Source organism: Staurois parvus, unplaced genomic scaffold (genome assembly GCF_062004578.1).
Source record: "Staurois parvus isolate SC_StPar_1 unplaced genomic scaffold, SC_StPar_1.0 ptg000506l, whole genome shotgun sequence".
Lineage (NCBI taxonomy): Eukaryota > Metazoa > Chordata > Amphibia > Anura > Ranidae > Staurois > Staurois parvus.
Genome location: NW_028318302.1, coordinates 76,584 through 220,762, shown reverse-complemented (window position 1 = coordinate 220,762; position 144,179 = coordinate 76,584). Strand labels below are relative to the sequence as shown.

At 41.1% G+C, this 144,179-nt stretch overlaps 1 protein-coding gene across 2 annotated transcripts; it reads left to right on the top strand.

The window, feature by feature from the left end:
* The first annotated feature begins 53,414 nt into the window (after nt 1–53,414).
* Nucleotides 53,415–136,003, top strand: SLC29A4 (solute carrier family 29 member 4). 2 transcript variants are annotated; one of them, XM_089689975.1, is made up of 11 exons: nt 53,415–53,547; nt 79,876–80,062; nt 93,401–93,529; nt 95,269–95,382; nt 100,456–100,584; nt 102,172–102,246; nt 104,110–104,363; nt 110,499–110,622; nt 118,029–118,216; nt 134,605–134,845; nt 135,431–136,003. In XM_089689975.1, the coding sequence occupies exons 2-11, from the start codon at nt 79,897–79,899 to the stop codon at nt 135,571–135,573; spliced, it is 1,563 nt and encodes a 520-aa protein (XP_089546101.1). In that variant the 5' UTR covers nt 53,415–53,547; nt 79,876–79,896; the 3' UTR covers nt 135,574–136,003. The 2 variants fall into 2 exon arrangements, with proteins under 2 accessions (XP_089546101.1, XP_089546100.1); XM_089689974.1 differs by having other exon boundaries at nt 53,541–53,679.
* The last annotated feature ends 8,176 nt before the right edge of the window (nt 136,004–144,179 follow it).

Sequence of the window (144,179 nt, the reverse complement as noted above, 5' to 3'; positions counted from 1 at the left end):
TAGCCTCATCAGCTCACACAGATCCACATATCCAAAATAGTACCAGGAACCTCACAGCCTTGCAGTTTGCAGAGGATAACACTGTATTCCCGACATCAAAGATGGCCACTGGAACGCACCCCTCAGCATGCGCTCCAGTCACCAGAAGTGACGTAGATTGTACTGACGGCAGACTGGAAGTTCGTCAACGTGTTTCGCCCCACCCACAGGGCTTTCTCAAGACACCACTCCCAGGCAAAAGCCGCTTTTTATAGAGCCCAGGGCACCTCCCCTCTCGTTCTATATGCTAATTACCCAGAAGACGCATCCTCCTAACATATCATCCTCTGCTAATCAGTGTGGGATTCCTTCACACTTAATAATACAATATCATTCAATTGTATAACCAATTGACATTACTACAAAAAAGAACAACAAATTAAATAGAGGAATTTGCCCCAATCCCACCTAAATCTGAATACATTTTATTAATCTCAAATCTTAATAAACACAAAAAATATATGCCCATATCACAAAACCCAAATATAAAAATAAATTAAAATTAAACAAATAATAAATATAAATAAAAATAAATGAAAAATAAAAAAATAAATAAATAAATAACCAATAAAAAATAAAAATTATAAACATAAAATTACAAGGCATATATCAAAAAATCTGAATATGTTTTAAATTCAATTTATCTACCAATTAGATAAGAAGCAGTTTATATCGATCTCTGCATTTAACCCCTTAGGGATTAATGTTCCCATTTGATAAATCCACTTTGTTTCATTTTGTGATATGTTTTTAACCATATCACCCCCTCTCCACGGAACATCAACCCTATCTATTCCATAAAATCGTAAAGATGTCGGATCCCCATTATGACACATTCTTAAATGGTGTGATAAACTATGATACTTAAATCCTTTTTTAATATTTCTTATATGTTCTCCCAATCTTACAGAAAGGTTTCTGGTGGTTCTACCTACATACTGGAAATTACAAGAACATTCCAGCAGATATGTAACATGGGTGCTGTCACATGATATAAACTTGATGATGAACCATTGGAACATGATTGGAAACTATCATATTATCTTTTATTATCACCTTTAAGATGTTTACATGCTATACATCATTTACATTTGAAAAATCCCACCCTATCCAAAAAAGTTACCTTCTTCCTCGGTATATCAGGGACATTTTTTACTAGTATATTCCTTAATGTTGGTGGCTTCCTATATATAAACATGGGTCTCCCTAGAAGTATTTTATTTAGGATATCATCTATTTTAAGGATCGACCACTATTTCTTAATGATCGTTTCCACAATTTTGAATTGACTCGAATAACCTGTAACAAAGGCCATATCCCCTACTTTTCTATTTTTATTGTGTTGTTTTACCAGCAGATCTTCCCTTTTAATTTTTTTTTTTATAAATATTTATTGATTTTCAACAAAATACATTTTACCATCATTTTCTCCAATTAAAAATAAAGGAAACGAAACAATATCATTATACTACAATGATTTTCCCCCTAAAATATCTTTATTCCCCCCCCCTTACCATCCACATTCATCTCCCACCCTCCCGCCCCCCTCCCTCCCAACCACTCTGCGTTTTTCTACCTCCTCACTATGGAAAGCAATCAAAGTATGTTTAATAGGATATTACATCTTCATATATTTCACCTTCCCTTTATGATCTTCCCATTTTTTCCATTTTGCATAAAATGTCCCCATCTTGTCTACGTGCATATAATAAAGTTTCTCCATCTCACAAATCTGATTTACTCTACCCAATCCTCTTCCGTTGGCACTTCCTTTTTTTGCCAGAACCTGGGTATCAAACTCTTCGCTGCACTCAAAAAATACCATATACCCAAATCCTTATATAATTTTACTGACAACTCTGTATCGTGGAAAAGACAAACCTCTGGGTCTAACCTAATATTGATTTTGGTAATCCTTCCTACTAAGTGAACTATTTTCTTCCAAAATGTTTGTATTTTTAAACACTCCCACCATATATGATACAACGTGCCTATCTCCCCACAACCCCTCCAACACAATGGTGAAATCTCCCCATTCATTTTATGTTAAATTTTTGGTGTAATGTGCCATCTTATCAAACACTTATAATTTATTTCCACCTCTCGCATACTAATATTTTCGTGAATTAATCTATATATTTTCTTCTGCTTCCCCTCGTCTATTTCCATCCCCAAATCTCTTTCCCATTTCCCTATATACATTGATTTTGTGCTGGTGTCTAAATCAGTGACTATCTTATATATTTTAGCAATTCTGTGTTTTCCATCTCCCAACAATTTTTCAAATGGATTCCAATCCTTTCTAGTTCTTAAAGGCTTTGGGAGTCTCCCAACAAAGTGCTTCAATTGGTGATATCGCCACTCATCCATCCTATTGAAAACGTCTCCTTTCTTCTTTTCCAACTCTTTATATGACCCCAATTCCTTCCCCACCATTATATCTCTCAATTGCGCATCCTCCTTTATAATCCATTTTCCTGTGATACCCTCCCTACCTGGGGCAAAAAACTCTGTATTCCTTAGTGGTATTAACAGTGAATTAAAAACCCACCCCTTCTGTCTGTGCAATATTTCCCAAACTCTTAAAACATTTAATGTGTACTTGCTTGTGTTAACATCTAATCCCCTATATTGTGCGGTCACCAATATCATCCCACCCAGATTTGTTCCACTCAATGTATTTTCAATTTTGGCGTAACTTTTCCCAGGATTGTGCGTCCCATCAAACATTCTTGCCAATATTACAGATTTATAATATCTCTTAAAGTCTGGTACTCCCAAACCACCCCTCTCTTTATTTCTACTAAGCGTTTCATAACATATTCTAGGTTTTTTGTTCCTCCATATATATCTTGTTATCCCTTTTAATTTTATTAACTTGTTCTAAAGAACATACTAGAACCTGTTCTTGGTATCCCTTCTCTCTAAATCTGTCTAACAACATATCTGGCTGACTCTGAAATATACTGTCATCATCACAGTTCCGTTTCAATCTGATAAGCTGACTTTTGGGAATCGATTTTAACCAATTTCTATGATGGCAACTAGGATACGGAATGTAACCATTCCTGTCAACCTCCTTGAAATGCATTTTTGTACAAAATATATCACCTTGTTGGTATACCGTAAGGTCCAGGAAGTCTATTGTATGTTCACTAATATTATTGGTGAATTATATATTAAAAGGATTATTCCCCATTTCCTGAATAAACTGTTTCAATCCTTCTCACATGCCCTTCCATATAATGACAATGTCATCTATAAATCTTCTGTAAACTAGCAGTTTCTGGTTCCTATTCTCAAAAATGGCCTTACTTTCCCACATACTCATAAATAAGTTCGCCACTGACGGTGCATATTTGGCTCCCATGGCCACACCCATAGATTGTCTGTAAAATTTATTAGAATACCAGCAGAAGTTATGTGTCATAGCTAGATCAAGACTCTCAAGAATGAAGTCTATTTGTTCAGATCTGAATCCTGATTTTGTCTTCAATGCCCATTTAACTGACTCAAGTGCATCACCGTGTCTTATGTTTGTATACAAAGAATTTACATCAACACTTGCCATGACACAATCTCCTTCCTCTCTAATATTCTTAAGTGTGTTAATTAAATCACCACTATCCCTTAGATACGCAGGAAAAATAGGAACCAAAGGCTGCAAAAATTTGTCCACATACTCCCCTAATCTGGAAAACAGGGAATCAATCCCACTAATAATGGGTTTACTCACCACTTTATACATATATCAGCAAGAATATATATTGATTGACTGTCCATTTGTCATTAATTTATTGCAGGATGGGGGCAGTATAATTCACTATCCAGGTGCAAGGCACCATTTATGCATTACAAGAGACGGAGGACCCAGCAGGTTTCACACTGTCATCTATATTAAGGTGGTTTATAGTCCGCATGTTGCGGTGAAGAAACCCCTTGAAGCAGGGCCCTGACATCTTTATTATCTTCATTACATTAAGGATACCAACAGTGATTCTTTTACAACTGACTCTGCATCCATACAAAATGGACATGTCTACTGTGAATTTGCACATGTTCACCACTTACTCATGCCCTAAATTAGGGGTCGTTTTGTAATCACCTGGTTATTACAGGGGCATCCGTATCCCCACATATAGCTTCAATTTTTCACCCACATTGCCTAAATTGGTTTATGGGTAATCTTGTTACTGTTATATGGTGCCTGTTATCAGCCATTATTGCATAGCATTGCATAGTATATTATACCTGATGGTACAATTTTTTTACACCCCCCCACTGGTGGTGTAACCAATGTGTTGGTACTGCAAATGTACTAGACAGGTATCTGTCATTACATATGCAGCACTTTATTATAAAGACCGGTCTTCATGTTGCTTTTATGTGATTTTAGGTCTTTTTGTATTATCTCATACAGAGGTGATGGTGAACCAGGGTATTTACCCTAGTTGTCAATAGTTATTGTGTAATAAAGCATAATTTTTGGGAACTACTTTGAGTATCACATTCTGTACATAATGTAACCACTTTTTTGTGAATCTCTTTTCACAATCCCCCCTTCTTTTTATGCATGTTTTTTGGTTACTGGGCAAAAACCATATATTGGGTGATACAGCATATTTATGAACCTCTATCTTCTCTTCTCTTTTGTACTAGACAAGGTTGCCCCCTTTCCCCTATATTTTTTATTTTGGCTTTGGAACCCCTGGCAGAAGCTATTCGTATGCATCCTGATATTAAGCGACTGGATGTTGCCAGCTCTCAGCATAAGTTGTCCCTGTTTGCTGACGATGTATATTGTTGTCAGTTACGAATCCGGGGGTCACTCTGCCAAACCTACTCATGGTTTTGGAATCCTTCGCTGCTCTTTCAGGCCTTCATGTCAATCCTGCCAAATCTAGGGCTATGTCGGTAACCCTTTCACCGTCATTGTTGGCGACCCATAAGCATCCGTTCCCTTTTCAATGGCTCTCGGCCTTGCCATATTTGGGGATTAAGCTCACCCTTCTTATCAGGGACTTTATCGGGCTAACTTCCCCTCTGTTTTTAAGGATTTGAAAGATGTTGTCCTCCTGGACTCATTTTCCGCTTTCATGGTTCGGTAGAATTAATGTGATTCGTATGACTTATCTCCCTAAATTATTGTACATGTTTCGTGTTTTACCGGTCCCTGTCCCTTCACATATATTGCACATTCATCAGCAGAAACTCTGTCTTTTATCTGGGGCTCCACTCGACCTAGAATTAACAAACAGATTTTATTTTCCCATAAGAATGCAGGAGGGTTGTCCGTCCCGAATCTTCAGTCTTACTATTTAGAGGCTAATATTGCTCCCCTAGCTCATCTTCACGCATCCCGCATATCCCTTTGTGGGCTACTGTGGATCTGATGGATTCTCACCCGATACCACTCTCTTCTTTGCCGTAGCTTACTCCTATTCATCACCCTTCACCCCTTAGCCCGATGTTGACACACACTTCGACTTTGGGATTCTATTAAATATTCTGCTGGTCTCATTTCTCCCCATCTGCCTTTGCTATGTTTGCTCCATAACCCATTATTTCCCCTGGGCCTTGACAATCCCGGACAGTTTACATGGTGGCCAGCTCATGGCTTCCACGACGTACATTCTTTGCGTTCTCCCACCCGGATACTCACCTTTGAGACTCTGTGTTCTTCTTACAATATCCCATTGTGGGAGCACTTTGGCTACTTTCAACTCTGTCACTTTATCAATACATTAATACATGCGCATACGGGACCCTATGGGCTGACCCCTTTTGAAAGTTTTTGCAGACATAGACCCCATGCCCCGGGCTTGATCTCTCTTGTTTACTCTGCAATTATTTCTTACAGAACGCCCCTGGTTCGCTCTTATCATCAGCAATGGCAATCAGAACTCGGGGGGAGTCTAGATCAGCAAGACTGGCAGATCATGACCCAGGCATTGTCTAAATGTTCGAGGAATGTTATTATATTAGAAAATGCCTATAAGGTCCTTTGTAGATGGTATTGCACGCCTGCCCATTTGGCCCGTTTTATCCCTGCATATTCCCCGATTTGCTTCTGGGGTTGTCTGCAAATAGGCACCATGGCCCATATTTGATGGACTTGCCCCAAGGTTTGCAGACTGTGTATTAGGGTTTATGCCCTTCTTCGCACTATGTTTCACACAAACATTAAGCATAACCCATACAAAGCATTACTATTTAAACCATTACCGGGCCTACTCCGTCCTGAGTGGCAGCTGGCATCGCATATATTTATGGCTACCAAACTAACTATCACGAGGGCTTGGAAGACCCCCATCCTCAGCTTTGAAGAAGTCAAAAATCGGATGAATTGTATAATGGTTAATGAGAAACTGACGGCTATGTTGTTGAAAACTCACCCAAAGTTTCTACAGATCTGGCATCCCTGGCTTGATGTAGCCCAACCGTCTAGATTTGATCAGACCCTTTTGTCGATATGAGACTTTTTTCGCTGCATCCCCTGGAACCCTTTCTTTTTCTCTTTTTTTTTCTTCTTCTTTCTTTCCCTTCCTCTTCTCTGTTCTGTTTGTCTTCATGATATCTGTGCTGATTGTAACCTCTTTTCTTTTTTATATAAAAGAACTGCACCAGCAATATCGTATCTATATGTTGGACTTCCTCAGGCGTCCTGGATGCGGAATGCCAGTGTGCATCTGGTGAGGCTCTGTGTTCCACCTTTCCTGCCTTTTGTAGGTGGATCGTGTGTTGATATTTGATCATTGTGTACTGATTCCTTGGTCTCTAATTGCCCACCATTTTTGCAAATTCTGATGCTTTATTTTATCTCTTCATATGCTGCACTTGTGTACTAAGTTTATTTCTTTGTCTATACTTCTGTGCATTTTTTTTGTACTATTCATCAGAAAACGTGTAAGTTTTATTTGTTATTGGTCAGTGCTCTTGTTTCTGACTGTTATTCTGACGTTGTCTATTCTATAATAAAATCCATTGTAAAAGAAATTGCATACATATTGCACTAAAGAAGCTATTGTGCAGGCCATGCACCATAAACCACATATGGACTTTGATAAGGTAAAGCTTTTACTTTCTCCTGATCTCTCCAGGAGAACTGATGATGCTGAAAGTCTTGTGACCACTCTTAGAATTGCTTCTTCAGGAAGTGGCTACATATCACTGGGGATTTCTGTTCCACCTGATTGCAACTAAAGATGATGGAACTCTTTGGAACAAAACAGGCTTCCCTCACTTCTGGATCAGCTCTACCTGTTAGTGGTGGATATTCTGAATTGGAGATCTCTGGAAGAATTCTGCTTACCACAAAGGCAAAATCCCTGGCAAACTTCTACCATAAGGGCATCCACACAGAGGCGTGCTATGCAGGGGGTCAGGGCCATCCTGATCTGAAGTTTAGCCTTCTCCACATCTCTTTACTCGACAGCCTGAAACCCTTCTCATGGACACATTGGGGTTGATTTACTAAAACTGCAAAGTGCAAAATCTGGTGCAGCTGTGCATGGTAGCCAATTAGTTTCTAACTTCAGCTTGTTCAATTAAGCTTTGACAAAAAAAAAGGAAGCTGATTGGTTTCTATGCAGTGCTGCACCAGATTTTGCACTCTCCAGCAGGGGAGGACTGACAACTCATGGGCCCCCGGGCAATAGGGGATCATGGGGCCCCTGTATCCTTGCCCACACTCAAAGCACACCCAGAAAAGCCTATAAAAAGTACCAGGGGCATTTCATGGGGCCCCCTACTGACCCCGAGCCCTCGGCCAGTGCCCGAGTGCTCGAATGGTCAGTCCGCCCCTGCTCTCCAGTGTTAGTAAATCTACTGCATTATATAAAATCTTCTCCTTTTTCTTATTTACCACATAACCTATGTACCTCGCTATTTTATTTTGGAAGTTTAATCCTCATTGTGAACATACATATTTGACTTCCTCTCAGCTGGGGGATTCCTAGATCACATTCTTTTTCTCAAGAAAACATTTATTCTGTAGTCCCAAGTTGCACTATATTGCCCATGTGGCTGAGGTCTCTATCCTGCTCTGGGGTTATATATTGGGGCTGACACAAGTGGTTACCTGTTTTAATGTGGAATCTAAAGGCATAACTTTATTTACCATGTAATTCCACTACATGCTTCCATAGCTCAATTAATTTTTGCACTTATTACCATGGAGGAGCCGCAGACCTTGGAAAGGGAACCATACCTTCACTTCGATTCTGAACGGTTTATTATATGCCAGGTTCATAGGTCAGTCAGTAAGCTCTCCTTAGATTTTGACTGTCTATATTTCCAAAATTTTGGAGAGCTAAAGAATGGTATCTGTCTATTTATTGGGCCAATGTACTTGGATATCATTCTAGATTATTTTTTGCAGCTGTGTGTTGTCAATAAGATGTATCCTGGGTGGCATGAGCCATGAGCCACTGCAGAATGTACCACGTTTTGCTCCAAGAGGCACATTTCCCCACAACAGGGATGTATGTGCACTTTGCAGAGTATTTGGGGTGCTGCATTAACAAGCTATCTGCTCAGGAACCAATATCCCCACATCCTTTATGATGTTGATTGTTATTTTAGTAATTGTTTAGTTACCTATATAATAAATAGAGACCAATCTGAATAAATCTTGTGCCAAATCCCAACTCAGGTGAATAGAAAATGAAAGCAAGGGAAAGGGACTTCAATGGCCACCACAATACATAGTAAAATAATAAAATTAAAAAAGTTTATTATAAAATTCGTAAAAACACTGTACATAAAGGAACAAACAAAATTATTGGTCCATATTGTAATTAATACACCCACCATGAGACATGCATGTAATGGTACATAGGAAAACCCAGACGCATTTCAACTCTTGATTAGAATCTTCATCAGGATGTACTATCAAGGTGGTTACATCTAGAATACAAGCGAAAAATGTTACAAACATACAGGACATAGTACACATTTTTTATTAAAAATTTTCAACCTGGAGTGACCTACTGGACCAATCTGTATATTATATGCAGTACAACGAAGTAAAATAATAAACCCCTCATAAAGACAAGAATCAAGCTGTTAAGGAACAAAGGACGCCAGATGATTCTCCCATTGGATAGAAAGGCATGTGTAATAACGCAAAAAAAGAAAAAAAATTAAAAGATTAGAAAAAAATACGTATGAAAACAGGTCAATACCCACCTATGGCTAATAGGACCCCAAACATGAAACATGTAATGTAATGTATGTAATAGATGGCAGTTTTCAGAAAATGGGTGAGATTGAAAGTAATAAACTCCTCACCTAAAAAATATATACAAACAAAAAAAATTATATAATATACTAAAGTATCCAAAACAAGGCGGAAGTTATAAATAGAGCCAGCCTAGTTTGTTAGAATCAACAGCCCATAACACAAAATACACCTACCAGCCAGGAAACCGATTACTGGGTAAATATCTCTAAAGTTGGCAAGCTCAAACAGCTAACAAGCACAAAAGGGTTGGCTATCCCTTAAATAGTTCAGCAATGGGGGAAGTAATCAATCCCATATGTAAAAATCAAAATGGAGCAACACAGTTCAACCCATAGATGGACACCGACACTGTAAATCCTCCCTGAGCCGTTGCAACAGGCAGCCAGGGATCATGACTGGACATCACACAGCGAGGGAAATGACAAAAGGGAGGAGTATAAATTGCCCCCTGGCGTTGGTCCAAAAGGGGATCACCGCAGGGGCCACCAGTTCTGGGTGACTCAACAGAATGAGCCCCATCAGGCTCAGTAGCAATACCCAAGTGCCTTTGCCAATAAAATCACTAACAAAATGCCTAATAGAAAACAATACAAAAACAGAAGTTCACAGAATGGTTACACAGAGAAGTGTAAATTTGGGACAAAAAACAATAAAGGATACATAATAAATAATTGCAAAATACAGAAAATGAATAATATAAATACAACAATATATTAAATCTGGATTGAATAAAACTTGAAAAAATAATTTTATGGTCCTTCTGGTTAACATAAAGTTCTTATTGTATGTTCACAGTATTTGGGACATTTTATGGTTGGTGCTTTCATATGTTACCCTCAGGATGGGGGAATTCAATGCAGAAGAGTGGGATAATCTCATGCTGAGTTATCAATCCCAGTATGGTGCAAGTGAACAAACAGAAATGGAACTTTCTTCTTTATTTTTTGGTTTACAAAAAGCCATGGAGAAAAAGTCAGCATTGCATTGGCATTAAAATTTTTTTAACAGTATATTAAGGATGGGTTGAAGCCGGTGGGTGGGGCTTGGAATCCAGACATTTCCTAATGTTAACAGAGTTTCTGAGGATTTTGGAAAAAAATGGGAAGAAAATCTCTCTACTTGCTGCAGGAACATGATTTTTTTTTAATGAATGACTACAAAACACAAATGAATAGTCTGGACATTGAAAATCGGGATCTACAAGACTCTCTTAATTTGTTGCAATCTCATCCCAAATTTAAAAAGCTGGATGATAAATTGAAGGTAGATCTCGAGCTGTTCAATTAAAAGACTCTGTCCAAAAAAGATAAAAAAATAATATTGGAGGGATAAAAGAGCCTTTATGGAAGGTACAGCATACAAATGGGATCTAGGCTCCAGTCGACAAACACAAAACTATCCTCCACACACTCAGATTGATGAAAATACTACTATTCCCTCATTTTTTGATTCTTCATTTTCTTTACAGGTGCCACGAGGTGTTGATAGACGCTCTCACACTCATTTTAGAAAGCATAGACATCGAACATCAGAGGCCACTCTTCTGATAATGACTACAAGCAAAGACTACTGGATTTTGAGGCTTCTACTACTGAGCACGAGGTGGTAGGTAATCTTGGTGGTGGCAATCTCACACAGTCTGCTGCTAATGACACTACTCTGTCCTCACGTCTGGTGGGGTCATAAGCCCCCCTCCTGCTTCTGGTGCTCTCTAAACATGTACATGAGAGCCTTACAGAGGGGTAGATTACTAAATAAAGCAGCTCCCCCTCCCCCCTACAGACTGAATTGAAAGTCAGCAACCTCTCCTCTTATACCCTTTCTTGATGAGATTGAGGTCCTTTCCTTGGGCCTTAGCGTCTGTCCCTCCACTGATATTGACAAACTTGAAGTAATGAAAGACCTGCAGCTGTTTGCACATAAACTCATTCTCCGGCTGATGCACGATAGAACCTCTGTGGACCATGTTCCAGAGAAATTGTCTCTTCGGGCATGCACCCTTTTATATAATGAAAGCAATCAGACTGATTTGATAGATGACATTGACCTTGAGGCTTTACTAATTAGTTTGGAAACTAGTTAGAACAAATCTGATAAATTTCTCTCAGTGCTGTCTAATCCTAGCTTGTCAGCATTTTTGAAATGTACCATTCGAGCGATTGAAGAGATTCCTCAGGGTTTTCTTTTAAAGTCTACTTTTTCTCGACCACAGCTTTTGACCTTATGCAAATTTGAACAGAACAAATCTATTATTACTGAACCTGCAGATAAGGGGGGAACACTGTGGTCATGAATGTGTCAGATTACAAAAAGATAAGCTTGGATATTTTTCACAACAAATCATGGTACTGATTTTCTTTGGATTGTGTTCTTGAGAATACCTCTATAGCAGATTCCATAGAATACCGTCCTTTTATGCCCTTCCTAAGGTGCACGAAAATCTTGTAAATCTCATTGGTCGCCCGATCACTTCAGGCAATTCCAGTCTCACTGAAAATGCCAATTGGTGGGTTGATTCATTCTTGAGACTGTTTGTACTAAGTCTTCATTCCTACGTGTAGGATACGTTCCACTTTCTTTGGAGAATTAAAAATCTAAATGTGCCCCCTGATGCCATTTTGGTTACTGTGGACATGGTATCCACTTATTGTTCTATTGCTCATCAAAGAAGTATCCACATCATAAAAAATCTTTTTCAATCAAGGCAAGCAACATCCTGATGCTTTGTTTGATTTTGTGCTACAACTTCTGGCTTTTATTTTGTAACATAATGTGATGATGTTCGATGGTTCCCACTTCCTCCAGGTACAGGGCATGACAATAGCGACTTGTTGTGCCCCATCTTATGCCAATCTGTACCTGGGGTAGTGGGAACGCTCGTTCTTACTTTCTGATGAATTTTCTGTTTATTCAGAACATATACTTATACATAGTTGATATCTTCTTAGTGTGGAATGGTCCTGTGTCCCTTCTACATGAGTCTTAGAGCCAGGAACACAAATTCTTACAACCTTTTCTTCCCTATGACCTTTGACTATCACAAGATTACTTTTCTTGATATAGAGGTAGATACTACTCTGGATCGAACACTATCCAGTAATCTCTTCAGGAAGCCTACTGCGGGCAACACCATTTTAAGGGCCAATAGCTTTCATCCAGCCTCTTTGATTAAATCCATCCCACGCTCCCAATATCTCAGGTTAAGACTTAATTGTCAGAGTGAGGAAAATTTCAAGCAGGCTGCAATCGAACTTAAATCTAGACTCTTCATCAAGGTTACTCTAAATCTTGTTTACACAAAACATATAACAGAGCCTTTAGAAAGTCAAGTACAGTCCTTTTCTGGTAGGAAAGAGAGTGCTGATCTCACTCTTCGGCATATTACTGTATATCACAATCAACATACAGTGGTTATAAAATATATTCATTGGTTCATCTTTTCATCTTCATTGATTCATCTTTTAACTTCTGATCCCAAAATTCCCAAACATATTTCCAGGCTCCCTTCGATCACTTAGCATAAGCACAAAAAATAGAGGCCTTTAGAGAACAGTTGGTATCGCTAGATGTACATAAATTGGCCAGTAACCAAAACCAAACAGCAAAAATAAAAAGTGAAAAAGAATTCACAGAGAAAATCAGTTACATTATGGACAAAATGAGATACCCAAATACTCATCAAAAATTATGCTTTTATTGGCAAAATAGCACGTAAATAGATACTTAGGTAAAGACCACAGTTAGCCATCACCTCAAAATCAGACAATACAAAAAAACAACCTAAAACAAGAAAAAATAAAAGAAGGACATCATGAGCGGCCATGTATATAATTATGCTGTAGAGATGACTCTAGGTCTTTTGTATAGACAGCACAGGCACAAAAGAAAAAAACGCCATGGCGGGGATATACATGTATGATATAATCCCAAAAATTAAGGATCTATTTAATCCACCTGGGAGACCAATTGTTTCTGCCAAACAGGGCCCCCTTGAAAAAACAGGTAAATATATTGATCTCTTCCTCAAGGACATAGTTTCTAATTTACCTTCCTATGTGAGAGATACTAAGGATGTCCTTGCTAAAATCCAGGAATTGGTTATTGAGAAAAACTGTATTTTAGTTGTGGTGGACTTTGAGTCACTCTAAGTCCATTCCACATGAATCCGCTCGCCATTTTCTTGACACCCATTATCCTGAGATGGGTGGATAGAATGAGTTTATTGTTGATCTGCTGGATTTTACGTTGCAGCATAATTTTTTTCAGTTCAACAATATTTGCTATCAACAAATAAGAGGCACAAGCATGGGAGCACCTTGGGCCCCAGTGTATACCTGCCTGCATCTTGGGTACTGGGAGGAACAACTTGTTTATCAGTCATCACTGTTTCTCACCCATTTACAGATTTGGTTGAGATATATTGATGACGTGCTCCTTGTCTTCAGATGCTTTTGTTTATAAAATAGCATAATTTTTGATGACTATTTGGGTATCGCATTTTGTCCATAATGTAACCGCTTTTCTCTGTGAATTCTTTTTCACTTTTTTTTTTGCTGTCCTTTCAATCACTTAGACGAGCTCCCTCACTTTAAGACCAACTTGTCAAGAGCTCTTTCAACACCCCTCACACTTACAAATCATTAATATGAAAAGGAACTTTTCCTTGTAATGCCTGAAATTTTGTTCATATATCCATCCTAATGCTATGCCATGACTACCAAAAGGTCCAATTTTCCACCTCAAACATTTCATTGATTGCAAAACACAGGGGGTGGTGTACATTTGCATGTGCTCAAGTGGGGCCTTTTACACTGGCAAAACTTTCAGAGAATTTTGGCATAGAATTAGGGAATATGTACAAGCAGCATCCAGTGGCAATTTATATTCCTCAATTGATAGTTACATAGTTAGTCTGGCTGAAAAAAAGTCCATCCAGTTTAACCATAAAAAAAAATAAGTTCTAATCCTATAACAGTTGATCCAGAAGAAAGCAAAAAAACCCAGCAAAACATAATACAATTTGCTCCTGCAGGGAAAAAAATTCCTCTTGCTGATCCTCCGAGAGGCAATTGGATATTCCCAGGATCAACTTTACCTATAAATGTTAGTATCCAGTTATATTCTGTGTATCTAAGAAAGAATCCAGGCCTTTTTTAAAGCAATCCACTGAGCTGGCCAGAACCAACTCTTGCGGAAGTCTATTTCTCGTTGACATGATATCGTTCATGCAATTTTTTTACTGTTTCAAAACTAAGAGCATGAGTCTTCCACGCCTTCGCTATTGTAAGCTTGTGGCATTAAAAAGATTCATTGCTAACTCGTGTTCTGCCCGCAAAAATTGTTCAATGGGTTTAAAAAGGAGGGCCTCACAAGGGTTCCTTTTTATGTTTGAGTTAAATATAGTAAGTAAGATTGCGTAAACCCAGATTCATAATCTCATCGCTTTAGGGCAAGACCACCAAATATGAGCCATCGTCCCCAGCTGAGAGCATCCACGAAAGCAGGTCAGTGGGTATTGTGGAATGACTTTGGCCAAGCGAGCTGGTGTGTAGTACCAGCGATACATAACCTCATAGGCATTTTCCAATATGGAGACATTTCTGGAGCATCTGGTTTGAATTATCATCTGCCAGTCTTCAGGTGTCAAGGTCACTGACAGCTCACGTTCCCGATGTCATTGAAAAGAGCATAAAGGAGGCTTCTTAGAGGAAAATATATAAGAGAGATTACACCTGTGGAGCACACATGTGACCTACAGATGCTTTTGAAAGCTGATAGAAGTTTTCCTGTAAAGGTATTTCATGAGATGAACGAAGCGCGTCAAAGTTAACAATCTTGGATGGGGTGACCAAGCAGTGGACGTCTGAAAACCCATGTTCCATCGACCAGGAAAATTGACCAGGTTGGTCTAATCCAGAAGAAAACAATGTACATCGGAATAGGCATAAGAGAAGCAAATGAGGCGAAATTAAACCAGCAGAATATTTGATCGAATCCCAGAGCCTGAGAGTGTGCAACAAGGAGGGACCTATGCCTGAAGGGCATATTTTTATTGCACCCTTTTGACCTTTTAGTAATAAATCTTACTTTCTGAAAGTGTTGAACTGTTTCTAAAGCTCTTTAATGCAAACTAAGAACCCCTGTCTCTGAAGAGCGCTACTGTGTGTTTTTAAACCTGTATATATTTCTGCCTGCAGTGACAGTGGTATACAGACGATTATTCAACATCATAGTGTTATTGCTAATATTGCCGAGTTTCCTCTTTCTCTGTACAAAAAGGAGGTGGAGGCAGTGTGAAGGGTTAATTGAGTAATTAACCTGACCCAGTAACAATCGCTCTCAGGCTGCAGACACACAGATTGTGGTCCATTAGCTGAAAAATCTTTGTGCAGGGTGCAGCTGGGCGTGGCATTGTTACACACGTGACAGCGCGGTTTTAAATTGGCTAGTCCTTTGGTCACGAGTTTGGTGAGAAGGGCTGGGGTCTGATGCCGCGACCGTCACAGATGTGTAAACATATATTTGTGAAGTCTCATCACAAATGGTGTTGCATGTGAGACTAAATCACCACAGTTGCTATCACCCCCAGTACATCTGTGTCCTAGCTACTGCCACAGAGCAAAGCAATTCTCCCCCATGTCCAGAAAAAGAAAGGGAGTAGAAGGTTGGGAAAATTAGCGTCTTAGCCAGCGTGCCTTCTAAAGTTTAAATACATTTTCCTTTTAGAGTAAAAAAACAAGCGTTTTCAAGGAAGGCTGACATGTTAAATGTCTTAAAAGAAATGTATCCCCTTTCGAATGGTAATTGCAGTTGGGAATCTGGATTTCTTCTGCCACCTGCTAGGCAGTGCTGGAGGGGGTGGGAGGGACAGAGAATGATTTTGATCTAATTTTTCGATGCTCCCGCAGATAGAGAAGTGTGCTGCCAAAGGACTGTAGGCAGACCTGGCTATTCACTAATATGGCTATCAACTGTGCCTACATCTGTGCAGCTGGTATAGAATCAGCAAGGGTAACCAAATAGCTGTGATTTCACTACAGAATGAAGATCATTGTCACCCTATCAAAGGAAGTGTTTATCCAATGGTTCTACTAGCAGGATCAAAAGGTACGATAAAAATGTTACAGGGGGTACTCTGAAAAACAGGAATCAGGGTCTTAAGCCATATACACACAAGAATATTGGTCAGTTTTTTATTTGCTAGTCTCATATCAATAATAAAAAGGTTACAAAAGTTATGAAACTTCTCATAGAACAGAATACAAATTCAAAAGTGATGTCATGTATTGTAATGTATTTGTATTTTATTTTCGGATAAAAACTGTACTGATTAAATGAAAGCTGTACAATCTGGTATCGTACGAGAACATTTTTTGTGCTCGTCCCTTCGAATTTCAGATTATCATACGATCGCTTTGAAAGCAGTATTTTTGTGCGATTTTCTGATCATGTGTACTCGGCTTAAGCCTAGGTTCACACATATGCTTTCTAAAATAACTCAGTTTTTAGTGCGATACAGAGAACTCAATGCGTTTTTGGTGCTATTTAACTACAGCTGTGTTTTTCAACTCTGCCTTTTCATAGTGTCTCTCTCCTATTCAGTTCCATAGGCTACATCGTTCAAAAATGTCTAAATCACTATCTGAACATATATCTGTTTTGAATGCGGATTTCATTTACCCTGTAATGCCCTCATAAATTAGTTTATAAGCAAAAATAAAAAAAAAATTTTATATTATTATTTTTTGTTTTTGGTTTTTTTTAACATTTCAATACCGGGCAATTTTACACCTTCCTGCCCAGGCCATTTTTCCGTTTCAGCGCTCTCACACTTTGAATAACAATTGCGCGGTCATACGACATTGTACCCAAACTAAAATTTTATCATTTTCTTCACACAATTAGAGCTTTCTTTTGGTGGTATTTAATCACCACTTAGGTTTTTACTTTTTGCTAAATTAACAAAAAAAGACCAAAAATTTTGAAAAAAAAACACGTTTTTCTTAGTTTCTGTTATAAAAGTTTACAAATAAATAATTGTTCTTCATAAATTTAGGCCAAGATGTATTCTGCTACATGTCTTTGGTGAAAATAACCCAAATTAGGATGTATTTTTTAGTTTGTAGGAAAGTTAACTATGGTATAGATCTGAATATTGATCAATCCTGAAGTATTGACGGCCAATCTAACTTCTTGAGGTCCAAGAATGTCAGAACAGTACAGATATCCCCCAAATGACCCCTTTTTGCAGAGTAGACAGTCCGACGTACTTCATAAGAGGAATGGCGAGTTTTTTGAAGTTGTATTTTTTTTGTCATAATTTTTCGGAAAATTTAAAAATTAAAAAAATTATTTTCACTATTTTTTTTTTACATATTGTCACCAGTGCAGTACAGCGTCATCATATAACTGGCATGGCGGTGATCAGGGACACTGACTGGTGACAGTATGAAAAAAAAAAAAATATATATTTTTTTTTTTTTTATTATTTTTAATTTTTTATTACATTTTTGTTTTATTTTTTTTAAGATTTTTTTTCATATTTTACTATGACCAAAGTAGTACAATGTTACCATAGTAACATTGTACTACTTTGAGGAAGTGATCAGTATTTTATTTTTTTTTTTTACACAATTTGCTTATAGCAAAGAATTACTTTGCTATAAGCAAGCATCTACCTGAATGAAATCGATTCATTCAGGGTTTTTTTTGGGGGGTTTTTTTTTGTGCTTAGCTGTGATTTGGCCACAGCTAATCACATGACATGTGCATGTGACCTGCTGTGACCATTCACAGCTAGGCACTAGTATACAATGGATGGCATGAATGAAGCCATTGTATACAACTGTCATGTGACCTGCTGTGATTGGTCACAGCAGGTCACATGCTACCTGCAACGGGGGCCGGTACCCAGATCTGTCATCAGCCGTGTCCGAGGTACGAACTGCGCATGTGCGGGTGCACGCCAAATGGCGTGCACCCGGAAATCTAAAACGCTTTTGATGCCGCCAAACGGCTATAGGCCGGGCAGCTAATGGTTAACATACTGTCACCCTAGCATTACAGTGTCCCCATAGTGACACTGCACTACTTGTGGGGGGTGATGAAGATTTTTTTTTTCTTCTTTTACACTGATTGCTTTTACACCCATAAAAGCAATCATTTCTCCTTCTCTATGGCTGCATTCTTTCAGCCATTGAAAAATACTGTGAAAGTTGTGATTGGTCACAGCTTGTCACATGGTACAAGGCTGTTGTGATTAGCCTTGTACCATGTGACCTCTGTGATTTCACTAATAGTAAGCAATGATGTCAGCAAGTGACATCTTGCTTACTACTATTCATGTGATCACTGATTGGCCAATCAGTGATCACATGATTGAGACCTCACACAGAGGTCCCGTACAGTGATCGGTGTTCTGCTGTGTCCTCCTTTAAAAGCGGGCACCTGATCGCAGTGTCGCACGCTCCCAAGGAGTGCTCACAGGCAGGGAATGTTGGAGGAAGTTTATAAACAGCCACCCACTCCTGCACTTCTCCCGTCCGGCTGTTTATGTACATGGGTCGGACGGGAAGTGGTTAAGGGGTTTCCGTTGGTGGGAGGTGGGGCAGAGATTCTGATCATGTGACTGCCATGATTAGCTGTTACAGTGGACACATGATCGGAAAGCTCCTAAATCGCAAGTAGAGATCGGGTGAGTTCCATTAGCCGCCAGTAACTGTGCTGGGAGTGCACAGGGCATGTGCTCTCCGCACAGCTGTGTTAACATAAGGCCAACCCACCAAGAGGCCGCATATATGCATACTGTCGGCACAAAGAGATTAAACTCCATGTAACTCAAATGCACTGTTGATACCTTGTATTACCTGTACCTATTGTATGCTCTGAGTTTATTAATAAACTTTATGGAAAAAAAAATGCACTGTACAAAAGTCGCACATGGCTCTTTTTTAAAACGCGTAGGTGGAAACGACCTCCATAGAAAACCATTATATTTCACATGCTGTTTAAATCACTGGCATTCAAAACGCATACAAAAATGCATATGTGTGAACCAGAGCCTACTGGTATTGGCAGCCTACATCCCATTTGTGATTTTATAATTTGACCATAGTTCCAGTTTGAAATTATATTTTTGATAAGAAGTGTTAAGCTATGGGAGTGTTTAATTACCATCATTTACATATTTACATGTCTGAGCCTACATACATGAAGCCATAGAATTAAGTGTCAACCTGTTTACAGTTTTCAAATTGGAATACAGAAACTGTATCACTAGCACTGAAAAGTGTGGGGCTCTGACCTTTAGATGATATTTAATTATGTCAAATATTTCAGTAAAAACATGCAATGCCTTCCAAATTAGAGACGGTAGACATAAAATTGATGTGTCTCGGCTGTTTACCTTATGTTGTCTGTTATTTTAGCTTTGTGTGAAACATCAGGATCTGGTTTGTGATTCATATACTTACTGTATACCATCACTTTTCCTCACCTCTTCCAAAACAACCACTGTGTAATACCATAAGTTATCTTGGTCGCTGAACATTCAATTGTAAAGATGCCTATAAAGCATTTACACTTTTATCAGTTGAGCTTATCTTGTACACCTTTGGCTACCTCCCACCTTCCAGGTGCACTTACTTCAGGCTGAGGACTAATGGATTAGATAGGATGTCTGTGTCTGAAAGATAAATTTAAAAAAATCCCCAGACCAGCAGCCTTTCTACTACACATTATCTCCTTAACCATAAAAGATACTCTTTGGCCTGGCCATTAATCCATCTCGTAAGGCAAAATGTTTGCATCCCAGCACTATGGAAACAAAATACCCACTCTCTATCAGTTGAACACTGATTAAATCAAATCAATTAAATAATGCATAATGAGAGGCCTCACCCTTTCATAAATCCACAAAGAAGAAAAGTTCAGTAAAACCTGGTTTACTGGCTTAAGTTTATAAATTCAATCAAGTTTGTTGACTACCTGTATGAGACCTAAATAGGAAAGCAATTGCTGCAATGCTGTCACCGGTCTCTCCCCCGCCCTGCTTCTTCTGGGCTACAGACCCCCCATACTGTACCTTTTTTTTTAATCCACCATCTTGGATAAGTTTCTCAGCCTCAGGCCCGGCCATAGGCCCCATTGAAATAAAGTAATCTCCACTCTTAGATAGCATTTTACTGCATTTAACACTTCTCTAATTAATACACCAACATACTGGCAGAATCTCTGTGCAGAACACCATTAGCATTACCATTCATACTGCAATGCAGCAGTCTTTATGGGTGCAGAGCACAATTACACATTTACAGCCATCTTCCCTTTCTCCCTGTTCATGGAAGCACAACAAAAGATGTGACAGCTCTCCAATAATATGCTAGTTCTTGAGCCCAAGTCATCTGTACAGCAAGCCACAGACCTGCAGCTGAGAGTCTGAGGTGGCAAGGTCCCTCCATTAGCATGATGCCTACTCTTCAAATGTTCTTTCACTAATCCTGCCTAGCCAGGCACACTCTTTGATGTTACTTGTTCCCAGGAAGCCTGTTCCGACATACACTAGAGGACTTTACATAGGTCCTGAGGCCATACAAACCAAGCTACAGACTCCAAGTTCACTGTCAGCTGTCCCTCACGCCCTGCCCCATGGAGCCACGCCAAACAGCGTGTCAGGATTGGCAGGCATTCTGCGTGGATGCCATAACTTCTGATAGCATGAAGCATATGACGTTATGATGTTACATAGCATAACATATGGCGAACTGGAAATAACCAGAACACTATGATGGTAAGAAATATGGCTGCAGCAATAGCTGGAGGTGACCCCAACAATAACAAACTCTCAAACTTACCAGACCCAACAACGCATCTATAAGACCAAAACAACCATCAAACAAAAAATGAAAAATAAATAATAGAAGTACAAAAGCCACACAGACATGGCTCACCCCATATCGCCCTCACAGCAAATGAGTGTAAAAAAAAAAAAAAGAGAGACAACCCACTGTGTCTCTTCAGTGTTTCCATGTGAAACAATTACATAAATGAACAAAATATATAACAGTACATTTAACACACTCAGACACATCCTGAATTCCCATACAGAGCAAATAGTACTCAACCAACTCCCAAATAACATATTAATGTAGTATTGATTCCCAACATGACCAAGAATGGTAGAGTTCAAATTAAAAAGGACCTAAAATGGGAAAAGAGTATCTACCTTCCTACTGTGATGTAATACAAACAACCAACAAATGGAGGGAAGTATACTTCACAGAGATCAATGTCTCAATGTGAAGAAGACTGTATGTTAATTTTATAGGAAAAGAGAGAAAAAACAATTTTTTTCATTGAAACTTAGTCTCTTGCAGATTTTTAAGCTAAAAATCCATCGACATTCCATTTGCAGAATCATTTTGTCAAAATGCCCCCCTTTTGGATGGAAGGGAATTCTCTGTAAGGCTCTAAATCATAATCCCTTTGGGTTATAATTATGATATTGAGTAAAATTCCTGGCTACTGGGCTTACTAGGTCTCCCCCGTAAATGTCATGTGGGAACCCTGATCCTGATATGTCAACAGTCAAACATAAAAAAGAAGATAAGCACAATATTACAGGTGGCGGCGGTAATCTAGATCAGGGTCCCCACATTTCACAGGTGACTAAAGTTGCACTAATAGCACTGAAGTAGAGGCACCTTCTGTAGTACAAACTCTTGGTCGTGGGATTGCACTTGCTGGTACTGCACAACAGGTAGGTCCATCCAATTTGGGTGCTACCCCTAAACACAGGAACACAACTGTTTTTGTAGTCCCAGAAACAACATCTCTATCACAAGAAAACATAGTAACAGGAGACAGGAAAAATATGACACTAGATCCATATGTGATCAGGAACCAAGGGGAGAAGATGGCTTAAAAATAATCAATTTATCTCAGTATGCCTTATCTACAGATAGTTACATAGTTAGTCTGGCTGAAAAAAGACAAAAGTTCATCCAGTCCAACCATTAAAAAAAAAAAAAAAGTTATAATCGTATACCCACAGTTGATCCAGAGTAAGGCAAAAAAAAAACAACAAAGCATGATCCAATTTGCTCCTGCAAGGAAGATAATTCCTTCCTGATCCCATGAGAGGTAATTGGATATTCCCTGGATCAACTTTACCTATAAATGTTAGTATCCAGTTATATTCTGTGTATCCACGAAAGAATCCAGGCCTTTTTAAAGCAATCTACTGAGCTGGCCAGAACCAACTCTTGAGGGAGTCTATTCCACATTTTCACAGCTCTCACTGTGAAGAAACCTTTCCATGTTTGGAGATTAAATTTATTTTCCTCCAGAAGTAAAGAGTGCTCCCTTGTTCTCTGTGATGACCTCAGGGTGAATAGCTCTACACCAAGTTCACTATAAGAACCACTGATATATTTATACATGTTGATCATATCCCCCCTTAATCTCCTCTTCTCAAGAGAGAATAAATTCAGTTCCTCTAATCTTTCCCCATAGCTGAGCTCCTCCATGCCCCTTATCAGTTTGGTTTCCCTTCTCTGTACTTTCTCCAGTTCCCCAATGTTCTTTTTGTGAATTGGTGCCCAAAACTGAACTGCATATTCCAGATGAGGCATTACTAATTGTCACAATCGCGGCGTCAGACCCCAGACCTTCTCCCCAAACTCGTGACCGAAGGACTAGCCAATCTAAACCCGCGATGTGACGTGCGTAACAATGCCACACCCAGCTGCACCCTGCACAACGATTTTCCAGCTAATGGACAACAGATCGATGTGCCGTCAGCCTGAGCGATTGTTACTGGGTCATGTTAATTACGCAATTAACCCTTCACACTGCTACCACCTCCTTTTTGTACAGAGAAAGAGGAAACTCGGCAATAACAGCAATAACACTATAATATTTAAAATAATCATCTGCATAACACGGTCATAACACAGGCCTGTTATTCAGAGGGTTAAACAAACAGTAGCGTCTCTTTAGAGGCAGGAATTCGTAAATTGCAATACAGAGCTATAGAAACAGTTCAACACTTTCAGAAAGAAAGGTCTATTACTAAAAGGTCAAACGGGTGCAATAAAAATATTTACAGACAAAAGATGTAACTAGGATATATATATAAATATACAAAGAACCATAGCACAGCAAAGAGATATCAGAGAGAGGTAAAAGGGTTAAAGTACTTGCCAAAATCCTGGGTTAGCAGATCCAAGTTTCAGAGCAGGATGGTGCTTTTGATCTCCCTACATTACGATGGAAAAAATGGGAGAATTCTTCAACTTCCACTCTCTTAGGCCTGACAGCCCGTTTTAAAGTCCCCAGCAGGGGGGGTGGCTCTGCAGTCAAGGGCCAATCTCCACTTAGGGCGTGGAAATATGGGTGGATGCCTCAACTAGAGCAGAAATCTCCCATAACTCATATTTGCCTATAACTTTTCATCTGCACAAGTGACATTCCACCCGCGGGTAGATTATTATGCAGACAAGTCTGAGGATTAATTAGATATGAATTATGAAATTATATACTGTACGGTTCACGAGATCTATGTTTCTGCTTCCCTGAGTGTCCAAGACAAAGCAAGTGACCCATCAAACTGTTCGCCTGCTCATTGGCCATCTGATGATATGTCTGGTTTTTATGTAAGTCTCTCATATTCCAAGATATGAGACATAGGGGAAAACACGGTTTTAACAGAGGTTATCTGATTCTATCACCTACGCTGAGCTAGGTTTATGAGGTCGGAATCTCTTTTAATTCCTGAGAAAGCTTGCCTTCTCTCTTAGGAGGTGTTACAATCAGCAGGTTCTGTGGACAGAGAGACTCCAACTCTCTTGGGGGCTTTTACAGCTCCTATGACTCTCCTTTGAAATTCCTAACTCACACACATTCTGGCCACATGTCGCTGGGCCTCTAAGGAAGGGAGGGGGAAGGAGAATGAGGGAAAAATGGTTGAACCGCGTCCATCTCTGATGCGAACGTTTGCGACACTAATGATTTGTACAGGGGTAATATGATATCTCTCTCTATACCTCTTTTAATACAAGAGAGGATTTTGCTCGCTTTAGAAACCGCAGCTTGGCATTGCACTCCATTATTAAGCTTGTGATCTACCAGAACTCCCAGATCCTTCTCCACCATTGATTGATTGATGGAGGAAACAGTACTAAAGCTTGGTTTGAACTTTTGCCCTAGTAAGGACTTAAACAAGTTTGAGGTAGTTAAAGACCTTAACCTTTTTGCCCGGAAGTTAAATTTTAAGTATTTGATAGAGGGACCTAAAATTAGACATAGACAAGCCCATTTAGGAGGTCTATTAAAGGTGTGGCGTGATTTCAGTGAAAAAGATTACAAAATATTAAAAATGCTTGTAGAATTAGAAAATTAGAAAACACAAGCCATTGTCAGTGAAGACACTACTTCTACTGCAGTGGCAGGTGACTCAGGGAATGTTTTGAAATAAAATAAGAAGACAACTAAATTCCCAAGCCAAACTAATTCAAAGGTCGATCTATTTGTTAAGATGGTCACGCAGGTAATTGAAACCCTACCTCAAATACACTATAGGGGTAATCTTACTCCTAAACAATACCAGGCCTTACACAATTTGCAGTGGAATAAGGAAATTGTGATAAAACCCCCTGATAATGGGCTAAATGTTGTGATGAGCACAAATCAACATGTAAGCATGTGTAAACGCATTTTGTGTAATGAAGCCTGGTATAAGAAGTTTGATTGTGGCATTTTAGAAAAAAACAAAGAGGACTTTTTCACTGATTGAAGTTGGGTTTCAATTGGGTACCATTACTAAAGAACTAAAAGAATTTTTGCTGACAGAGGAAGTGATGACACCTTAATTTTATGCTCTTCCTAAAGTGCATATGTGTACAACAGATCCTCCAGGGAGACCATTAATCTCCAGTATCCAATGTTGGACAGAAAATGCCAGCTCATTGGTGGATTACTATCTAAGATCACATGTTAAGGCACTGCCATCCTACCTGAAAGATACCATGCATGTACCCTCATTGTTGGAAGGAATCCACATCACACCAGATATAATTTTTGTGTCGATTGACATGGAATTCCTGTATTCTATTATCCTGCATGACAAGGGGATTGCTACTGTGAGATCTTTTCTCCATGAATGTAGGTTATAACAACACAATTACAGTGAATTTATTCTACAACTTCTTAAATTTATTCTCACACACAATGTTTTTGTTTTTGATGGGTCCCACTTTCTCCAGGTACAGGGAGTAGCAATGGGGACTAAATGAGCCCTGTTTGTATGCAAATCTGTATCTGGGGGAGTGGGAGTGTTGGATTTTCTCCAGTGAGCGATCCGTGATGTATTTCCACCACATTGAATTGCGGCGGAGATATATTGATGATATCTTATTTTTTGTAAATGGACCAAAAGAGCCTCTACTTGAATTCGGTCAATTTTTGAATAACAACACTTACAATTTATTCTTTACATTATCTATGGATAGAAGGTGTTTACCATTTTTGGATTTGCAGATTTACAGAGAAACTATGTACCATGTTATTTTGGAAACCTATGGCCAGCAATGTGTTGCTCTATTTCAACAGTGAGCATCCTTCTCATTTCATAAAAGGTATACCCACAGGCCAATATGCCAGAATTCTGCTTTGATTCTATTCTTTTTGAAACTGAAGCCTATAAATTGAGAGACAGATTCCTTAGGAGAGGGTATAGTAAAAAATATTTGAAACCGGCGTATTACAGAGTAAAAAGTAGCCCAAGAGATCTATTGCTGTTCCAAGAAGAGAAGCCAAGTCCCTCACAGAAAACTAGATTCATCACCACATTCAATAGCCAATCAAAACAAATCAAGGGCATTTTTAAAAACACTGGCATATCTTGTCTGATGACAAGACATTGGGTGAGTTGGTGGAGATAATGCCTAAGATTAGATTTTGGAGGAACATGTCCATCTGGGACATAACTGTCTCAAGTCATTTTAGATCCGACAGGGGCATTGACCTTTGTTCTGGCTTTCCGCATGTTATTTTCCTGTGCGGAAATTGTAATTTTTGTAAATTTATTGATAGAGAACCGGAATGTACACTACCAAATGAAAAAACTCTCCATATGAGACATTTTGTCACATATCAAACTATCGGGATTGTATACATATTGAAATGCCCCTGTAATTGTTTTATGTAGGGATGTAAATTTTTGGAGCATATACGTGACCACGTTAATGACATTAAAGGGGTTGACCTAGTAAGCCCAGTAGCCAGGCATTTTACGCAATATCATAATTATAGCCAAAAGGGATTATAATTTAGAGCCTTAGAGATAATTCACCCTCAACCGAGAGGGAAACATTTTGGTAAAATGATTCTGCAAAAGGGAATGTAGATGAATTGTTACCTAAAAATCTGTACGAGACCAGGGCTTAATGAAAAAATAAGTTTCTCCCCTTCCTTATAAAATTAACATACAATCTTCTTTGCATTGAGACATTGATCTCTGTGAAGTATACTTCCCTCCATTTGTTGGTGGTTTGTATTACATCACAGTAAGAAGGTAGATACTTTTTGCCCATTTTGGGCCCCTTTTAATTTTAACTCTACCATTCCTGGTCATGTAGGGAATCGATACTGCATTAATATTAGGTTCTTCAAAACAACTGTATGTGAGCACATTGCAAAATATATTCTCATGGGCTACAAGTTTAAAAGGCTAAAAATCAAACCTATGTGGCTTAGGGCCAAAGTTAAAAAAATAAAAAAATAAAAGATAAGAAAAGAGCTTTTATTAAATATAAAAATTAAGGAACACTATCATTGTTTAAACATTACAAAGAATATAGCAGGACAAACCACCAAAAATTATTTAAATATATTAATAGTAAAAAGGTCCAGTCTGAGCATGTAGGCCCTTTACAAAATAATCTAGAGTTGAGAGAAGATCAGGACCTTTCCATGAGTACCGGACATGTGCGCTGGGAGCACGCAGGGTGCGCGCTCTCAGCACATATGTTTTTCTTAATTGCACACAAATGTGCGGCTGCTCAGCGTCTAGGCCCATACGTCGGGAGGCCGCACATTTGTGTGCGGCCGGCATGAAGAGGTTAATGACTGGCATAGTACCACTGGATTGGCGTAAGGCCAATATGGTACCTATATTTAAAAAGGGGTCAAAATCTTTACCATGTAATTATAGATCTGTTAGTTTAACTTCTATAGTCGGGAAGATACTGGAGAGTTAAAAAGAAGACCACATAGATGAGTTCTTGCTATAAAAAAATATTTGAAGCAACAGGCAAATCTGATTTCTTTTTATGAGGAGGTGAGCAAAACCTTAGACAGAGGGGTGGCGGTGGATGTGGTATACTTGGATTTTGCTAAAGCATGTGACACAGTTCCCCACACATGACTACTGTGTAAAGTAAAGTCTACAGGCTTGGGAAAATCCATATGTAATTGGATATAAAACTGGCTAAAATATCGTATTCAGAAAGTAGTGGTTAATGATTCATACTCTGAATGGTTTAGGGTTGTTAGTGGTGTACCCCAAGGTTCAGTGTTAGGACCCTTACTTTTTAATATATTTATAAACAATATAGGGTCTGGGATTATAAATACCATTTCAGTCTTTGCAGATGACACCAAGCTGTGCAGTGGAATAACGTCCTTACAGGATGTCTCCAACTTACAAACCGACCTCAAAGTTTAATTGGGCAACTATGTGGCAAATGTGGTTTAATGTTGATAAATGTAAATTTATGCACTTGGGGGCTAAGAATATGCATGCATCATACATACTAGGGGGAGTACAACTCAACTCAATGGTGGAGAAGGATCTGGGAGTTCTGGTAGATCACAAGCTTAATAATGGCATGCAATGTCAAGCTGTGGTTTCTAAAGCGAGCAAAATCCTCTCTTGTATTAAAAGAGGTATAGACTCCAGAGAGAGAGATATCATATTACCCCTGTACAACTCATTAGTAAGACCTCTTCTGGAATACGCAGTTCAGTTTTGGGCACCAATTCACAAAGAACATTGGGGAACTGGAGAAAGTACAGAGAAGGGCAACCAAACTGATAAGAGGCATCGAGGAGCTTAGCTATGAAGAAAAATTAGAGGAACTGAATTTATTCTCTCTTGAGAAGAGGAGATTAAGGGGGGATATGATCAACATGTATAAATACATCAGTGGTTCATATAGTGAACTCGTTGTAGAGTTATTCACCCTGAGGTCAGAGAAGACAAGGGGGCACTCCTTACGCCTGGAGGAAAAGAAATTTAATCTCCAAACACGGAAAGGTTTCTTCACAGTAAGAGTTGCGAAAATGTGGAATAGACTCCCTCAAGAGTTGGTTCTGGCCAGCTCAGTAGATTGCTTTAAAAAAGGCCTGGATTCATTCTTGGATACACAGAATATAACTGGATACTAACATTTATAGTTATAGTTGATCCAGGGAATTTCGGATTGCTTCTCGGGGGATCAGGAAGGAATTTTTTTCCCCTACAGGAGCAAATTGCATCATACTTGGCTGGGTTTTTTGCCTTCCTCTGGATCAACTCTGGGTGTAGGATTATAACTTTTTTTTCGTTATGGTTGAACTGGATGGACTTTTGTCTTTTTTCAGCCAGATTAACTATGTAATATGTTTGGGAGTTGGTTGAGTACTATCTGCTCTCTATGGGAATTCAGGATATATCTGGGTGTGTTGAATTTAGTGCTATATTTTTTGTTAATTTATGTAATTGTTTCACATGGAAACACTGGAGAGACACAGTGGGTTGTTTCTCTTTTTTGTTGACACTCATTTGCTGTGTGGGTGATCTGGGGTGAGCCATGTGTGCGCTGTATTTTGTACTTCCATTATTTACTTTTCATTTTCTCTTTGATGGTTGTTTTGGGTTTATAGTATGGTGCAGCTAGATTCGTTTGTTGGGTCTGCTTAGTTTGAGACTTTGTTATTGTTGGGGTCACCACTGGCTATTGGCACATCCATATCTCTTGCCACCATGGTGTTTTAGGTATTTCTGGTTTGCTATGTAGGTCATGACGTCATATGCGTCATGCTGCTGGAATTGACATCATCCATGCAGAACGCTCTGCCAATCCTTACGCGCTGTATGGCGTGGCTCCATGGGGCAGGGTGTGGGGGACAGCGGGAACAGCTGGGGCTCCTTTACTTTATTTTAGATACTATAAAAGGACTCACTCTTGGTGACATTTTTTGTATATAACTTTTTGTTTGTTTTTAATTAATAAATTCTGCGGATAACCTGCATCTGGAGCCTTCCCCTTCTTTTAAATGTATGTCAGAAGGGTACTGGAGTATTGACCAGTTTGAATGGGAGTATAAGTGCCTTCTTTCATCCTGTATAGGGATAATTCCGTTACAATGTGAGTTTTGACTTCCTTCATCCAGAGGTCCAACTATAGTATCTGATAAGTGGCTTTGAAACTTCTGGTGGTGGAAAGTGTATCACTGAGGAGTCTCATTTTTGCACTGATGCATAAAACAATATATTGGAAGATTTTGTAATTTACTTTGGGACATTATTCACTGAATTTGTGGTAGTTAGAAGCGATATTTGTTTTACATAAAAAAAATGGTTGCAGGTAAGTTAAGTCATATGTTGCTTTGTATTATCTAGTTAAACATAATAATCCTACATCTTTTGTCTGGATAGTCTCAGATTTTATTTCTTGCTTATCTACTGTATTATGATACAATGACTAAACATTATTTAGGATTTAGTTATTCACCAGTTAAGAAGCTGTTGTTATGACAGATTGTTAATTGTTCTCATAATGGGTTGCTCAGTAACTTTTAGCTGCAAGAGTTTGTTTGCCTGGTGGTGTTTATTGGTATACTACATCTGGCACAAGTGCATCAGGATTGGAACATGAGCCAGCAGGGAAATATGGATGAAATGAGCAAATGTTACATGCTGTGTTCAGTTAAATTAAAGCTGTGGCAAAAAGTCAGAGAGCTGAGGAAGGCTTCTGTCACAATGTCATTGACAAAATGTGATGTCTTCTATATGACCTTAAAACATTCTGGAAGATTAGAAATACTTGTGCCATCTTTCCAATGATGGAGATCAAGATTTGTGTCCTGTTAGGAAACTGGTTTGCCTCACAAGCAGATACATCACCAAATCTTCAGGATGTTTAATTTTTGACTCAGTAGCCAAAGTAGTTTCATTAGTACACAATGGACATGTACTGTATTTGTCCAGGCTTTTAGTCAAGGAAATACCAGATAGGTAATGTTCTTGAGGCAGCATACTCCCATTTAAGTAAATCTGTATATCATTTGAAACACACACATATAGTTTGCATATACTTTGCAAGACCAAAGAGTTATATGAGATCTCTCAGAGATAATGTAAAGGGACAGTGCTTCCATAAGTCAAACTTTAGTTATAGCCGAAGCCTGGTTGACTAAGTCTTGCATGTCTTGGTTGCTCCAACAACAAAATCTTCCTGTAATATTCCTGACTCTGTTCCTGTCCATCTAGAAGTTTTGGGTGTTCCTGTCTACCTCTGTGTTCTCCATTAAAAGAGAATACAAATAAACAAATAAAAATATAACAGTCCAAGGAGAAACTCCTCATAATGGTCACTGCAGGTGTGCAGACCCAAGGACACAGATACTGTATGTGATCAATAGATTCTGAGAAAAGCAGAAGATGCTCTTAATGGTTTAATTCTGTAGCTCCTACCAAATACTGAAATATCAGTTTTAGGCAGACTACCCCCTTAATGAACACTTGCTTCCCAACCGGGCCATAGACAAAAGACGTCCTCGGTTGGAAGTAGTATACTGAGGTTATGGCTGCAGCAACATTTCATAACCCCGGTATTGTTTTTGTCAGCCAGCTATTCCCTTTTTCCTATTTTGTGCAATTTTAAAGGATGTCAATGTTGGGTATCCATTTACTCAGCGTAACATCATCTTTCATATTTTACAAATAAATGTAGTTAAATATTGTGCTTTTTTTTTTGTTAATTCATTAACCACTTCATAACAGAAATACTGCTACAGGGCAGCACGGGTGCCATTTGCGGCTGCCAATCACTGAGTCCCGGTGATTACCAACGATCACCGACAGGGAGGAGGGCTGCTTTGTTTACTAACAGTCCTCCTCCCTGTCAGCTCGGGCACCCTGCTCTGGATGGCTGTGCATAGCCATCCAAAGCAGTGTGCTTACAGTGAAGCACACACCCCTTCCCGCCCCCTAGTAAAACACTCCTAGCACACAGTTAACCCTTTGTTTGCCCCTCATGTTAGCCACTTCCTGCCCAGTGCCATTAGTACAGTGTCAGTGCTTTTTTTTAGCACTGATCACTGTATTGCTGTCACTGGGGATGTCAGTGACACCAAGGTTGTTCCTCCCAGTGTCAGAAAGCCCGTCGCAGTCCTGCAGTCCCGCTATAAGTCGCTGATTGCCGCCATTATTAGTTAAAAAAAAAGTTCCAGTATCTATACCGCCATTTGTAAACGCTATAACTTTCACGTAAACCACTTAATTTACACGTATTGGGATTTTTTTTAGCAAAGACATGTAGCAGAATACATTTTGGCCTAAATTTGTGACAAAATTCGATTTTTAAAATGTTCTTTACTGGACATATTTAACCGCTTCCGCGCCACTCTATAGTAGAAATACTGCTACAGGGCCGCACGGGTGGGCAAAATCACATATATATACGTGGTTCGTGCTCCTGTGTTTTTCGTGCCCCTCCCAGATAGCGTCAGATTGCCCGCCAGTACACCAGTAATCACATTTAACCCCTTGACTGCCAGGAACACTCTCACATACACAATAAACCTCCATTGCTAGTATAGTGTCTGAATGGATCAATATCTTTGATCAGACACGCACTATACCACTATACATTAGTATAGTGTCCCCCAAAACACAGCATTAGCGGAAATCATCTCCGGCACCTGCCAGCACCTGCCAGCACCTGCGTTTAGCCCCTATGCTTACCCCCCCCTTCTCCCCCAGCAAGTGCAGTGTCAGTAGATCACTGTCACTTGATACAATGCACACAATACCGCAGTGTTCGCAGAATCAGGCCTGATCTCTACTAGCACTTGCCGATAAATTTTGTAGCGGTTCAAGTAGTCCCGGACAGCCAGGTGCTCTTTTTCCCATGAGTCGCACTAGGTACCTATACATTTAGTGGCCAAAATGTCAATGGAAAGGTACTCTAGTGAAGAGGCCTACAGGATTCTGAGTATGTCAGATGAGAGCGAAGGGGGAGACTCAGTGACACAATCAGCCTCAGAATACGAACCTGTGACAGCAGCAACAGCACCCTGAGAGATAGCTCAGATGATGGAGAAGAGGTCCTTGCTAAGATTATGCATACCCGACACTGTTCCCAGGTTGCTGAGATGTTACAATCGCATGATGACTTTCATACAGCAGAGTGCCAGTACTAGTGCCGCTCTACCTTTGGCGAACTGGCGAGCACCAGTGGCCTAGTACATCCTGGTCTTTCACATACCAGCACTGCAGTATCACTTGGTGATGTGGCAAGTCCCATAAGTGCAGTACAAGCTGGTGCAGTGATGAGCACAAGTAGTGTCCCACAGCCACCAAGAATTTGCACACAGGCCCATAGAGCCCCTAGTATCCTTCCTGATGTGCTTGCAAATCCCGATTGGTAGCCCACAAATTCTGCAGCACCCGTACTTCCCCCATTCACTGCCCAACCCGGAATTCAGGTGGAAACAGCAAATTTAACTACTCCCCTTGATTTTTTGGAGCTGTTTTTCATGGAAGATCTGTAAGCATTGATTGTGGATCAAAGCAATTTATATGTACAACAGTTTATCGCCACCAACCCAAATTCAAACCTTGCCAAACCATTCGCATAGAAACCCATTACGGTTTCCAAATTTACATTTTTTGGGGGTCTAACCCTCAACATGGGCATTACTTAAAAAATTAATTGCGGTCATCATATGCCCATGTTCTCTACTGCCATGGCCAGGCATAGATATGAGAGTATAATGTGTTTTTTGAACATTCTTTATTTATATAGCTTTTTCACAGAACAAACATGCAACAATAAGGTGGGTGGATGCCACCATTAAAGACAATGAACCAGGTTCAGTCCAGATACATAAAAAATCAAATTGCTAACCCCAAAAACAGCATAGTGTAATACACTGGGCCGAAAGTCAATACAAACAGACCAGACAGCTAACCATAAGTAAACACTAACAGCATCCAAAATAGGAAAGAAAAAAAAAGGGAGGGGGAGAGGGAGAAGGAGGGGGGGGGAATACAACAGAGAAAGGAAGGAGGGATAAAAGCCATAGCAAAAGGGCAAAAAGAGAATGAGAGAATGACAAAGAGACTTCAAGCCATTGAGCACAGCAGAGAATCATATTCACGTGAGAAGGTAAAGAGGGACTAGTGGATCCATCTCTGGTGAAACTAGGCCTCCTGATCCCGAACCACCGCCCGAGCAGCATTGAGCAAATGCACCAACAAAGAGTGTTTGAAACTTTTCCTAGAAAGATCGGAATGGAGCAGCAGATATCCAGCAAGGTCATCCCCCAGATAAAACTCAGTCAGGCGTTTAATAAGGTCCCTAACCTGTGCCCAAAAGGCAGTCAATTTCCTACAAGACCAAAAGATATGTAAGAGCGAGCCATCCTCCTCCTTAAAGCGCCAGCATATCTTTGCGGCCTCAGGGAAGATCTTATGCAGGATGAGTGGAACCCTATACCACCATGTAAGCAATTTATACCCTAATTCCTGATATTTACTGGACATGGCGAACGATGGGCAAAATACAAGATATGGACCCTCAGCTAGGTCAAAAATGTTCTGTGTAACTCCTCCTCCCATTTGAGAAGAAACGGTGGAACAAACATGTCATCCGGTTGACTAAACAACTTGTACGCTAACGAGATGGCATGTGAGGTGGGCTCAGGAGTAACACAAAGATCCTCAAAAGAAGTAGTAGGACCCAAGTCCAATCCCTTATGAGTCAAGGAAGACAAAAAATGAACAAATTGTTGTAATCTCCAACTGTCCAAGGGAGGAACCAACATCTGCCATATTTCCATTGGGGACTTCAGCCGTGGCCGAAATCTCCCATCCAAAATCCCTGGCAGAAAGCAAGGGTTACCCAGTACTGGATACAAGCAGCAAATCGTGGATCAGACAAGTCAGCCCCCCGCACAACCTTGCACAACTTCCAAAGAGGCACTCAACAAAGGATGGGACTTGACGGCTGGGATTTTGTTAGGATCCAGCCATGGGAGACAATGAAGAAGAGCATCCACTGCACATTGCTCCATCTCTTCCCATTGCTGAAGACCCCCATCCCTACTTCAGGAGAGAATCCTAGCCAGATGTATCACTTGATAGTATCTAACGTGGTCCGGGAATGCCATCCCTCCTTGGCTCTTAGACCGACAAATAGGAGTGAGATTGTCGCAGGGGAGTCTTCGCCCAAATGAAAGTATAATTTGTTTTATGCACACTCTGTTATCCTCGGAGTGACCCTGAATTTGACTGGCCCCACAAAATTCGGCCCCTCGAAAATCACCTTAAACAAGAATTTTCAGATGTCTATACTCCCCAGCAAAACATCTGTGTTGATGAGTCCCTCATTACTTTTTCTGGCCGCCTTGCATTCAAACAATTTCTCCCCAAGAAAGCGTGCCAGATATGGGGTCAAGATGTATAAGACCTGTGATAGGGCATCAGGCTATACATATAAGTTTCAGATGCCCAGACTACATGGGGAGCAGTGACAAGATAGTTTGGGACTTGGTGTCATCCTTTTTCCATATGGGGTACCACTTATATGTGGACAATTTTTATTCAAGCATGCCACTATTTAAACATTTGTACAATCTTGGAATTGGCGCATGTGGCACCATGCATCCTAATTGCCAGGGCTTCCCCCAATGGCTTAGAAATACCCATCTTAGAAAGGAGGGAAAAGCCTGCTTGAGAAATGAGGATGTCATTCAGCTGCAGCACCAACTTGTTTATTCTGACAGCAACAGGGACTTGCTCTCAGAATATACATAAGTAGGTGTGTGCAGTACTGTTGGATGAGATTTTTCATCCGCAGTTAAAAAAAGAGCATGTATTCTGAAGCATGGGGGCCTAGGGTGTATTTTGTGACACATTTCATGTGTGCCCACCATTAGAAGTGGGTGGATCCAGGGAGGTATATTCTAATGAATGGGCATACCACACACTTTTTCTGGCAGAGATTTCTTCTCTTTTTCATTCAGCCCACAGGCTGCATAAAAAAAAAGAACATAGCATACACACCCAACAAGGACCGGCAATGTACTGGTATATCACTGGACTTGGAGTGGTTATACCAGGATGATGCCTGGTGATCGGCTTTCGTGTAAAAGCAATCCTAGTGCCTAATTAGCTGCAGGATTGCTTTTACAAGCAGTGGGAGACAATGCCCCCCCCCCTCCCATGCTGTCTTCCACGGCCTTCTCATGCAGTCCCATGCCATCGGGGGAACCTGAGAATGCAGCCGGTGTTTCTGCCAGCTGACCATAGAGCTGATTGGAGGCCAGAATTATGCCAATCATCTCTATAGTCTAAGAAATCAGAAGCTACGAGCATTTCATCACTTCAGTTTCGCAGGATATAAACAGCACCATTTGTAAATTGGAAAAGCATCTGATCACACAGATCTTGGTGAGATTAGATAATGCAGGGGCAGAGGAGATATCTAGAGTCTGATGGACCCCAGATTTCTCAAAAAAGAATATATGACAAAGCCCATTGACGTTTTAGGGGGTATTTGCATTCTCTGTGATAGTATTAAAAGTGATAAAAAATAAAAATGAAAAGAGACAGTGTAAAAATAATTTAAAAAATCAAAATAACTGAAAAAACCCCAAAAACCTCATACCCTCCGAGCGTGCAGCGTTGACCCTGTGCCAGTATGTAAACAGCAGTTGCACCATGCATGTGAGGTATCGATGCGAACGTCAGATTAAAGGCAGTAATTCTAGCACTAGACTTCTCCTGTAAATCTAAAGTGCTAGCTTGTAAAGGCTTTTAAAGCATTGCCTATGAATATTAAAAATGTATGCAGTTTGTCGCCTTTGCACGGGACATGCGCAGTTTCAAAGCATGTCATGTTTGGTATCTATTTACTCGGCATACCATCATCTTTTATACTTTATCAAATAAATGGCCAATATATTGTGTTTTTGTGCATTAAAAGTAATGTGCGTTTGAAAAATTGCTGCGCAAGTACTATGTGACATAAAAAAAAACATTTTATTCACTAGGGTTCCTGCTTTAAAAAAAATATATAATGTTTGGGGATTCAAAGTAATTTCCTAGCAAAAAATACAGATTTTTTTTTCATGGAACAAAAAGTGTCAGAAAAGGCTAAATCTTCAGATGGTTAGAAGAGTGAGTAATGTGTGGCATAAACTTCTTATGCTTTTTGGAAAGTAGACACCCCAAACTATTTTCTGAGAGGCATGTTGAGTCAATAGAAGAATTTATTTTTTTACCACAAGTTTTTGGAAAATGACAAAAAAAAGTTTTATTTTTTTACACGAAATTGTCACTTAAATGATATATTGCTCACACATGCCATGGGTATATGTGGAATTACTCCCCAAAATACATTCTGATACTTCTCCTGAGTATGTGGGTACCACATGTGAGAGACTTTTTGGCAGTCTAGCCAAGTACAGGACCCCAAAAACCAATAAGCACCTTCAGGCTTTTTAAGGGCTTTATTTCCTCATTACACTTCCTGACTACCTATCACAGTTTCAGAGGCCTGAAATGCCAGAATAGCACCAACCCCCCCCCCCCACCCTCCCACCCCAAAATCTTTTTGGAAAGTAGACACTCCAAGGAATTTGATAAGAAGCATGGTGAGTATTTTGCAGATCTTGTTTGTGGCCACAAGTTTTTGGAAAATGAAGAAAGAAAACAAAAAATTTTTTTTTCTTTTCTTATATTTCAAAAACCTTGTAAGAAAAAAATTAGACCTGCAAAGTACTCACCATGCCTCTTTTTGAATTCTTTGGGGTGTCTACTTTCCAGAAAGGGGTCATTTGGGGGGGGGGTTGGTGCTATCCTGGCATTTCAAGGCCTCCGAAACTGCGATAGGTAGTGAGGAAGTGAAATGAGGAAGTTACGCACCTTCAGGCTTTCAAAGTGGTTATTGGATTTCAGGCTCCTCTATGTGGCTGCTGTAGTGTTGTTTATTATCCACAAGATGGCGCCTGTTGAGGTACTGAGCATGTGCAGTTTTTTGTCCACAAGATGGTGTCTGTTGAGGAACTGAGCATGTGCGAGAGAGAGAGAGAGAGAGAGAGAGAGAGAGAGAGAGATGTGAAACAAACGATAGGTTCCATTTTGCCACTGAGCACAACTTTCAGCCACTATGTGACCAATTTTAATTCTTTATACTCCTGACAAAGCTCTGTTTTCTGGAGTGAAACATGTAGAGTTTCTTGTTTTCTTTGGGAGCACTTTTTGAATGCACATGGTATTTACTCCTCTCCCCCTTTTTTTGGAGAGGTCTGTACTGCGTTTTACACTGTATCATTTGCATTCCTCAAGACAGTGAGATATTTTTGGTGGATATGGTGATGTATGGGGCTTATCCATGAGGGGCTGACATTTAAGCCTGTGGATGAGTGTACCCGTATTATATATCTGTAGCAAGATAGATTATACTATCTAATTAGTTTTGCCCATGGGGTAACTCCATTTCCTTAACAGAGATTATATATTCAAGCTGATAGGTTTATGATCAAACTACAGTGCCTCTTTGTATGCCGTCACTTAATTTAAAATGGTATGGTATTTGATTTGGTCTGGTGTTATTAACCATTTGGATGTAAGGTGACTATTTGCAATGGTATCCAGTTATATTGTTGTGCGCAGTACATTCCACTCCAATAGGCATTAAATTACAGCTAAGCATACATTTTTTTATATATTTGAATAAAGGTTATATATTTTAGATTCATCAATTGGCCAGATGGTGTATACAGAAACGCATCCTCATCCAGTATAGACATGGACTCAATATGCCTCTCAACAGATAGCTTAGGGTGTCTTCTTTCCAAAAAGGGGTAATTTTGGTAAAAAAGCTGTGTAAATTCCATTATCTATACCATAGTTTGCAGACGCTATAACTTTCAAACAAAGGAATCAATATACACTTATTGGAATTTATTTACCAAAAACAAGTAGCAGAACACATTTAGGTCTAAATTTTATGACAGAAATGACTAAATACCACGTGACATAAAAATTTGCTATTTTATTCTTTAGGGCCTCTGCTACAATATATATATATATATATATATATATATATATATATATATATATATATAATATGTTTGGGGGTTCTAAGTAATTTTATAGCAAAAGAACATTGATTTTTACATATATGAGGGAAATGTCAGAATTGGAAGGAAGTGGTTAAAGTCAGATATCATAGTCTTACATTTCATGCACTTTTTTAAAATATATTACCAAAGTTTCACATTTGGAAATACATTTAATGTTTGTTTATAAATGTTCTTACAAAGTTAATATGGTGAAAAAACCCCCAAAAAACATTTAATTATGATTTACACTTGCGGCTATGGAGGAGAGAGAGGGGTAAGTTTTAGTTGTAAACTGGCATGTGTGATAGGCACACCTGAGCTCTGCAGCCTGTTAGTTACACACTCCTGAGCCCTGCACCCTGTGCGATACACACTCCTGGGCCCTGCACCCTGTGCGTTATACACTCCTGGGCCCTGCACCCTGTGCGTTATACACTCCTGGGCCCTGCACCCTGTGCGTTATACACTCCTGGTCCCTGCACCCTGTGCATTATACACTCCTGTACCTTGTGCGTTATACACTCCTGAGCCCTGCACCCTGTGCGTTATACACTCCTGAGCCCCGCACCCTGTGCGTTATACACTCCCGAGCCCTGCGTGTTATACACTCTTGAGCTATGTATGTTGTAGCACTATATAGCATAGAGTGTGGGGGTGTATGGACTATGTACAACATCAGGTGCTCAGTGTGCCTCTTTGTCATAGTGGTCAGTGTTCATTGTGTCACCTTACATTGGTTGTCACTGCTCAATGTGTTTCCCTAACATTCGTTGTCAGTGTTTTCCCCTTATTGTATAAAGGCAGACAGTGTGTTCCCCTTATAAAGGTGGACAGTGTGTTCTCCTTACAAATGGTGGTCAATGTGGTCCCTGTACATTGGTGCTCAGTGTGTCTTCTGACATTGGTGGTCAAAGTCCTCTCCTTACAAAGTCAGTGTGCCCCCTTACATGGTGGTCAGCGAACCCCCTTACAGGTTGTTTAGTGTCCTCCCTTACATGATAGTTAGTATGTCCCATATACATTGGTGGTCAGTGTACTTCCCTTACATTGGCAGTCAATGTGCTCCCCTTACATTGGTGGTCTTCTTAAATTGGTAGTCATTGTGACCCCCTTACAGTTGTGTTCAGTGTCCTCCCATTACAGTGGTGGTTAGTGTTCTCACCTAACATTGGCGGTTTGTGTGTTCCCATTACAGTGGTGGTTATTGTGCTCACCTAACAATGGTGGTCAATGTTGCTCCCCATACTTGGTGGGCAGTGTGCCCTTCTTACATAGTGGTTAGTATGCCCCTCTTACATTGGTGTTCAGTGTGCTCCTTTACATGGTGGTCAGTGTATCCCCCATATGTGGTTGTCTTTGTGCTCCTTCACATGGTGTTCAGTGTGCTTCTTTACATGGTGGTCAGTGTGTCCCCCTTATATGGTGCTCAAAGTACTCCTTAATGTGGTGGTCAATGTGCCCCTCTTACATTGGTGGCCAGTGTGTCCCCTTACTAATTGTTAGTGTACTCACTTACATGGCAATCAGTGTTCTCCCTTAGATGGTGAGCAGTGTGCCTTGCTTATACTTATTATTAGTGTGCCTTGCTTATACTTATTATTCGTGTGCTTCCTTAAATGGTGATTAGTATGCTCCCTTACATTGTTGGTCAGTGTGCTCTCATCAGATTGGTGTCAATGTGCTCTTATTACATTGGTGTTCGATGTGCATCCATTATATTGGTTGTTTGCGTTTCCCCTTACATTAGTGGTCAGTGTGCTCCCCTAAATGATGGTCACTGTGCTTCTCTTACATTGTTGGTTAGTGTGCTCCTCTTACATTGGTGGTCACTGAGCCCCCCTATAATGGTGTTCAACGTGTGCCCTTACATGGTTGTCAGTTTTCTCCATTTACATTGATGGTTGGTGTGATCCCAGTTACCATCTTCTGGCTGCGCCCCACCTTGCAATTAGTAACATATCTACCAGAAGACAGGACAGGACAAGACATACTGGCCTGCTTGTACCTGCCAGTGGTTACAAGTAGGGGCAGGCTTACAAACAGGGAGCACTGCTGCATCAGGAAGTGGGGTCTGCCCACAGTCAATGTGACCGGTGGGGATTGCCAATGAGAGGTGCAGGGCAAGGTTTTTTAACAGATGGTGGTGGTTGCTGATAGGGTGATTGAAGAAATTTTGGGGTGCTTCAGCACACCCATGAAAACCCTGGCACATCCCCCGAATCATTAAGGAATCATTCTTTAAGACCTAAATGAAAATACTTATGGATATAAGAGATCAAACACTCTAGATCTTCTTTCTATTTCCTAATCCTTGTAAATTCCAAGCTAAATCTTGAATTTAAACAGAACCTTAACCTTTCATAAAATGAATACCACTCACTTAATGTATAGTGTATTTACTGGAGGTATAAATAGTTCATTACGGTATTACCTTGATAGATCAATCACTTGCCTTCAGATATGTGTCAAGCTTAATGAAAGAAGCTGGGACATGTGGAAACAATCTTTCTAATTGATCTGGTTATGGATTGTCTGGCTCAGCTTGGGTTCTGGAGCAAGTATTATTATCAATTTTAGGATGTAAATGAAAATAAGCAATGGAATAAATCATAAGCAGTACTGGAAAAATAATTTCTCTTGGTATTCTCTGTTTTCTATTTGTTTACCTATTTCCACAAAACTATAGACAATGAAGTAAGTAGATACATTTTTTAACCTGTGCAGAAGGAAAAATGCATGCCTTTGGCAAGTGCCCCTGGAGTGCCTCCCTGATCAAAGCTGCTTTTTGCTTAAAATATAGGGTCCTATATACACTGCTCAAAAAAATTAAAGGAACACTTTTTAATCAGAGCATCAAGTCAATTAAACTCCTGGGATATTGATCCGGTCAGTTAAATAGCAGAGGGGGTTGTTAATAAGTTTCAGCTGCTTTGGTGTTAATGAAATTACCAACAGGTGCACTAGATGGGCAACAATGAGATGACCCCCAAAACAGGAATGGTTTTACAGATGAGGCCACTGACATTTATTCCCTACTCATCTTTTCTGTTTTTCACTAGTTTTGCATTTGGTTAGGGTCAGTGTCACTACTGGTAGCATGAGGCGATACCTGGACCCTACAGAGGTTGCACAGGCAGTCCAAGTCCAACAAGATGGCACATCAATACGTGCCATTGCCAGAAGGTTTGCTGTGTCTCCCAGCACAGTCTCAAGAGCATGGAGGAGATTCCAGGAGACAGGCAGTAACTCTAGGAGAGCTGAACAGGGCCATAGAAGGTCTTTAACCCATCAGCAGGACCGGTATCTGCTCCCTTGTGCAAGGAGGAACAGGATGAGCACTGCCAGAGCCCTACAAAATGACCTCCAGCAGGGCACTGGTGTGAATGTCTTTGACAACCAATCAGAAACAGACTTCATGAGGGTGGCCTGAGGGCCCGACGTCCTCTAGTGGGCCCTGTGCTCCCTGCCCGGCACCATAGAGCTCAATTGGCATTTGCCATTGAACACCAGAATTGGCAGGTCTGCCACTGGTGCCCTGTTTTTTTTACAGATGAGAGCAGGTTCACCCTGAGCACATGTGACAGACATGAAAGGGTCTGGAGAACACGTGGAGGATGTTATGCTGCCTGTAACATTGTTCTGCAATGGGTCAGTGATGGTCTAGGGAGGCATATCCATGGAGAGACACACAGACCTCTAGAGGCTAGACAATGGCACCCTGACTGCCATTAGGTATCGGGATGAAATCCTTGAACCCATTGTCAGACCCTACGCTGGTGCAGTGGGTCCTGGGTTCCTCCTGGTGCATGACAATGCCGGGCCTCATGTGGTGAAAGTATGCAGGCAGCTCCTGGAGGATGAAGGAATTGATACCACTGAAAGGTCCCCACGCTTGCCTAACCTGAATCCAATAGAACACCTCTGGGACATCATGTTTTGGTCCATCCAACACTGCCAGGTTGCGCCTTAGGCTGTCCAGGAGCTCAGTAATGTCTGTGTCCAGATCTAAGAGGAAATATGCCACAAGACCATCCGTCGTCTGCACATGAGGGCCATACACACTACTGAGTGCCATTTTGAGTTGCTGCAATGAAATTTCAGCAAAATGGACTAGCCTGCTGCATCATTTTTTCACTTTGATTTTCAGGGTTTCTTTGAATTCAGTCCTCTGTAGGTTGATAATTTTCATTTCCATCAAACAATGGGGCAGCTGTACATTCCTAACACATTACCCAGTCCATAACAGTATAGATATCGAGCATGATATTTTTCCCCATTGAGATCTGATGTGTTTTCAAAGTGTTCCTTTAATTTTTTGGAGCAGTGTATATGATATAAAAGTTGCTGTATGAAAGTGACAAGCATCTACACAGCCAAGGGGGAAACCACCGTATTTTATATATGATTATTTCCTTTGATCGTAAGCACCCCCCAATGGCTATGATTTAGTATTTCTCCTGATTGAGCTATTTCAGGAAAAATACTGCATTATGGCCACTAGATAGGAAATAATTATATTACATAAAATATGGCAATTATTTTGCTGTGACTGTGCAATTGTTTATTGCATTCAAACAGTAAATGTGTTATGTGTACACATCAGCATGTACATTACAGTGTTTCTCAACCTTTTTTCAGTCAAGGCACCTTTTAAAATTATGAACAATGTCAAGTCACCTTCTAAAATTATGGAGAGTCTTGAGACACCCCATTCTAAAATCTAAAAAACTATTTGAATAGTTTTACATAAAACAGAAACATCCACACATGTAGGACACCCAGTGATTGAGGTACTTTATTCTTCCAAAGCAAATACACTTTTGGACACTGGTACTGACTAGCATTCCGTGAGCTAATGTGACCCCAGTGTTGACGGAGAGGGGCAGGGGAGGGTCAAACAAGGAAGCTGTGCAGGCAACCTACATCCTCCTTATCAACCGCTGATGTCATTGATTGTCAGGACGCCGGTGGCTAGAAGATCGTAAAGGTGCACCATGAAAACATGTGGCTCTGTGTAACTAAAAGGCACGCTTGTTCCACCCACTGGCTTGTATAAAAGTTTTGGGCAATTTGTAAACATTTTGCCAAGGTACCTCTGAAGAAACCTCCAGGCATCCTGGTTGAAAGAGGCTGGTATAATAAACACAAAAGGCAAAAAAAATCACTTCACAATGCGGGGAAATGGAGTAGGGAGCCATGTCAGCACAAGCCTGATCACTATATTAGCTCACAGCACAGCCAGAAAACTGACCACGCTGTGCTCTCATGCCCAGTGTAGTCAGTTTTAATAAGAACACTAGGGATTTCACACAAAGCAAGCAATACAAAGAACTGAATACTTTTCACACATGTGGGTGGTACACATATCAAGAATATGAAATGTTGTTTTTAACCCTTTAAGGTTTCAGTGCTATCAATTGTGAAACTGTTCATTGCTGACAGCTCATTCATATCTGTGCAACTTTCTGCAGTCTAATGAAGGAGATATACTGCAAGAAACTGCTGAAAAGTGTATAGGGTTAGTCTACACAAACAAATCTTGTTGTGTATATTTAGCACAGTGAAGCTCACACTTTGCCCTTAAGGCTGGGTTCACATATATGCGGTGCGGTACATCGCGTGTGATTCACACAGGAACCACCTGTGCAAATCACATGCGAATTCTGTGCAGTGAGATTTGAGTCATACCTTATGTATGGCTCAAATTGCACTACATCCACACCAAAAAGGTGCAGGACTCTTTTTTGGGTCCACACTAGAATCGGATCGCATGAGTATTCACACCTATGTGATCCAATTCTGCACATTGCACCGCGTTTTGCAGACCAATTTCGGGGGTTTGCTAACTTAACATATACACCCGCAGCGGTCCGTATGAACGGGGTGCAATTCTGATTCGGTGTGGAATTCACACAATAACACTGCGAATTCCGCACTGCATCAGTGTGAACCCAGGCTGAGAGTGAAAGGTAATGACAACACGCATCATGCATGTTTAGTTATTACAGTGCACCACAATATTTGTGATTGGCAGAGTGTTGTATAACAGGATGAAAATTCCATTGAATTCTCTGTAATTTATAACTGGCAATTTTTTCTGCCACTTCAGGTAACTGTGTAAATACTCCTATGCACCCCAGGCCTATTTTTTTTTTTCAACTTAAAGATACCAAGCTGTTAGCAAAAGTGTTACCTAGACCTAGTTTATACTTGTAGTCAGGGGGGCAGTAAAAATAGGTGGTTGAGCATTTGCTTTATGCCCCCCTCTCAACTACCCCTCTGCAAAGGTAGATGAGGTTGTACACATGCCGCAGGCATGATGCTTTGCTTCCCTTCCATGTAAAAAAAAATGATACCCCGTAGAAGGCAATACTTGCTGAACACAAGCCATTCAGGTAAATAGGGCAGTTCCACAATCGCCGTACAACCTGCACACAGTTGCAGTGGTGAAGCCTTTAAAAGGTTAAAACAGGTGTTGAGACGGCAACATAACACCTAAGACAGGAAATGTGTTACTGGCTGGATCACCAGGTGAAAATAAAGAAAATGTAATCCTACAAAGAGAAAATCAGTGCATCCACTACATTTAGTTTTCGTTTTTTCGTTTTTTTTCCTCTGTTTTCAATTGGTGAGCTGGCCAGTAACACACCTCTTGTATTAGAGTGCCCCCACCAGGGCTGTCTTTAACCAGTTCCTGACCGCCCTATAGCCAAACGATGGCTACAGCGCGGTCGGCTAGTTCTGGGAGGGCATCCATGGATGTCCTCCCACAACCACCCCCGTGCCCCATCTGTGATTGCTCTGTCTCTCGGACACAGCTGATCACATGACTAAGGAACAGGCCAATCACAGCCACTTTTACCATGTGACCAGCTGTGTCCAATCACAGCTGATCACAGGGTAAATAGGAAATGCTGGTCATCAGCAGTCCTCTCCTCATGCTGACAGTGCGTGAGGAGAGGAGAGCCGGTAAGCAGCATTTCACAGGCGGACATCTACACTGATCATCAGTGTCCTAGTGATCAGTGTAGCCCCAGCAGTGTGGCCAATAGTGCCCATTAGTTCCCATGTGTGCTGGCAATCAGTGCCCATCAGTTGAACTAGTGCCCATCAGTGTTGCCCATCATTGCCACCTAACAGTGCTAATCAGTGCCGCCTGACAGTGCCCATCAGTGCCACCCATCATTGCCCATCAGTCCCGCCGATCATTGCCCATCAGTGCCGTCTAACAGTGCCCATCAGTGCTGTCCATCAGTGCCTCCTAACAGTGCCACCTATCAGTGACTCCTCATCAGTGCCCATCAGTGCAGCCTATCAGTGCCCATCAGTGAAGGAGAAAATTACTTATTTACAAAACTTTATAACAGAAACTAAGAAAAAAAAATAAAAATGTTTGTTTTTTGTTTGTTTAGCAAAACATACAGTATAAACCCCAGTGGTGATTAAAAACCACCAAAAGAAAGCTCTATTTGTTTAAAAAAATGATACATTTAGTTTGGGTACAGTGTTGCATGACTGCGCAATTGTCACTCAAAGTATGAGAATGCTGAAAGCTGAAAATTATCCTGGGCAGGAAGGGGGTAAAAGTGCCAGTGTCTGATAGGCAACTGGTTAATATTGACTGGACCTTAGGCAAACATTCTTTCTGCCCCCCCGCCCCCCCGCCCCCCCATGTAATTTCGCTCTCCACCTGCTCACTGACATACAATAAATAGCAGTTAAACTCAAAATCAGCCTACTGCAGCAGATCAGGCAGCGATTGCGATTGGTTGACGGAGGTTACTGTATATCATTACTGCTCACTGATTAGTTGCTAGAGGTTACTGCACACTTTTACCGCTCACTGATTGGCTCAGAGAGGTTACTGCACATCATTACTGGTCACTGATTGGTTGCTAGAGGTTACTGTACATTATTACTACTCACTGACATACAATAAATATCAGCTAAACTAAAAAAATTGACTGCTAGAGGTTACTGCACATTCTTACCACTCACGGATTGGATGCTAGAGGTTACTGCACATCATTACCACTCACTGATTGGCTGCTAAAGGTTACTACTGCACATCATTACTGCTCACTATATGGTTGCTAGAGGTTACTGCACATCATTACCACTCACTGATTGCTTGCTAGAGGTTACTGAACATCAGTACTGCTAACTGATTGATTACTAGAGGTTACTGTACATCATTATTGGTCACTGACTTGTTGCTAGAGATTACAGCAGATCACTACTGTTCTTTGATTGGTTGCCATAGGTTACTACACATCATTAATGCTCACTGATTGGTTGCTATTAGTTACTGTTCATCATTACCACTTACGTATTGATTGCTAGAGGTTACAGCACATCATTACAGCTCACTGATTGGTTGCTAGAGGTTACAGCACTTCATTAAGTCTCACTGATTGGTTGCTGAAGGTTACAGCAAATCATCTCCTCACTGCCTGCACACCATGGACTGAGAAGGTGAGAGGACCCACCAATAGACAGAAAACTCCTAGGGATCCCAGGACTCCTGTGATCAATGGCAGTGCTGGGGGGTTGATGGGATCAGTGACAGTGGTGGGGGATGGGATCAGTGGAAGTGCTGGAGGGATAGGATAAGTAGCAGTGCTGGAGGGATGGGACGAGTGACCGTGCTGGTGGAGGGATGTGATCAGTGGCAGCGCTTGGGGCATTCACACCGACCACTAGTGTGAATGAAAGGATCTAAACCGTGCCTCAATGTAATAAGAAGATACACACTGACCACCAATGTAATTGAGACATTTAGCCTATGTTCACAGTTGTGCGTGTTGGGAACGCATGCAAAATCGCTTTCCTGACACCACAGGAACGTGCTGCCCTTTAGCAGATACACAGCAGTGCCATTAATTTTAAAGACACCCTCAAGCATCTGCTGACGTGCGCATTTTCACATGCACCAAAATTCACGGTGCTGTGGCACTGTGCCGCTTGGTATGATTTTGAAAAAGGGTCAGAGATTTTTTTTACGCTTTTTTTTTTATACCTGACATACATTTTCCACTTATCCACCTCGTCAGTACACCGTCGCATCCTAAACCTCCCTGCTAACCTCTGCACCCCAAATAGAGTTGCCACCTCATCCCTTTAAAACTGAACACATATTAGTTACACAGGTTTTGAGGATAATTTAGTGCAGATAAGGCATCAAGTGAGTTTAATGACCTCCTTAACCAGCCACAGAACCTGTGTAACTAATATGTGTTCAGTTTTAAAGGGATAAGGTGGCAACCCTAACCCCAAACCTCCTCCATCCTCTCCACTCCAACCTCCCCCCCACCTTAACTCTACATGTCCCCCCTGCTCATCTTTGCATCCACCTTCCTTACCTCTGTACAACCCCTCCTTGCTCACCTGTGCACCCCAAACTGTAATTCCTTTTCTGTCTACTTTTGCACCCCTTCCATCACTTTGCTTGCATTACTTTCGCAAAACAGGCAAATGGTAGGCTCAGTGACCACAGCTACAAGCAGGACTTTCAAGTATTATTATTATTATACAGTATTTATAAAGCGCCAATAGTTCACTCAGCGCTGTACATTACAAAGGGGGACAGAACATGTGACAGAACAATACCAATACAATGCAAAACATGAGGGGATTGAGGGCCCTGCTCTTTCGAGCTCACAATCTAGGAGTATGCCCGTTTACCTCCTCAGTGGGCAGCATTCAGCAGAGGTGATGGTGGCTGGAGCCTCAGGGGAGCATAAAATACATATGAATGCCACATTGCCTCCGCTATTTACATGCCACATTGCATGAGTCATCTGTACATGGCAATAGGGCAGAGCTGGGCAGCATAAGTTACAACTCTTCACATTGAGATATCGGGACAAAGACTTCCAGGGTCAAAGGAATGTAAACCAGGACAGTTGGCAAGTATGGGGCAGCTGCTTGGGGCCCCACAACAATGACTGGGCCCAGGGCAGTTGCCTCTTTTGCCCCTCCTTAAAGACAGCCCTGGCACCCACTCTGGATGAAGGAGGACCGGGGCACCTTTGAACAACAGCGTTGTTAATCTTGGGGGTGTTAGATGTACTAGCAGATTTAGATACACTAACTAATTGAAGCCAAACTGCAGCTCACAATTTATATGCAGTTACAGTAAACAGTGTTTTTCCTTTTTGGATTTTGGGTCATTAGACATTTAGTATACTGTGTCCAGTTCTGGAAACCTTACTTACAAAAAGATATTGATAAGATAGAATGAGTCCAGAGACGGGTAACAAAAATGGTGAAAGGTCTTGGGTATAAAACATATCAAGAGCAACTTCAGGAACTTAACATGTACAGTCTGGAGGAAAGAAGGGAAAGGGGAGACATGATTAAAACCTTTAAATACATCAAGGGGTTGAAAACGGTTCAGAAAAGAAGTATTTCCAACATGAAACCAAAATCAAGAACACGGGGTCATGACTTTAAACTAACTGGAGGAAAGTTCAAAACTAATCCCAGAATGTACTATTTTAGTGAAAGAGTTGTTGATGCTTGGAATAAACCTCCAGCAGAGGTAGTGAGTCAGTAAATAGCTTCAAACATGCATGGGACAAACATAGAGCTATACAAAAAAAGTTAACAACCCCCCCCCCCCAAAAAAAATGAAAAACAAAAACAAGAGAAACACCCCCCACACACACACAAAAAAAAAAAAATGGGCAGACTCGATGGACCACTCTGTCTTTTTTCTACTGTCACGTTTCTATGTTTCTATAAAGGTTTTACATAAATAAATAAAAGCTGATCATTGTAAGCACCCCTCTCAGTGGTAAATGGTTTGTCTCACTCCTGTAACTGATTAGCCAGTTAAATACTGGACACTTTCACCCCCTTCCTGCCCAGGCCAATTTTCAGCTTTCAGAGCTGTCGCATTTTGACAATTGCGCGGTTGTGCAATACTGTACCCATATGAAATGTTTATCTTTTTTTGAGACAGATAGAGCTTTCTTTTGGTGGTATTTAATTACCACTGTTTTTTTTTTTTGCTAAACAAAAAAAAAGGCCAAAAATTTGGGGGAAAAAATGTAACTGTTTCTGTTGTACAATTTTCTAAATAATAATTTTTCTTCTTCCGTGATGTGTGCTGATGAGGCTGCACTGATGGGCACTGATAGGCTGCATGGATGAGCACTAATGACACTGCACTGATGGACAATGATGAGGCTGCACTGATGTGCGCTGATGGGCACTGATAGGCTGCACTACTGAAGCAGCATTGATGAGGCTGCACTGATGGGCACTGATAGGCAGCAGTGATGGGTACTGATTAACACTAATAAGCTGCACTGATGGGCCTGCAATGATAATCAGGGCACTAATGATTTGTGCCCTGATTATCAGTGTAGACAAAGCACTGACTGCCTTGCTAGGTATCGGCTGTCCTTTCCTCACACAGACAGCATGTGAGGAAAAGACTGTCAATAATTGGCAAGTCTGTATACATGTGATCACCTGTGATTGGACACAGCTGATTACATGGTAAAAGACCACTGTGATTGGTCCTTTACTGCAATCTGTGATCAGCTGTGTCCAAAGGACTTGGAAGTCACAAGGCACGCAGGGGTGCTAGGTTCTGGGAGGACATCCATCCCAGAACTAGAGAGCCTATATATGAAAGTTCCTGTTTGCAGACAGCCATCTGAATTTGTTGGTTTGACCTTTGTAAAGAAGGTTATAAGGTGAAAGCACATCCTTGGCAGACTTGGTGGAGGTGGCAAACGTTTCACCACTTTGTGTCCACACTTTTGATACATCCTTTTTAACCTATTGTTTGTTTCATGGACTTTCTTGCCAACTTGGCCACTTTCTATACACACAGCTTCCCTTGCTATCAACTAGGTGCAGCCTTGTGCTGCACCCAGTCCCTATCTCCCTGTTATTTAGAGGTTGGCCACACAGGCATTTGTTGCACCACACAGACAGCTATGCCAATACTCAGGCACAGAACTGGTTCCATGATGGAGCAACTCCCTATGCAGGCTGGGAAGTTTTATAGAGGCCCTAATGAGCCCACTTGCTTCAGCTGGGCTCATTACCTCACGGCTGAAGTGCTCAGCACTTTCCCCTAGTGGAACAAATCCACATAGAGCCTGAATCTAGGACAAATGTACCTGCCATCCTGGACGCAACCAGGTGATTGTACCTGCCTACTGTCACACTACTTATTTAATCATTTTCACATACTCCTTTTGCACATGTAGCTAATATTTGCAGACTAGTACGCACATTTATTTTACCCAAATTATTCCTGTAACTGATATACCTGGAAAATAACAGACTTACTGTCCAGATCACCAGATGAAAATAGAAAAAAGATGCTAAAAAAGAAAACAAAGCCAGCCATCACCAGCTGTGTGTTTACTGTGAGGCAAACAAGGCATTTGCCTAGGGTGGCAATTTTTAGGGTGGCAGCACCGCCTCCTGGAAGAGGGGACCTGGTGAGTAGGGGGGCTCACTGAGCAACTGAGTCATGCAGGGCCGCCATCTGAGGGGTACCACCGGTATTCCTGTAGATGGCCCAGAAAGCAAGAGGATCGGTGTGGTGGGGGAGGGCAGTTGCAGAACAATGCCCTGTGTATCTCTCCCTCCAGCAGCTAAAGCCGGTTATTCCCCTTCTCCCTCCCGCCGGCTTTCTGCTGATGGAGGGAGAGACAGACTTGGCCGGATTGAGGAGGTGCCCTGGTTTTCCTGAGTGGCCACTGAGCTCATTCCCCCACCCGCACTCAGAGCTGGGACCAGGGACAGCCTGGAGCAGGGAGAGGAGAAGTGGCGGAGAAGAAAGAGCCTTGAGGAGGTGAGCTGTGTTGTGTTCTCTGGGCTCTCCCTCCTGTCTCCCTACTGTGTGTGCATGTGTACAGTCTCATGCCATCTATTAGTGATCCTGTCTCATGTGCTGCATGGAGGAGCAATGTTCTGACAGGAGGGAGAGCCCGGAGAACAAAACACAGCTCACCTCCTCCCGGCTCTTTTTTCTCTACTTTTTGTAGGAAGTGTAATGGGTATTTTTTTTGGGGGGGTGGTTGTGGTGGTTTTATTTGCTAGGAGGAATGGGGGGGGGGAGAGAGCGGGGGAGAGAGAGGGAGATAGAGAGAGAGAAAGGGGGAGAGAGAGGGGGAGAGGGGGAAAGAGAGAGAGAGAGAGGGAGGGAGAGAGGGGTAGAGAGAGACAGGGGGAGAGGTTGAGGGAGGAGAGAGAAAGAGAGGGGGAGAGAAATGGAGGGGGAGAGAGAGTGGTAGATAGAGGGGGGTAGAGGGGGGGAGAGGGGTAGAGAGAGGGGGGGGAGAGAAGGGGAGAAAGAGGGAGGGGGGAGTGAGAGAGGGGGAGAGCGAGAGGCAGGGGAGAGAGGGGAAAGAGAGAGAGGCAGATGAGAGATAGAATGAGAGAGAGAGGGGAGGAGAGGAGAGAAAGAAGAAAAAAAATCTTATATACATATACACGCTCATTGAACTCTCTCGCTCTCTCATTTGGGGAGGGGCACAATTTTTGTGTTGCCTAGGGCAGCACAAAACCTAAATACACCACTGACCATCACAACTAAGAATTGGTAAGCTGCAATACAATAAATGTTTGCTTTTGGGTTTAACACTACTTTACCACTTGCTGACCACCTTACTTAGTACAGTGGCAAGGCGGGCTCTCTGTGCTTGATCACGTATCTCACGGCTGTGCTGTGATTAGTTACATCACAAGCCAATCAGCGGGTCCTGGCCAATGATTGATGGCCAGGACCCACTGATCCATGAAGTGGATGACAGGACACAGCTCTGTGACTGTAAACAACACAGGGGACTCTGTCCTGACAGCAGGGCTGTGTTTTTGTTAAACTCACACATCCCTTAGTAAAATCAGCAGACAGTAAACATACCAAGCATTGTTAGGCAGACAGTTAACCCGTTGATTGCTCTAGCTGTTAACCCCTTCCCAGCCAGTGTAATTAGTATTATCATTATACAGGATTAATATAGCGCCATCAGTTTCTGCAGCTCTTTACAACATAAGGGCAGACAGTACAATTACAATACAAATGAATACAGGAGGATTCAGAGGGACCTGCTTGGTAGAGCTTACAATCTAAGAGGGAGGGCGTTTTTTTCAGTGTTAGTAAATTTTATTAGCACTGATCACTGTATTAGTGTGACTGGTGCTGTCAGTGTCATTTAGTTTCCCCCAGAGTCAATTAGTGTCAGATTGCCCACCGTTCTATCACAGCCCAGCTATAAAAATAAATAAATATAAATTCAGTATGTATACCATAGCTTGCAGACAATATAACTTTCACACAAACCAATTCATGTATGCTTATTGGGATTTTTTTATCAACCAAAAATATGTTGCAGAATACAATTCAGCCTTAATTTATGAAGAAATTTGATTCTTTACATTTTTTTATTGGATATGTTTCATGGCAGAAAGTAAAAGCTGTTTTTTATTCAAAATTTTTGGTCTTTTTTTCGTTTATATAATAAAACATTTAAAAAAACAGTGGTGATCAAATACCACCAAAAGAAAGCTCTATTTGTGTGGGGGGGAATATAAATTCCATTTGTGTACAGTGTTGCATGACAAAGCAATTGGCAGTTAATGTAGTAGTAGCAGAACAAACATGGCCTGGTCATGAAAGGGTTAAAACCTTCTGGTGGGCAACAGGGTGAAAATCTTAACTAAGCATCCAGGGAAGGGAGGGGGAGAGAAGCATCATTGAGGATGGAGACGGTGGGGCTGGGCTCCATCATATGACCTGGCCAGGAGCTCGGGAGCGTGCACAGCATACTCTATACAGGGGCGATGCGAGGAAGGAGCAGCTGTCTGCGGGGGCGCGCACGGGAGGGAGCCTGTAGGTAGGGATGTGATTCCTGTCCTTCATACAACAAGCTGGGATCGCTCCTGGAGGCAGGAGGCGGGGGGCGGAGTTCATTGTTTAGCAGCATCTGGCCGACCATCGGAGCTGTCCATTGTCCTGATCCGGGCTGGTAAGGCGATGATCTGGGATCATTGGAGGGGCTGTCATCCGAGCATGTAAAGGGCAGGAAATCCCGGAGGGAGGAGGTGACGTGCCACTCATCGGGACCTGTTGGGTGTTGGAGGGGAGATCTGCGGCTGTGTATTCTATGGACGATCACTGAGTACATCACATCGGACATAATCAACAGATGATCAGAGCCTGGAGGGGGGGGGATCGGGGAGGACTCAGCCACCCTCCACTGCACATCCCAGACACAGAATACATCCCACATATACAATACATTGTACACACAGGGCATGAATACATTGTACACACGGGGCATGGACGCATTGTACGCACGGGGCATGGACGCATTGTACGCACGGGGCATGGACGCATTGTGCGCACGGGGCATGGACGCATTGTGCGCACGGGGCATGGACGCTATGTACGCACGGGGCATGGACGCATTGTACGCAGGGGACAAGGACGCATTGTACGCACGGGACATGGACGCATTGTACGCACGGGACATGGACGCATTGTACGCACGGGACATGGACGCATTGTACGCACGGGACATGGACGCATTGTACGCACGGGGCATGGACGCATTGTACGCACGGGGCATGGACGCAATGTACGCACGGGACATGGATGCATTGTACGCACGGGACATGGACGCATTGTACGCACGGGACATGGACGCATTGTACGCACGGGACATGGACGCATTGTACGCACGGGACATGGACGCATTGTACGCACGGGACATGGACGCATTGTACGCACGGGACATGGACGCATTGTACGCACGGGACATAGACACATTAGAATACAGCTCATGATCCAGGTGCACCTTGTGACTGTAGTATCTCATTATTTTGTAGTCCCATATACAGGTAGAGATAAATGTGCATTTTATTCTAGTAGTAGTATTAAACCCACTGTCTTTTTTTTTTTCAGCTTAACCAAGACATATGTGTGTTGGCAGACGGGTTAGCTTTGACGCCCACACGTTGCACACATATGTATTGCTGGAAGGCTGACACTTATGTGCTGAGAGCACACTGCTGGTACAAAGACCAAGATGTCATAGACAGCTCTCAGTCTGGACTAGAAATCCGTAACTGGAGCACCAGCTTCCAATCATGTGACCACTGTGGCAGTGGTCATGTGATTGCCGGTCCTTCCTGCCCCCCAGGCATTCAGAACTGTTTAAAGTGATTCTAAAGGCTTTTTTTAAAATAAGAAACATGTCTATACTTACCTGCTGTGTGTAGAGATTTTGCACAGAGCAGCCTGGATTCTCCTCTTCTCTGGTCCCGTCGGCGCTCCTGTCGGGTGCCCCCACAGTAAGCAGCGTGCTATAGGGAACCCGCTGCTCCGTGTCTTCATTCACACATGGAGGTGTGGCTTGGCCCTGCCCTCTCTCTCTTCTCATTAGCTCACTGGCTGTGATTGACAGCAGTGGGAGCCAAAAATAATCACTCAAGCCTCAAACACGCACAAATACAAACTGAACAAACAACCAAACACACTTAAAGTGACATGAAATTACAAATATGTTATACTTACTTGCTCTGTGTAATGGTTTTGCACAGAACTGCCCCGATCTTCCTCTTCACAGATCTTCTGCCAGTGCTCCTGGCCCCTTCCTCCTGCCAAGTGCCCCCAGAGAAAGCAGCTTGCTATGGGGGCACCCAGGCAGGCTCCTGAGCCACTGCTCTGTGCATTCATACATGGAGTGCAGGTCTGCCCCTCCTCTCTGTCTCCTCATTGGCTCACTGGCTGTGATTGACAGTAGTGGGAGCTAGTGGCTCTGGCTGCTGTCTCAGCCAATGAGGAGAGAGAGTCCCGGGAGAGCTAAGACTCTCGTGAACATCGTTGGATCGAGATGGGGCTCAGGTAAGTGTTAGGGGGGGCTGCAGCACATAACTGCTGCCCATGCATAGGAGTCAGTCATCATGGCACACAGGGACCGTGCTGGCGGTGTAATCTCAGCTGCATGTGTACAACTCAGTTTGCATGTCACAGAAGACTGTAAGCAACAGGACCGGATCTAGCCTATGTAATCTGGGGGCGCAGTAAGAAAAGTCAAGGGGCATAATGTCAACACTCTGTGTGAGCCACTGATAGTCTGTCACACAGTGTCACAACCTGGGAAACACTAGTATGTATTAGGCTGTCAATAGATTAGGATGATTAAACAGAACCTGTGCCCCTTTGTATCAGAAGTTCCTATTAGAGTCCCTCTTTACATCAAGAGTTCTTTACATGGAGTCCCCATCACAGTGCCCCTTTACATCAGGGTCCCCATCACAGTGACCCCTTACTTCAAGTGTCCCCATCAGAGTGCCCCTTTACTCTCATTTCTCAAAATCAGAATGTCCCTTTACATCAGGTGTCACCATCAGAGGCCCCCTTACATCAGTGTCCTCATCAGAGTCCCCCCTTACATCAATTGTCTCAAGCAGTGTTCACCTTACATATGATTAGTTATCCCCATCAGAGTGCCCCCTTACATCAGGTGTCCCCATCAGAGTGCCCCTTACATCAGGTGTCCCCATCAGAGTGCCCCTTACATCAGTTGTCCCCATTAGAATCCCCCCTTTACAGCAGTTGTCCCAAGCAGAGTGCTCCCTTACATATGATTAGTTATTCCCATCAGAGTGTCCCCTTACATCAACTGTTTGCACCAGACTGGCTCATGGATCAGTGTATGCACTCTCAGAGACATGGAAGGCAAAGCTAAAATCTGGGGGGCACAGCCCACCCCAACCCCCCTAGATCCATCCCTGGTAAGCAAGCAGGTAGGTGTATTTTATTGCAGAGAAGACATTGCATGCATAGCCTGCCTGCTTGTACGTTTTTGTATGATGCCTTTCGTTCCCCCTTTAATAGAATTACAAATCCTGTAGCAGTTCAAACAAGTAATATTTAGTGGCTTGATCTGTGCAGCACAGAGGAACTTATCTACAATTTTAAAAGCTGGGCTGGGCTCTGTGTATTCATGACATCATCTGATCACATGACTTCTTCCATTCTGTATCATCTCACAAAAATAAGGGAAAAAACCTAATCCGCTGTCTACTTTTACTGCCCCCCAAACAGAAGTGTAAACTAAGCTTCCATTTTTAAAACATTTCTCCTAACGTTCAATTAAAGTGAATTTCTAGCCAAAATGACTTCTCTATCTCGAGTTTAAGATACAGTCTGGGAAACTTAGAACATCCCTTGGGTATTTATTGCAGTTTGTGTCCCCTCTGAGGAGTCTTCCTCCACTTCCTTTACTGGGCACATTTTAGTAAGTGAGAGGAAATCTACAGGTTGGTATCTCTTAAAAGGTGAGTGGGGGGAGGGAGTGCTAAGACGCATCTACCCTGTGCACGTTAGGGGATGGACCATCAGCAATGGGGGTTAGTAGAAGGTCCATGTGGAGGTGGTGTCCACGTCCATCTGTAGTGGGGGGCTTGTAGTAGTATGGACTTGTTCGAGGAGGCAGCCACCTGTAAGAGCTTGTAGATACTCTAATACAGGTAGAGAAGAGAGACAGCAGCGCCACTCTAAGTGTAGACAGTTAAAATCAGGCAGATTTCATTGTAAAATAGCACTCACATAGATAGGTAACAGGTAGGCATGTCAAGTGATGAAGGTCCAGTGGGAGCATCAGGTCCTTTAGCCATGCTCTGGGTGTTTTCCCGCTGCTCCGGTGGTGTCCAGGGCTCGGGGAGTAGCAGAGGGGCGCAGGGAGGCTCGCAGGGATGATGTCACCGCATGGGCTGAGTTTCCAAGATGGCGCACGTTCAGAGCATGCTCACGCCTTCATCTCTTGAGTCCTATTCCCATAACTACTAACTACATTTTACACTTCCCTTCAGTCCGTGTCCCAGTAGTATCACTTACCAGGACACAAAGTGAGAGTAATGGGAGACAGAAGAGTTATAACTGACTGACATTTGCTGAGCAAACCCTACATTATGAATTATAGGCAAGTGTTAAATCTCCACCAGGTTTAGGAGAAGTGAAATTCCAGGATAAACCTAAATCATTTTAAAATGGTTGTAAAGGCCTGATTTTCCCAAAATAACAAACATGTTATACTCAGGGGTGGACTAATCTTTTGGAAACTCAGGCACTGCCTGAGGGCCCAGGATCAATAGGGGGCCCCATGAGATGCCCCTGGTACCTTTTGCATAGGCTTTTTTGCGTTTGGGCAAGGACACAGGGGCCCCATGATCCCCTATTGTCAGTCTGCCCCTGGTTATACTCACCTGCTCTGTGCAATAGTGTTGCACAGAGTGGCCCCAAACCTCTATTGGGGCCCACTGCCTCTTTGCTCCTCCTCTTCTGTGCTTGCCACCATAGCAGACCTCTCACTATGGAGGCAGACATGCGGGCCGTTATTGAGCTGGGCTGTGTGTGTCAATAGACACACACAGTGTGACTCAGTCCCACCCCCTGCTCTCATCTTACAGAATTTGATTGACAAGAGCAGGAGCCAATGGCTCACGCTTCTGCCTCTATGTCTGTGAGGAGAAAAACAGAGAGCAGTGCTGCTGCAGGCAGGCCCAGTGCTGGATTGAGAAATTACTCAGGTAAGCATATAAGGGGTTGGGGGTGATACTGGGACTTTTGTTTTCCTTCATGTAGGGAATACATTGAGGTAAAACATGCCTAGCCTTTAGAACCATTGTAAAAATGTCATTCCCCCCCCCCCTTTTAACACCTAAGCTGACTAACCTGTATAAGAAAGATCTCCGTACTGATCTATTTTCAGCCCGCTCTGGTCCTGTCACATGATTAGTCTCAGAAAAAGGGCGCACCAACCTAGTGCATTATCGTTTAAAATAATTTATTAAAGAAACAAAAAAAGGTATCATACTCACAATGGACATAATAACACAGGCATGTCAAACTGAACAAGGTGTATGATCCAAACAATATCTGAGTCCATACGATGGAACCCTGGATGACCAACTGGCTAACACGTTTTGAGGACACAACCTCTTCCTCAGAGCCAACCAAAGGTTGGCTCTGAGGAAGAGGAAGAGGTTGTGTCCTCGAAACGTGTTAGCCAGTTGGTCATCCAGGGTTCCATCGTATGGACTCAGATATTGTTTGGATCATACACCTTGTTCAGTTTGACATGCCTGTGTTATTATGTCCATTGTGAGTATGATACCTATTTTTGTTTCTTTAATAAATTATTTTAAACGATAATGCACTAGGTCGGTGCGCCCTTTTTCTGTTTCTCCATTTGTATCCAGTGTATTCGGACCACCCCGGTCTGTTGAGGGCAGCAAGCAGTGCATATTCCAGAAAATTCCAGAACATTCCTATTGGGTGTACTGAGTCCTTTCCTAGTGCAGGAGTAAAGTGTTTGTTGTGTTGGATTTGACATGATTAGTCTCCCCTGTATCAGTCGGCTGCAGGGCAGAGGAGGATGGGCCATAGGTATCTATGGATGGTGTCACTGCTCCAAGGTATTCACAGCCGTTATCAAGCGCTCTCTCTCTTCTCCTCTGCAGCTGCCACTGGCAGACAAAGGGGTGATCATGTGACCAGGCCAGAGCAGCCTGAAAATAGGTAAGTATGCACATCTTTATACCTTTATGACACAGGTTAGTTGGCATAAGTGTTGGGAGGCAGGAATGGAGCTTTTTTAAGACTAGTTAGGTTTAGTGTGGAATTCTACTTTAAAGGCGTGCTAAAGTTAAAATATTGCAATCTGGTAACTTTATGGTAGGAGTAGTCAACTTTACAGAGGTTGAGATCTACAAGGATAACATGCAGGAAATCAAGGATCCCTGGGTAAGGGGGAGGGGGAAAAAAGTGTTTTTAAAAAAAAACTCTATAAAAACACAGCATAGTGTCCTGTACCCCCCCAGTAGTGTCCTCTGCCCCCCAACCCATACAGTAATGTCTTCTTCCTCTGCATGTCTACCAGTGTCCTGCCTCCCTTCACAAATCCCCCCACTGTAGTCTCCTCTGCCCCCCAACCCATACAGTAGTGTCTTCTTCCTCTGCATATCTACCAGTGTCCTGCCTCCCTTCACAAATCCCCCCACTGTAGTGTCCTCTGCCCCCCAACCCATACAGTAGTGTCTTCTTCCTCTGCATATCTACCAGTGTCCTGCCTCCATTCACAAATCCCCCCACTGTAGTGTCCTCTGCCCCCCAACCCATACAGTAGTGTCCTCTTCCTCTGCATATCTACCAGTGTCCTGCCTCCCTTCACAAATCCCCCCCAACTGTAGTGTCCTCTGCCCCCCAACCCATACAGTAATGTCTTCTTCCTCTTCATATCTACCAGTGTCCTGCCTCCCTTCACAAATCCCCCCACTGTAGTGTCCTCTGCCCCCCAACCCATACAGTAGTGTCTTCTTCCTTTGCATATCTACCAGTGTCCTGCCTCCCTTCACAAATCCACCCACTGTAGTGTCCTCTGCCCCCCCCAAACCCATACAGTAGTGTCTTCTTCCTCTGCATATCTACCAGTGTTCTGCCTCCCTTCACAAATCCCTCCACTGTAGTGTCCTCTGCCCCCCAACCCATACAGTAGTGTCTTCTTCCTCTGCATATCTACCAGTGTCCTGCCTCCCTTCACAAATCCCCCCACTGTAGTGTCGTCTGCCCCCCAACCCATACAGTAATGTCTTCTTCCTCTGTATATCTACCAGTGTCCTGCCTCCCTTCACAAATCCACCCACTGTAGTGTCCTCTGCCCCCCAACCCATACAGTAGTGTCTTCTTCCTCTGCATATCTACCAGTGTCCTGCCTCCCTTCACAAATACCCCCACTGTAGTGTCCTCTGCCCCCCAACCCATACAGTAGTGTCTTCTTCCTCTGCATATCTACCAGTGTCCTGCCTCCCTTCACAAATCCCCCCCCCCCACTGCAGTGTCCTCTGCCTGCTCTGCCCCCCCCCCCCCCCCTTCGTAGCAGTGTCTTTTGCCTCCTTCACATCACCCCCCCCCCACTGTACTGTTGTGTGCCCCCCGTAGTATTGTGCTGTGCATCTCAAAGCAGCGTCCTATGCCTCCCTTTCACATCAACCCAACCATAGTGTCCTCTGCCCTTCTTTACAACTCTCCATAGCAGTGTCCTCTGCCCCCCTTCACTTCATCCCATCACCCCCCCCAACTGTAGTATCCTCTTCCCCTCTGTCCCCTTCACATCCCATTCCCCCCACTGTAGTGTCCTTCGCCCCCCCAGCAGTGTCCTGTGCCCTCTGCCCCCCTTCACATCACCCCTTTCTGTAGTGTCCTCCACTCCCCCCCCCCCAAACCGATGTCATCTGTCCCCTTCACATCCCCCCCAACTGTAGTTTCTTCTGCCCCCCCACACACACACACAGTGTAGGTAGCGGTCTCCTACCTTACACTGGTGAACATTGTGCAGCCAAGCGGAGAGCAAGAGGTGTCACATGACTGGATGAAGGGTGAGAGTGGGAGCTGCCAGAGTTAACTTTTCAAATGAACAAGCTAGTGGTTGGTTGCTAGAACCACCCAGCTTCCTAGCAACCAATCACCTGCTGGTTAATGTGAACAGTGACTCCAGCATCTCCTGTACTGTGATATGTTCAGCTCTCTGCTCTGCAGTGGAGGGGGGAGGGGGGAGAAGCAGCGTAGGCTGAAGGAGTGGAAGTACTGGGAAGGCAGAGGAAGAACCAGCAATGTGGGGCTGTGTTCCTGATCTAGCTGCTGGCTGCACGCGATTTACTGGTAGATCAGGATTGACGGCTTGCCGACCCCCACTTTATGGTGTTACTACCTGTAATGATACCTTTTAGTATATACCTTTTGATTTTACTTTTTATATCCTATTCTATATCTTTCTATAACAGAAGTGCCAGTTGTGACAAATTAATATTATTACAAAGGTTTTATATTGCGCCAACAGTTTGCGCAGCGCTTTACAACATGAGGGCAGACAGTACAGTTACAACACAATTCAATACTGGAGTAATCATAGGGCCGTGCTCGTTAGAGCTTACAATCAAAAAGGATTAAGTGATACAAAAGGTAATAACTGTGGGGGTTGAGCTGATGGAGAAAGTGGAAATACAAGTGTTAGGTGGAGGTGGGATAGGCTTCTCTGTAAGAAGGGTTTTGAGGGATCACCTAAAAGTGGACAGAGTAGGAGATAGCTGGGCAAATGGGTTAGGGAGTTCCATAGAATGGGAGAGGCTCAGGAAAAGTCCTGGAGGCAAGCATGAAAGGAGGAGGTAACAAGGGAGCTAGAGAGCAGGAGGTCTTGGGAGGAACAAGGAAAACAATTCGGTTGGTATTTTGAGACTAGGTTAGTGCTTTAGCTGGGGGCTGAGTTATGAATCGCTTTGTAAATTATCGTTAGTATTTTGAATTGAATTTGTTGAGTGAGTGGCAGCCATTGAAGGGATTAGCAGAGATGGGTAGCAAACACTGAACAGTTGGTGGGGTGGAGGAGTCTGGCAGCAGCATATATGAAGGACTGAAGGGGAAATAGCCTATGTAAAGGTGATCCAATTAGGTGGATGTTGCTGTAGTTGAGGTGAGAGATGACAAGGGAATGAATTATAAGCTTTGTGGTGTCATCAGTTAGGAAGGGGTATATTGTATGTTAGAGTCGAGGCAGCAAGCTTTGCACAGTGATTGGATGTGGGGCTGAAAGGAGAACTCAGAGTCCAGGATTACACCTATCACCCTAGCATGGGGGAACAGGTCATTGATCTTGATGGAGAGGTCAGGAGAAGCGGCATGTGGGGGACAGCCAGGGGCAGACTGACCATTCGAGCACTCGGGCACTGCCCGAGGGCCCGGGGTCAGTAGAGGGCCCCATGAAATGCCCCTGGTACCTTTTTTATAGGCTTTTTTAAGTGTGGGCAAGGACATAGGGGCCCCATGATCCCCTGTTGCCTGGGGGCCCCATGAGTTGTCAGTCCGCCCTTGGGGACAGCACTACTGAACAATTTCACTGCAGAATGAACAGTGTTGTCACCCTGGTTAGGGAAGTGGACTAATAATGGATCCTCTGGCAGGATTAAAATGTAAATATATTACTGGGGAGTCTTGTGTTAATGCTGTTGACAGATCGTATCATATATGTAAATGTTTAATTTGCCCATAGTTACTGTTTTAAGTTTCAAAAATACTTTCAATTTCGGAAAGCACAGTAAATGTAGAGATCTTCATCCAAGAAAACTGTTTCTGCCTCGAGTGTACTCATCTGCTTTGAACATCTTGTTTTAGAGCCCAGACACAGTACATTTTCATATCGGAGGGGTTTGCTGTTTGTCCCATGCGTCCATGCCTCCATCTGGCTTTCATTTTATCTGATCACCCTCTGGCTATAATTTACTTCTCCTGGTTTTGGCCTGTGATGTGGCAATGAATGGTCCAGCTTTCCCTGTCCCTGCAGGCAAGTCAGCTCTGGGTTTGCTCACACAATTACTGTCAGCGGTGAAGACAGATATACAGTATATTCTGCACATTCCCCTCCACTCACTGAGGTCCTGACGGGGTCACTACACTGCACCCTCCGTGTCCCCCTTTCTGTATAAATCCAGCGTGCTCTTCTCAGGCACAGCCCCCCCCAGGCTTCTACTGCTTGTAGGGTGCCAGCTCACAGCTGCCTAATGCATCTGAAGTATATTCACTGAACTACTTATCTGTTAGTTATATACAAAAAATACATGTATGCAGCCTTAAAGTGATAATAAAAACACACCGCTTAACCACTTGCCCTCCAGAGGATTTACCCCCCTTGCTGACCAGGCTTTTTTATGTTACGGCACTGCGTCCCTTTAATTGACAATTGTGCAGACATGCAATGCTGCATCCAAATTACATGTTTCCCACGAATTGAACTTTCTATCGGTGGTATTTTATCACCTTTGCGTTTTTATTTTTTGCTCTATAAAAAAAAAAAGACCGACAATTTTGAGAAAAAAAAATATTTTTGTCTTTTTGCTATTAAATATGTCCAGTAAAAAAATTTAAAAAATCAAATTTTTTCATACATTTAGGGCAAAATGTATTCTGCTACATTTCTTTTCTAAAAAAAAATCCTAATATGTGTAAATTAATTGGTTTACTTGAAAGTTATAGTGTTAAAAAGTGGTGGTATATTTACTGGGAATTTGTTTTTAATTTTTTATTTTTACTAGTAATGGCGGCAATCAGCGACTTACATCGGGACTGCTGACACTGGGGGGAGCTGACTTGGTGTCACTGACATCACCAGTGACACCAGTACAGTGATCAGTGCTAATAAAAAGCACTGACACTGTACTAATGGCACTGGGCAGGAAGGCATTAACATGAGGGGCTATCAAAGGGTTGACTGTGTGCTGTTTTACTGTGGGCTATGTTAGTGCTTTCCACTGTAAGCACACTACTTTGCATGGCTCTGCTATGCACGGCCATGCAAAGCATTGTGCACGAGCTGACAGGGGAGAGAACTGTATTGGTTACATCAGATCATGCTCCTGTCATGGCAAGAATAACGATAGGAGGAGAAGGGAATAAATGGACAATGTGGAGATTGAATTAGATGCTTATACAGGACCCTTAAGTAGAGAGGAGGTTAAGGGAAGAAATAGAGCAATGTTTTCTAATGAATTAAACTGAGGAAGTCTCTATAGCCATTATTTGGGAAGCACAGAAGGCATATGTGAGGGGAATCCTGATAGCCACAGGAACTGAAAAAAAAAAATCAGGAGAGAAACACAAAGGAGGTGACGGAGGAGTTACATAGGTTAGAACAGGCACATAAAAAGAGACAGGATACAGAGGTTCATTCACAGACTATTCTTAAAACAGAAGAGTTAAAATACCTACTGGAACAGGAATCAAGGAAGATCTTCAATAGGGTTTCAAAGGAAAGATATCAGTGGGGAAATAAGCCAGGAAAACATTTGATGAAAAAACTTGAGAAGAAATCAAAGAATTATATTGAAAAAATTAAAGATGAAAAAGGAGAACTGGTATACTCTACCACTGATATTGCTGATACGTTCCAATAATGTTCTAGTAGGCTGTATGACGTAAAAGCTAGGTACCCGAAAGTTTCAGAGGAAGAAAAAAAGGGGGAAAGGACAGGAATTTTTAAAGGCAGCAGACCTCCCAAAAATATCAAAAGAAAAATGAGTATCGTTAGAACAAGCGATCTCCCAAGAGGAAATTAATATGGCCCTGAAGAATATGGCAGAAGGGAAAAGTCCAGGACCCGATGGGTATACGGTGGGTTATTATAAGAGATTCGGAGACTTATTGGTCCATAAATTTTGTATATACAGTTAGGTCCATATATATTTGGACACAGGCACAATGTTCGATATTTTCAGGTATTTACCAAAACATATTCAAGCTATAGTTATATCATGGATATGGGCTGAAAGTGCACACTCTCGGGTTTAATTTGAGGGTATGTACATCCAGGTTGGAGGAATGGTTTAGGAATTACAGCTCTTTTTAGGAGTAGCCATCCCTTTTTATTAAGGGACCAAATGTAATTGGACAATTGAATATAATCATCAATAAAATCCTTTACTGGCAATGACTGACTGAAGTCTGGAACCCATGGACGTTACCAAAGACTGGGTTTCCTCCTTTCTGATGCTTTGCCAGGTTCTAACTGCAGCTGTCTTCAGTTGTTCTTTGTTTGTGGGTTTTTCTACCTTTAGTTCTGCCTTTAGCAAGTGAAATGCATGCTCAATTGGGTTGAGATCAGGCAATTGACTCGGCCATTGCAGAATATTCCACTTCTTCTCCTTCCTTTTGCAGTGAGTTTTGGATCATTGTTCATCTGTAGTGTGAAGCACCAATCAACTTTGCTGCATTTGGCTGAACACTGCAGAATTCATCCGGCTGCTTCTCTCTTCTGTCACATCATCAATAAACACCAATGACCCAGTGCCACTGGAAGCCATGCATGCCCATGCCATCACACTGCCTCCACCATGTTTTACAGATAACTTTGTGTGCTTTGGATCATGAGCTGTTCCAAGCCTTCTCCACACTTTTTTCTTCCCGTCATTTTGGTACAGGTTAATCTTAGTTTCATCCATCCAAAGAATGCTTTTCCAGAACTGATCTGTTTTTTTAGATGTTTTTTTTGGCAAAGTCTAATTTGGCTTTTCTATTCTTCAGGCTTATGAATGGTTTGCACCTTGTGGTGAACCCTCTGTATTTGCTCTTGTGAAGTCTTCTCTTGATTGTAGACTTTGACAATGATACGCCCACCTCCTGGAGAGTGTCCTTCACTTGTCTGGATGTTGTGAATGGGTTTTTCTTTACCATAGAGAGGATCCTGCGATTATCCACCACTGTTGTCTTCCATGGACATCCATGCCTTTTTATGTTGCTGAGCTCACCAGTGCATTCTTCTTTCCTCAGAATATACCAAACTGTTTATTTGGCCACTCCTAATGTTGCTGTTATCTCTCTTATGGATTTGTTTTGTTTTTGAAGCCTTACAGTGGCTTGATTCACTTGCATGGACTGCTCCTTTGAACGCATGATGTAGGTTCACAGCAATGCAAATACCACACTTAGAATCAACTCCAGACCTTTTACCTGCTTAATTGATGAAGAAATAAGGAAGGAGTAGCCCACACCTGGCCAGGAATAAGCTTTTGATTCAACTGTCCAATTACTTTTGATCCCTTGAAAAAGGGGGGATGGCTGCTCTTAATTGCTGTAATTACTAAACCCTTCCTCCAATTTGGATGTACATACCCTCAAATTAAACCTGAGTGTGCACATTCAGCCCATATCCAATATATAACTATAGCTTGAATATGTTTTGGTAAATACCTGAAAAAAAAACTAAAATTGTGCCTGTGTCCAAATATATATGGACCTAACTGTATATATGAACGCCTTAGGAGAGGGAATGGGAATAAGAGCAGAATTGCTGCAAGCGTATATAGCGATCTTCCTAAAAGAAGGAAAGGACAGTTCACAATGCGCTAGCTATAGACCTATATCACTACTAAATACAGATACAAAACTAATTGCGAAGGTGCTAGCTACGAGGTTAAAAGAGTTGATGCCGGAATGGAAACATTCGGATCAGGTGGGTTTTGTCCCGGGAAGGGAAGGGAGGGATAATGGTTTGAGAATACTGCTTATTTTACAGAAGGCAAAGAGAGAAAAGTTACCAATAATTTTATTGTCAATCAATACTGAGAAAGCTTTTGACAGGGTAGATTGGGGGTTTATGATAAATACCCTAGAATAGGGACTAGGATGATGGGTTGGATAAAGGAGCTTTATAATGGCCCGTCTGCCGAGGTGAAGGTAAATGGGTCCTTTTCAATGTCCTTTAAGATGTACAATGGTACAAGGCAGGGATGTCCCTTATCCCTGTTATTATTTGTAATATCCCTGGAACCTTTGCTGGCAAAGTTAAGAAAGAGTGTAGATATAAGAGGAATTAAGGTAGGTGAGATAGAGCATAAGGTAGCGGCATATGCTGATATGTTTTTTTATATTGTGAGCCCTGGGTTAACTCTGCCTAACCTATTGTGATTACTAAAAGGGTACGGAGAGCTTTCAAATTTGAAAATAAATCCCTCAAAATCAGAGATCTTGAACATCAGCGCTTCAAAGAAGGTGATGCAGACTTTGCAAAAAGACTTCCTATTTTCATGGAGGGAGAAGGAATTAGGTTACTTAGATGTAAAGTTGACTCCTTCTATAAATAATATATAACGGCAAATTATATTCCTTTAATGAATTAAATAAAGGATGAACTGAGAAGACTTTCTAGGGAAAGGGTCTCCTGGATCGGACGTATAAATCTGGTTAAGATGGTGATAGTCCCAAAAATCTTAAATAAATTTCACATGCTCCCAGTCCATATCCCAGGATCCTTCTTTGGGATAATATAATATAAAAACGAATACTTAAATATATAAGGGCTAATACGAAACCGAGAATTAGGTATGAAGTTCTGTGTAATAAAAAAGAGAAAGGGGGATTAAACCTGCCCAGTATTAACCCCTTCACGCCTAAGGGTAAAACAAATCTAAATGCCTAAGCACAATTTTGCAACGTTGACATATGTTAATAAAACTATACATATCATCACAACTACTTTGTACATCCATGTGAATTATACTGCATTTTTTCAGGACAAATTGGGCTTTCATTTGGTGGTAAATGGTAATGGTTTTTTGTTTATTATCAAAGGAAAACTGGCCCAAAATAGTAAAAACTAATTTTATCTTTATTTAGCTGTGTGTTCTTGTTACTACCATAACCTACCACCAAAGAACAACCCAAAATAAATTTTCCAGCTCTTAACGATCGCAGCGATACCATATATGTGTATGTTATTTGTTGTTTGTACCCATAGTACAGCCCAGAAACAACAGTGCACATTTTGTTTTTGTCTTTTTTTTTTTTTTTAACCTAAAACACACTGACACTGAGATTGACACTAACTGACACTGATACCAATTTTTTTTTAAATCCTGACCTTTGACCCTGACCTTTTGATCTTGACCTTTGACCCTGATCTTGACCCAAACAATAACCCTGGCACTGAACTAGATCAAACCTTGATCTAGGTATTTTTTCTTTATTTTTTAACATTTATTTAACCTTTTTTTTTTTTTACAAACTTTTTTTTTCTCTCTATGCCAGGAGTTAGAGAGATACAATGTATCTCTCTTCTCCATTCATAGAGAGAGAAAAAAAACAAGGGGGTCGGGCTGCTCAGTGACTGATCACTGTGATAGCCAATCAGAGGCTACCACAGCGATCATGTGACCCGGAATCGGGAGTCCCGGATCCTGATTGTTAGAATGGGACCCGGGACTCTCAGTGCCACCGTGGTCTTTGTGCTGGGAGCGCACAATGCGGCACACTCCCAGCACAAAGACAGGTACGCAAATATGTGGCCACACAGAAAAAATCCAAGTTCCGTGAGGCCGCATATTTGTGTGACGTCGGCGTCAAGGGGTTAAGAACTATTACACATGATGCTGTCATGAATTGTAGATTGGACATATAATTCACAGGGGAAGAGTTTGGTTAAAATAGAAGGTATGTTAAGTAATACACAATTAGAGAGGATTATCTGGATACCACGAAAGTTTCGCTCTATGGATGAGACTAGTAGTACATTGACACAGAAGGTATTAAGAGTATGGGATAGAATGCATAAGCAAATGGATTGGAATTATAATTCGCTGTTGATTCCTCTGGTGGGTACTGATTTTTTCTCGCCGGGGAAGGACAACGTTTCTGGGAAATGGTTTAAAGATGTAGATGCATGTTTGGGGGATATAGTAGTTAAAGGGAAGTTGTGCACTTTTCAAGACTTAAAGAGTAAATGTCAAGGTCCTACCTTTTCCCAGAGGTTATGCTGCTCCATGTGCTGGCATCCATCTTGGGTTTCTGCAAAGCATGGTGGGAGCCTTTTATGCTTTCAGGCCTCTGCGGTCCATCCCCCAGAGGGGTGTGGTTGAGCACATTTAAGCCTGCTGTCTGCACGTGCTCTTTGCATTCGTGTCCTGTCTGATAGTGTTGTTGCAGCTCTTATTCTACTCTCGTGGCTCTCCTGGAAACTGACTCGGCTTTATCTAGACCAGGGGTCTGCAACCTTTAAGACATAAAGAGCCACTTGGACCCGTTTCCGAGAGGGAAAAAAAGACTGGGAGCCGCAAAACCATTGCAACATTTAAAACAAATCCGACACTGCATATATTGCAAAAAGCGCTCTGGTCATGAAGGGGGTTTAAGGGCCCAGTAAGCAAAGGGTTAATCAGGGCCACAGTGTATCATCATAATCACAATCATAGCCTTAGGTCAGTGGTGGGCAACCTTTTTTTTCAACTGAGCCAAATCTCGCCAAAACCACGATTAAAATTTATTTTGAGAGCCACATTTTTAAAACTGAAAATACATCCCCCATATAGTAATTCATGCCCCATAGTAATTCATCCCCCATAGTAATTCATCCCTCCTATAGTAATTCATCCCCCCTATAGTAATTCATCCCCCCTATAGTAATTCATTCCCATATTGTGTCAATTCACTTACCTGTACTCCGCGCGTTCCTCTCGCCGTGTTCCCGCGCAGTTCTGGTCTTCAGGGCGGACTGTGAGAGGAGAGGAGTTCGTCACGCTGCCCCGCCTACATCCTGACAGCCAATGTTTGCCACGCTCCGCGGGCCGGATTATAAGGTCCGCCGGGCCGTAGTTTGCCCATTGCTAGGCTAGCTGCAGAGTCCTGACTTTTGGGGCGGCCGCCCGAGAGGAGGGAGGGGAGCGGGCGCCCGGCACACAGAAGAGCTGCATTAACCTCCCTGGCGGTATGATTCCTTCCGATTTTTTGTGCTGAAAGCGGTACCATTTTTTCGCATGGAAATAGTTTTTTATTGTAGGCTGTAATTTTTAGGAAAATTTCCCCACCAATCATTATCACTCAATTCTGCAAGTGGTTCTGATTTACTATCGCTGTTCTCTAGCCGGTCTAAAACCGCTTTTGACCTAAAGGGACGCTTTTTGGACGCCATGGACTTTTCTAAGTTTCCAGGCAGAAAGAACAGACAAAATGCAGGCAGGGCGCAGGACAAAGCAGTAGGGACAATATGTATGTGAAATGGGATGAAACAGCAATGTTTTACTATTGAAAAAAAAAAAAAAGACATTTTTAAAATTTTTTAAATTTCCCGCCGCCGGCGGCGCCCGTACGTCCCGACGTCACGGGACCGGAACACGGAAGCCGGATGCCGGCATCGGCCGGAGGAGATGGCCGGGGACGCTGCAGGGGACACATCGCGGGAACGAAGGACAAGGTAAGTGCTGCAGGGACCGCCAGAGCAGCGCCGCATGGTAAGCCTGAGTGTAGCTCGTGGTATAGAAATTCTACCACGAGCTACACTCGGGAAAACCGCCAGGGAGGTTAAAAGAGCCGCGGCTTGCCGACCACTGAGCTACGGCAACCCTATTGCCTGTCACCTGGTGGGCAGTGTGCTCCGGAGCCGCAGCAAAGGTGAAAAAAAGCCGCATGCGGCTCTGGAGCCGCGGGTTGCCGACACCCGATCTAGACTATTCTCAGCCTTATCCCTTTATCTGACCTCCCGTTGCTGAACCCGGCTTGTGACCTGTGTATTCTTGTCTACCGTTCTGTACTGTCTGTCCCACTGTTATCGACCCGGCCTGTCCGACTACGCTATCGTTGTTATCTGGTTCCTATCAGCTATACGCCATTGGCGGTGGCCATTACCGCAGCTGGGGTTTCTCGGGGGCCACGACCTGGTCCCTGGCTGCGTCAAGTCCATCCCCACCATCAGGGGCCCTGGTGAAGGGCAGCCTGGGGCTTAGACTCCGCGCCCTGAGGGACTCCGGTCTGTGGGTGGTGGTTGTCGTCAGTCGGTGCGTGACTCTGCCATTAGGCCTGCCTGTCCATTCCACAGCTCCTGCCCTGACAGTAAAAAAGAGTTATTTGTGTCTTTAGATGAATTGAGATGTTGTCAGTTAAGACACTTTGGTGCGAAGTTGCCCCAACCACTGAGGATGATTGAAGACATGCTCCCTTTTGAAAATACCCTGGTCTCCAGTATGGCGCTAAAGCATGTTACTTCTGGGAAATATAAGATTCTTGTTGAATTGGGGGGGGGCAGGTCCTCCACTGTTCCTAGAGAAATGGGAAAGGAAACTGGGAACAAAAATGAATGAATCACAGAAAAATAAAATGTTTACATTAACTCACGGGTCGATTAACATGAACACGCTTGAAACAAATTATAAATGTTTAACAAAGTGGTATTTGGCTCTGAGCGTTGTACATAACCGAGTAGAAGTCTCACCGTTATGTTGGAGGGAATGTGGATCTAAGGGAACAATGGCACATATGTGGTGGGATTGTCCAAAAATACAGGGGTTTTGGGAAGGTGTAATCCAGTACATACTAGAGATTTTGGGGACAGGTATATAGAAGGTTCCGGGGGTGTGTTTGTTTTATAGGACAGAAGCACAAGTGAAGCAATATAAAAACAGTGTATTATACCACCTAATCAGTGTGGCTAAATGGCTTATTACAAATGTTTGGCAGCTACAGGAGCCCACAACAATGAGGGACTGGTTAGACAGAGTGGAATATATAAATAGGATGGAGGAGTTATACCATATAGATGAAGGTAATATGGGTAAATTTAGAAAGGACTGGGGAAGATGGTCTGACTTCTGGCATCTGGAAAATATACGGAAGCAGTGGGAGGTCCAGGGATCTGATTGGAAGTAGGAGAATAAAGGGAATGTTTGGCAAGGCAGTACCAGGTATAGGAGAAGGGAAAAGAAAGGTTGGAGGGAAAGAAAGTATAGTAAGAAAAAAGGAAGAGTTGGAGTGAGGATTGAGGAGAAAGAACACAGGTATAGAATGGAAAGTTGGAAAGAGAAGGGAAGAGCTATATGGACCGGGTTAATCATTAGGAGGTTTGGGGGGGGGGGGCAGCAGGAAGGTGGGATTGAAAAATTTAGGGGAAGTTTTGTACTGTGGATGTAACTGACATTTTGCTGTGCTTTTGTAATGGAAAAAAAATGTTTAACAAAAGATTTAAATAAAAAAAAATTAAAAAAAAGCACTGACATGGTACTAATGGTATTGGGCAGGAAGGGTTTAACATGTGGGGTGATCAAAGGGTTAACTGCGTGCTCTTTTACTGTGGGCTATGTTAGTGCTTTCCACTGTAAGCACACTACTTTGCATGACTCTGCTATGCACAGCCATGGAAAGCAGTGTGCAGGAGCTGACAGGGGAGAGAACTGTATTGTATGTAATAATACAGTTCTCTCCCTCTGTCGGTAATGCTTCTCGGAACCCAGTGATTGACAGCCGAGGCCACAAATAGCTACCCATAAATGCAAAAACACACATATATATATATATATATATACACAGGTGTTTATGAATTTAATGCATTCTCCAAGAAGTTTCATATTGCAAACAATTTGTAAACTGAAACACGGTTTCCCATAGGAATGCATTGAAAACCAATGAATACGTCCTGGAGGTCAGAAAAAAGTTTTTAAAAAGTCGCTGTCACTATAGGTCGGTGCCGGTTTTTAAATGTATTTTTTTTTCTTCATTATAGCTCAGAGAATCAGCTGTCACCTTCCCCCCATCTAAAAGAAAGAAAATGTCCATATAGTTTATTTCCCCAAGTTAAAAGAAACAATGTTTCCTTTTAGTTTGTTTCCCGAGATAAAAGAAACAAAGTATCCTTTAGCTCCAGGGAAAGTGACAGCTAATTCTGTGAGCTATAGTGAAGGAAAAAAAAAGCTGGCAATTGCATTTCAGAATTGGCACCGACAAACACTTCCTATTGCAAAAAAAATTCATAAACCGAGGCATTATTTTCAATGGATTTTCATTCGTAAACCGAAAATTCCGTTAGCTGAGGCGTTCGTAAACCAAGGTACACCTGTACGTGATTTTGCGCACCCCTGCCACCCTGTAGCAGTATATCTGCTATAGGGCACTGGGAACGTGGTTAATTTACACTATCCCTTCTCTTTCTGTATGTGGATGATAACACTGTAATTATTTTAATTAAAAAAACAAACATCTAAGTACCTTTTTTCCTAATCAATATACAGCTGTCACATAACCCAGCTCTTTCTCAGTCTGTCTGCAGGGAACCAGTGGCAGGAGGTGCCGGCTAAAGAGATGATAAACCGCTCATAGCATGTGAGCAGTTTATCTCCACTGTGGCCGGTTCTCATGATGGCAAGATGTTAGTTACATAGTTTGTCTGGCTGAAAAAAGACAAAAGTTCATCCAGTTCAACCATTAAAAAAAAAAAAAAGTTATAATCCTATACCCACAGTTGATCCAGAGGAAGGCAAATGATGCGTGGGGTTAAGTGGTGAAAGTGGCATGTGACATCAGAAAATAGCGGAATAATGGGAAACAGCGGGAAATCTCTCTGTGGTGGTAAAGCTCTGATTGGTCCACTTTTTAGGTAAAGTGGATCAAGAACGTGTGGGTTTTTGCTAGTGCCCTCCTATTCCGTTTGTATTGAACTGTATTTTAATTGTACTTTTAATCTTTATATTGTAAAGCGCTGTGTAAACTGTCGGCACTATATAAATCCTGTATAATAATACAATAATAATAATAATAGTGAAAAGGTGGAGGCACTGTGGAGAAATTAATGGTGGCTCAAGATGGAATAAAGAGAGTGTGGGGGAAATGCACTTTTTGTAATGAAACAGTCAGGAGCACAGCTGGAGTGTGTCATGGAGTACTTTAAAGCAGAGTTTCACCCAAAAGTGGAAGCTCTGCTTGTTTGCATCCTCCCCCCTCCACTGCCATATTTGGCACCTTTTTGGGGGGGGAGCAGATACCTGGTTTTGACAGGTACCCACTTCCATTTCCAGCTCACTTTGCTGCGGTGAAGTGAGCTGGAAGTTTGGCCCCCTCATTCCTCACGCAGTCTCCTGGGAACCTTCACAGGTTCCAGAAGACCGCCTGACCAATCAGGATGCACAGCATGACTCGTGCATGTGCAGTGGGCATCTTGCTGTGAAGCCGCAAACTGTCACAGTCTGGTGCCCACAGCTGAGATGCCGGCATCATGGAGAGAAGGGATGGCTCGAGTGAGCACATTGCTGGACCCTGGGGCAGGTAAGCGTGTGTTTATTAAAAGTCAGCAGCTACAGTTTTTGTAACTGCTGACTTTTAATAAACACAAAAACTCTGCTTTAATGACATTATTTTAGCACGGAACACTTTTCTTTGAATTAACTTTTTGTATTTTTTATGGGCAGGACAGCTGTCAGCAACACATCCAATATCATCACACTGATTGGAGTCAAGGTTGGCTCACTCCTGGCTCCAATTAGCTCTGGGAGAAGTCATTAAGCTAGGGCCTCACATACTTTTTCCTCCCTGCACTGTGAATATTTACATGTTATGTGTAATTAAACCATGGCAACATCTAATGTTTGTGTAGTATTATGTTCAGCAGACTGTGTTCTTCTATTGTTGTGACTTAGATGACGTTCAGAGCACATTTTATGCCCAATTCATGCAAAACTCCACGTAATCCCAAGGGGTTCACATACTTTTTCTTGCAGCTGTATACCTTTGTTTTTCTAGCCTTTGCCACCAAGTTAGAGCACACCAACAGAAATGGACACAACTTGCCTGACCTCACTTAAGACAACTGAAGGGACTGCGTAAAAAAAATGTTACATATACATACATCTCAGCTAGAGATAGATTTGTCTGACTTCAATTTCTTCATAGAGCTTATAACACTCAACAACAACTGGCAAGTAACTATCCAATTACTAACCCCTTGTGTGCATGTCGTGGTGCCTCTGTGAATACGTTCCTCCATATGGTGTGGGCTTGTCACCGTTTTGGGAGTTGTGGTGGAGGTCCTTAATGAAGTGTACGACTTGCAGTTAGGATTAGACCCCCTGGTGCTATTGCTGGAAAAAGGTGATGACTTAGAAGCGAGCCACTATATTAAACTGTTTGTTTTTCTATACTTTTCTATATAAATCTTGCTTTGTTGGAAAGAGATTATTTAATTTGTGACTGATCGAGATGAGATGTCCATTGTAATATTGTGATCAATCACTCAGGAATTTGTTTATGTTTTGCTTTATTGTATGCTGAACGTGCCTCCTTCAATGACTACTATCTCAATGGAGTATACTTATCTGCTCTTCTCTTTGATGTGTCTAGTATTTCCCTGTACTTGGCATGCTGTATTGTCTGTATTTTCTCCTGTATAAATTCAATAAATGTTTTTCTGTTAAAAGAGGTGGTGAGGAAGTGTCACATCACCTCCGCACTGCCTGTCAAATGCCTCTGAAAAGTAATCCACACCAGACCAAAGCAGACCGCTTTTCAGAGGTGTGGCAGTTTGACAAAAGTCTAAACTTATGCTAGCCATAGGTGTATTAAAATTTGCCCAGTTCAGCAGGGACCGTTCCCACTCAACTCTCAAATGTTGAAGAACGTTTCTCGATCAGCCGGCTACAGCCACTGATCAGTATATTCTGACAGTGGAGGAGTCCCACAGTCAGAATACAATGTCTCAGTGGGGAGGATTTCTCCATCCACCTTGCTTCTGTGGATGAGGGAATCCATCTATGGCCAGCCTTCGCCTTAGAATGTTTTCATAGTTTCACAATAATTCTGGTGCAGTGTTAGCCTGTGAAAAAAAATGCAGTAAAACCAAGTAAAAAATAACTCAATTTAAGTGCTGAATAAAATATTTATGCAAAACATCAATATTTACTGCATTCATTAAACATTGCATGCTTTTGAGGTAAATAACACAAGTTTTTTTTGCGGCAGAATGGCAGAACTCTCACAGTATTTTTCTTTTAGTGAATTGGCACCACAGTCGGTAGGTGTAATAATAGCCCCAAGCAATAGTGTCAGTGGCTGCAATAATAACCCCCAGCACTGCTGTCAGTGGCAGTACTGTTAACCCCTCCCCTTCATGATTGTTCAATGGCAGTACTGTTAACCCATCTTTTATTGCTGGTCAGTGCTGTTAACCCTTTCTCCCCAGCATTGTATTGCTGATTAGTGTTGTTAACTCCCGTACCACCAATATTGTCACCACCTTGCATTGCTGGTCAGTGCCATTAACACTCCCCCACCTTGTAATTCTGATTTATTCTATTAAGGCTTCATGCACACTAGAAAAGCTAAACACTGCTTTAGAAATGATGGACAAAAAATTATGTTATAGCGATTTTTACAGCGTTTAGCCTAGTGTGTACGCTACGTTTAGTAGCTTCAGCATTAAGAATGTTATGGTGTGGGGCGGCCGCCATCATTAACAACCAGTGAAGAGCTGCCATTAACAACAAATGAGCCATCAGCCTTCAGCGGGGGTTCCCTGTTGACAGTTGAATGTTAAAAAAAACATTGCCGGCAATAAAAGAAAATGGGAAAAAACGCAGTGGAGTCCCCTGCAAAATCCATACCAGACCCTTATCCAAGAATGTAGCCTCGCAGGTCAGGAAAGGGGGGGGGGACGAAAAAGCGCTCCCCTCGAATCGTACCAGGCTACAGCCCTCAACATGGGGGGGTGATTTAATGTGGATGAGGACAAGGGCCTCTTCCCCACAACCCAGGCAGGGGGAGCTTATCAAAATCTGGAAGCCCCCTTTAACAAGGGGGCCCCCAGATCTCACTCCTCCCCCATGTGAATACATATGGGGTATATAGTACCCTTACTCATTCACCAAAAAAGTGAAAAAGTAAATAAAAACACAACACAAGATTTTGATAAGTTCTTTATTAAAAAAAAAAAAAAAGCATCCCCTGGTGTAGATCCATTGTCAATCACTGGCCCAGCATGCCTCAATTGATAATGTCATGAGGGGGCGGGATCACTCGGTGACATTTTCAGATGGCCCCCGCCCTTTAATTATTTAAGCACTGTCAGATGGCGAGAGCTCTCCTCGAGACTGGAGATTTATGTTTTTTCTTTTTTCGGGTCAGTGGTGGTGGCGGATGTTGTGATTGACGATGGATCTACACTGAGGGACATTTTTTTTTTTTAATAAAGACTTGTCAAAAACTGCCTACTGTCTTTTTTTACACTACACCTTTTTTTGGTCAATGATTAGGGGTACAATGTACCCCATAGTCATTCACATGGAAGGGGGGGAATCTGGGGGCCCCCTTCTTAAAGGGGGCTTTCAGATTCTGATAAGCCCCCCACCCACAGACCCCCACAATCACCAGCCAGCGTTGTGGGGAAGAGGTCCTTCAAGGTGCTTTGGGGGAGGAGTCCCCTCTGCCACAAAGCTCCTCCCCATGTTGAAGGCATGTGGCCTGGTGGATTTGGTGGGCACCCCACTCTGTTTTTTTGGGGGGTTTGGGTAGGGTTTCCCTTAAAATCCATACTGACCCAAAGGGCCTGGTAAGGATTGGGGGTAACCACCACACTTTTTTTTCCACATTTTTTTTTGCTGGCAATGGCTTTTTTCCTACAATCAGCTGTCAGCGGGGAAACCCACTGACAGCTGCTGACTCATCTGTTGTTAATACCGCAGCGGCCGGCTTCCCGGCCCACCTTTTATCAATCAGCTATTCACTGGTGTTAAGGCCTTTGCTTCAAAGGTTTAGTAGAGTTTAAGAGCTGTCAGTGTTTTTTCTGCCAAAATGCTGCTCCAGAACGCACTGGCCGAGAGGTTTTCTTCTGCCACTAAACTCTCCTGACAGAAAAAGCTGCTAAAAGGCTATGTGTGTATGAACACATGGGATAACATGCAAGGGAGTTTAGAGGTAGGAAAAAAAGTCTGACGCTCAAAACAGCAGCTGTAAAAACACCCGGTGTGCATAAGACCTAACCCCCTAACCCCCCATTCTGTAATGCTAGTCAGTGAACCTCCCCTACATTGCTGGACAGTGTTGTTAACCCCCTTCCCTCCTTTTGCATTAGTTCTTTCCCACCCCCATTGCTGGTTAGTGTTATTAGAGCCTCCCCTCCCCCCCTCATTGCTGGTTAGTGTTATTAGAGCCTCCCCTCCCCCCCTCATTGCTGGTTAGTGTTATTAGAGCCTCCCCTCCCCCCCTCATTGCTGGTTAGTGTTATTAGAGCCTCCCCTCCCCCCCTCATTGCTGGTTAGTGTTATTAGAGCCTCCCCTCCCCCCCTCATTGCTGGTTAGTGTTAATAGAGCCTCCCCTCCCCCCCTCATTGCTGGTTAGTGTTATTAGAGCCTCCCCTCCCCCCCCCATTGCTGGTTAGTGTTATTAGAGCCTCCCCTCCCCCCCCCCCCCATTGCTGGTTAGTGTTATTAGAGCCTCCCCTCCCCCCCTCATTGCTGGTTAGTGTTAATAGAGCCTCCCCTCCCCCCCTCATTGCTGGTTAGTGTTATTAGAGCCTCCCCTCCCCCCCCCCATTGCTGGTTAGTGTTATTGGAGCCTCCCCCCCCCCCCATTTGCTGGTTAGTGTTATTAGAGCCTCCCCTCCCCCCCTCATTGCTGGTTAGTGTTATTAGAGCTTCCCCTCCCCCCCCATTGCTGGTTATTGTTATTAGAGCCTCCCCTCCCCCCTCATTGCTGGTTAGTGTTATTAGAGCTTCCCCTCCCCCCCCTCATTGCTGGTTATTGTTATTTGAGCTTCCCCCCCCCCCCCCCATTGCTGGTTAGTGTTATTAGAGCCTCCCCTCCCCCCTCATTGCTGGTTATTGTTATTAGAGCCTCCCCTTCCCCCCTCATTGCTGGTTATTGTTATTAGAGCCTCCCCTCCTCCCCTCATTGCTGGTTATTGTTATTAGAGCCTCCCCTCCCCCCCCCCCTCATTGCTGGTTAGTGTTAATAGAGCCTCCCCTCCCCCCTTCATTGCTGGTTAGTGTTATCAGAGCCTCCCCTCCCCCCCTCATTGCTGGTTATTGTTATTAGAGCCTCCCCCCCTCATTGCTGGTTATTGTTATTAGAGCCCCCCCCCCCCCCCCTCATTGCTGGTTAGTGTTATCAGAGCCTCCCCTCCCCCCATCATTGCTGGTAATTATTGTTAGACCCTCCCCCTCCCCCCTCATTGCTGGTTAGTGTTATTAGACTCTCCCCCTCCCCCCTTCATTGCTGGTAAGTATTGTTAGACCCTCCCCCTCCCCCCTTTATTGCTGGTAAGTATTGTTAGACCCTCCCCCTTATTGCTGGTAAGTGTTGTTAATCCCCCTGCCCCCACCCCCATTTCTGGCGTAGTAGCTGTCACCACAGAGAGAAGGTTGTGGTAGCCCAGGCGTAGAGAAGCTGCAGTCCAGTCTTGGTTTTCTTTCACTGTTCAGATCCTGACATCCTCTTTTCACACCTACATGTAATATGTTCCCAAAAGGTGAACTTATCCTTTAAAGTGAATAACTCTACACCAAGTTCACTGTGTGGACCATGCACCTATCTACACTATATACTGTATACGATGATTATATCCCACCTTAAATGCCTTTTCTCAAGAGGGATTAAATTCAGTTCAGATAATCTTTCCTCATAGCTGAGCTCCTCCATGCCTCTTATTAGTTTAGTTGCCCTTCTCTGCTCTTTCTCCAGCTCCCCAATATCCTATTTGTGAATTGGTTTCCAAAACTAAACTGTGCATTCCAGATGAGGTCTTACCATTTGTTTATAGGGTGGGTGTTGGTAATAGATAAATAACAAGAACACTTGTTAATAGTATTCTTCTAGTGTGTATGTTCAGTTTCATCAATCACAGTCTTCCTCTTTTTGTTTTGTGTATCGCAGGTTAAGGTTACAAAGAAAATAATGCAGCCAGCTACAAGAGATCGCTATAAAGAACTTAGTCCTGCCCTGACTCCAGAGGGCAATGTTGTTATGAGCTTTAGCTTTGACAGTTATCAGCTCGAAGAAGAAGAACTGCAGACAACCGGAAACAGCCAAACACAGGGAGTTCTTACCTTAATGGAGCCAGGTATAGTTAGATGCCTCTTATATCACACAATGACATTTTAATATATTCATTTTATTATTGTAATTTAGCACAATCAGTAAAAAAGATTAGATGCTTTTGTAATTGACCTGTGTGTTCATGATATGTATGGATTTGAAGAGGGATGGTCATAATATTTATTTATGTATTTCAGGTACTTATATAGCACTGTCAATTTACGCAGCGCTTTTACATATATATATATTGTACATTCACATCAGTCCCTAACCCTCAAGGGGTGTACAATCTAAGGTCCCTAACTCACATTCATACATACACATACTAGGGCCAATTTAGACAGGATCCAATTCACCTAACAGCATGTCTTTGGAGTGTGAGAGGAAACCGGAGTACCCAGAGGAAACCCACACAGAGAGAACATACAAACTCCAGGCAGGTGGTTGGGATTTGAACCAACAACCCTAGTACTGCCAGGCGGAAGTGCTAACCATTTAGCCATTGTGCTGCCCATACTTGTGACATCTTCTCTTTGGAGTTATGAGGCTTTCTAGATATGGGTTGGATGAGGGTTGCTGCCCTTTCCCATTCTACTATGAAGATCTGCCACTGCTCAGGCTTGTGACAAGGGCAAAGGGAAATGTTCTTGATCTTGAATGCCTGTTTAATTATATACCTCACAACGTTTCTGAAAAGATAAAGAGGATCACCTTTTAGAACATGGTATGACGGAAAAGGAAAAGGACACGTCCCTGCCATGGCTGCAGGTGCATGGACCACACAGATCTAATATGCAGAAAATAACTGGCTAAACCACACAAGAGCTCTATTTTTCCTTTATGTTGGCTTCTCAAAATAACAAATGCAGTAATATAGAGGTTGGATAAAACGTTTAGTGCAGGATAATAGTTTGGGTAGTAAAATAGTTCATAGTTAATTCTGTATAAAGATGTACACATTGGACCAAACAAAAGGACTGCATGAGAGACAGAGGAATTTGGTCTCAAAAGAGGGATAGTGCCTGCAAATAAGGGACAGTTGGAGCTGTGTAAATATATCTTGACATGCAAACGATCCTGGTCACATGCTGCTCATTTTGCATGGCCAATACTAAGACAGAAACTTGCTTAACTTTTATTCCTGCATTGTATAATTGTGCAGGTCTTTGGACAGTGTTTGTGCCTGTGTTGATGGGAAAATGCAGCTTGATTTTGACATAAGTTTGAGATTTTTCTGATAGAATTTACTGACAGCATTCCCATAGAGTGGGGAGTGAAGCAGTTCTTATATGAACATACTGTATGTCTGCTCAGATGCATATTGTCTGCTGTGTGTCCATTTATCAGTTATGCTGAGTGGTGTAACTTGTGTTAAACAAACATATCACATATACATGTACTGAAAGTGAATGTAAAGCTTTGCATTTTTTTTTAATATCAAACATGTTATACTTGCCTTCGCTGTGCAATGGTTTTGTACAGAGCAGCCCCACACCTCCCCCCTGCCAAATGCCCCCATAGCAAGCTACTTGCTATGGAGGCACTTGTGCGTGCTCATTCCTGAGCCAGCTCTGTGTACCCATTGACACACAGAGTACATCTCAGCCCCGACATCCCCCCGGCTCCCTCCTCACTGGCTGTGATTGACAGCAGTAGGAGCCATTGGCTTCCTCTGCTGTTTATCTGTTCAATGAGGAGAGAGATAGTCGAGAGAGACGCTGCTCTCATGCACATTGGTGAATCAAGATCAGACTCAGGTAAGTATGGGAGGGTGGGGCTGCACACTAAATGCATTATGGTAAAAAAAAACCTTCAGGTTTAGAACCACTTTAATAATTCAGGATGCTGATACACTACAAACTAAATATAATAATAATGTGACTAATCTTTTTTCCTCATACATTCCATATTAAATTCATTTTATAGATATTTCTTCATTACATTTGCTGAACTTAGACCTTGAAAACCCACATATGAATTAAATGATAAAAGAAATTGTAATCCCTTCCTGCCTGAAATGTGTGATATACATTTGTAGCCTTCACATGCCAAATTCTGCACATTATTTTCCTTCATTCATGACAGAACTTTGTAGCAGTGACTGCAAATAAGTAACAAACTGGAGACACCATTTGCAGGGCTAGGAAACAGAAATAATGACAGAAATGTGTGCTATTTTAGAAGGAATGTGATCAGTAAGCATAAGCTACTACTGTGTTCCACTCATCCATCAAAACCCATTTTTTTGTCATCAAAAGTAGCAGCTGGTGAAAAAAAGATAAAGGTAACAATTATACACTTCTGAAATGACACTATACATTTTTTGTTAATACTTCATGCTTGTATAAAGATTGCCCCACAATTATATGTCTTCAGTTTTTCTACAAGACCAGTTTTTCTACAAGACCACTCCACATATTTACATTAAAGTGTTACTAAACACACAACAGTAAAATAAGTCTATACATGAAGTAAAGCATTCTTGTTATACTCACTGTGGAACCTAAGGGGTTAATCCTCCACATTGTGAAAAGGGCTGTTTGATCCTGTCTTCTCTGATCCTCCCCTTGTTCCACAGTCCTCAATCCATCTGCTGATAGTAGACAGTCCTAGGTGACACTGCACATGCTCAGTTTGGTGTGCATTGCTAGAGAGGGTTTTTTTGGGGGGGTGCATGTGAGTAGCACAGGGCCAATCAGCACTCTCCAGGCAGAGGGCCAGGGGTCATGCAGCCTCATAGGACAGTTAGAGAAGAATGAAAATTCCTTCCACAAGATGAACCAGTGCTTAGCTGGACAATAATAGAAGTCACATGACTGCTATATACTCTTGAATGAGAAAAGGTATTTAGCAGTTTATATTTACTAAAATAATTGCATTTCCATGTTCTGTGTACTGTGGGAGACCAGATGTAGTGAATACAGGGTTCTGGGTTTAACAACTTTATAGATTTTTCTAGTATCAAACAAATGCTTGTTAATGTAAAATATTTTTTCTCTTTTACACCTCACCTGGTCATTAGTCCTTCATCATTATCCATATAATTCTATCCACTTTACATCCACTGGACACTATACAATATAATCCAACCCAAACCACACCGTGCAATATATATCACCCAACCCTTGGTCGCCAAGACCTCTTCCCAGGAAGTCCAAAACAAAATATTTCCCAGCGTCCAGTCAAATCAACTCCATCAATGTGTATCCTTCAGTGTCTTTACAATTCTTCAGGATTCTTTAAATTTTTTTAATTCTTATTAAAGTGACATCCCCCTCTTCTTCCTTAAACCTCAAACAATATCACGTAGAGAGCGCACAGTGCATTACCTATGCCATACCATATAAATAAAACTAAAATACACTCACAAAAAGTGCTCAAAGCATGCAAAAATTCCACCACGTGTCCTTCCACATGTGATATCTGTAATTCCTACTCTCACCCTCTAAACTTGCTCAAATGTATTCCCAGCTCGTGCATTCTTGCTTCGAAATCACTCTTTCTGAATAATCGTTCCTTCCAGAATTTAAATTCCATATAATGTAGTATTATCAACAATTATTATCGTGCCACTCTGAGCTGGACACTGTCTACTTCTACTTTATTTCAAAACCAGCAAGACAGAAGGTGCAAGCTGCTTTTACTCATTTCTTACATATTTTTTTTCAAGTTTGGAAAACATTGAAATTTTACTTCTCAACTTTTGCAATCAACTTCTCCTCTTATGCGCAATAATTTTATAAGGCCTATATAAACACTTACTACCTTGCAAAGTCTATTAGAAAAAAGAGAAGTAATGTCAGAAAGGTATTCATTCTGCAACTTAACATTACAGTTGGGTGTGTAGTGATTGGGTAAAAAATCACAAGCACGGCAGAAGTATGTTCCTAGCTATTCTATAATGGTGGCCACAGTGGGATCTGTGTTTTTTTCCATAACAGTAGTTTTATAGGACATTGGCGTTGATTTTCTAAACACAAATAGACTATTCACTTTGCAAAGGAAGTTGCACGTTGCATGGGAATTTTCCCCAGAGTTTAGTGAATGTAGTGAAACTAACTCTATAAACTTCCATCATCAAATCATGTTCTGGCAAAACGTGCGTTATTTTTTTTTTATTTTCCTTGCACATGATTGGCTATTCTTTTCATAGTGTAATTTCCCCACATTCACTAAGCTCTGGGGAAAATTCCCATGCAAAGAGCAACTTCCCTCATGAAGTGAACAGTCTTTAAGCCTAGTACACACAATGAGAAAATTGGACAAAAAAATACAGCCGTAGCGATCGTCTGATAATCTGATCATTAATACACAGCTTTGGAGAGCCGATCACAACAATTCATATCCAAGGGAACAAGCACGAAAATGTTTCTCGTACGATAACAGAACAAACGATTTTCGTTTAATCAACATGATATTCGTCCATAAAAAAAATCAAGTGACCAAGACTGCGCATGCTCAGAAACTAAAGAATACATTACAATACATTACATCACTTCATCAAGTTGTATTTTGTCTTACAAGAATTTTCGTAACTTTAGTAACCTCTTCATTTTCGATATGAGACTAGCATGCAAAAAAAGAAAAAAAATCAGCGATCATTTGTCCGATAGTCTCAGCGTTTGTCCGAGGCTTTAGTAAATCAATCCCTTTGAAGCAGGTTAGCCCAGTTATCTTTACATTGGAATAAAGTCTTACTACCCACTAACTATTGTGTATAACCTTCTTTTTCCTTTATGTTAAACTTAGTTCAGGGGCGGACATTTGAAAACTCAGGCACTGCCCGAGGGCCCGGGGTCAGTAGGGGGCCCCATCAGATGCCCCTGGTACCTTTTTTCATAGGCTTTTTTGAGTTTTGGCAAGGACACAGGGGCCCCATGATCCCCTATTGCCCGGGGGCCCCATGAGTTGTCAGTCCGCCTCTGACTTAGTTCATTACATCTGAGCTTTTAACTGAAGTAGTAAAAGTCGTTTGGGTTATTTGGTTTCCTCCTACTGGAAACATAGTTGAAAGCTGCTTTGATTTGTTCCAAGTTGAATGACTGACAGAGATAGCAAAAAAGGTATAATATGACTGATTTCGTATGCTTCAAATTTGTTAAAATGGTTGTAAAGGCTGAAGGTTTTTTTTACCTTCATGCATTCTATGCATGAAGGTATAAAACCTTCTGTGTGCAGCAGTGCCCCAGCCCCCTCAATACTTACCTGAGCCCCATCAAGATCCAGCGATGTGCACAACAGCCTTGGCTGTCCCAGGTCGCTGCCTCTTCATTGGCTGTGGGCTCCCGCTGCTGTCAATAACAGCCAGTCAGCCAATGAGGAGAGAGAGAGGGTGGACACACAGATAAGCGGGTACCCCCATATAAAGCTGCTTGCTGTGGGGGCACCAAACAGGAGGAAGGAGCCAGGAGAGCCTGCGGTGGACCCGAGAAAAGGAGTATCCAGGCTGCTCTGTGCAAAACCACTGCACACACACTGCAGGTAAGTATAGACATGTTTGTTATTTTCCCCAAAAAAATTAACCTTTAGAATCGCTTTAAAGCTGAATAATTGAATAAATACACAATACACGTACACAGATACTTATAAGTATCTGTTGTCATGTTAAGCAGAAAATGGATTTCTGTCAATTAAGTTGATAATGTAAAATAAATTATTTAAAATAAAATATTTGATATTCAAAGGGTACCAGAACCATAAAGCTGTAAAGCATTGCCATTATTGGATATTGGTCATAGACATAGTTACATAGTTAGTCTGGCTGAAAAAAAGATAAAAGTCCATCCAGTTCAACCATAAAAAAAAAGTTATATTCCTATACTCACAGTTTATCCAGAGGAAGGCAAAAAAAACCCAGCACAGCATGATCCAATTTGCTCCTGCAGGTAAAACAATTCCTTCCTGATCCCCCGAGAGGCAATCAGATATTCCCTGGATCAACTTTACCTATAAATGTTAGTATCCAGTTATATTTTGTGTATCTAAGAAACAATCCAGGCCTTTTTTGAAGCAATCCACTGAGCTGGCCAGAACCAACTCTTAAGGGAGTCTATTCCACACTTTCACAGCTCTCACTGTGAAGAAACCTTTCCATGTTTGGAGATTACATTTCTTTTCCTCTAGACATAAAGAGTGCCCCCTTGTCCTCTGTGATCACCTCAGGGTGAATAGCTCTACACCGAGTTCACTATATGAAACACTGATGTTCCACTAATCTTTCCTCATAGCTGAGCTCCTCCATGCCTCTTATCAGTTTGGTTGCCCTTCTCTGTACTTTCTCCAGTTCCCCAATGTTCTTTTTGTAAATTGGTGCCCAAAACTGAACTGCATATTCCAAAACCCTCAACCCTGCTAGCACTCATATCCCAGTTACAATATTAACAGGAAATATCAGTTGTCACTTACAGGTTAGTAGACTCCTGTTACATAGACATGCAGATTATTCCTGTAACTGTAGTCAGATTTGCATCCCAAACTGTTGATTATAGCTCAGGCAAAAATGTGTTTCCCTGTTTAATTCTTCCTGAGCGCTGATTTCTATATCTTGCATCGACGATGGACAACAGGTCTTTGTTTCAGCTACAATCATGCTGTTTTGGGTGCAGAGCTGGCTTCAGTGTACAATATGGATTATTCCACTCATTATCCTCAAATGAGGATTGAATCCTTTCAAGCTGAACTCCATTCAGATATTTTTTTATTTTTTAATTTATTTATTACAGGTACTTATACAGCGCAGTCAATTTACGCAGCGCTTTACATATATATTGTACATTCACATCTGACCCTAAACCTCAAGGGATGTACAATCTAAGGATACAACAGACACAGGCTAAGACTGCCCTGTATTCTGTAAAACACCCCTAAAGTGTATCGAAACCCAACACCAAAATTTGGATATGTTGCAGTTTAGTAGTCCTCAGTGTGGTGGCTGTATTCATGTTTTTTTCAAGTTTCTTTTGCTTTATTTGCCCCTGGTAATACTGGAAATAACATACTTCTTGTCCCTGTGTGGCTACATCACTCCTCTGTTCTATGGAAAGAGCCATGGTTGTCACCCTAGACTGCTCTTCTAAAGGTCAGGGCAATTGGTATTTTGCAGAAGATAGCTAGGAAGAAAAAAGCTCACATAAAATTACAAAAATATGGCATTTGTGGCAAGACCAGCATTTATTTTCTGCATTTGCTGAAAATGTTATTAGCTTCTCAAAAAAAGAAACTAAGGCAGCCATCATTGCAAGGACTGTAGGCTGCAATATACTGCAATTTATGTGGGTATTGTTGTCCTTTAAACTAGATCTGAAGGCAAACCTATTTTGGGTAGAATAATGGATGTCTATTTTTTTTTTTTTTTGCAATTTGTGTCTTATTGGGGAGATTTTCCTTCATTTCCTGTCCCATATCCAAAACAGGAAGTGGGAGGAAATCCATCCAAAGTGAGGGTGACCCTGGTTGTTGCTAGGGTCATGAGAACTAGTGTCCCCATTAGAAGAGTTCCCCTCTATTCCTGTTCTGGTGAAAACCTAAAACTTTAGATTTTCCTTCACTTTCACTCTCCGTAATAACGGTAAACAGGACAAGTAGAGAGGATGAATCTTCCTAACAGATGCAATAAGATCTGACATGTGTTCTAACTCCTCCTTACTCTATCTAAAACGTAAAAAAAAAATTATTTAGGTATACTTATTATTATTATTATTATTATTATACAGTATTTATAAAGCGCCAATAGTTCACTCAGCGCTGTACATACTTAAATGTATTTATAAATGCAAGGAGTGTAAGTACCTGAATTTGACTTGGTATCAGAATCTTGGAATCAACTATACAGTAAAGCTCTAAGCGGGAGGTGGAGAAGCAGTACAAGGAGCCAATTATGTGCGTTGCAGTGGAAGGGGCATGCTGAAGAAGGAAGGAGAGTAGAGCGAGAGATGAGTTAATCAGTGTTCTTCTCCTTTCACTCTCCAGAAGGCGTGGAGAGAAGAGCTGTAAATGAAAGTGATACTGCAACAGAAAAGATCAGGCCCCCTCCCCTGCCAGACAGGACTGTGCTGCACGGCAGAGCTGTGTAAATCCCAGGACTGGATGGACAGAAATACAAATCCTTTGGCATATAAACAGCTACCATAAGTATATAGTTTTATGTATATATTAGCTGTATACCTTGAATTCAGCTATAAGTACTAAGTTCAGCTTTTTACAAATAAAATAATAACTGCATATATTTGCAGGAAATAAATGTGCAATTATAATTTTTTATATTTTTATATTATAATGTTTTTTGCATAGGAGCCTACAAAGTATTTCTCCTGCTATCAGTGGATTGTGTGTTCATTGTCCGGCTCCTGCAGACTCTTCCTCCAGCTTCAGTTGGAGAGCAGGAGCAAGTGTCAAAGGGCTACGAGTATGGCGATTGTTACACTCGTGTTCCACTGAGAACTACAAGTCCTTTTGCCGAGGTGGGAAGGCATGCATGTTTTAAGAAGGCAGGACTTTACTTTTCCACACAAACATCACAATTTTAAAATGCCTTCAAAAAGATTTTTAAATGAACTTAAGTGTGTTTATTTTTGTATGTAGGATTTAAAACACTTAGGGCCAGTTCACACCATGCCCACACATGAATCGCACAGGAACACGTTGTGCTTTACCGTGTGATTCACACCGCATGCAAAAAGCACTCCATTGGCAATCTGCAACGGGTATAAATACAAAGTTAACAACACCCCAAACACAGGTTGCAAACGCAGTGCGTTTGCCCAAACTGGATCACATGCTACTTTTGCACCATGCTATTCAGTTGCAGTGTGTTTTAAAAATAGTGCATGCACTACTATTGGTGCAGTGTGATTTTAGCTCCTTAAAGAAGAACTCTGGCAAAAAAAAAAATCACCCATTAGTACACCCCCTACACAAAACACTAAACAGTTAATACATTTGTGAAATCCCTTACCATTAAAGAGAAATGTCTAGCTGAATTCTCAGGAAGTCATATCTGGAATTCAAAAGATAACAGTATCTGCTCTGAGGAAGTGTAACAGCCGGGACTACATCATGTCCTGTCCTCTCAAGAAACTACACTTCCCATCAACCTCCAACCACACAGCAGCACAGGTGACAATCTTATAAATGTAAAGCATGCATGTGCAACGTGTAGTTCATTCTATGTAGTCTACTTTAGATTGAATTCTCCCCCCTCTAGGTTTTCTGTTTCTGGCTGTGGCTGCTCTCATCACATGCAATCTCTCCCCCTCCAACCACAACAGCAGATAAACTAATTGATCAGACACTGTAGCCATACTACAGGAGATGACTTGCAATGTATCCCATGGGATCACAGACAAGACCACATTTGTAGCAAGGAAGGTGCTGAACCTCTGATAATGTTTTTATGGATGTTCCTGTGCCAGGGTCAGGAAGTGAGGTGAAGTCTCCCTCCAGTGGGGGGGGGGGGGGGGGAGTCACAGAAACAGGAAGTCTCTCTTCATTGGTGTGTCAAAAACAGGACATGAGGGGAAGTCTCCATCCAGTGGGGTCACAGGGACAGGAAGTGATGGGACATCTCCCTCTGTGAGGTCACAGGAACAGGAAGGGAGGAGAAGTCTCCCTCCGGTGGGGTCACAAACAGGAAGTGAGGGGACGTTTCCTTCCAGTGGGGTCACAGGGACAGGAAGTAAGGGTAAGTCTCCCTCTGTGAGGTCACAGAAACAGGAACTGAGGGGAAGTCTCCCTCCAGTGGTGTCACAGGGACAGGAAGTGATGGGAAGTCCCCCTCCAGTGGGATCACAGGGAAAAGAAGTGAAAGGAAGTCTCCCTCCAGTGGGGTTACAGGGACTGGAAGTGAGGGGAAGTCTCCTTCCAGTAGGGTCACAGAAACTGGAAGTGAGGGGAAGTCTCCCTATAGTGGGGTAACAGGGACTGGAAGTGAGGGAAAATCTGCCTCTGGTGGGGGTCACAGAAACAGGAAGTGAGGGGAAGTCTCCCTCCAATGAGATCACCAGCAACAGGAATTGTTGGGAAGATTCCTTCCATTGGTTTCACAGAAACAGGAAGTCTTACTCCATTAGTGTCACAGGGACAGGAAGTGAGGGTAAGTCTCCCTCCATTGGGATCACAGAAACTGGAATTCTCTCTCCAGTGGTGTCATGGGGACAAGAAGTGAGGGGACGTCTCCCTCCAGTGGGGTCACAGAAACAGGAAGTCTCCATTCAGTGGTGTCACATAAAAAGGAAGTCTCCCTCTGGTGGGGTGACAGAAACAGAAAGTGAGAAGTCTCCCTCCTGTAGGGTCACAGGGACAGGCACTATTACATCAGTGTGACAGGTGTGGGGGGGCAGTGTGACAGGAGGAGGGGGGCACTGTGACAGGAGGGGGGGCGATGTGACAGGTGGTAGGGGCGGTGTGACAGGAGGGGGCAGTGTGACAGGTGGGGGGGCGGTGTGACAGGTGGTAGGAGCAATGTGACAGGTGGGGGGCAGTGTGCCAGGAAAGGGGGTAGTGTGACAGGAGAGGGGGCAGTGTGAAAGGAGAGGGGGGGCAGTTTGACAGGAGAGGGGGCAGTTTGACAGGAGTGGTGGGGGCAGTGTGACAGGAAAGGGGCTAGTGTGACAGGAGAGGGGGGGGGCAGTTTGACAGGAGAGGGGGGCAGTTTGACAGGAGTGGTGGGGGAGTGTGACAGCAGGGGGGGCAGTGTAACAGGTGGAGGGGGCAGTGTGACAGGAGAGGGGGCAGTGTGACAGGTGGAGGAGGGAAGCAGTGTGATAGGAGGACACATCATATACTGCTGGCATAGTGCTGGGCACTGCTGTGGCCGAGAACAAAGAAGCGTCAGCTAAGTCGAGGGGCGGGGCTAGGAGGTGGAGCCATCAGTCGCAGCAACCAGTAGCTGCCAGAAACACATGGCAGGCTGGATGAGAGGGGTGGCAGGCAGCATATACAGCAACCAATGCTCTTCATTCTCCTCTCTGCAGTTGAATGCCTCCTTCTACTCCCCTCCCACAGGTATTCAGTGGCTGCAGGGAGGAGAGTACAGAGCATTGGTTGTTCTAAATGCCACCTGCTGCCCCTGTCATCCAGGTAGGAGGGACCGAGGCAGCTGTCAAAAGCTCCGGTCCCGCCCACCCCCAACATCACCGCTCTGTTTTGACAGCTGGCTTTCTCCCGACTCTTGCAGACTTTACCATCTGCTGCAGAACTGTTTCATCTGGCTGTGAGAGGAGCGCTGAGTCTGTGGTCAGTCCTCCTGTGTTCCAGCAGTATCTTCCTCCTCCAGCCAGTGCAGCCTATCAGAGGTGGCTGTCATTTTTAGCACCCCACCTCCATGGGCGTTACAGACCGGTGGTCTCTGAGTCCTGTTCTGCCCACTACAGCAAGCAGTAATGTAAGTACATCCCTGCTTCCTGTAGACTGAACTACAGATGAGAAGGGCCGAGATTGGTGGCTGGAGGAATAGGAGGAAAAGCAGCTACCGGTCTTACAAACAGGAAAACCCCTGGGAATTAATGGTCTGATTTGAAAATGTTCAGGCTATATCTGAGCAACTACTGAGTTTACAAGAACATGGATAACCTATTCAGTGAAGGTAGGGAATCAGCAACAAGGACATAGTTACATAGTTAGTCTGGCCAAAAAAAGACAAAAGTCCATCTAGTTCAACTATAAAAAAAAGTGATAATCCTATACCCACAGTTGATCCAGAGGAAGGCAAAAAAACCAGCAAAGCATGATCCAGTTTGCTCCTGCAGGGGAAAAAAATTCTTCCTGATCCCCCAAGTGGCAATTAGATATTCCCTGGATCAACTTGTTAGTATCCGGTTATATTCTGTGTATCTAGGAAAGAATCCAGGCCTTTTTAAAGCAATCTACTGAGCTGGCCAGAACCAACTCTTGAGGGAGTCTATGGCACATTTTCATACCTCTTACTGTGAAGAAACCTTTCTGTATTTGGAAATTAAATCTTTTTTCCTCCAGACATAAAGAGTGCCCCCTTGCCCTCTGTGATGACCTCAAGGTGAATAACTCTACACCGAGTTCACTATATGAACAACTGATGTATTTATACATGTTGATCATATCCCCCCTAATCTCCTCTTCTCAAGAGAGAATAAATTCAGTTCCTCTAATCTCTCCTCATAGCTGAGCTCCTCCATGCCTCGTATCAATTTAATTGCCCTTCTCTGTACTTTCTCAAGTTCCCCAATGTTCTTTTTGGGAATTGGTGCCCAAAACTGAACTGCATATTCCAGATGAGGTGTTACTAATGATTTGTACAGGGGTAATATGATATCTCTCTCTCTGGAGTCTATACCTCTTTTAATACAAGAGAGGATTTTGCTCGCTTTAGAAATCGCAGCTTGGCATTGCATGCCATTATTAAGCTTGTGATCTGCCAGAACCCCCAGATCCTTCTCCACCATTGATTCCCCCAGTTGTACCCCCCCCCAGTATGTATGATGCATGCATATTCTTAGCTCCTAAGTGCATAACCTTACATTTACCAACATTAAACCTCATTTGCCACATAGTTGCCCAATTAAACAGTGCATTGAGGTCGGCTTCTAAGTTGGAGATATCTTGTAAGGATGTTATTCCACTGCACAGCTTGGTGTCATATGCAAAGACTGAAATGGGATTTTTAATCTCAGACACTATATCATTTATAAATATATTAAAAAGTAAGGGTCCCAACACTGAACCTTGGGGTACACCACTGATGACCCCAAACCATTCAGAGTATGAATCATTAACCACTACTCTCTGAATACGATCTTTTAGCCAGTTTTCTATCCATTTACATACAGATTTTTCCAAGCCCGTAGACTTTACCTTACACATTAGCCATGTGTGGGGAACTGTGTTAAACGCTTTTGCAAAATCCAAGTATACCACGTCCACTGCCACCCCTCTGTCCAAGGTTTTGCTCACCCCCTCATAAAAAGAAATCAGATTTGTTTGACAACTTCTGTCTTTCATGAATCCACGCTGTCTGTTGCTTAAAATGTTTTTTTCAAGCAAGAACTCATCTATGTGGTCTTTTATTAAACTCTCCAGTATCTTCCCAACTATAGAAGTTAAACTAACAGGTCTATAATTACTTGGTAAGATTTGGATCCTTTTTATATATAGGCACCACATTGGCCTTACAACATGTAGAGAAGTTTTTGCCCGGAGTTCTGCTTTAAAAATAAATGGGCTGAAATTCCACCGCACAGAACTGCATGTGATTCACATAGCAACACACAGCTCATGTGATCCATGTGGGCATGGTATGAACAGTCCCTTAAAGTTTTCGTACTAATATGTGGACATGCTCAAAAAAATACTTTCTCTTACTTTTTTTAATTGTATTTTTTTTTTCATTAAGATCCAAACCCAGAGCCGATGGACCGTTATCATGGAATATACTTTGCTATGTTGCTTGCTGGAGTTGGCTTCCTGCTTCCATATAACAGTTTTATTACAGATGTGGACTATCTGCACCACAAGTTTCCAGGTGTGTTAAATGTTACATCAAATGTCTACACTCAGAGGTGCCTTTCTTCTTGTTTTTCATTGCATGAACCTGGAGAGTGCTTCCTCTCCCTGTTGAGGGCTGCCATGAAGTAGACAACATCTACCAACCACAGTGACACCCTCTGCTGGAGTTAAGGATAGGCCATTCCATCATTAAGACTGTTGTTCCCAGGGACAAACCAGTGTGTGCCGATCTACACCCTCTACATAAAAAAATGACACATAGTAGTTGCTCATCCTCCCTTTTCCCACTGAACAACTGTGTCTGAGTTTACATATTTCTGATTTTTCATACATTTTTCTTTTCTTCCTCGTTTCTTGTTTTTCCTGACTATAGTTCAGTCTCACATACACTGGCAGAGCTTGTACAGGGAATTTACAACTGTGGGGTAGAATCTCAAGATTAGACCTGGGTTATGTGTGCTTTAGATACTTCAGCTCAGACAAGGTGAAAGTGGCAGAAGTCAGAGGCTTTTATGATGTACAATATATAGTTCTTGATCTTAAAATATCGAAATAGTTCTGTATTAAAAATATTATATTTAAACTCATTTGTGAAGAAACACATAGAGAGTTGCATGATACTGATGAAGGACCATAGAGAGAATCTTCCCATACCTGGTAAGAGAAAAAGATAGACTTCACAAGAATGATTGTAATCGTCTAAGTGGTAAAAGAGAGATACGGAGATTTCATACTGTCCCAAATTTTAGGTAACTGAGCTGTTATTGGGTTCCGTATCATATTTTCAATTATTAGGCTCAGTTCATGTTGCTGCAACCCCAAAGCTGTGCAACTTTGCATTGCAACTTCATGTGACTTCAGTGTGACTTCATGCGACTTTGATGTTTATGTGACTTTGGTTTGGGCAATCAACACAATACAGAGTGTGACACAGCAGAAAATGGACTGGGAGTGGATTAGAGGGTATAAAAAAACCCTCTGGAATCAGATCATGTCACAGTCAAAGTTACATAAATAAGACAAAGATATGAATTCTTGCAACTCTTGTGATTTTTATCTCTTCCCATCTGGCCTATCCACATAAATGGCCATATGGAAACATGGCCGATGCGGATGTACGTTTCTAAACATTCACCCACATCTACCACCTGTGTGCGCTTCCTGGAAGCATGCAGCAGTGTGATCAGTGCCCGCTGTGTCCGAACAGGATCGCTGCACCAGGCCGCTGTGGGCAGCCCCAGTACCAAGTGATCACTGATTTGCCAATCAGCGATTACATGCACAGTAGTAAACAAGATCTCATTTCCTGGCATCATTGTTTATTACTGTAAGCTCTATGATCAATTACAGAGGCCTCGTAGCATGTGATAAGCTGTGACCAATCACAGCTCTCACAGTATTTCTCAATGGCTGCTGGAATGCAGCCAGAGTGAGTGAGAAATGATTGCTTTTACAGCCAGCATGTCTGTAAAAGCAATTTAAAAAAATTTAGCATTTTACTGCTAGGGTGACATTATATAAAAAAATAATAAATACATAAAAAAAAATAAAAAAAAATAAAATAAAAATGTAAAAAAAAAAGTGTTACTGGTTTCCATGTTTAAAAAAAATATGTGAATAGTATGATTTTAAGGGTGTGCATTTTGTTTCTGTTTTTAGATTTTGCAATTTGTCAGTTATTTGTTTGGAATGAATAAAGAAATATCGCAGGATATTATTTCAATATTTAATTTACTTGCTGTCATTTGCTTTCAGGCACATCTATAGTGTTTGATATGAGTCTGACCTATATCATTGTAGCTTTAGCTGCTGTTGTCCTTAATAATGCTATGGTGGAGCTTCTTACTACAAACACAAGGATCACCGCTGGTAAGTAACAAAAACAAATTTATGCTTTCAGTCAGTGAAGCAGATTTTGTCTGTTAACACAAACGGGCACATTTCAAGGGCTAGGGTTCACTAAGATTAAATAATGTTGGTCTTGACTCCTAAAGTATGATTAATTACAGGTAATTACACATTTTACATACATATGCTTGAATTGCCACACTGCATATTCAGGCAGGGTTTACAATTCATATGTAAGCATTGGTTTTTAGAAACATCACAACTAGCTAAATTTTTTATGGAATAATAAGTCTCCCTTTGTTTTTTTTATCATGGCAAATTTCTTATGTAAGCCATTAAATAGAGAAAAAATAGAAAACAAACTGAATAATAACATTTATTTAATACACTATATTAATCAAAGTGTAATAACACTGCAGCCATTGTGACCTGTAATTCTAGAGAGTGGCAAATGTTGGGGAGTGTATAAGCAAAATCCTGTTCATGGGGCAAATATGCCAAATAAAGGTAAGTGAATTGACAAACGTCCAGATTTAGCCACCTAGTATAAAAGCATTGCAGAAGTATATGTATGCCAGTTTCCAATTGTACACAGTAAACACATCTCAGTTCTGATCAGAACCTTCAGCTCACTGTTTGCTCACAATTATTCCTTCAAGAGAACAAAAAAAAGCTGGTGCATGCTCAAATATTAAATATTAAAAATAAACTTGACAATATATAGCACTCACAACCCAGGATTGCAGAAGCACATATCAGGGCCTTGTTGGTAAAGATGACATGAAAAAACCACTTGTGCTCACTGTTTTCAGGGCAGCATTTTGGCAACCCTGCCACACTTCTGATCCTGAAGTCAACACTGCAGTATGATAAGGGCCCTCCGTTTTGTCAAAGAATAGCTCTTGGCAAATGGGCACATACATACTGTAGCTAAGGTAGGAGGGCATGGACCTGCAAGCAGTAAAAAAGCTATGTATTTAATCCTTTATAATCAAAATATGTTAATATATTAAAAATGCCTCTCAGGGGATCAGGAAGGAATTTTTTTCACAGCAGGAGCAAATTGGATCATGCTTTGCTGGGGTTTTTTTTTGCCTTCCTCTGGATCAACTGTGGGTGTAGGATTATAACTTTTTTTTATGGTTTAATTGGATGGACGTTTGTTTTTTTTCAGCCAGACTAACTATGTAACTATGTAACATAGTAAGATGACAATAGGGAATTACTCATCACACTGAAAATAGTACTAAAATGGTACATCTTTTCATAATGATAATCAGAATAAAGCTATACAGAGTGTATAAAATACATATAAAATATGTATTAAATATAATACATAAAAACCGATCACTAATAAAAAATAATTATTAAGATTCTATATTCAGACCTTCTGAACTCAATGTTTTCACACAAAAAACTCAGGTCTCCATCTCCTTTAGATATTTGATTTGATAATGATAATCAAAATAAAGCTATACAGAGTGTATAAAATACATATAAAATATGTATTAAATATAATACATAAAAACCGATCACTAGTAAAAAATAATTCTTAAGATTCTATATTCAGACCTTCTGAGGTTAATATTTAGATATTTTGATTTGATAAATCTCAGTTGTCCCTCAAACTTTGGAGTGCCTTTAAACCTGCAGTCACAGTGTTGATAGGGGCCCTGAAAGTGAGAAGGCAGCAGATAAGTAAAACTTTATCAAAAAGACAACAAGTACCATCCATGGTGTAGTAAGCAGACATGTATTGAAAAGAAAACATTGGTTTCATGATGTGAAATGGCTATATGGAAAGAAGAATGAACGGGGGCTTCCAGGACTGGTCCTACAGGCACTGCGGCAGCAAGTGCTATTACAGAAAGGTCCATCTGTGAGTCTCAGAGTACATGCAAAATCACAACGTTACCCACTGTGCAATAAGTGTCCTCAGCTTCTCAGTTACATTGCCGGCACAAGGCTTCACAGAATGTGTTTCAGGAAACTCTCCCCTTTCTCAACATAAATAATAATAGTTTCCATGCTCCTAAAATGTAATATTCCCACCCAGTTCCAGCTCTTTAAGAATATGAAAACAAGACTCTGATACAAACACAACGCTCTATAGGTATGCTGCATCACTTCATATATAAATTACTAAAAAAAATATTTTATTAAAAACATTCTAAATGAATGATGCCACAGTGCAGCATAAATGGGCCCTGAATATCTTCTTCCTACTATTTCTTCAGTGTTTAATAGGCACCTTTCTAAATTATATGCAGTGTTATCCTTCACCATCAAATTCATAGACAGTAGATTGCTGGTGCCATGCAGATCTCCTGCAGACCTGTCAGCATACCTTCTTGCCCATACGGGATGTACAAGCAGGCAGGTTTACTGACAAGAAGAATCAATAAACTACCATGGCGCTCTACAGCGCCGTGGTAGTTCATTGAGAACTAGAAGCCGACAGCTGCTAAGGCTGTTGGGACTTGTAGTTCATTCATTCACAGAACTCTGTGAATAAATGACGCATGTGGGTGGAGCTTTGCACGGCTGCGGTGGTTTTAAAAAGTGACAGCTTGTATGGGAAACTTCTCCCCATAGTGCTGTCACAGGGAGGGGAGTGATCGGGCAGCAGCTGTTAAATGTTCCGCCCTAAAAATGGGTAGAACATCTAACATGTTCCCAAAGATGAACCTATCCTTTAAGTGCATACAAGCACTATCAAGCACTATAAATCACAACATATAATTTAGGAAACAATCCTTATAGTCCACCCTTGAAGAAAAGGTAATCATAGACTGTGTGACTAAGGCAAGACCCATTGAATTTGCCAACTTAATTCATCTGGTAACATACCTTCTATCTTCCTTATGTTGCACCACACACTGGGGTTTATTTACTAAAGCTGGAGAGTGCAAAATCAGGCTTACTTCTGGGTAGAAACCAATCAGCTTCCAGATTTTATTGCCAAAACTTAATAGAAAAGTTGATTGATTTCTATGCAGAAGTGAGCCTGATTTTCTCTCTCCAGCTTTAGTAAATAAACCCCACTTTGCTCACCTATCCCTTCACTTTCTTGCTCCATATACAAATTATATCACTGCATATACACTATATAGCTAAGTTGCATCACTCCATAAATCATTAGCAACTTACTAAGAATGTAATCTTAATAAAACCAATTAATTACCACTGCCAGAAGTTCTGTATTTCTATACAATGATATTTACAATCCCGCCTATTATCTATCTGTGATTAGTTTTTGTTTTGTCTATCTCAAAACAATATGAACTCTTTTGTCTCCAAATGTGCACATTTTTAGTGGTTGGAAGACACCCTGTAACACCTTGGATGTATTTTTTTTCAACATTTTCACCATTTGTTCTAAATTAAAACCTATGAAATAAAAAATATGTATGCAAACCCGACACTAAACTAAAGCACTATCTATCCAAAAAACAATTTTGCACAAATTAGGGTCACCTAGAGAAGCCTAAAAGTGCTAGGTGCAGAACGCATACTTTTACAAAATAAAAATTGCTTTGTGACTCAAGGAGGGCATAGGGAGAAAAAGGTTCTGGGACTGAGGTCATGACGGAAGTTAAAATAAATGTAAAAAGTAAGTGCATCATAAATTCTTGATAATTCATGGTTAACTGTGGTCTTTTAGGAGACCTGTATCTTAAATAAAACAATAATGCGCAAGTTCCGAAATGTTGAGTATAATTTCAGAGTCACTATGAAGAATGAAATACTGGTGAGGAGCATAACACAGAGATTGTTGATGGTTAACAACAAGATATTATAGATTTTTTTGTTTGACTGATTGAAATGTCATAGCAGTGATATCTTGGGGTTGGGGGGAATTGATTTGTTTTTCACTGGGGGATTTGTGTTTGTAAGCACTGTGTTTAATTTTTTGTATATGTAAAATTTCACTTCAGAATACATTTCAAAAATGTAATTTACAGGTTAATCACTGATTAATTTAAACTGTAGCAGCTTAATTGCTTTAATTGGGTATTAAGATATTGAATGTGTTGTTAATACCTAATCCCCAAATGTATTTTTTAGATTTGAATCTCCCTAGGGGGGACAGAGGCAGCATTAAAACTCAACAAGCTTATCTACCTTTCCACACTCTATCCAAAAAATGGAAATTCTCCTTGTAAGAGCCCCTCCTGTGACCGGCCTCAGGGAGAGAAAGAACATGGGCAGTATAAATGATTAAGGGATTGAAGCATTTATTTTATTTATTATTTTTTTCTTACTGATTCCTACCTGGCTTTGTGACAATCTGAAAATCAGCCTATAGGAGATTCTCACAATTCTACATGCAAAAAATACATGGCTGATAACTATACAGGGAAACGTTGCCTCTTTGCATGTGGAGTGTATAAACACAAACCTACTGTGCCTAATAAGATACCACTCCTTGAACTTTTTTTTTTTTGTTTGCATCAGGTAATTTTTATTGAATTTACTGGACACTGCTGTTTTGTTTTTTCTTTTCTGCACTGTCTAATTGAATATACATATTCAATTAGACAACCCAACAAAAAAAAACAAAAACCCAGCAGTACCCAGTAGGCGACTTTTACATAAAAACAAAGAAAACCAATAACTAGGTACATGACATCGGGCCTTTCATGATAGCACAATAAACCACAATATACTCCAGATGATTCACAGACATGAACACAACTTCTCATCTAAGGAATAGACAGGGTCATGTTAACTAAAACAATAAATGTCATAACTGGGAATTTCTGGAAGCTTTGGCCTAATATAGATACAGCACATGCTATCTAAACAAGAGAGCACATTGGTGAAACATATGTTGATTCTGTAGATGACAACCATGGGTCCCATATTTTAAAATATTTTTTAGGACAACCCCTTTGCATAAATGTCAATTCTTCCTTTCCAGAAGAAGGTTCTCCCTGAACATTGAAATGTACTGATAGAGAATAAGTGGCCATTCGAAGAATTTTAATTTGATAATTTTAAAATCAACACTTTTAAATAGTATATTTGCATGTACATGTTGATGCGTTAATTCTATCAGTGACACTTATATTGATTATATTTAAATCACAGGCTATATTTTTGCTTTGAGCCCGTTAATATTTGTTGGCATTTGTGATATTTGGCTGGAGCTCTTTACATTCAAGCAGTCCTATGCTGTTAACCTTTTTGCTGTTGGTGTGGTGGCTTTTGGATGCACAGGTAAGTGATATAAATGCATTTGAGCGATATTTTATTACAAATGAGTATTGCCCCACAGGGTAGAATTAATGAGTAGCCTAACTATCAACGCTTACAGTATACTAATGATATCTAGAATGTGGATTAGGCAGACTAAAAGTTTTCATGGTGGATAGGATTTCCTCTTACTCTACTGTATCATGAAATCATAACCACATAGGGCTACAGGACCCTACCTTTCTCTTCCTTTTTATAACCAAGAGGAGCATAGCTCCTGTATTCCTTAGAGATAGATGAGAATAATGTAACTGGCAAAATCAACAGGTATTTTTTCCGCCTATCATACAAACATGACGTAACTCTTGCAATGGTGTATTTAACAGACCAAAATGTGTTAAAAAAAGACAAGTTCACTGTGCAAGATGCTACTATATGCTTTGCTGTGACCTAAGAAAAAATCCAGAGAAAATAAAGTTTATGTAGGTAAGACAGACAACAGGAAATGATGGTGGGGAGAGGGGCCTCTGGTGAAGGAGAGTTGTAAAGGCAGAATACATCAGCCAGTGTCCGATGTTGTTTTGTATGGTTGTTGGAGCTTGCCACTGCCTCTATAAACAACTACTGTATTATTATGTAGTACGTAGTACATAGAGATAGATCAGTATAGCTTTAATACTATTTTGTATCATTTATATTCATCCTTCAGTACTAATCAAATTGTTTTCAATAGCAATAACTTTTTATTGTGGTGAATTTGCAGAAATAATTCAAACCACAAATGGTCATATGCGAACATCAAAAATGAGATACAAAAAAATGTATTGGTAGAAATAAATATATAGTTTATCACTTCTATTAAAAAAACTGTGGCTTGAATTCAGCTTTAACTGTCTACTAGACAGCAACTTTTAGATGCAGAGGTTTGGAAATGTATGCACATGGATAGATCAATAGTCTTACTGAAACCAGAATGTTTTTAGTTTCTAACGCAAGACGTGGTCTAGTGGATGCCTGAGATTTAAAGCAACTGTGAAAGTGGCTTGAGAAAAGCTGTGGGAGGAGTTCAATATCCAGCATTTGACACAATATGATTCAAGGTGGACGTATAGAGATAATTGTAGGCAGTTAAAAGGACTAGACAAAAGTGGAAACATTAAGCATTTAATCTTAAATTATCTACAAGTCGCAGATCTGCAATTAAACTTACCAAGTGGAATGTGGGCATACACTTGACCACATCCCTAACTAAAAGTGAGATATGGGAGGTGTTAAGGCGGTGACTCAGAGCTTGACTTGTAACCTGAAGTCATTATTGGCATTCTAGTGCACCCCTGGTTTTGGTGATCCTGGAATATAAGGTACCGGGGTTGTAAACTGAAACATACTGTAGCATGTAAGGGTTTCATGTATTAGGTTTGCATCTTTACTGCCCTATTTGTTCAAGAATGTGCTCATTGGTTTTCTTTGATGACTTTTAATTAAAAAGGAGTATCTTTTTAAATAGACCAGAGATTATGCAGAAACATATGCAAAAACAAGATTTAAAAGTATGAAAGTATTCTGTTTTCATATGCACAATATGTTATCACTGTTTTATATTTTTCTAAGTGCAGCAATCCAGCTTTTATGGCTATGCTGGAATGTTACCGAAGCGGTACACACAAGGTGTGATGACAGGAGAAAGTAAGTACATTCTTAATGCCTTCTTAAGGCCTCACCATGGTAATCCACTGTTTTGAATACAGTATAAATCTCTTAGTGAGTGCTGTGTGAATTCTGTGTTGTATTATTTGCCAATGATTAGCTCAGGAAGTGTGTCATGTATTATGGCCATCAGTGCAGTGAGTAAAAATGCTCCAGCTTATGCACTGACAGATACATGAGAAAAAAAAAGTGGGACAAGCTTGGACTTTTAGTTCTGCAGATAGATGATAACTACCAATGAGACATGGTGAGATTGTGTTTCTATAGACAAAAGGGAGATCACACAGAAAGATATGCTAAGATTTGTAGCTCGACAGCAGAATAGACCTATTGGAAATGTTTCTGCTGACACGTAGAAGCAACTGATATGCTTCCTCAATAGTAGTTGGCATACAGAGGAAAAAGAACATTACCCCAACCTGGATACAGATGTGTATTGGCCACAACCACCTGTGGATGAAGGGGACAGTGCAACATATACAGTAGCTCAGCATGACAGCGTAACAATTCAGTCGCCATCACTAACCTGTTTGTGATAAGTGCACAGAGCGGGGTTTGCTTGACAGTGGGACAAATTCCAGTGAGGGCACCCTTGTTTGTGCTATTTGTAATCAGTTCCACTGCCTAATACCTTTTAAATCTCTGAGATGGGAAAGAAGCAGAAGGAGAACTTTTCGTGTAAATATGCTTAGGCAAAAGAGACACCTTAACCATAAAAAAATACCAAAAAGCTTCCTGGTGCCAAATCCTATTGATACAGAAGAAAAAGAAACTGAACTGCTAGGTACGGCAAAGGCATTTGATTCTTTGGGCACAGTAAGAGAACACACAGTAAAATACATATAACCATTTATTGACATAAAAGAGTCATATATTCATGATAGGACCTATAGTACAGACATGCTCCTCAAAAAAGGGAACAAGAGCAAAACAAGTCATACTTATAAGCACAATGCCCCCCTCATGTATATTAAAAAAATACCACTAAGCACATAGTAGCAACATGCATTCATCAAAATACGGTCAACACGTTTCGCCTGTGCATTTGGCTTCTTCAGGACCATAGCTTGAATATGAGGGATACGAGGGATACATGCTGCTGCATGTATAAAGAAAGTACAAAATGAATGTACAGACAAACATACAAATATACATAAGATCAACAAGATACATATGTGTAAAATTAGGCTGAGCTTACGTGGAGAGGACGGATGGGCGGCACAGAAGTCTGGAGGGCGGACATAGGGGACCAGAGCTTGAAGCGAGCCAATCAAAGATACAAAAGCCAGTTGTAATGTAAAAAAAATCCTATAATAGGAAATATATAGAACTGTACCTTCAAAGACAAGGGTATCCCAGAGTAACATGAATAAAACCAATATGGCTTGAATTGGCTAGTATTCACGGTGATTCTATGGATTGCCTATTTTTTTTAACATACATGAGGGGGCATTGTGCTTATAACCATGACTTGTTTTACTCTTCTTCCCTTTTTTGAGGAGCATGTCTGTCCTATAGGTCCTATCATGAATATATGACTCTTTTATGTCAATAAATGGTTATATGTATTTTACTGTGTAGTCTCTTACTGTGCCCAAAGAATCCAATGCCTTTGCCGTACCTAGAAGTTCGGTTTCTTTTTCTTCTTTAGACACCGTTACCAGTTATAAAGAGTTCACAAGCAAAAAACATACTCTCATGCAGTTTACAGATATCTATAATGGTCGGGGCTAGTAAAAAAGGGGAGCAAAATGGAAATTTCTACTGTATCAAAATATACATTTACTGTTGTAGATTGTCTGCACACTTTAAGGATAACAGACATTTCATTTCTTATTACAGGTACTGCAGGAGTTATCATCTCACTCAGCCGAATCTTCACCAAGCTGCTGTTACCAGATGAGAAAGAGAGCACCATTATCTTCTTTTTAATTTCAATTTCACTGGAGCTTATTTGCTTTGTTTTGCATGTTCTAGTGAGAAGAACAAGATTTGTTCAATATTATACAAATAAAAGCTTAGCTAAAAACATGATGAAGAATCCAGTGGAACCAAGTTTTCGTTACCAAGTGCATCAAAATACCTATGTAGAAGAAGTAAGTGTTTGCATTAATGGAATATATTTACAGACATAAGATCAAAAACAGTGTAGTTCTGAGGGTTCCCAAACATTTGAGATGTTATCTCATATATAACAATTCAGAGAAAATATGCATAAACTATGGAAAATGGTTTATAAATAAATGCTATTTTTAATGGCAGGTCTGTAAGTGGCTATCCGCTATCTTTTAAATCACACAGTATGGACAAAAGCATTGTAATCTACCGAGCCTAATCAACATAGGGCCAAAAGTTCTGGTCAACAGATTTAACTGTGGCTTAAGTGGGGTACTAAGTATTCTAATGCTTATTGAGCACTATGGTGTTTGATTAACTTAATGCTCACAGAGTGCCATAACCTAAAGATTGTGGTGTCCAGTGCAAACTTCTTTATGCAAATATACCATCTCTACTGCTACATTGTCATTCACAATAGTACAACAAAAAAGAACTCAATAGAATCAATGCATTTAGTGCATGGTCTTAAACACAACATTTTTGGGAACTATGGGGCTTTATACTGTATGCTGGCTAGTCATGTACTGATGGCTCCAAGTGGGTTCTGACAGTACTGTCCATACATTGCTATTCAGAGTCATGCTATAAAATCTCAATGGGCAATACGTCCTTGCCATGTAAAAATTGCATTTGCACAAAGCATTTCTGTCTTTTGAGTCTTATTTGCAAATATTGACTTCTGAAATAAGTAGCTCTGTTTTTGTCTGTGGAAAGTCTAGCTTTTGGTTATGGAAAGTTAGAGATATGTCTTTTGACTAGGAATTCATTGCTGATGATGAACAAATGATAAATTTATTGAGAAAGTATGAACACATTAATAGTAATGGATCTGATGTTCGTTACACTTATACACATGGTAGGGAATACACAGATAAAAATGCTGATAGGTATTGCAAACAACTTGATTTCCTTAAGCTTTCTTTTGATAAATCACGATTTGTAGGCAAAAGATTTTAGGGGTTGCTGGCAACATCATCTAGTTACATGACAGGTGTTGGAAATAGTTCCAGGTTACTTTTCATTTTAAATTTTAGACTTGTGTCTCCAAAGTAGTGTGTAAATGCAGCAGTAGGACTTCCCATTGGTACCCCTGTTACACAAGATCCAAATGAAAAGTTGCAACACACTTTCAGGGATGTAGGCGAGACTCAATTATTAAAAATTAATAGTAACTACACAGTAGTTACAGGAAGTGTAGCTTGGTATTTATGAAACTAGGAAATTGGAGTGAGGCAATAGGTTGTTCATAAAGAAAAATGAGATACAGGAGGCTAGTATTGTTGAGGTATGCAGTCCAAGAGTGCTACCTTTTCCAGTAATTTTCCCTTGTATCAATAATGATAGCATTGTTTTTATCAGAAAACATAGTCATAGTTGAATTGATTCTGGATTTGAGCTCTTCAAAGTAGAGACACAGAGTTCTCAAACTGGCTACTGTAAGTATCCTACAAGCCTATGGAAGATATTTGTAGCATTCAGATATTTTCTACCCAAAAAAGAAGAAGTCTGAACAAGTTGCTGAATGATTGGAGAGATCATGGTAGTGACATCAATTAAAAGTTAAGATAACTATGAGCATTGTCACTGAGTGTTGACCATAGACCCCTCCTGGGGAAAGATCATAAAGCATAGAAATAGATATTAGGGAGAAATTTAGTTTATTTTTTAAAATAAAAGTATTTGCTTGTATTTGTACTTGCCCAAAATGCCTTCTATGTTTTGCCCTGCTGTGGGGCTGAAATTGTGGCCATACTTTGAGAGTGTAAATCTCTTTAGTTTCAAGTTCAGTATCAGCCTGTCTTGTTTAGTATCAGTCAACAACAAATACACAATCTGTAACAGTCATGAAGTGGCTGCCATGCAAGAACTTGACAGAACCCCAAATGGTATAGAGGGTCATGATGGAACAGTACCTTTGACCTTTGTCAGTCAACCTGCAACTATGGGTCTGTCATGAATACCCAAAAACCTCTAATCAACTGGTTGAGGTGGTTCAGAGATGCACAGCAATGGATGAGCTGCTAGCCCCCTCCAGATGTAAAAAGGAAGTCTGGTATGCCCTGTGATAGTGGGACATGACTTTCCCAGATTCTGGGAACTGTGAGTCTGATTAGATGGTTACATCAAACCTCCAAAGATGAGAGTATGTTGTTATAGATACGTATTTTTGTATGTTTATTTAGCAGGCTCGAAGAACACTGGCTTTTTGGAACAACATATAGTCAGTTCCATAAATATTGGGACATCGACACAATTCTAACATTTTTGGCTCTATACACCACCACAATGGATTTGAAATGAAACGAACAAGATGTGCTTTAACTGCAGACTGTCAGCTTTAATTTGAGGGTATTTACATCCAAATCAGGTGAACGGTGTAAGAATTACAACAGTTTTCATATGTGCCTCCCACTTGTTAAGGGACCAAAAGTAATGGGACAGAATAATAATCATAAATCAAACTTTCACTTTTTAATACTTGGTTGCAAATCCTTTGCAGTCAATTACAGCCTGAAGTCTGGAACGCATAGACATCACCAGATGCTGGGTTTCATCCCTGGTGATGCTCTGCCAGGCCTCTACTGCAACTGTCTTCAGTTCCTGCTTGTTCTTGGGGCATTTTCCCTTCAGTTTTGTCTTCAGCAAGTAAAAAGCATGCTCAATCGGATTCAGGTCAGGTGATTGACTTGGCCATTGCATAACATTCCACTTCTTTCCCTTAAAAAACTCTTTGGTTGCTTTTGCAGTATGCTTTGGGTCATTGTCCATCTGCACTGTGAAGCGGCGTCCAATGAGTTCTGAAGCATTTGGCTGAATAGGAGCAGATAATATTGCCCAAAACACTTCAGAATTCATCCTGCTGCTTTTGTCAGCAGTCACATCATCAATAAATACAAGAGAACCAGTAACATTGGCAGCCATACATGCCCACGCCATGACACTACCACCACCATGCTTCACTGATGAGGTGGTATGCTTAGGATCATGAGCAGTTCCTTTCCTTCTCCATACTCTTCTCTTCCCATCACTCTGGTACAAGTTGATCTTTGTCTCATCTATCCATAGGATGTTGTTCCAGATCTGTGAAGGCTTTTTTAGATGTCGTTTGGCAAACTCTAATCTGGCCTTCCTGTTTTTGAGGCTCACCAATGGTTTACATCTTGTGGTGAACCCTCTGTATTCACTCTGGTGAAGTCTTCTCTTGATTGTTGACTTTGACACACATACACCTACCTCCTGGAGAGTGTTCTTGATCTGGCCAACTGTTGTTAAGGGTGTTTTCTTCACCAGGGAAAGAATTCTTTGGTCATCCACCACAGTTTTTTTCCGTGGTCTTCCGGGTCTTTTGGTGTTGCTGAACTCACCGGTGCGTTCCTTCTTTTTATGAAGGTTCGAAACAGTTGTTTTGGCCACGCCTAATGTTTTTGCTATCTCTCTGATGGGTTTGTCTTGTTTTTTTCAACCTAATGATGGCTTGCTTCACTGATAGTGACAGTTCTTTGGGTCTCATCTTGAGAGTTGACAGCAACAGATTCCAAATGCAAATAGCACACTTGAAATGAACTCTGGACCTTTTATCTGCTCATTGTAATTGGGATAATGAGGGAATAACACACACCTGGCCATGGAACAGCTGAGAAGCCAATTGTCCCATTACTTTTGGTCCCTTAACAAGTGGGAGGCACATATGCAAACTGTTGTAATTCCTACACCACTCACCTGATCTGGATGTAAATACCCTCAAATTAAAGCTGACAGTCTGCAGTTAAAGCACATCTTGTTCGTTTCATTTCAAATCCATTGTGGTGGTGTATAGAGCCAAAAATGTTAGAATTGTGTCGATGTCCCAATATTTATGGAACTGACTATATGTTGTTCCAAAAAGCCAGTGTTCTTCGAGCCTGCTAAATAAACATACAAAAATACATACATACATACAGTTAGGTCCATACATATTTGGACACAGGCACAATTTTCATACTTTTGGCTCTGTATGCCACCAGAATAAATTAAAATGAAACAATCCAAATGAATTTGAAGTGCAGACTTTCAGCTTTAATTCAAGGGGTTGAACATAAATATCAAGTACAAATTTTAGGAACTGCAACCATTTTTATACACAGCCCCTCCATTTTCAGGGGCTCAAATGTAATTGGACACATGAATATAATATAAATAAAATGTTAATTTTTAATATTTTGTTGAGAATCCTTTACTGGCAATGATTGCCTGAAGTCTGGAACCCATGGACATTACCAAAGACTGGGTTTCCTCCTTTCTGATGCTTTGCCAGGCTCATAACTGCAGCTGTCTTACATAGTTATATAGTTAGTCTGGCTGAAAAAAGACAAAAGTCCACCCAGTTCAACCATTAAAAAAAAAAGTTATAAAGTTAAAAAGTTGTTCTTTGTTTTTGGATCTTTCTGCCTTTAGTTTTGCCTTTAGCAAGTGGAATGCATACTCAGTTGGGTTGAGATCAGGTGATTGACTCAGCCATTGCAGAATATTCCATTTCTTTTTCTTCAAAAGCTTTTGGATCATTGTCCATCTGTACTGTGAAGCACCATCCAATCAACTTTGCTGCATTTGGCTGAATCTGAGCTGACAGTATATCTGTAAAAACTGCAGAATTCATCCGGCTGCTTCTGTCTTATCATCAATAAACACCAATGACCCAGTGCCACTGGAAGCCATGCATGCCCATGCCATCACACTGTCTCCACCATGTTTTACAGATGACGTTGTGTGCTTTGGATCATGAGCTGTTCCAAGCCTTCTCCACACTTGTTTCTTCCCGTTATTCTGGTACTGAATAATCTTAGTTTCATCTGTCCAAAGAATGCTTTCCCAGAACTGGTCTGGCTTTTTTAGATGTTTTTTGCCAAAGTCTAATCTGGCTTTTCTATTCTTCAGGCTTATGAATGGTTTGCACCTTGTGGTGAACCCTCTGTATTTGCTCCCGTGAAGTCTTTTCTTGATTGTAGACTTTGACAATGATACGCCCACCTCCTGAAAAGTGGCCTTCACTTGTCTGGTTGTGAATGGGTTTTTCTTTACCATAGAGAGGATCATCCACCCCTGTTGTCTTCTGTGGACATCTGTGCCTTTTTATCTTGCTGACCTCACCAGTGCATTCTCCTTTCCTTAGAATTTACCAAACTGTTGATTTGGCCACTCCTAATGTTGCTGTTATCTCTCTGGTGGATTTTTTTTGTTTTTGAAGCCTTACAATGGCCTGTTGCACTTGCAAGGACAGCTCGTTTGAACGCAAGATGTAGGTTCACAGCAATAGATTCCAAATGCAGCTGCCACACAGCCCATATCCATTATATAACTATAGCTTGAATATGTTTTGGTAAGTACCTGAAAAAAAAAATGCCTGTGTCCAAATATATATGGACCTAACGACAGATAGATAGATAGATAGATAGATATGGATGAAATTGATGCCAGCATCATATAGAAGAGAGCTGGAGGGAGAGTGGATGGGCACAAGGCAGGGCTGCCTCAATGGAATGAAAAGAAGAGCAGAGAATAAGGGAGCAGCTGATCAAGGGGTATGGAATGCAGAAAGATGGATTCAATAGAACACAGAACAATTAAACACCTAGAGCAGTTGCGGTCAGCATAAAAATTTTCCATCTTGCATTGCTGTTCAATGACACCCCCTGCACTGCTGGTTTTTACCTGATCACATGCTTCCATGCTGCTCTCGCTTTCCCTCTTTCTTTACCACATCCAGTGGGAACTTGTACTGTTAAGTGCAGAACACTCCACCTGAAAGTACTAACTACAGACATTTTGTTCAGTGCTGGGTGCTGAAATACAGAGTGCCTTCCAGCAGCAAGCACTTTATTACCATTCGCAAACATTTTGCACAAAGTAAAGTAAATGACGCCACATTTTCACCCAGGATTCATACATTTTTCCAGTTGAATCCAATCAGAAAAATGTGTGAAGACCTTTGTAAATAGACCCCAAAGTGTACAAAATCCATATTTTTCACCCAGCACCGTTTTAGAAACATTGCATTGTTTCAGTGATGGTCTTCTACAAATGTTATGCAAAATAAATAATATAATTCATGTTTAAGTGCTTTACTGTCTTTTTAGGAGAGTAGAAGTGCTGCAGCTGAAAATAGCATAGAGCTACAGTCAGATGTAACAGCTAGAAGAACATATGTCAGGTTTGATGTTCCAGTACCTAAAGTAAAAAGCAGTTGGCCCAAGTTCAAAGGTAAGCAACACCGAACTTAATGTTTTATCAGATGTACAATGTTATTATAACAGAACTTTTATGGATTCTTCTTTGTGCATTAGTAAGATCACATTTGTAGCACTACCCTAGAAGGAGCCACATGGTAACTTTGGGTTCCCTGTTCTGTGCCTCAACTCCAAGAAAAACCATGGCCCCTCTCACACACCTGGTTGACTAAAATCACTGCAATCACAGTTGATAGATTATAGCACAGTCTGCTAGACAGAGTAATAACTATGTTAAATTGGCAAAAATTAGATTTTTATACTCCTAACTTTACTCAGAAGGGTAAGTTAGTAAATTGGCAACAAATAATATTAGTAAACGTTAAATGCAGTATAAATGATAATAACACTACACTAAGTTATAGTGCACTCTAAAGGATTGACTGGTAAGCAGCATCTCCTAGGAGGTACCTCTTTAACAAAAAAACAAAACAAGACCTCAAGGCAGCAATTGTTAGGCACAATCTTTAATCCTGACTCATTAGCCAGATATACGTTGGAACCCATGGCGCGTTAAGGCAGTCAATGGGCCTGCAGGTAGTATTAGGGCTGTGGAATAGCTGGTAGGTAGTTCTTAATGACTCAGTCTTTAATGGTGGTAACAAGTAGCCCAGTCATTCCTAATGGCTCAGTTTCTAACAGTGATAACAAGTAGCAGCCACAAGGCCCTCTCACTGGACCCAGCGATACAGCAGCAGTGGTCTCTCCGATCGGATATCTGCTCACTCTGGGTTGTCCGTGGTGGCTCTGGTGGGCAGCATTGTCCCTCCACTAAATCTGGTCATTCTTTAACCTCTGGTTGTCCCTTGCATGGCAGTGGGCTTCTGCTGACACAGACTTTTTCTCTCCTAAATGAAGCTCCACAGCACAGTCCTCTAACATCACTCTCCTGTCACACTCTGAACAGACAAAATTGCCCAGGAAGTATATAATTATTTCACTCTGGTTCTCTCCTGAAAAGTTAGCTGGTGGTTGTAGTTCCAGTCCCATTATTGCCAATCGGCCTCTTGCCTCTGGGGACTACATGTCCCATGATTCTCTTCTCCTATCTGTGATTGATCCCTTGTGTTGCTATGCAGTAGGGAGGCACAGAGTGGGCGGCTATCTCGGTAACAGCCACTCTCTTACAAGTACAAAAGAGAATCTTAACAACCAGGTCTAGAAACCGGGCAGTCTTTAATCAAAATGACAGCAATAAATCAACAGTACGCTACTAAAAAAATTTTTGTAGCCTAGTATGGGTTTTATTTGCTGTTATGTTGAATAAAGTCTTTCAGATTTTTCAGCCTGGCTGTAAAGGATCTCTTTTTTTGTATTTGGATGTTACAGTTGGACAAGGAATAAGTTCTGAAGTTGGTTTAGAGAGGTGAGTCAGGTCCCCCACATTACAGCAGTTTGTTTTGTTTTCCTGTGAATGCGAAAGCTTGTTGAAATTGTCTGAAAATTACTATGTGCATAGCTGATATTAACCACTTCTTGGCCGCCCTATAGCAGATATACTGCTACAGGGCAGCACGGGTGCACTAAATGGCATATATATATGTGATTTTGCATTTCCGAGTAGGGGGCGCATGCGAGGTGTTTGCACGCCACCATTCGCGGCCGCTGCTGTCAATCACCAGGTCCAGGCCGGTGATTACTCCCCAGCACCCAGTGATTGCCAAGCATCTCCAATGGGGAGGAGAACTGTATGTAAACAATACAGTTCTCCAACCTGTCAGCTTGTGCATACTGCTTTGGATGGCTGTGCACAGCCATCCAAAGCAGTGTGATTACAGTGAAGCACACACACACACAGACACAAGTAAAACAGCACACAGTTAACCCTTTGATCGCCCCTCATGTTAACTTCCTGCCCAGTGCCGTACAGTGTCAGTGCTTTTTTTTTGCACTGATCACTGTATTGGTGTCACTGGGGATGTCAGTGACGCCAAATCAGTTCCCCCCAGTGTCAGAATGCCCGCCGCAGTCCCGCTACAAGTCGCTGATCACCACCATTATTAATAAAAATAACAAAAAAATTTTAAAAATCCCATTATATATACTGCCATTTGTAAATGCTATAACTTCACGTAAACCAATTAATTTACACATATTGGGTTTTTTTTTTTAGCAAAGATATGTAGCAGAATACATTTTGGCCTAAATTTATGATGACATTTGATTTTTTAAATTTTTTTACTGGAAATATTTAATAGCGAAAAGTCAAAAATATAGTATTTTTATCAAAATTGTTGGCCTTTTTTTTTTTATAGCGCAAAAAATAAAAAACACACAGGCAATCAAAAACCACAGAAAGAAAGCTCAATTTGTGGGAAAAAAAGGACATAAATTTCATATGGGTGCAGCATTGCATGACTGTGCAATTGTCAGTTAAAGTAATGCAGTGCCGTAATGCAAAAAATGGCCTGGTCAGGAAGGGGGGTAAATCCTCAGGAGGGCGAGTGGTTAAAGGTTACTTCATACATTTCCATTCAATTTTTGTGAATACATTGCATTTTTATGTGGGCCAACACATAATCAAGTGTCTTCATGTCACTATTATATAGATCTATTAAACATTAGGCATTGGTAAAATTAAGGCATATGTACATTTTCTGCTTTTTTTATTTATATATGTATTTACACATGATATTCCCCCTCCCCAGGAATTGGTACAGTTTTGTAGCCTTCCTTTGCTATAATAACATTGTAGTAGTGACCAACAGACCAGACAGCAAATGCCCCAGTATACATTTTGAAATAAGGAAAGCCACATGTAAAATATCATCTTAAATGCTTATTTAAATTAAATAAATGTATATATTTAAAAAATTATAGCCCTTGGAGACCCCCCCCCCCTTCCTTTGTATACAAATTTGGACAGTCTTGCAGATCCTGCCTGGAAATTCCTTGGTACACAGGTGGTTTGTGTTTCAATCATTGGTGGGTGTAGATAGTGTGTGTGTGTATGTATGTATGTATATATATATATATATATATATATATATATATATATATACATACATACACACACAGTATCTCACAGAAGTGAGTACACCCCTTACATTTTTGTATATATTTTATTATATCTTTTCATGTGACAACACTGAAGAAATTACACTTTGCTACAATGTAAAGTAGTGAGTGTACAGCTTGTATAACAGTGTAAATTTGCTGTCCCCTCAAAATAATTCAACACACAGTCTTTAATGTTTAAACCACTGGCAACAAAAGTGAGTACACCCCTAAGTGAAAATGTCCAAATTGGTCCCAATTAGCCATTTTCCCTCCCTGATGTCATGTGACTCTTTAGTGTTACAAAGTCTCAGGGGTGAATGGGGAGCAGGTGTGTTAGGTTTGGTGTTATCGCTCTCACTCTCTCATACTGGTCACTGGAAGTTCAAACATGGCACCTCATGGCAAAGAACTCTCTGAGGATCTGAAAAAAAGAATTGTTGCTCTACATAAAGATGGCCTAGGCTATAAGAAGATTGCCAAAACCCTGAAACTGAGCTGCAGCACGGTGGCCAAGACCATACAGTTTAACACTCAGAACAGGCCTCGCCATGGTCGACCAAAGAAGTTGAGTGCATGTGCTCAGCGTCATATCCAGAGGTTGTCTTTGGGAAATAGACATATTAGTTCTGCCAGCATTGCTGCAGAGGTTGAAGGGGTGGTGGGGTCAGCCTGTCAGTGCTCAGACCATACGCCACACACTGCATCAAATTGGTCTGCATTGATGTCGTCCCGGCCTCTTCTAAAGATGATGCACCAGAAAGCCCACAAACACTTTGCTGAAGACAAGCAGACTAAGGACATGGATTACTAGAACCATTTCCTGTAGTCTGATGAGACCAAGATAAACTGATTTGGTTCAGATGGTGTAAAGCGTGTGTGGCAGCAACCAGGTGAGGAGTACAAAGTGAGGAGTACAAAGACAAATGTGTCTTGCCTACAGTAAAGCATGATGGTGGGAGTGTCATGGTCTGGGACTGCATGAGTGCTGATGGCACTGGGGAGCTACAGTTCATTGAGGGAACCATGAATGCCAACCTGTACTGTGACATACTGAAGCAGAGCATGATCCCCTCCCTTCAGCACGATCCCCTCCCACAGCAAGAGAGCTGTGACATGAAAAATGGAACAATAGAGAACTTGAACAAGCTTCTATGTGCTAACACTGTTAGATGGGGTAGCAAAAGGAATAGCAAGGGTCATAAAGCAATAAACTTTATTCGGAAAATTTTACAAATATTAGATGTAAGTTATGAATTTGTAGATTTATGGCGTAACACTGCTAATCCAAATCCTTTAAAGTAAGGATTGTTTTTTTCTGGTGTACTGTATATTTTGACAGAGTAGTTCACTATATTGTTTATTTAAAGTAGAACTTTAATCAGAAAATTAAGTCCCACTAGATCACTTCAGGCTAGCCCCTTTTGCAGGTATAGCTATGTAAAACATTACAAATAAGTGCTTATATTGTTTAAAATCCAGTAATACAGTGTCTCACCCTGCTCTGCACATGCTCCGTTGCTCCCTATTTTTCAGCTCTGTGCCAAATTTGTAGAGGCCGATTTGCTAACAGCTTAAAGATTTACTGCTGTTCAGGGGCTCTGGGCTTCAGCAAATTGGCAGCCTCCAGCAAAAAGAAACAGGAAACAATGCTGGATGCAATTTACATTACAATTTTAACTTTGGTAGCATAATTATTTATGTGGAATGTACAGTTAGGTTCATATATATTTGGACACAGGCACAAGTTTAGGTTTTTTCATGTATTTACCAAAACATATTCAAGCTATAATTATATAATGTATATGAGCTGAAAGTGCACACTCTCAGGTTTAATTTGAGGGTATGTACATCCAAATTGGAAGAAGGGTTTAGGAAGTACAGTTCTTAAGAATATTTCAAGGGACCAAAAGTATTTGGCAGTTGAATACAATCATAAATAAAATGTTCATTTTTAATATTTTGTTGAGAATCCTATACTGGCAATGACTGCCTGAAGTCTGGAACCCATGGACATTACCAAAGACTGGGTTTCCTCCTTTCTAATGCTTTGCCAGGCCCTAACTGCAGCTGTCTTCAGTTGTTCTTTGTTTGTGGGTCGTTCTGCATTTAGTTTTGCCTTCAGCAATTGAAATGCATGCTCAATGGGGTTGAGATCAGGTGATTGACTTGGCCATTGCAGAATATTCCACTTCTTTTCCTGTAAAAGCTCCTGGGTTGCTTTTGCAGTGTGTTTTGGATCATTGTCCATGTGTAATGTGAAGCGCCGTCCAATCAACTTTGCTGCATTTGGCTGAATCTGGGCTGACAGTATATCTCTGAACACTGCAGAATTCATCTGGCTGCTTCTGTCTTCTGTCACATCATCAATAAACACCAATGACCCAGTGCCACTGGAAGCCATACATGCCCATGCCATCACACTGCCTCCACCATGTTTTACAGATGACGTTTTGTGCTTGATCATGAGCGTGTGCGTCATCATGAGCTGTTCCAAGCCTTCTCCACGCTTTTTTCTTCTTCCCATCACTCTGGTACAGATTAATCTTAGTTTCATCCATCTTGTGAAGTCTTTTCTTGATTGTAGACCTGGACAATGATATGCCCACCTCCTGGAGAGTGTCCTCCACTTGTCTGGATGTTGTGAATGGGTTTTTCTTTGCCATAGAGAGGATCCTGCGATCATCCACCACTGTTGTCTTCCGTGGACGTCCATGCCTTTTTATATTGTTGAGCTCACCAGTGCATTCTTCTTTCCTCAGAATGTACCAAACTGTTGATTTGGCCAATCCTAATGTTGCTGCTATGTCTCTGATGGATTTGTTTTATTTTTGAAGTCTTACAATGGTTTGTTTCACTTGCATGGACAGCTCCTTTGAACACATGATGTAGGTTCACATCATTAGATTCCAAATGCAAACACCACACTTAGAATCAACTCCAGACCTTTTACCTTCTTAATTGATGAAGAAATAATGAAGGAGTAGCCCACACCTGGCCATGAAACAGCTTTTGAGTCAACTGTCCAATTACTTTTGGTCCCTTGAAAAAGGGGGGGGGTGGCTACTCTTAAGAGCAGTAATTCCTAAACCCTTCCTCCAATGTGGACGTAGATACCCTCAAATTAAACCTGATAGTGTGCACTTTCAGCCCATATCCAAACTATTATCCAAGCTCAGCAAGACAAATGGGTAAATTGCTTTGGTGTGTGAAGTGTTTTTACAGCTGAATCATCTAAGACATTAAACCTGAAAACAAATAATTAAACCCAAAAATTAAAAATGTAATATATTGCAGCTTATGGTACTTATATGTGGTGGCTGAATTTGTTTTCTTAGTTTCTGCCTTCTCTTTTTTTATTTTCACCTGTGATCTTACCAGTAACACATGTCCTGTCCTAGGGTGGCAACATCAGCCAATGCACTGTATCTCTATAGCTGTTTATAACTACCTAACTGTGTATTACAAATTGGCTTGTTCTTGCATTGGGACTGCATTTGGCAACCTTGCCCAATGCACCCCATTGTGGCTGGTGTGAACCAGTCCTAAAGGAAAGCCTAATTGCAACAATAATATAACATATGCTATAAATTGCTAAAAAGCCATGTAATGTAATGTGAAGGTTATAAATGACCTTTGCATTTAACTGCTTGCTCACAAATTCAGTAAAGTTTCCAGCACCTGTATGCAAACATGTAAGCCTGGAGCACTGATCTGTACATTATAGGCAGTGGTAAACATTAGATATCATTGGTCACGTGTGATGCAATATTAGACAACACACCTAGACATCCTCGAGACCACTCCTTGTCACCACACTTCACCTACACTTGCAAACCCACGGGTCTTCTTAGTGGTTTTTAGTGCAGATATGTGAGTGAACCAGTCTACAGCCAACCATGTATCCACAATTTGCTAGGTCTGTGCAATGTATATAATTAACAAGGAAATTATATTTTCCCTTAAGGCCAGTTCAGACTACAAAAATGCACTCTGGATGCATTCCAGATACGTTTTTGCTTACAGTTCCCACCACACGCAGTTCCGGTGCATTTTTGATGCAATTTGCTATGTTCCAGTACAGTTCTGTGCAGAAAAAATGCAGCATGTTCTACTTATTTTTTCTGCACCGGAAACTGCACTAGTGTGAAATAGGGCCATTGGAATACATGGAAAACACTGTGCATGTATTTTTGATGCAGAAAAAAATGCACTGGACTGCATCTAGTGTGAACTAGCCCGTAACAAAACTGATGTGCCACGTTGAAACAGCTCTGACAAGTCAGTTTTATTATTTACCGAATAAATTGAAATTGTTATAGTCAGTATACAATGCTATTAATATATGTAAGATATTAATAAAGTAATTTACATGTTTTGCAGATATGATATTTCATCGCTATCAGGTGTTACAGGTAATCTGGGCATACATGCTGTCTATCTCTGTAACATACTTCATTACTCTGTGCCTTTTTCCTGGGTTGGAGTCAGAAATCAGGAATTGTACAATGGGAGAATGGCTTCCTATCCTCATAATGGCAGTATTTAACCTGTCAGACTTTGTAGGAAAGGTAAGTGTCCTTAACATTTGCTCTGTTTGTGACCTGACAGTTTATTGTTTCTGCTGTTTTATATACAAGTACGACACTAACTAAAATTTCAGTTTGCTCTCTCTAATATAAATGGATACAGGAAAACACTTTATACATCTGAGCTTTTTCAACAGTTTGAATCATCTGCCTCTGTCAGGTCATTAAGATTATTCACACTTACTAACCTTGCAGTATTTTTATAAGGTGCCAATGTGAGTTGACATTTGCAGTCATGAAAAGCCCATGTACAGTGTTTTGACAAATAAAAAAAAAGACATGAACAACTTAACTGTGGGTGTAGGATAATAACTTTTTTTTTGGTTGAACTGGATGGACATTTGTCTTTTTTCAGCCAGACTAAGGCTGGCCATACATTGTACAATTTTCTTGAGATTTTTGCTTTAGATTTACCAAAAACCATATAATAGGAGGTCAATCCCAAACAACACTTTCAGTTGTATCCAATTAGGATGGCCCTTGCACTATGCAGTTGGAGGTAAATCTTAAGGAAATTGGGCAGAAATTGTACAGAAAAATTGCATAGCGTATGGCCAGCCTAACTATGTAACTACATTACTTGATTAGCGCACTACATATATGTGAAATTGTACCACAAAAAAACAGACTTCTGTGACATGTGGAAACTCACTATAAAATGCATAAGTTTGAATAGCCCCCAAATCCTAAGTGATTTGCAGTGTTTTGAGGATCATATTGGTTCTAGGGCAGGGGTGTCAAACTGAGGCCCTCCAGCTGTTGCAGAACTACAAGTCTCATGAGGCATTGCATGGCTGATAGTTACAAGCATGACTCCTAAAGGCAGAGCCATGATGGGGCTTGTAGTTACGCAACAGCTGGAGGGCTGGAATTTGACACCCCTGTTCTAGGGGCTATAGTGAGGCTTTCCAAAATTTAGATGTAGCATTGTTAGCTGCAGGTTAGAAAGCAACAAAAAACAGGACATTTTGTCCTGGGTTAGGAGTTAAATCTATTATTCCATATTTATTGGAAGAGTAGAAATCACACTTAGGATCATTTATGTCTGTAACACACTACCATAAGCACCTTTAGACAAACAATTAACTGACCATGGGGCAAATCATGACTCTTTAACAAGGTAATACAAACACTACACATATATACAGATTAAAATAAAATTGCAAAAGGTTTCTCTAGTGCAGTGGTCTCCAAACTGCATCGCTTGGCTTGTCTTTATCTGGCCCGTGGGGCACTATTCCTCCAACTGACCCCAATTATTGGGCACTATTCCTTCCACTGACACAATCAATAGGGTACTAGTCCTCTCACTTACACCTACAATGGGATGCTATTCCTCTTACTGACACCGATACGGCACTATTCCTGTCACCAACATCAATGATGGGGCACTATTTCTTCCACTGACACCTTTGATAGGGCACTGTTCCTCTCACTGAGGCCAATGATGGTGCATTGTTCCTTCCACTGACACCAGTGATGGGCACTATTCCTCTCACTGACACCAACAATGGGGTACAATTCCTCCCACTGACTTAAAACCAATAATGGGACATTATATACTCCAACTGGCCACAGTCTGGCCCCCCTAAATCATGGAGGACAGTAAACTGGCCCTCTTTAGCCAACTGCACAAAAAATAGCAACCATCCCTCTGTTTAGAAAGTTTGGAGACCCCTGTCCTAGTGGATATAAAATGCGTATAGAAAAGAATCACCCCCTTTAAAATAATCACATTTTGTTGCTTTGCAGACTGAAATGAAGACAGACATAGTTTCTGTTTTATCCAGCTGTATTTACTGCAACTTATAACATCCAAGTGAAAGATATAACAGCAGTATGTCAGAATTTTTTTTTTTAAAACAACAAAAACAGAATGCGCAAGTTGGATCAAGGATCACCCCTCCTAAAAATGAGTGGCAAACTCAATCAGGTGTAGCTAATCACATTCTCAATGGCTCGCCAAGCCATTTGACTTTCAACTGTGATCAGCTGTGGTCATTTTGATTAGCTGAGCATGAAAATAGCTTTCCTCCAGCATTTGAATACCTGGTAGTAAAAGTGAAGCAAACAGACAACTATGGGTGGCAAGACACTGTCAAAATATCTCTGGGATAATGTTGTAGACAGGCACAAGTCAGGAGATGGATACAAAAAAATTTTCAAAGGATTTACCAATACCTAGAAGCACAGTGACTTCTATTATTGAGAAGTGGAAGGTATTTGGTACAACACAGACCCTCCCTGGATCAGGATGTCACTCCAGCCTGGATGAAAAAGCCAGGTGGAAACTGGTCGGAGAGGCTACGAAGAGGCCTACAGCACTTGTAGGAATTTATGACGTGGTGATTGTGTTCATGTCACAACAATATCACCAATTCTCCACAAATGTGGCTTGTATAGGAGGGTTAAAAGAGAAAAGTCACTCACTAAGAAAGGCCACTGTAATGAACCACCTGGCGGTACCTCTAGCAACCCACGGAATAGGATTCCTCAGAGCGCGGAATCTAAGTCCCAGTCTGCTTGTACACCAGGGACCCTGATGGTGGGGATGGACTTGGAGCAGACAGAGACCAGGTCGCGGCCCCTGAGTACACCCGCCCATGGTAGAGGGATCCGCCAGAGGTATCTGCAGGATGAGAGCCTGATGTGAAGAGGCGGATGGGTCCGAGCAGGATGGATGAATGGATGGCTGAGCAAAAGCGTGGTCGGACAGGCCGAGTCGGTAACCGTGGGAACAGCGCGGTACAAGGCAGCATGCAAAGAGTAGTCGGGTCACTCGCCGGGTCAGTACCGGAAGGTCAGATCCAATGAGGGGCATCCAAAAGAGAGGTCAGGCAAGCCAGGGGTCAGAGCAGGACAATACAGCACAGTCAGGAACAATCCGGGTCAGCAACGATCAATCAGCACAGATACAGGATCAGGAACAACAGAAGAGGCCATACAGCAACCAGTGTCAGCGCAGAGCGGATATAAATACCGCGCCCTGCGCTGTCATTGGTGCCAGGCACACACCCGCGGTCCCAAGTGCGCATGCGCGAGTTCCGTCGCCTCGGCCGGCCAGGACCTAGTGCCCGTACACCAGTGCGAGTCGGCACACTGTGCCTGCGCCGAGCCACACGCCACTGCGGCTCCTGACAGCCACATGCAGTTATGACTGAGCTTTGCCAAAACTCACCTTGAATTCTGAGACCACATGGAAAAAGGTGTTATGGTCAGCTGAGTAAATACAGCTAGATAAAACAAAAACTGTGTCTGTCTTCATTTAAGGCTGCAATGCAACAAAATGTAATTATTTAAAGGGGGTGATTCTTTTCTATACCCACAGTAAAAGTGTCAGTATTTTGAGGTCATATGCTGCATTTACACCCTTATCCTTTGGTGCTGTACAGGTGCATATAAACCTGGAAGTAGATAAAACGATTATGTATTTTTTTTTTTTTTTAGATAAAAGTCTTCCTTTTTAACACCCTTCTTATTTCTGCCTAGGTTTAATTAGTACCCTTCCCTTGGTCTCCTTTGATGATTTTTTGCACCAAATATTTTTTATACTTTATCTACTGTTTGCACAAAAATATTTATTGTGTTTTGTGCAATTTGATAATTTTTTGTTGTGTAAGAGAATGCAAGTTATTTCATGTTGGCTGGATAGAAAATGGGATATCTGCTTACAACAGCTGGTAGCTCTACAGTTGTGATAGGTCCAATAGGGTGGGAAGGACACAGGACTGGTAAGCTGCTGTGGTTAGTGGAGAGATAAGACAGTTTAGAAGAGAGACGACCCTCCCTTATACTCACCTGAGCCCCTTCTTGATCCAGCGATGTGTACAGGGGCCTCGGCTGAGCCAATGAAAAGCGAGTGGGGGCGGAGCCAAGCTGCAGCTCTATGCGTCTTATACTATTTTGGAGCCCCCTAAGCCTAGGTTCACATCTGTACAGGTTCGCAGCCCTCGTTTGCGTGGGCATGGCAGCCCATTTATTTGAATAGGCTGGCATGCCTGCATTTCCCGCAAAAATATATAAAACAAATGCAGCCACAGGGAAATCTCATGGTGCTTTTACAGTAGGTGATTTCCTAGCAGTTCCTGCACCCACAAAAGTACTGCGGATAGAGATGGGTAAGGGTGCTATTAAGAATGAATGGCAGCCCCGTGCATCTCTACAGAGCAGTGCAATGTGGCTGCAGGTGGTTGTGAGCCTTGCCTAAGACCCTGACTTCCCATATTCTCAACTCTTGATAAATGCTCATTGTTGCATTTTTTTTGTTTTTGTTTTTATTTGTCCTTTTCCATTTTCCCCCGAGCAACTAATGTGTCTTGGAACCCCCACAATCAATGACAGTTGCTGGGTGATACATAACCATCTAGCCATCACCAGGGGCAGGCTGACAACTCATGGGACCCCTGGGCAATAGGGGATCATGGGGCCCCTGTGTCCTTGCCCAAACTTAAAAAAGCCTATGAAAAAGGTACCAGGAACATCTCATGGGGTCCCCTACTGACCCCAGGCCCTCGGGCAGTGCCGGAGTTTCCAAATGGCCAGTCCGCCCCGGGCCATCACACTTGTTCAGACCTGTGATCAAGGAGTCTGGTAGAGGGATGGCTGCCATCTAAAAACATTTTGTTTTACAACTTTGAGATGTGTGCAAACAAATGCAGAAAGCTGCAAAGAAAGCAGATCCTGGAAAAATGCAAAACTGTGAAAAGTATTGTACTCATATTTGTGATGATGGCATGGTATTTTATTTAGTTTTTTTTTTTTTCTTGGATAAGTCCATCTAATTTTCACACAGCAGCAGTCCCCCTGTTTAGCAAATAAAGTATTTACTCCTTTACAATTTATTTCCTATAACTCCTTTTCTAGCGCAGCCTTTCTCAACTAGGGTGCCCAGGCACACTGGGGTACCTTCAGGCTTTTTCCAGGGTACCTTGGCAAAATGCTTAAAAACTGCCCCAAAATTGTATACAAGCCAGCAGGTGGATCAAGCCTGCCTTTTAGTTACACAAAGCCATAGGTTTTCATTGAGCACTTTTTACAACCTGGTATAAAGTGCAGCACAAATAAATAATTAATATTGTGAAACAGTCAAGTGTAACGTATAAGGTTTTCTAGTGTTACTGAGACGAGGTTCACTTCTCCACTGCTCAGACTTCATGCAAGATTCCCCCACTCTGGTGAGTTTACATATGGCAGAGGTAGTGGATTCCCTCATTGGATCATTTCACAGTTTATCCTTCACCATGATTGCTGTGCCTTGTAGTCCCATGGACACTATTTATTGTTTTATATATGGACTTTATTGATTTTCACCTTATACATTGCACTTGTTGGTGTTATAGTCTCACTGAGAAAATACAGCTAGATAAAACAAAAGCTGTGATAGGTCCAATAGGGTTGGAAGGAAACAGGACTGGTAGACTGCTGTGGTTAGTGGAGAGATAAGACAGTTTAGAAGAGAGAAGACTAACCTATTAGAAACGATTCTGACTGTAGAAAGTGAGGGGACGGTCTTGTATGAGGCAAATGGATAAAAGAAAGGCTAGGCAAAAATGAAAACCTACTCAAGTAAAATAGCAAGTCGCATGTTATCAAAATAGATGTGGCTTATTTGTTAACTGCTTTATTTTTTCTAAGAAAGCCAAACATTTACTGAAACTTGAAATTGCCCTACCTGTTTCACTCTGTCGGCTAGTGGATCAGATTTTGCATTGCTATCTATAAGTCATTTTTAGTGTGGCCAATGTTCAATCTCCTTGGCTACCTGTTTAGAGCAACTCAACGTGTACTGCATCCTATGTTGCTAGTAGGCAAAGCCAAGCATGCTTGGGTCCTCTGAGCATCTTACAAAAAAATCTGCCCATTGGCACAAGACATTTGAGCAGACATATAAGCATTATTTTTCTCATGGTTCTGCCCAAACTCTGTCCATAAAAAAAAGTCCTATACAACCCCCATGAACTGCCTATGAAAATATAATTAAACTGCAAAACTTTTAATATTTCTATTGAAGTAGGCACAGAAAAATCATTTAAACTAAATCTGGAGTGGGGCTTTAAGAGAGTAGAGAGGCTAAGCTAGAAGCATAAAAGGGAGAAACAGAGACAAGGAGATTGGATATATGATTGCTGGGATTGAAGCTAAATTAGCAAATTAACATACCAGACATCTGACCATTGCAGTATTCTAGCAATCTTTGGCATTACTCTGAGTTCAAACAGTAAATCGCAATTGAACATAGTAGAATTCAGCTGTTTGGAATTACTGTTTCAATATCTACTCTTACCAGTGAGAACAGGATATAATTGACAGGGAACAGTAGACTCTGCACTGACATATCCTGGTACCATCACACATCATTTTGCTAAAGCTAAATTATTGCCTGATAACATTTATTTCTTCTTAGTTGAAACTGTATAAATCTTTGCAAACTGAGAATGTTACAATTCTGAATGTTGAAGAGTATTTAAAGTGGTTGTAAAAGCCGAAGGTTGTTTTACATTCATGCAGTCTTTGCATGAAGGTAAAAAACCTGTGCTTTGCTCCCCCCACAGACCCTCCCTTATACTCACCTGAGCCCCTTCTTGATCCAGCGATGTGCACAGGTGCCTCGGCTGAGCCAATGAAAAGCGAGTGGGGGCGGAGCCAAGCTGCAGCTCTATGCGTCTTATTTTGGAGCCCCCTAAGCCTAGGTTCACATCTGTACAGGTTTGCAGCCCTCGTTTGCGTGGGCATGGCAGCCATTTATTTGAATAGGCTGGCATGCCTGCATTTCCCGCAAAAATATATAAAACAAATGCAGCCACAGGGAAATCTCATGGTGCTTTTACAGTAGGCGATTTCCCAGCAGTTCCTGCACCCACAAAAGTACTGCGGATTGAGATGGGCAAGGGTGCTATTAAGAATGAATGGCAGCCCCGTGCATCTCTACAGAGCAGTGCAATGTGGCTGCAGGTGGTTGTGAGCCTTGCCTAAGACCCTGACTTCCCATATTCTCAACTCTTGATAAATGCTCATTGTTAATTTTTTTTTTATTGTGCTTTTGATTTTATTTGTCCTTTTCCATTTTCCCCCGAGCAACTAATGTGTCTTGGAACCCCCACAATCAATGACAGTTGCTGGGTGATGCATAACCATCTAGCCATCACACTTGTTCAGACCTGTGATCAAGGAGTCTGGTAGAGGATTGGCTTACATCTAAAAACATTTTGTTTTACAGCTTTGAGATGTGTGCAAACAAATGCAGAGAGCTGCAAAGAAAGCAGATCCTGGAAAAATGCAAAACTGTGAAAAGTATTGTACTCATATTTGTGATGATGGCATGGTATTTTATTTAGTTTTTTTTTTTCTTGGGTAAGTCCATCTAATTTTCACAAAGCAGCAGTCCCCCTGTTTAGCAAATAAAGTATTTACTCCTTTACAATTTATTTCCTATAACCTCTTTTCTAGCACAGCCTTTCTCAACTAGGGTGCCCAGGCACACTGGGGTACCTTTCACAATATTATATTATTAATTTAGCTGCACTTTATACTGTATTTTTATAAGGAGTTGTTACCGTTACCTTTGTGCTAGCTGCTTCATATTTATTGCTAGCGCTCACCTATATACTGTATTTTACTTTTTACAACCTGCCAACTGCCGGCATCCTAACAACCAATTACATCATTAGGTGATAAGGAAGACATCTAGGGGTTTATTTACTAAAGCTGGAGAGTCCAAAATCAGACTCCCTTCTGCATAGAAACCAATCAGCTTCTAACCTCAGCTTGTTCAATGAAGCTTTGGCAATGAAACCTGGAAGCTGATTGGTTTCTATGCAGAAGTGAGTCTGATTTTGCACTCTCCAGCTTTAGTAAATAAACCCCCTAGCGTCTGCACAGAATCCTTGTTTTTCCCTCTCCATCAGCACTGGGGTCACATTAGCAGAGTGAGGGAGAGAAACTGAAGGAGAAGAGGTACATAAAAATACTAGTCAGTACCAGTGTGAAAAAGTGTATTTGCTTTGGAAGAGTTAATCACCTCTAACGTTGGGTGTCCTACACGCATGGATGTTGCTGAGTTACAGTTGTGTTCAAAATAATAGCAGTGTGTTGAAAAAAGTGAATAAAGCTCAAAATCCTTCTAATAGCTTTTATTTCCATACACACAAATGCATTGGGAACACTACACATTCTATTCCAAATCAAAACATGAAGAAAAATATATCAAATTTGTGTTGTTCCTCTAAAAAAAATTGAAGAAAAGTGAATATTAGATGTATAACCACTGTTTCTGAGAACTGCTGTACAACTATGTTGCATGGAGTCAACCAACTTCTGGCACCTGTGAACAGGTATTCCAGCCCAGGATGATTGGACTACATTCCAAAGTTCTTCTCTATTTCTTGGTTTTGCCTCAGAAACTGCATTTTTTTGCATTTTCTATTGGATTAAGATCCGGGGATTGGGCTGGCCACTCCATAGCGTCAATCTTGTTGGTCTGAAACCAAGATGTTGCATGTTTACTGGTGTGTTTGGGGTCGTTGTCTTGTTGGAACACCCATTTCAAGGGCATTTCCTCTTCAGCATAAGGCAGCATGACCTCTTCAAGTATTCTGATGTATTCAAACTGATCCATGATCCCTGGTATGCGATAAATAGGCCCAACACCGTAGTATGAGAAACATCCCCATATCATGATGCTTGTGCAACCATGCTTCAACCGGCCACTAGACCCAAAAAGAACAATCTTACTTTCATCAGTCCACAAAATGTTGCGCCATTTCTCTTTAGACCAGTCAATGTGCTCTTTGGCAAATTGTAACCTTTTCAGCACATGTCTTTTTTTCAACAGTGGGACTTTGCAGGGGCTTCTTGCAGATAGCTTGGCTTCACATAGGCGTCATCTAATTGTAACAGTACTCACAGGTAACTTTAGACCTTCTTTGATCTTCCTGGAGCTGATTGTTGGCTGAGTCCTTGCCATTTTGGCTATTCTTCTATCCATTCAAATGGTAGTTTTTTGCTTTCTTTCATGTCTTTCAGGTTTTGGTAGCCATTTTAAAGCATTTGCGATCATTTTAGCTGAGCAGCCTATAATTTTCTGCACTGTTTTCCCCTCTCCAATCAACTTTTTAATCAATCTACGCTGTTCTTCTGAACAATGCCTGGAACAACCCATTTTCCTCAGAATTTCAGAGAGAAATGCATTGTAACCAGCATGGACAACATTTGCTGCCTTCCTTCCTTAATTAAGGGCAATAATTGCCACCTGTTTTTCAAAGAATGAATGACCTCACTAATAGAACTCCACACTGCTGTTATTTTGAACATGCCCCTTTCAATTAGTGATTCAATTACACAGAATCAGCAGCATGCATGTCATGACTGTTGGGTCTGTTGGATTTCTATTACTCTACTACACCTGCTAGTAAATGATTTGCCATGTAGAAATATCAATTCTACCAAAAACAGTGATTGATCAGGTTAGTGATGTCTGACTGCTATTATTTTGAACACAACTGTATGTAAAACTATTAGAATAATTTTTTACATTTCAGAGTGGGGTGCCTTGAGATTGTCCATAATTTTAAAGATTACATAGTTACATAGTTAGTCTGGCTGAAAAAAGACAAAAAGACATCCAGTTCAACCAATTAAAAAAAAGTTATCCCCACAGTTGATCCAGAAGAAGGCAAAAAAACCCAGCAAAGCATGATCCAATTTGCTCCTGTAGGGAACAAAATTCCTTCTTGATCCCCCGGGAGGTAATCGAATATTCCCTGAATCAACTTTACCTATAAATGTTAGTATCCAGTTATATTCTGTGTATCTAAAAAAGAATCCAGGCCTTTTTTAAAGCAATCCACTGAGCTGGCCAAAACCAACTCTTGAGGGAGTCTATTCCACATTTTCACAGCTTTCACTGTGAAGAAACCTTTCTGTGTTTGGAGATTAAATTTCTTTTCCTCCAGACGTAAAGAGTGCCCCCTTGTCCTCTGTGATGACCTCAGGGTGAATAACTCTACACCGAGTTCACTATATGAACCACTGATGTATTTATACATGTTGATCATATCCCCCCTTAATCTCCTCTTCTCAAGAGAGAATAAATTCAGTTCTTCTAATCTTTCCTCATAGCTGATCTCCTCCATCAGTTTGGTTGCCCTTCTCTGTACTTTCTCCAGTTCCCCAATGTTCTTATTGTGAATTGGTGCCCAAAACTGAACTGCATATTCAAGATGAGGTGTTACTAATGATTTGTACAGGGGTAATATGATATCTCTCTCTATACCTCTTTTAATACAAGAGAGGATTTTGTTTGCTTTAGAAACCGCAGCTTGGCATTGCATACCATTATTAAGCTTGTGATCTACCAGAACTCCTAGATCCTTCTCCACCATTGATTCCCCCAGTTGTACCCCCCCCCCCCCAGTATGTATGATGCATGCATATTCTTAGGCCCAAGTGCACAACCTTACATTTATAACATTAAACCTCATTTGCCACATAGTTGCCCAATTAAACAGTGCATTGAGGTCGGCTTGTAAATTGAAGACATTCTGTAAGGACGTTATTCCACTGCACAGCTTGGTGTCTACACTCGGGCTTACCATGTGGCATTGCTCAGGGAGTCCCTGCAGCACTTACCTTGTCATTTGCTCCCACGATGTGTCCCCTGCAGCGTCCCCGGCCATCTCCTCCGGCCGATGCCGACATCCGGCTTCCGTATTCCGATCCCTGTGACGTTGGGACGTTGGGGCGGCAAATTTGAAATTTTTAAAAAATGTCATTTTTTTTAAAATGACTATTACATAGTAAAACATTGCTGTTTCAATGCATTTCACATACATTTTGTCCCTACTGCTTTGTCCTGTGCCCTGCCTGCATTTTGACTGTTCTTTCTGCCTGGAAACTTAGAAAAGTCCATGGCGTCCAAAAAGCATCCCTTTACGTCAAAAGCGGTTTTAGACCAGCTAGAGAACAGCGATAGTAAATCAGAACCACTTGCAGAATTGAGTGATAATGATTCGTCATCAGACACTGAAAACGATTTTGCGACTTTGCTCAGTGATGTGCGAATTTGCCTCTGTATTTCAAATTTCAGTGTTTTTGGTTTGATTATATTATTGAATTAAATTTATTATTATTATATTATTATTTTTTATGATTATTTATTAAATTATAATTTATGATTTCGTGTTTCAAATTTTATCATACCCGGGATGTTTACTAGACTCTTGTTCGTACAGATTTCAGTGCGTTATTCCTAAAAATTACAGCCTACAATAAAAAACTACATATTTCCATGCAAAAAAATGGTACCGCTTTCAGCACAAAAAATCGGAAATAATCAGACCGCCGAGGAGGTTAATCCCAGACCCTATATCATTATATATATATTAAAAAGTAATGGTCCCAACACTGAACCTTGGGGTACACCACTGATGACCCTAGACCATTCAGAGTATGAATCATTAACCACTACTCTCTGAATACGATCTTTTAGCCAGTTTTATATCCATTTACATACAGATTTTTCCAAGCCCATAGACTTTACCTTACATTAGCCGTGTGTGGGGAACTGTGTCAAACGCTTTTGCAAAATCCAAGTATATCATGTCCACCGCCACCCCTCTGTCCAAGGTTTTGCTCACCTCCTCATAAAAAGAAATCAGATTTGTTTGACAACTTCTGTCTTTCATGAATCCATGCTGTCTGTTGCTTAAAATGTGATGGGCACTGATAGGCTGCACTGATGGACACTGATAGGTGGCACTGATGAGGAGGCACTGGTAGGTGGGCATTGACATGCATCACTGATGGGCACTGAAAGGCAGCACTCATATATGGCACTGATAGGTGGCACTGACTGGCACTGATAGGTGGCAATGACTGGCACTGTTAGATGGCACTGACTGGCACTGTTAGGCGGCACTGATAGGCGGCACTGACTGGCACTGATAGGCGGCACTGACTGGCACTGATTGGCAGCACTGATAGGTGGCACTGACTGGCACTGATGGGTGACACTGAAAGGCAGCTCAGATGGCCACTGTTATGTGGCACTGATGGGCACTGAAATGTGGCACTGATGGGCACTGGCAGGTGGCATGGATGAGCACTGAGAGCTGGCACTGATGGACACTGACAGGTGGCACTGCTGGGGCTACACAGATCATCAGGGCACACTGATCATCAGTGCTCTGATGATCTGTGTACATGTCCCCTCCGAGGAATGACGATTACCGGCTCTCCTCTCCTCACGAGCTGTCAGTGTGACAGCTCGTGAGGAGAGAAATGCCGATAACCGACACTTACCTGTTGACATGTGATCAGCTGTGATTGGACAGCTGATCACATGACCGAGCCGACATCTTCGGCTCTTTCCATGGATCGATGATCCGCTGTGTCCTAGGGACACAGCACACCGCCGATCGCCGCGCTGCGTGCTCCGGGAGCTATGCATGCGCAGTTAGAATGGGAGGACATCATATGACGTCCTCCCAGAACGAGAGAACCATCTTGCCTCTGTCATATTACTATATGGCGGGCGGGAGGTGGTTAAGGACCTGTGGGTGTATGCCATCCTGTCCAGGTGCTTTATTTACCTTTATACTGTCTAAATATTTTTGGATCATATCAATTGTGAGCCAATGTGGATCATCTGGATCTGTGTCAATACCAAACCCATTATGGACAACAGCTCCCCCATGCTCCTTTGTATACACAGAGCTGAAGAAGGTATTTAATACATTTGCCTTCTCTTTGTCCGCAGTCACCCACTCTAGATTATTTTGTAAAGGGCCTACATGCTCGGACCGAACCTTTTTACTATTAATATATTTGAAGAATTTTTTCGGGCTGGTCCTGCTATCTTTTATAATCTGTCATTCGTTTTCAATTTTTGCAGCCTTTATTTCCTTTTTGTATATTCTGTTATATTCTTTGTAATGTTGTCTCTCAAATTGGTGTTCCATATCACTTTCATTTACCAGTATTTTATTGTAATTTATTATGAAGATGGTATGCAAATCAGAAGCACTGAAGTACAAATTTTTTAACATCTAATCCAAGTTAGCAAAGTGGTCAGTGGTGTTGATGGCCGAAGGCAATTTACAAACAATGACTGCAGAGTGGCAAAATTTATACAAAAGCATAACTATATTCAAGGGACAATGTAAGGGTGAAAAGTACAAATGCAGGAAACAACGGGCTTCATATATCTCAGGACCCAGTAATGCCTCGCACTGAGTTAAAATAATATTTTTTTTGAGTGCATAGAAAGATAGCTACACTGCTAAAAAAAAAATTAAAGGAACACAACAGATCTCAATGGGGAAAAATCTAATGCTGACATCTATACTGATATGGATTGGGTAATGTGTTAGGAACGTAAGGATGCCCCATCGTTTGATGGAAATGAAAATTATCAACTACAGAGGACTGAATTCAAAGAAGCCCTGAAAATCAAAGTGAAAAATGATGCAGCAGGCTAGTCCATTTTGCTGAAATTTCATTGCAGCAACTCAAAATGGTACTCAGTAGTTTGTATGGCCCCCATATGCTTGTGTGCATGCCTGACGTCAGGGCATGCTCCTAATGAGATGACAGATGGTGTCCTGAGGTATTTCCTCCCAGATCTGGGCCAGGGCATCACTGAGCTCCTGGACAGTCTGAGGTGCAACCTGGTGGCATCAGATGGACTGAAACATGATATCCCAGAAGTGTTCTATTGGATTTAGGTCAGGTGAGTGTGGGGGCCATTCGATGGTATCAATTCCTTCATCCTCCAGGAACTGCCTGCATACTCTGGCCACATGAAGCCCAGCATTGTCGTGCACCAGGAGGAACCCAGGATCCACTGCACTAGCGTAGGGTCTGACAATGGGTCCAAGGCTTTCATCCCGATACCTAATGGCAGTCAGGGTGCCATCTTCTAGCCTGTAGAGGTCTGTGCGTCCCTCTATGGATATGCCTCCTTAGACTATCACTGACTCACCACCAAAATGGTCATCTTGAATGATGTTACAGGCATCATAACATTCTCTACAGCTTCTCCAGAATGTCTTTCACGTCTGTCACGTGCTCAGGGTGAACCTGTTCTCATCTGTGAAAAGCACAGGGTGCCAGTGGCGGACCTGCCAATTCTGGTGTTCAATGGCAAATGCCACAGAACTGTACTGGAACGCAGTAAAAACACGTAAAAAGTACACCAGAACATACCAAAAATGCACTGGAACGCACATGTCCCTATTTAAATTGATGAAAAAGAGAGGGGAAAAAATGAAGCAGAAAGCAGAAAAACCAAACGTCAAAAACGCACCTGAACGCACCAAAAATGTGTAGAAACGCGCATGCAGAAAAGCGTTTCTATGGTGTGAACCAGCCCTATTGTTATTGCTTTAGTTTAGGTGTTGTGTTCCCTGGATAGCCTTAGTGGCTCACTGAATACTTGGAATTTTATTTAAAGGATAATTTCACCTTTAATAACATGATACATGTTACACCCATATTTAAGGTGTAAAATGTAAAATGTTACTAAATCACCCCAGTCCATTGTGATAGTGGGTTGGGGATCCTCTCCCCACATCCATTGTCACAATTCAAAAGTGTGGTAGTGTGGGGCTTTACCCATACAACTGCATCATTCTTTCACAGAGTTGTGTGAATGAATGAACTACATTTACCATCAGCCATTGTGGCAGATGGCTTGTATTCCTCAATGAACTTTGAAGGCGCTGGTGAGCACTCTCATAGTTCACTGATTTTACTGGACTTCAGTAACTGCCTGCCCATATCAAAGGTATGGGAAGACAGCTATACTGACAATCTGCAGGAGCTTGGCATTGCACCCACGATCTGTTAATTGTGGATGCAATGCTTTACAGGCTCCTAAGAAAAAAAATTATAAATGTACATTTTTCACCTGCAAAAATGTGCATTTATTTTTTTTAGAAGGTGAACTTAGCCTTAAATATATATTGCAATGCCTTTATAAGGTTAATTTTGTTTCCTGGAAAATACATACGATTCAAAAGAATGCATTTCTAAAATATAAAAAGCCAAAGTAAAAAAAAAGTGTTAAATTATCACCAATAAAAGTTAAAAATACTAAAGAGTTAAATTTAAGAAGCTACTGAATTTACTGGGTAACATAATATACAATAAAAAATATTGCAGATAAAAGAAACAGAAAATATCAAAGCATTTATGATTCATATGGTATATAAAATCATACTGTACAAGCTTAGCCCGTTCTCAAAGATAGATTCCTATCAATGTTAAGGACAAGACTAAATCAGATATTGCAACTTATTAACTCTTTTAATTGGTGATTCTATCAGTACAACCCAGTGTGTATATTGTATTAATTTATACGATAAATTGAAGATTGTATAAACTCTGTTATCTCTAACAGTTGCAGATTTTTCAAGTACTCTCATTAGTATGTTACATCATTACAATAGTAATAAGATATAAAACAATCAAGATACTGTTAATGAATACAACCAAAAGAAGTAACATGAAAAAAGTGACAGTGACTAACCTTAGCTATAGTTTTTCTTATTAAACTTCATGCTTAACTGAAATATTACATTACCCCTTTGGGACTAAAATACTATGCTAACAATTAAATGGATAAACAGATAATGAAACAGTTTCTGTAATAACAAAGTAAAAGGAATAATCAATGCATTAAAAAAGTAAAAACTCTGCTGTATACATAATATAATAATAGTATTTTCCTGAAATTAAATTAGATTGAAGTACCAATCTTTGGATTCATTCCACTTTTTGATACTATTCATCAGCTTTGGAACATGATTAGTATTCTGTGTCTTTATTGGTTGAAAAAATGTTTTGAAATGTGAATTGAGAAACAAATGGAAGAGGTTTATGTCAGTTGGGTTATGTGTTAGTTTCTATGGTTGAACACTATTCTTTTTATGAATCATATTCCTGGACTAATCTGTGGCAATGAAAATGTTTTCCATTTCATCTAATGCAGTGACCACAAGATTGAGGTTACTTACAATACAATTATATTTTTTATTATAACTCCTAATAAGCACACACGTATCACCAGAAGAAAAGCTAGCATGAGAAAGTAAACTGTGGCCCAAATACAAATTTTGCATTTCTTGTGTGCTTGCAAGCAAGAGGTATAACCTTTAACTCCAAATATTCCTCTTAAAAGGAGGAAATAAAAATCAGATAAGGTTAAGATTAAGGTCATTTGGGTTTTAATGTTTTTCAGTACATCTACAGTATTTACCAGTGTACATACTATCCATCACTTCCCATATATACAGGATGTACAGTAACAGGACACTATGTTAAGAAATAAATGCTATAGATTCAATACCTCTCCCTTTGTTTTTTCTTTCTAGATACTGGCAGCTGTGCCATACAACTGGAGTGGTGTTAATCTCCTCATCTGTTCCAGCACTCGTGCTATATTTATTCCACTTTTTATAATGTGTGTGTACCCAAGTGGAAAGCCAACCTTTAGCCACCCTGCCTGGCCATGCATCTTTTCCCTGCTTATGGGAATAAGCAATGGGTATTTTGGCAGTGTACCTATGATACTGGCATCAGGACAAGTAGTGCCGGAACAAAGAGAGCTGGCAGGTATTAATTTGTTTCATTTAACCTATAGAAGCTTGGATGCTGTTCTAGTGAAAATGTAGACCAAATTGTAACCAACAGTCAACAGTGGACTTACGTTGTTGAAAATGACAGTTCCAGAAATTAACAGTGCTTTGCTTATGTCCAAATGTCATACTCTGTATTTTGAAATACTTAAAAATGTATTGAAATAGAAAATGTAGATGTAAACCAAATTATTTATGACATACATAACATACTCAAGTGGTAATTAACTCCAATTATAGCATTGTACCTACAGGTAAGCTTATAATTAGCTCGCCTGTAGGTACAGTGAATATCTTTCTAAACTTGCATCATTTAGAAGATATTCACATCGGCTGTGGTTGATGATGTCACTGGTACTTGCACAGTAGCTCTTCATTCAGGGCACACTGAGTGCAATGCAACACCAGGGCTTTGCTTCCTCTTTAACCCTTTATCCTAAAATCGACAGCATTTACTGTATATATAGACCAATAGTAGGTGAACTTTGGTCTCTTTATTGTACATCTATGTTGTGTTCATAATTTGTTTACTTTGTCATTTGTTTTCTCTTTTATTCTGCAGGAAATACCATGACGGTTTCGTACATGACTGGACTAATGCTAGGGTCAGCTGTAGCTTATTTTGCCTACAGTTTATCTAGTACTTCCCACAGTATTTGCTTCCATCCAGAGACCTACAACAGTTCACTGCCTCCAGAGCTTTGAATATATCAACCTCAAAAATGATTTATTACTACTGAGATATTGGCAATATTTAATTTAATTCTAAAACACATTGTTATCATGACAAATGCCGTTAATAGATATTTCACGAGTGTTGAACTTTTTGATAAAGCCACATTTGTGCAAGCACATGCACTTGATGGAATATCAAATCTGACAACATATTTACATGAGTATATCACTTCTGTCATTTTGCCAAAGCCTTTTCGTGTAGTGTAATTTTATAAAAGTCTGTGTTTTGTTCAAGTATTGTTCTTTTTTGCTTTTCTTTATATGTAACACTTTTACAACAAAAAGTGGAAATTTGATATTTTTTTATAAACAAATTACATCATGCAGATTCATATGCAAACTTAATTGTGGGTTGTATGCCTTGGAAAACTGTAAAACAAAAGGATATTTAATCATCAAATTTGCTTGTGTCATTTTTTTATAATTGAAACTGTGTAAGTAAAATCAAAGTAAGCAAAGTAGCTGAGACACAAAAGGAAAATAATATATGAAAGAGGAATGACAGATATTGTGAACGGCCTGGCACTTATATTTTATTTTACTTTAAGTAACCATTAAAATCAGGTTTGCAAAGTTTTGCAGGAGCTTGAAAGTCATAGATAATTTGATTTTATATATATATATATATATATATACTAAAAATTGTACTTCTCATTAAAAATAAAGTTCCTTACAACTAATAAAATACCATGTGGACCGCGCATAAATTAAGTGCATTAAATTTGACAATACATGAGTAATATTGCTTCACATATACAAAGTGAATAATTGTAACATTCAGTCCCAATTCGGAAAAATAAAGTGCCCAGGTGTTGAATACTAATTGGTGAACTTTGTGCAAAAATGACAGGTGCTCCTCTGTGCTCAATCAGTGCCCCACATAGATGTCAACTCACCGTTAGCTGTGGACCATCTATCTCTAGGTTGGTCTTAAGCACCTGGTTTGGGACTAGCCCAATGCGTTATGGCAAGAATGGCACTAATATTCATTCCTGGGAATCATGCGATCTGTCTGATAGTAACCAATAGGATGATGACCAGCATGGATATAATGTAGTGTAGTTTCAAAAAAGCCTTTTTAAACTTTCTCTTCTCTTCCCAGACAGTAAACCAAGTTTCAGAATGTGAACAGAAACAAAAGCAAACATCCCATAGTGTAAAACCATAAAAAAAACTTTAATGGTGTGGAAAAATTATAAGAATAAAACTCACAAGCAAAGTGCCCATAACCTGGCACTCAGTGTATTCAGCCTTGCTGCCTGTGAATAGGAACCAAGATGGCTGCAGCGTTCCAATGGGCGGAAATGACGTCAGCAGAAGTTGCGTCATCAAACCTCGACCGGTTTCAATCAATGGATCGTCATCAGGAAGTCCAACCAGTCGAGGTTTGATGACCCAACTTCTGCTGACATCATTTCCGCCCTTTGGAACACACACTGGAACGCCATCTTCGTTCCTATTCACAGGAAGTTCACCAATTAGTATTCAACACCTGGGCACTTTATTTTTCCGAATTGGAACGGAATGTTACAATTACTTTGTATATGTGAAGCAATATTACTCATGTATTGTCAAATTTAATGCACTTCATTTATGCACGATCCACATAGTATTTTGTTTGTTTTTGTGTTATTCACAAATTAGGACAGAGTATACTTATCAAAGTTGCATGAATATCTATTCCTAAGCACAACAGCACTATATTTTATTTATTCCCTACAACTAATGTTCTTCCTTGCAGTAAGCTACTAATTAGAAAATATAGAATTTTTGCCAAATTTGTAAATATCTAAATTAATGTTACACTGCACTGAAAAATGTCCACTGTAGTCTTTGAGCACAGTCATGTTGAATTGTTCTTTTTGTTCAGAATCCAAGTCTCTCTTGGTAGAAGTGTTAATGCAAGCCACCAAAACCACTGATATTCCAGTGCTAATTACTTAGCATAGTCACCATCATTCTTCTAATAATCTTCACTATGTGTTAGGTATATTTCTAAAGGGTTTTAAAAGGCTTATTATATATACACTCACCAGCCACTTTATTAGGTACACCTGTTCAATTGCTTGGTAACACAAATTGTTAATCAGTCAATCCCATGACAGCAACTCAGTGGATCTATGCATGTAAATGTGGTGAAGATGACTTGCTGAAGTTCAAACCAAGCATGGATCCATCCTGCCTTGTATCAGTGGTTCAGGCTGGTGGTGTCACACTGTCAACTGGATGGCATCTTCCTTTTTGCTAGCGCAGCCAGAAGATGATGGACACAATGCTATTACTTATAGCCATACTATAATACTCAGTCCTTTGCCTCCTTAACTAATGCAACCATTGTACCAGTCCAGCTTCACAGTCAAGTTTGTACGTTGAAAAGATTCAAGCTCCAAATCTGAACAGTAGCCAAGTAAGGATGCCCAATATTTAGTATCTAGACTGAGGTAAAGAGTTGACAGACAGAATGAAGTAAGGGGTGCTGAAAATAGAACAGTTGTCATTTGCAATGTAGGTAGCAATATAATGCATTAGGTTTGTTTAATGATGATGGCACATCTGCAGAACATAGACCTTTGTGCTTCACCACACAGTTTGTGTAAAAGGCTTACCAGAAAATTATGACCCACATATAAAGAGTGTTTATTAAAAGCTTTTGACAGCAGGCTTCTCCCAGAAACTGAAGCAACTCACAACTCCTCCAATCTCCTAGCACCATGAGGTAAGTGGAATAGAAGACTGCAAAATCCTCCCCATCTCAGAAGATTCGGTATATCATGCAGAGATGTAAAACATAAGAACATATCCCATAGTGTCAAACCTTAAAACTAAAACCATTTATTAAATAAAAATGCACCTACAAGAAATTCCACAGTGCTGTGAACATAAAAATATCCAAACTTGCAGAATCAAACATGGCCATCACTCAGTGTGTACGTATGGTCACGTGTATCTTGGCTCCATTTTCTCTTCCTGTGTGAGGCTTAAATGGACATCCTGTTCCTATTGATGTAGAAAAGGTAGTCAGGAATCTACATCATTTTGAAGAATTAGTCTGTAACAGAAAGAGAGGGTGTGAATGGCTGGACCTGTGTTTGTGAATTTTTATTCATTTGATGTCAAGGGGCAGAATGCTATGGCTTTTAGTAAGGAGGAAAGAAAGGGACCAATTATCTCCAGCCCCAGTGGCCAGAAGCTGCTAAGTCTGGATCATAGGCATATCTGGTTCTGTGGGCCAGTAAAGCAGGAGAAAAAGGTTTCTTGCTCTGAACCTACCTCCCTTACTCAACCCAACAACTCAGATTCACTGCCAATGAATCTGTTAATTGAGTGGAGCCTAATAGGGAACTGAGAGCTTAAGCTCCCTATTACAGCCACCCTGCCTGTAATTGACAGCGCATGGCAGTGGGCAGAGTTGAAAGCAGCTATTAGACTGATTAGTGGCTATCGATCTGTCCATAATACAAACTAAAGAGGGTTCAATAGGGAACTAGTCTCTGAATTCCTCCATTATGCTCTGCCCACCACAGCAAAAAGTCAGTGTGAGAGGAGCAGTGGATAGGGAGCAATGAGCTGAGAAAGTCCTGGGACATGAATCAGGTGCAGGCACAGACACTTGGTGCAATATCCCTGTGGAATATTAAAGTGTGTCCAGGACACCCTTTATGAATTTCCCAGAGAGAGTGCGGGTGCAAATCATGGGTTTCGGAGTATTGGTAACAGGATAATGAAATATATCTGGGTAAACCCTCTAGGCTGTCACACAGGTAGATCTGATCATGGGGTGTTGTTTTAGCACAGAAGAGAGCACGTTTGTACATCAGTGAAATGCAGGAGGAGGAATGGGTGACAAAGCCTGCTCTGTTTACACCCAGAGTTTAGACCTGTCATATCTGCCCTGATCTATCACCTGTGCAAAGCTAACCCTCCCACCTCTTTAGATCTGTGCAAGATAGCATGTTGCAGCCTGGTTATTTCATTGGTCCAGACAAATTTGTTCAGGAATGATGTGGTATGAGTATGGGAACTGTTTGTAAGGGGTACAGGAGCTGTTCTCTTTTATGACATTACACTTCTCTGTCCATGAAAACGTTCCTTGTGTGTATGAAGGTCTGCAGCTGGTGTATGTCAACCTTGCCATCTTTGGTAATAACTGATGTGGGCAGCAAGGGTATAAGAGGGAATAGGATGGCATGCTGTATGGGGATAATGGCTGTAAGGAAGTGAAAGAAGATTTGATTATTGTAAGTTTGGACAGTGATAGGATCTTCAAGAAGGGATTTGGTTTGATCATCCAGGAAGGTAAGTTTAGAATTCCTTGGATATGCTCTTATATATTCCAGGCAGGACTTGGTGCACTGTGGTGATTGTGAGTATAGAAAATTGTACAGAGTTTGGTACCTATTGTTGTCTTAAGGCATTGGCAAGGGATCTACTGCATTAATTGACGTAGTCATAGAAGTGGCACTTACAGTTAGTGAACATGGCTTTTGCTTTGGTAAGGCATAACATAAGTAGAATAAAAAAGCATAAAGTGGAAAAAGCGCCAAAAAATTTAAACCCAACAAAAGCTGCTAAACCTTGCCCTTAAAATAAAGGTAATAATAATGAAACAAAAACAGAAAAGGTAGCGCTATTGTCAAATTAAATATACAATTGTGATAAAAATTATATGTGAACAAAAAATGTCTCTGAGAATATTTCTTCCATTAATTGTGAAAAACGTCCATTACCAAAACAATTGTGCAACTCCACCGCCAACAGAAATGAATAAACTCACCAGAGCAAGTTGCCAGTTAAATTATAAACCAGCAAATTGCACTTCTTTGCTCTGGGAGGAATACTCTGCAGGCAGACTCAGCGGTGACCAGATTTTCCAATCAATTCACTCTCAGCTAATGGTGTGATATTCTGCAGGCCAGCGAAACCCAGATCTCCAGAAACTTATTATATATATCCTCTTTGGGAGCAATACTCTGCAGATCTATGAACTCAGCAGCGAAATCCTCCAAACAGCATTCCAAATACTTTTATGCACAGGCTCAGAAAGGAAAGAGAGAACAAAGCAGATGATCGTGTGATTCCGTTTCACACATTTATTCATAAAAACTCATCAAAATCCACTCACATGAAACAGTGTCTAGCCGATACTAGCAACAAACACATTTCATTAAAATTATTGCAGGAAGCCGGGCACACCGGCCGCTTACGGAACGTAGTGACGTCAGTCCGAACCCTACGCGTTTCATCACCTGACATCATCGCGGAGCGGAAGGATGAACATCACTACATGCACAGCACAGCAATTTATACCCGCCAGTCGTAGATCATAATCCCGATAGTTTAAATCATGAAAAATATTTGTTAACAAAGATTGATATATTGAGGGGAAAACTTTCCAATTTGATTGGTCAAAAAAGGGGACAATTAACCAAGGTGAAAAATCACCTTCCTTATATAAAATGCTAAAATAGCATTTCAACAGAACCCTGATCACATATAAAATGGAACTCCACTCCACCATATCTACCACAATCATCAATCTTTTAAATCATGAACCTAGATCATATTATGTTCATAATGAAGTAGAAAGAACTCCACTTCCTCATCAACACCCATATTTTATGTCCAATCAAAAATTGGGCCTCATTTGTAAATCTTGGACACATCATCAAATAATATACCAAATAATTTACAAAAAGTTTTTTAGAAGTCTGTGAGGAAACAATTGAGATCCAGATTATATATCCAAAAGGTTTCTTTTTTGGAGACTTCTTTTAACATATCAATCCCTCTCCAATGTTGATCAATTTTATCAATACCCCAAAAGGTCAGCAAGTTTGGATTACAATCATGATACAGTTTAAAGTGTTTAGATACACTGTGTTTATCAAATCCTTTCTTGATATTATTTATATGTTCTCCAATTCTTGTTTTTAACGTTCTAATTGTTCTTCCAACATACTAGAAATGACAAGGACATTTCAACTTATATACCACATGCGTAGATTCACAAGATATCAATGGTTTAATTTTAGATTCTTGGTTAGTTGAAGAAGACCTAAAATGTTTCACTACTCTATTTCTCTTTTTTGAAGTATTTTTACAGGCTTTGCATTTATTACAATGGAATCCCTCTAAACCAGGAAAGAGGCTCATGCGTTTTAGTGGATCAGTGCATGATTCTTGTTCTCAAAGATTTTTTTTTTTCTATACACAAAGTTCGGTTTGCTTGGAATAATATTCCTCAACACTTCATCCCTCAGTAGTATGGGCCAATATTTAAAAAAAAATGTTTCTATATCTTTGTATTGGGCATTGAAATCAGTAATAAGTAAGGCATCTCTGTTCTTAAATTTTATAACATCTCTTTCTTTGGATGATGACAACTAGATACTGGTATATACAGTTGTGTTCAAAATAATAGCAGTCAGACATCACTAACCTGATCAATCACTGTTTTTGGTAGAAATGATATTTCTACATGGCAAATCATTTACTAGCAGGTGTAGTAGAGTAATAGAAATCCAACAGACCCAACAGTCATGACATGCATGCTGCTGATTCTGTGTAATTGAATCACTAATTGAAAGGGGCATGTTCAAAATAATAGCAGTGTGGAGTTCTATTAGTGAGGTCATTCATTCTTTGAAAAACAGGTGGCAATTATTGCCCTTATTTAAGGAAGGAAGGCAGCAAATGTTGTACATGCTGGTTACAGTGCATTTCTCTCTGAAATTCTGAGGAAAATGGGTCGTTCCAGACATTGTTCAGAAGAACAGCGTACCTTGATTAAAAAGTTGATTGGAGAGGGGAAAACATATAAAGAAGCGCAGAAAATGATAGGCTGCTTAGCTAAATGATCGCAAATGCTTTAAAATGGCAACCAAAACCTGAAAGACGTGAAAGAAATCGAAAAACTACCATTCGAATGGATAGAAGAATAGCCAACATGGCAAGGACTCAGCCAACAATCAGCTCCAGGAAGATCAAAGCAGGTCTAAAGTTACCTGTGAGTACTGTTACAATTAGAAGACGCCTATGTGAAGCCAAGCTATCTGCAAGAAGCATTTCCGGTCCACACTCTATGCGCCTGACGTCATTTCCGGTGAGTGGAACGCACGCGGAGCGGTGCGTTCCAGCGGCCATCTTGGTTTATTGTTTGGTCTAAGAGGAGTTTTGTCCTTGTTCCATTGTGGATGTGAGAGTCCTGGAAGGAAAAGGTTGTATATCTGCTGGAACTGAAGCCTGTTATACATAATAAACATGCCTTTAGCAAGTGATTAACATGTGAGTGGCCTTAATCTCTATTTGGAATAAGTTACTATGGTGTGACAATATTATGCTATGTGAGTTTTTTTTCTTTTGGTTGGATGGTGGAGTCTATTCGGAGGGTGAAGATTTTCCCTAGCGTGGCACCAAAGAGGGTTTAGGATCCCTAAAATTCCTTAAAAGGTCTTTTACTCACCAAGTTCTGGTGAGTGTATTCAATGTTGGTGTGTGCACTGGTGGAAGGTGAAAATATTTTTTGAAGAAAAGAAGTTGGCACTTTCATTTTATTATTTTTTATTTCTACAATTTAATTATGTCTTCAGCACATGGACTTTTGGGTGTTTTTGTTTATTATTAAGGGGAAACACGAATAATTTATGCACTTATTTTAATGATTTATTATATTGATTAATTATCTAAATTTGCGCTGTTTATTTATATTTATATTATCTGCAAGAAGCCCCCGCAAAGTCCCACTATTGAAAAAAAGACATGTGCTGAAGAGGTTACAATTTGCCAAAGAGCACATTGACTGGCCTAAAGAGAAAGGGCGCAACATTTTGTGGACTGATGAAAGTAAGATTGTTCTTTTTGGGTCTAGTGGCCGGAGACAGTTTGTCAGACGACCCCCAAACACTGAATTCAAGCCACAGTACACTGTGAAGACAGTGAAGCATGGTTGCGCAAGCATCATGATATGGGGATGTTGGGCCTATTTATCGCATACCAGGGATCATGGATCAGTTTGTATACATCAGAATACTTGAAGAGGTCATGCTGCCTTATGCTGAAGAGGAAATGCCCTTGAAATGGGTGTTCCAGCAAGACAACGACCCCAAACACACCAGTAAACGTGCAACATTTTGGTTCCAGACCAACAAGATTGACGTTATGGAGTGGCCAACCCAATCTGCGGATCTTAATACAATAGAAAACTTGTGGGGTGACATCAAAAATGCAGTTTCTGAGGCAAAACCAAGAAATAGAGAAGAACTGTGGAATGTAGTCCAATCATCCTGGGCTGGAATACCTGTTCACAGGTGCCAGAAGTTGGTTGACTCCATGCAACACAGATGTACAGCAGTTCTCAGAAACAGTGCTTATACAACTAAATATTCATTAAGTGATTCAAAGGAAAGCAAAATCTTCAAACATTTTTCAGTTTATATAGTGAATGTTTGAGTTTGTAAAGAAGAATACAAACACTGCTATTTTTTTGAATAGTCTAATATTCACTTTTCTTCAATTTTTGTAGAGGAACAACACAAATTTGATATATTTTTCTTCATGTTTTGATTTGGAATAGAATG

What these genes read in the sequence shown, in the direction of transcription:
- SLC29A4 (XM_089689975.1), top strand. Translation starts at nt 79,897, where the DNA reads ATGCAGCCAGCTACAAGAGATCGCTATAAAGAACTTAGTCCTGCCCTG. An exon ending in AAAATACCTATGTAGAAGAA is followed by an intron (nt 104,364 to 110,498) that starts GTAAGTGTTTGC and finishes CTGTCTTTTTAG; the next exon opens with GAGAGTAGAAGTGCTGCAGC. An exon ending in CAGTTGGCCCAAGTTCAAAG is followed by an intron (nt 110,623 to 118,028) that starts GTAAGCAACACC and finishes CATGTTTTGCAG; the next exon opens with ATATGATATTTCATCGCTAT.